The sequence below is a fragment of the Camelus bactrianus genome, chromosome 6 (genome assembly GCF_048773025.1).
Source record: "Camelus bactrianus isolate YW-2024 breed Bactrian camel chromosome 6, ASM4877302v1, whole genome shotgun sequence".
In the NCBI taxonomy this organism is placed as follows: Eukaryota; Metazoa; Chordata; class Mammalia; order Artiodactyla; family Camelidae; genus Camelus; species Camelus bactrianus.
Genome location: NC_133544.1, coordinates 5,492,350 through 5,635,639, shown reverse-complemented (window position 1 = coordinate 5,635,639; position 143,290 = coordinate 5,492,350). Strand labels below are relative to the sequence as shown.

The 143,290-nt window shown below is 51.2% G+C and overlaps 1 protein-coding gene across 4 annotated transcripts; it reads right to left on the bottom strand.

The window, feature by feature from the left end:
• Positions 1–47,550: 47,550 nt before the first annotated feature.
• On the bottom strand, positions 47,551–142,652 carry BCL11B (BCL11 transcription factor B). Of its 4 annotated transcripts, XM_074365059.1 has the most exons (5): positions 142,010–142,652; positions 141,564–141,902; positions 127,842–128,210; positions 101,815–102,030; positions 47,551–54,505 (listed from the first exon to the last, which is right to left on the bottom strand). In XM_074365059.1, the coding sequence occupies exons 2-5, from the start codon at positions 141,619–141,621 to the stop codon at positions 52,449–52,451; spliced, it is 2,700 nt and encodes an 899-aa protein (XP_074221160.1). In that variant the 5' UTR covers positions 141,622–141,902; positions 142,010–142,652; the 3' UTR covers positions 47,551–52,448. The 4 variants fall into 4 exon arrangements, with proteins under 4 accessions (XP_074221160.1, XP_074221161.1, XP_074221162.1 ...); XM_074365060.1 differs by having other exon boundaries at positions 127,842–128,207; positions 141,564–142,651; XM_074365061.1 differs by lacking the exon at positions 101,815–102,030 and having other exon boundaries at positions 141,564–142,652.
• Between the last annotated feature and the right edge of the window lie 638 nt (positions 142,653–143,290).

Below are 143,290 nucleotides of genomic sequence, written 5' to 3'. Positions count from 1 at the left end.
TAATTACCTTTTCTTAAAAATATAAATGAGAACAAATGTCTTTCCGTGTATCTATACATTTGACATTTCTGAAACTCTTTCTTCTTTTCTGTAGATTTGCATTTTCACATAGACTCATTTCTCTTCAGCCTGAACAACTTGGTTTAACATTATTGTAGTTAGTACAGGTCTGCTGGTGACAAACTTTCTCAGTTTTTCTCTGCCTGAAAAACGTCTTTTTTTAATCTTCACTTTTGAAGGATATTTGTGCTAGATATAAAATTCCAGGTGGCAGGTTTTTGTGAGGATTTTTTTTTTTCCTTTCAACACTACAGATGTCATTATAATATCACCTGGCTTGTATTATTTCTGAGAGAAGCCAGAGGCCATTTTTTAAATCTGTTTTCAATATATAATACATCTTTTTCCTCTGAAGGCTTTTAAGATTTTTCTCTTTGTCATTGGTTTTAAGAAACTGGATTGTAAAGTGTCTTGATGCTGTTTTAATTTATCTTGTTTGAGGTTCATTGAGATTCATGGATATTTTGTTTTATATTTTTCACCAAATTTGGGGAAATTCTGACTATTATTTCCACGAATATTTTTTTCTGCCCCGACGTCTCCCTCCTCTCTTTCTGAGACTCAGGTTTACATCTATATTAGACTGCGTGCTACTGTGAACAGGTGACTGAAGCTCTGTTCATTTCTTCAGCCTTGTACTTTCTGTTCTTCATTTTGGATAGTTTATGTGACTATGTCTTCAATCTTTTATTCTGTGGTTTCCAATATACTTTTAAGCTGATCCAATGAATTTTTTTTAATTCATAGATTATACTTTTCAGTTCTAGAAGACCCATTTGCTTCTTTTTTATAGTTTCCATTTCTCTTCTCATTATGTTCATGTTTCTTTTAAATTTTTTAACATATTTATAGAACCTCATATATAGTCTTGCCTGTTAATTCCATTACTTCTGTCACTTCGAATCTGTCTTTACTAATTTTTTTCCTCCAGGTTATGGCCCACATTTTTCCTGCTTTTTCACATGTCTAGTAATTTTTTTACTGGATGCTGGACATTCTGGCTATTACATCGTAGGCTGGCTGGATTTCGTTTTCCTTCATCAACGGGTGTTGAGCTTTGTTCTGGCAGGCAGTTCATTTACTTCCAGATCAGCATTACACTTTTGAAGGTCGTCAGAAAGCCTTGCCACAGTGAGTCTAGAGCTGATTTTATGCTGTGGCCCATGTAGTCATTTCTGGGCCCTCTGCTAAATTCCTTCCTATTGAAAAAGGTCTGTCCACTCTAATTGGTTGAAATGTGAATGATTCTCGACTCTGTGTGAGTTCTGATAGGCTTTTGGCTTACCGCACTGCAATAACTGTTTTTTCTCCCATGGTTTTCTTTGCCCAGCCTCACAGGGTCTCACCTTGGGCATGTGGAGATCAGTGTTCAGTCAAAGACTCATGAGACTTCTGAAGATTTCTCAAGATTGCTCTTTATGCAGCTACCCTCTTTCTGGCACTCTGTTCCACAGACTCTAACCATCTCAGTCATCCTTAAACTCTGATTTTTGTGACCTTACCTCACCAACTCTGCTTTGCTCTACTTGAGCCCCCTTTTCCTGTATCAGGATCATAAAATTCCTCCGTGAAAAAATCTGGGGTCATTATAGCACTTGTATTATACATTTCACTTCTTCCAATGATCACAGTCCTGCTCTGCCTGTTGTCAAATATCGGAAACTATTGTTTTGTATGCTTTGCCGAGTGTTCTAATTGTTTAAAGTAGAAGAATTAGTCCAGTACCAATTATTCCTTCACAGAAACACCACGTAGCAGACAGTTGAGAATCAATAAAATAATATTACTGAAAGATTATATCCACTGAACAAAATGGAACCCATGATTCTGTTCTGCTGTGACTTTTTTAAAAAATGGGGAGAGAGGGAAGTTTTTCTTTAAAGTAGCACACCAACTAATAAATGTGCAAAGAATGATCAAATTCAAAAATCACTATTTGGCAGTCATCATAGTAATACTTAAATTTAGTCAAGAAACATCAGTAAATGATAAAATTTGTAATAAATATCTGATGAAGAGTGTGATATTTACATACTTGCCAAGTACTTTCTCCCTCCCCCCAAAAAGTACTTATTATTTACCAAAGGAGAAGGAGGAACTGTACAGTGGAGAAACTTGACAGACAGCACCAGTGATAAGTTTACAAAGCCAGTAACGGGACACGTCAAAGTCATACCCCGCCTGGTAGTACGTGTCATGGACTGCTGGGTAAAGGAGAGAGGGAGCAAAGTCAGGTAAGAGGCTATTGCAATAGTCTAGGGGGGAAATGTTGAGGCTGGATGCTATGGATTAAATTTATGTCCCCTCCAAAATTCACATGTTGAAGCCCTAGCCCCTATATTGGGAGATAGGACCTGTAAGAAAGTGATCAAAGTTACATGAGACCATAAAGTTGATGCCCTAATTCAATATGCTGGTGTCTTTACATGAAAAGGAAGAGACACCAGAGCTCTCTCTCTCCACCTTGTGAGGACACAGTGAGGAAGAAGTGGCCATCTGAAAGCCAGGAAGAAATCTTACCAGAAACCAAATTGGATAGAACCTTAATCCTGGACTTCTAGACTTTAGAACTGTGAGAAATAAATGTCTTTTGTTTCAGTCTGTGGTAGTTTGTAATGGCAGCCCAAGTAAACAGATGAACAGAGCATCACTTATGTGACAATCCTGACAAAGATGCATATCCTGAATCTAATCATCAAGAAACATCAGACGGATCCAAATTGGTAAACATTTTGCAAAATAATTGGTCTATAATCTTCTAAAGTGTCAAGGTCATGGAAAGCCAAGGAAACACTGAGAAACTGTTTTAGTTTTAAGAAAATAAGAGACATGACAACTAAGTAGAACACATGCTCATGAAATCCTTTTGCTATATAGGACAGTACTGGGACGACTGGGGGAAAAAGGAACGGGATGATTGTCTGACTCTGATAGTTGTGGTTATGTGCAAACATATCTTTCTTTTTCCTTTAGGAAATACACCCTGAAATATTCATCAGAGATGGGACATAGCATCAGTAACCTATTCTCAGATGGTCCAGGGGGTTGCTCTTTATATGATCTTGCACACTTACAGAAGTATAAGTTTGAAGTTATTTCAAAAGTAAAAGATAAAAATAAATATCACATCCCTTGGAGAATTTTAATCATCAAACATTTGACAGATGCTGATGAATTTGGAGAGCACCGTGGATTTAGACAAGCTTAATTAGGTAATGAATCCAACTGCACTGATAACTTACAGGAGACAATATGGGATGAGGGTGCGCTGTTCTTTTTTTTTCTCTTTTATTTCTTTCGTTAGACTGATCCATATTTCTTCTGTTTTCTGCTACTGGTTCAGAAGTTACGCATTCCATCATTCTGGTATTTACTCTGAAATTTTAGTATTGTTAATTTTGCATCCCACTCCTTCCTTCTGGAATATTTTTTTTCTTTTTTTCTTTTCCCACATAACCTCAACTAAACCCGAACAGAGCACTGAAAGGTAAGGCCATGGTAGAAAGTGGTGAACACCTGGACACAGATGCTGGCCCCAGACCTTAGCACCTACTGGTGTGTGATCTTGAGCATGGTTCCTGATGCCTCTCTGCCTCAGTTTCCTCATCTGGCTTAGCACAATACCCAGGGTCTAAGAAGTCAGTTTATCTGGAATTGCATTTTTATATATGAAAAATTAAATCTGTAGATCAAAAACCATACTTTTAAAAAAATAAACTAGATACAAAGGAACATAAAAATGTCAGTGTGTGCAGCACCAGCGGAGGGTATTACTCTAAGGCAGCGCCATCCAATAGAAATGTAATATGAGCAACAGACTTAATTTTAAATTTCCTAGTAGCCTCCAAAACATAAACAGAAACAGAAGAAATTACTTTAATTTTTAATAAGTTGAATGAACATCCATCACCTTATATAGATACAAAATTAAATAGAAAAAAAAAGTTTTCCTTATGATGAGAACTCAAGGTTTACTTTCTTAACAGCAGTCATATGTCACACAGAGCGGTGTTAATTACATTTATAATGTTGTGCATTGCATCCCTAGTACTTAATTAGATTACAAGTGGAAGTTTGTACCTTTTGACCACATTCATCCAATTACCCCTCCTTTCAATCCCTCACCTCTGGTAACCACAGACCTGATCTCTTTTTCTATGAGTTTGTTTGTTTGTTTGTTTGTTTTTAAAGTGTAATTGACCTACAACACTATTTAGTTCCTGTTACATAGCATAGTGATTGATATTTCTATACATTTCAAAGTGATCACCACAATAAATCTAGTTCTGACATGTCACCATACAAAGATACCACATAGTTATTGACTATATTCCCCATACTGTACATTTCATATCCATGACTCATTTATTTTGCAACTGGATGTTATCTCACACACCTCTTTCTTTCCTCCCCCCATCTCCCTCCCCTCTGGTAGCCACCTATTTGTTCTCTGTATCTAAAATTCTGTTTCTCTTTTATTATGTTTGTTCATTTGTTTTATTATTTTAGATTCTACATATTAGTGAAATCTACAGTATTTGTCTTTCTCTGACTTATTTCATTTAGCCTAATACCCTCTATGTCTATCCATATTGTCACAAATGGCAAGATTTCATTCTTTTTTATGGCTGAATAATGGTCCATTGTGTATTTATACCACATCTTCTTTCTCCATTAATCTATTGATGAGCACTTAGCTTGCTTCCATATCTTGGCTGCTGTCAGTAATGCTGCAATGAACATAGGGGTGCGTGTGTCTTTTCTGTTTAGTATTTTCATTTTCTTCAGATAAATACCCAGGAGTAGAATTGTTGGGTCATATCGTAGTTCTTTCTCAATTGTTTAAGGAATCTCCATACTGTTTCCAATACTGGCTACATCAATTTACACTTCTTCTAACAGTGCATGAGGGTTCCCTTTTCTCCAGATCCTTGCCAACACCTGTTATTTGTTGGGGTTTTTTTTGATAAAAGCCATTCTGTCAATGTGAGGTGATATCTCATTGTGGTTTTGATTTGCATTTCCCTGATCATTAGTGATGCTGAGCATCTTTTCAGGTGCCTGTTGGCCATGTGCATGTCTTCTTTGGAAAAATGTCTATTCAGGTCCTCTGCCCATATTTTAATCAGGTTGTTTGGTTTTTTCATGTTGACTTGTATGAGTTCCCTGTGTGTTTTGGATATTAACCCCTTATTGGATATATCATTTGCAAATATCTTCTCCTATCCAGCAGGCAGCCTTTTCGTTTCATTGATAGTTTCCTTGTCTGTGCAAAAGAGTTTTAGCATTATGTAGTCCCATTTGTTTATTTTTAATTTTGCTTCCATTGCCTGAGGAGACATATCCAAAATTTACTACTAAGATTAATGTCAAAGAGGATACCACCTAGGTTTTCCTCTAGAAGTTTTATGGTTTTTTCAGGTCTCACATGTAAGTTTTTAATCTATTTTGAACTTCTGTTTTTGCATGGCGTGAGAGAGGAGTCCAGTTTGATTCTTTTGCATGTCACTGTCCACTGTTCCCAACAGCATTTACTGAAGAGGCTGTATCTTCCCTGTTGTATATTCTTGCCTTTTCATTTTTCCCTGTTTAAGTAATTCATTTCATAATGATATTACAGAGCATCTGTATGTAGTTTCTATTCTATGTTCCAGTTTACCTAAAAATATCTTGGTCATCCTGGCCCTTAAATTATAGTTTGGTTGGGTATAGAATTATAGGGTCACAGCTACTTTCTCTCAACTTCAAGGAATATTACTCCATTTCTTTCTGGCATTTGTTGGTGTTCTGCTGAAAGTAATCTCTGTTTTATTCTCTGGTGGCCTTGAGGATTTCCTCTGTCTTCAAAGTCTGCAGTTTCACTATAAAGTCTCTAAGTGTGGAGCTTAATGGGTCTTTCTGCACTTCTGAGACATTTTTAGCTATTTTTGTTTCAAATATCACCTTGCAGTCTTTTACCCCAGTGTCTCTCTCTTGACCTTGATAGAGGTTCATTTTCTATCTTCTCTGACTCTTAAATTCTCTTTTACATTTTCTATTTTAATGATCTGCATCCTATTAGATTTGTGTTGAAATCTCCTCATTCTATCTTCTATGTCTCTTTATTTCTCTCATAATTGCTATTTCTTTCATGTTTGCCACCTCTGATGTATTTACCCTCATATGCTGAAGGGCTTCATTCTGTCTTCATATTTTCTTAAGTTCTCCTTTATATTTTCCATGCCTTTAATACTTTGTAACTCCAATTCTGTGGCCTTAATTCTGCAAAACTTAATCAGTTCAGTCTTCTAATTCATTGTTCATTTCTCAGTTGTGTCTGGTTGATCATTTATCCATCTCTGGAGAAGTTTTGCTTTTAATTCCAACAAATATTTTTATTTTTTACCTCAGATGTAGAGAGTTGTGCCAACAGTGACCCTCACTTGCAAGCATTCACTCTCCCATGGTTTTTATAAGGTCTTTGTCCCTTCATTCCTGATCTCAACAACCAGTCCTTTCTCACCACTGATAAGCATTCTGCAATATGGAATACGTAGAGTATAATTTGGGGGTGGCTTATGATTATGGGCAAATAGTCTGTGGCGGAGACTGGCTAGATGCCTTTTAATCTCATGTCCACATCCTGAGCGCCTCATTTTCCAGCCTCCTTTGCAGTTAAGTGAGGGTCCTATGAACACTTCTAGTCAACAAAATTTGGGTGGAAGTGATACGAGGTCAAATTGTATGCAGGGGGAAAGGGTGTATGGGGATGATGGACTGACACACCCCCCCACTGTGATCTCCTCCCACCAAAGCTCCCTTTGCTTAGGATACCCAAGTAAGTTTCTGTTTCTTGCAAGAAAGACCCCAGACTACTCTGGAGAGTCAACTCTACATCCTCCAGAAGAGCCAATCTTGGGGAGCCAAGAGTAGGTGAAGATCCAAAAGAATTAAGCCCAGGAGTGGGGATGGGGCCTAGGTTTACCTACTGAGTGGGATCAGACCCCAAGGAGAAGGAACCCATAGCTCCAACCTGGTGCTTTGTGGAGGGAGCTTATGGCTTCCCACCGGAATAGATATTATGGTCCCCATCTTCCAGAGCTGGAAACTAGACTGCATGGACTTAGATGATACACCAATAGGTAGGAGAGCTGGGATTGAACCACAATCCCTCTAAGGTGTTATTTTGACAGCTGAAGGGCCCATATTTTCAGATAAAAGGTAACTCAGATTTATTAAGCAACTGCCAAGTGCCAGGTGCTGCCCTTGGGCAAGGACTTTCCATACATTATGTAATTTAATTCAAATAACTCAAGCTCTGTTTCTTTGTCTTTCCATTTACGATGCTGTCATTCTATTTCAAATACGTTCAATTGTGGGAGTACATAGTGTGGTACGAACGGTACCCAGAGTAAGCCCGATTTGTGCCCTGCTGTTAGGAAACCATCCTCCAAACAAATACAAGTAGTCGAGTCCATGCATCGCATCTTAGGGGTCGACAGTGTAACTTTCATATAGAAGACAACATATATTGAAGGGCAAGTAATAAAAAAGTGTGAACTTGAAGCTTAAAGAGTTAGTATTTAGACTCACCATTAAAGGCAACAATTGTTTAAAAACGTAGACCAACAAAAGAACATTTCGGGGAGGAGTATTTCATCATCGACATTATTTGGAATTGTCAGTGCGGAGTGATAATTAAAAGCCAATTCCATTTGGAGTGGGGTTTATTTGTTTGTTGAAATTCCCTGCAGACAATGCGTCCCCTTGCCCCCTCGGGCTCCTTGATACTTCATTTCCACTTTACAGACGAAGTCAGTGGGCTTTGTAGCGGCTCAGCAGGTGACGTCACCAGTAAGAGGGAAGGCAGGAATCCAAGGTCAAGGGCTTAGGGATGCCAAGCTGGCCTTCGTTCAACTCTACCCCACTGCTGTAGGCCGGGAGGTGCAAAAGCTGACTTCTTCCTTGGGGTGTGAGATGTTCACCCCTCCGTCTCCCCACACTCGCTCCTTGCTGCCTTTGAGAGGGGCACTCGTGGAATCCTCCCAAGACCGCGCACTCTTCCTGTGAGGGAGACAAAGTTCAAGAACGCAGCTGCGGCGGCGCTGGGTTCGAGTCCCAGCCTCACCTTGGTGTCATATGGAGCTTCCCCCGTCGGTGGTCCTGACCGCGCCTCCACCTCCCAGGTGATGCGACGAGGCCCCAGGTGGGAGAGCATGTCGTAAACGGTGGCCCCGCGAGCGTCTGAGGGACCGCCCCGTCTCTCACCCAAGCGTCCGCATCTGCATCCCTCATCTTGAAGGATTCTCCTGCCCGCCATCTGGAGGGAGAAAGCCGGACCCAGGGCGCCAGGCCAAGAAAAGCGCCGGTGCTGGCGCCTCCTGGGAGCCAAGCGGCACCATGTGTCTGAGTATTATCATTTACACTGAGGAAGCGGGTATTTAGAAAACAGGGCTGGTCCCAAGCGTGCCATCTGTGGCCAAGCTTTCGCGGCCCACCGCACCATATTGTGGAAGGCGCCGGCGGAAGGAAACAGCGGCCGTGGCGCGCAGTGTTTGTTTGGTTTGGGGCTTTTGTTGTTTTTTGTTTTGGGGTTTGTTTGTTTTTTTTTTTTTTTTTTTTTTTTTTTTTAACAAATTCAAATGTGGCTTCCTCACTTCGCGAAGCAGGCTGCATGGCCCCACAAGTCAGAGTCGCTGGAGGGAGAGGATTGAGGCGGCGTGAGGTTTGTACAGCGGCTGTGGGCGGTAAGGCAGGATCCCGCCCGGCGCGCACTGGCTGTCCGGCTCTTGGCTAAATGCGTTATACATGTGTGCATGTAATATATTCTATGTGTGGTTCTAATTTCTTTAATCGGCACAACAGTCTTGAGTGCTAGATACGATTGCTACTCCATTATGTAGACATGGAAAAGAGAGCCCAGAGAGGTTGAGTAACTGACCCACAGTCACACAGCGAGGAAAGATGGAGCCCAAGCAGGGAGCCAAGTTTAGTCCGCATCCACCCTGGCCTTCCTCTGGGGGCCGTTCTGTCCTTAAGATACACAGAGCTCATTTCTAGGCCTTTCTGGCAGCTTCCACATCTCATGGGGTCACTCTTTCATGTGGTCCTGCTGGATTTTGCTTGGGGCACTGATTGAATGTGAAATCATCTTCCTTATGAATTTGTTGTCTTCTGGTCCCCTGGCCAGACGGTCAGTTCCTTGGAGGCAGGGCTGCATTCTTCATCACTGTATTCCCTGCAGTGGGGGTGCCGGAGCAGGCCACCCCCAACCCAACTCCAAGCATTGCTTTCTTAACCATAAACTGAGCATAATACCCGCCCCCACACCTGGGCTTCCTCATCTGTAAAATCAAATACCTGCCTTCAGGACTGGGAAGATTCATGGTGAGGGCGATCGGGGCCGGGGGAGGGGGTGTGTGGAGGAAGCCTCACCATTGAGCTCACATAACCCCTGTGTGTCCACTCTCCTGGCCCTGTCACCCTGCTTTCAAGTACTCCATGAACCTGGCTGTCCCCCACCCTGCTTGGGGCGGAGCCGTGTCTAACTTCTTTGCTACTTGGCACATGATAGGTGCTCAAGAAACTACCACTGAATATTGAATAAAGAACCTTTATTCCTTTTTCCTTCCCTGAACCTCCATTTTCTCATCTGGAACATGGCCCACTGGTCTCTAAACCTCTGTCTGCTCTGACAGCCTTCAGCCCAACTCCTCCAGCCCTGTGAGAGCTCTGGACAAAGGTGAGGCAAGAGCAGTTCGCTGGTAAATAATGCAGGCCCCGAGGAGCTGCCTCCCCATGCCCTCCCCCACCCCTACCCCCCAACATTTGCCAGGCAGCCACCTTTGGGAGGAGCTGGCCCATTAAGGCACAATTATCTCCCCACTGTTAAGGAGACATTGAGTTTGGAGAGTGGCAGGCAGGCGCTGCCTCTGGAGCACATGGTAAAATTTGGTGCCATTAACAGTGAGGGAACACACATTACTATTATGATTATGTTCTCTGGGCGCCCTGGCCCTGTTGCGGGCTGTCTTCTTTCTTTAATTTTTTTTTAAGGAAGAGAAAAAACGCTCTTTGGGAACTGAAGCAAAATAAAAATGCCAAGAATTAAAAATGCAAATTCATCCAAGATGTTTTCTGCCCAAGACGGCAATGGCCACATGGCTTGATAACATTTTAAATGTTAAAAAATGGGTAATTTTCAGTAAAAATCAAATTTGCCAGAGCCCGAGTTTAAACGAATCCCATACAGCACTCGGGCGGCCGGCCAAAATTCATGAACAACGAGTCCTTTCAGAAGGTTATGTACTACTAAAATGAGGCGAAAACAACAAACTTCACATAGGCCCCGCTGGCGCTGGGGAGACTGGGAAGCCACGGGTGGCTGAGTGTGGCTCCAGCTCAGCCTGGGCGATTTCCCTCCCCGCACCTGGTTGCCCCGTCTGTAAAATGGGCATAAATAAAATCCATCTTGGGGTTTTCATTAAGAGCAGTAAGGCTGTTATAAAACCCCAATAAATGTTTTCTTAATAAACATTGAACAAATATCTCACTAAGTGGAAGCTTCTAAGGAAAGGGTTGAATTCTGAAGACCAAAGTGATTCTACCCAGCCCCCAGGACCACAGAGCTCAGCAAAGGATCTGGCTCCTAATAGCTGACCAGTAAGTGAATCGAGTGGGCTGGGGGCCTGCCTATGTCCAGCACCTGGCTCCAGGGTTCAAAGAACCCCCATCTACCCAGAGGGGTCTGGGCTCAAGACAAAAGCAAATGCCCCCCCCCACCTTCATTCCACTGTATTTCAGATGCTTGGTTAATTACACCCACCTGCTGACAGGAAGTGGTTGGGAGCACCGGTCTTACCCCCGAGCACACCTGGGCTCAAACCCCCTGCCACCTTTTACTGGCCACGGGACCTTGGGTAAGGCAATAAACCTCTGCAGGCCTCAGTGTCCCCAACTGTAAAATGGACCACCGTGGACCCCACCTGCCGGCGCTGTTCTAAGGACAGCTTTAAACCCCTGTGATAAGTGCTGAAGGCAGGAAGCTATTTTGGTCACTGTGTTAACGTCCTTCCTCAGAGTAGCTGCTGCCCTGGTGTCCCTTGGTCTGAAAGGAATCCTGCCTCTGACCAAGATGCTCTCCCTTAGCCGACGCGGTGGGTGGGGGACCAGCGCCTGCTTGCTTGGGCCTGGTCAGGACCCAGCTAGAGACGCAACAGGTACCTCTCCACGGCCTTGATTATTCTCTCCTCCCAAAGTCAGATGCTGAAACAGAAGTGATCCACGCCAAGGTGGGGGCTGGAGCCCTCCGGACGAGGGAGATCGGCCTCAGCTCTCAGCCAGGGAAATGCAGGCACAGAGAGGGGAAGGGACCTTCAAGGCCACATGGAGTCAGTGGCAGGGCTGCCCCCTCGCCTGCAGTTTCTTTAGGAGCTGATACACCGGACAAGCGGGATTCACGGGGTACAACCACGGGATCGCTTTGTTTTGCCTCCTGTCGCCCCTTTAGAATGTATTCAGTGGGAGGAGCTCTCCTCCTGCCCCTGGACGATCCTCAGAAGGCTCATAATTTTGCAGGTCACCCAGGTAGTAAAAATGCTACTGTCACTCTAAGTCACAAACGCTGTGTCACTTTAGCAATTAAAAGTGCCTTGTTGGAACCAAAACTTCAGACGAGATGTAAAGTTAACTCTGGTCTCCGCCCTGGACCTGCTCCCCTCTGCCACTCTCTTCCCTCTCACCCACGTCCCCGGTCCCCCATGTGCGGCTTCCTGCTTCGGACCCCCTCCCTCCAGGATCCGGACTTTGTCACATGAGACGGTTGCAGGTTGGGGAAGAAACAGAGTGCGAAAGTTCTTACCTGCTTGACACTGCCCTTCGTCAGCTGGCTTCTTGCTCTCTTGTCCCTGAACACGTGCAAAGCCAGCTCCTGCCACTTCCTGCAGAAGTCACCCCTCTGGCAGTCCCTTGACCAGCCCTGGTACATCTCTCTGCTACTGGTCATGTCCCTTCCCCGGCCCAGGGAATCCGGGGTGTACCAGTTTCTCCCCACTGAGTCTGCTTCAGCTGCCCAGGCTGCTCTCTTGGGCAACAGCCGGCCACTCAAGGCTGGACCATGCTGTGCGCGGCCCCCCACCCCGGGTCTGTGGAACATGAGTGCATCCTTGTCTCTGGTCTCTGGGAGTGCAGGGCGGTATCACCGCAGCGTCTCAGTTTGGCTCCTCCCAGAGCTACCAGACAAGCTTTACTTGTCTACGACAAGGAGGCGGACGGCAGGTCCCTGTGTCTGCTCTGCAGGGGACAGACCCGATCCAGATCCTCGGGTCCCTCCATGTGGTGGGGGGAGGGAGCTCCTACCAGGGAATCTTCCCCCCAAATCTTTCCCTTTATTCCACCAGAACCCACCTTCGACTCTCAAGGGGAGTGAAGAGTTTTACAGCTCTGACCAATTTCCCTTTGAAAATGTGCGTCGTCTTCTGGCACTCCGCCTGGGAGGGCGATAGCTCTTAGACCGTGATGCTTGCGTTGAAATCTCCAGTTTAACCACCTGTCACAGTTTCCCATTGGTCAGTGTGTTTCTTTGGGTGGGGGTGGGGGGTGGAAGTAGCTGATGAAGAAGTGTGTGACACTAACAGGGCAGATGATTTTTGCATATTTTCTGAAGTTAAATAAAGTACAATATGTTGGAGAAGTAGCCTGAGCCGGAGCTGGTCTGGTGTCCTGCTCAGAAGCATCTTCCCGTGAGTGGGGAGGCAGAGCTCCGAGAAGGCCACCTGCCATCCCCCTCTCCTGCCCACCGGCAACTGGAGAGCTGCGGCAAAAACAGTGGCCATTTCCTGGGCACCGCTGGGCAGGGAGCGGTCAGCTTGCACATGGTCACTTTATAGGGGGCTGTAATTACTCCCATTTCACAGAGTAGGAAGAGCTTTCTCACCATCACATGGCTATTTAGTGGAGGAGATGGCATTTGAACCCACAGCTCTGGGGTCCTGAGCCCGTGCTCTCTGCCCTCCTCCTCCTCCTCTGCCTCCAGGGAGAGGGCCAACAGCCCAAGAGCACTCTGAAATGAGGTCCCTGTTTTCTTGTGGATTATCCAGGCCTGTGAGAGACACCTCGGTGGGAGCCCTGCCATTAGAAGGAGGGGCTGCAGCGGACATTGGGGCCCTAGACCCCACAGCGGCCACCCCGATACAGTCAACCAGCCCTCCCAAGCCCCTTGCCGGGCCAGCCCTGGGCCGGGCTAAGGGGATATGGAGAAGGACAATCTGTGGTCCCAGCCTCAAGAAGCCATGTTCTGGCTGTGGCAGGGATCAAATAAACTGAGATGCCAGGTGTGGGGAGGGCTCTGCTGGGCACTGCAGGGCTGGGGGTCCTCACGGCAGCCTTCACTGCGTAGGGAAGGTCTGGGCTTCTGCAAGGGGAAAGCAGAGGTGTGTCTGCAGATGGAGAAGGCAGGAAAGCACTTCCAGACTTGTCCACCTGAGTCCTTTCCAGGGCAGAGGGAGCCGGCCCCCAGGACTGCGGGATGAAGCCCAGAGTGAGCCGCAGCCGCCATCCCATAAAACTGCATCCAGCTCCACTCTACGCCTGTGCTTGTTTTACTGTGAAAACAATGCTTTAAATGCCCCAGTGTCTGGGGTCTGCATGTTGGCCAGGCCGGGTCAGGGTCTGCTTCTCTGAGCCAAGAATACGGGAACAGCAGTGAGAGGTTGTAAGCAGAGAAAGGACACCATCATCTCTGCATTTCAGGGAAAAAAAAGACTGGGGCCACAGTGTGTCCAGGGAGAGACTGAGACAGAGACAGGAGAGCAGTGGGGTTGTGGGGGGCTGTCACCAGGGTCCCCAGGAATGGATCTGGGAGCTGGAGCCTGGGGCGCGGCTGGGAGAGCAGGTCACCAGCGGTGACGCCTGGGCCCCTGATGTCAGACACTGTCCCACTGCTTCTCACTGTTGCTCCTCCTCCAACTCCCAGCCTTCAGGACCTCCCTGCAAAGTCAGCGCCCCCCATCCGACCCCATACAGGCTCTCAGGGCAACGTCCTCCCCGCCTTCCCAACAACTCACCTGAGGGTCATTTCAGATTGATTCTGGGACTTCTCAGCGGAGGGCCCTCCCCCGCGAGGCGGCAGGCTCCACTGTTCAGCTAGCTGGGTCGTCAGTATGTTGTTGGGTTAGTTCGTTCGTTGATTTCCTTTGAGTCCCCGTCGTTTAACACGGCGCGTGGACACAGGAAGCCGGCAGTAACAGCTGCTGCGTGCGCCCTCGCAGCCATGTTATCGCATTTGGTTCTTACAGGATCTCAGAGCTCTCAGCGTCGGAGGAAGTTTCCGATGTGCAGGCTGGAAATCCAGCCAGACCAGCCTGGGTTCCAAACCAGTCCGAGGGGGGGTTGGGTTGGGCTCCAGTCCGAGGCAGGGCAGGCCCTGTAGAGGTCTGACTGTCAAGGGCTCTTCCTGCTGATGGATAAGAAGAAACCCTTCACGGCACAGTTAAGGGAAAAAAAGAGAGAGAGAGAGAAAATAGCGTGGTTGTTCCTTATTACTAATCGTGCGGCCTTTGGGTTTTCTTAGTCTGTATTTTTGGTCCACTGGTTTTGCATAAGCACATTACCCTCACACCGCTTTGCAGATTCAGTTAGCTGGCGCTCTCTCCTGCGTCCTCACCACACACCGCTACACTCGCAGCTCGAGTGGCACTGTAGGACCATCCCTTTCAAACGAGTGAATCCACCTAGTCATTGATTACCTCCTGCCACGGGGAGCTCCTTACTGCCACTCTCAGCTGGAAGCGGCCCCTCAGCACCCGCCGTCCATTCATATGAAGTTGGCGGAGCAGTGTCTCCCCCTTGGCCAGCAGCGTGGAGATAGCGAGCACTCCCAGCTGAGACCCTGCAGGAAGGGAGGCCAGCTCCCCTCCCCAGGGGACCTTACTGGCTTCGGTAAACTCCAGTCCCTGCTTCTCCACCAACTAGTTGAAGAGTCTTGAACAAGGCACCAGACTCACACCATCTTCCCAGGGATAATGAGGGTGCCCTCTGCAGCATCTCTTAGAGAGGATGCCAGGGGACGATTTCTCACGGAACTAGGCACGTATAACAGCCAACACTTCCTAGGGTCGGCCGCGTACCAGGTGCTTCACTAAGCACCATCCATTCATTCTCTTGTGTGGTCGATACCACCTTCTCACACAGATGGCTCTAACACCACCATCCCTGCTTGTCAGAGGAGGAAACTGAGACACAGAATTAACTAACTTGCCCAGGATTTGAGTGAAGGATCAGGCTTGTTCTGACATCCAGGTTTGTGGCCACTACACTGCAGGCCCAGAAGAGAGAGACCCTGTGTGTGGCCACTGTCGTCACTACTAGGCGTGGTACCTGCTGGCATGGGAGCTGTCAGTCACGCTCAGATATTCTGAGTGGGATTTTGATGCTGGCGTCCAGGCTGTCTCCCCGTGAGGGATGAGAGTCTCTCTGGCACACTGCCTTGGAAGCACGACCAACAGTAAAAGGAAGAGAAACCTGAGCTTACAAAATCAGCCTTAAGCACAGTGTTTCCCAAAGTGGAAACGATCAACAAAGACCTCCAGGGGTGTGCTGCCTCTGCCTGGGCCCTGCCGAGCCCAGCCACCCAGCTCGCGGGAACGCACGCTCGCACCCGCGCTCGCTGTTGGGACTTGCCCTCCATGTCCCTCCCCTTTACCCCTGTTAGAGGATCGGAGACTAATCCAGCTGCCTTTCCTCCCAGCACGTGGGCTTCGAGTGCCCGGGCTGCTCACGGAAGGGGGAATTCGCTAACGCGAGCCCCTTCCAGGATAAACAAAAACTCCTGCCCATCCATCTCCCAAGGCCAGTGAAAATGAGACACGCTTTCTCTTTCACATCGTGTGTGCGCGCACATGGGGATGTGTGCGAGTGTGTGTGGGCGTGCGCTGGTGTGTGTACGTTTGTCAGGCTGGGAGTGTGGCTAAACGCGCATCACTCGTGTGTGTGGCACGTGTGCGGGTACGTGAGAATGTGAGGGGCGGGGCGGGCTGCTGCGTGCCCCACCTGGGACATAGTTGTTAAGAATCAGGAGCCCAGGTGTAAACCCTGCAGAAATGCTTCTTTGAGTGAATTCCTGGGGAAATTACGTCTCCTCTTCACATCTTTCCATCCATCCCCAAATCCCCTGGGGCCGAAAATCCTGAGCCCCTCCCAGCTTCTTTGTGCTAAAGAAGTCAAATTTGGATGGGCAGAGATACAGGACAATAAATCTGTGTGTGGGAGAAGACAGCGCCCAAGCTCCACCAGCTGAATTGGTCCAGCAAACCCTTTGGCATCAATCACATCACTTCGTGTCAGAGTCAGAAAGAGCTGAGGAGCCTGTGCAGTCATGCTGACCCATTTTACAGATGAAGACACTGAGAATGAGAGAAAGAGCAAAACCCAACGCAGGCCGTGGGCCTCCAACATGCCTAGTGCCTTGACCCCTGCTACCTTACTGAACCCGGTGACAGCCCTTTAAGGCAAAAGTCCACTGCTGCAAAGGAGGACGCCTAGGCACCAAGAGTTGCATCACCTGCCTGTTAAGGTCACAGAGCTGAGAGGTGACAAATGAGGACCAAGGTCCCTCTGAATCCAGGCCTGTTTGTCCACCAGGGAGGCCCAAGAGGGGAAGGAGAGGCGCTGATTTGGCACGTCTCACCCAACTTCCAGCCGCTCGAGATAAGACTTCCCCTTTTGTTCGTGACAAAGTACGGCGTTCTGATTTGGGGCTTGAGGGTGCTACATAGGGAGAGAGAATGTTTTGGGTTTGGTGGCTTTTCTTGTTGGTTGGCTATTCATTCAGATTCAGCCTGGGCACCAAAGCCTGGCTGAATGTGCATCATTGTCTCATCCCCTCCAGATGGCCCTTCGGTGGATGCCCTGGTCAGTTTCAGCCGAGGGGCTGCGATGCTGTGAAGTTGGGGGCGGGAAGGCAGGTTCCCATGTGCAGCTCTGGGTCCAGCTGCCCAGGCCCCCGCTGCCCTGGCTGTCCCTCCAGTTCCATTTCCCAGCAAAATCCCCTCTGGGAGGCCCGGGACATGGAGCTCGGGGGTCCTTGAAAAAGACAAGGGTCCGCTGCAGAGGAGCAGGCCAGGGCTGACGTGAGATTGCAGGCCTTTCTCTGGGAGGACCGCTTCTCAGGCCCTGCGCTGCTCAGGCCTCCCCTCCTCGCTCTTCGACCTCTCCTTCCTGTCCTTTATCGCGGGTGTGGCATCTCTCTCCCTGAGGCTCCATTCTCTGTGTCTTCTCTCTTCCCTGGGTTTTTCTCTGCCTCTGTCTCTGGCTTTACCTCCATTTGATTCCATCCTTACCTCTCCAGGCCTCTCTTCCCCGTGACAATCTTTCTTTTCCTTCTTTCTTGGTCTCTTCCACGACGGGACAGGCTCAAGTTCAAATCCAGGCTCAACCCCTTCCTGGTTGTTTGACTGAATGTGAATCATTTTACCTCCGACGGCCTCCGTGTCCTAATCTGGAAAATGGAGATAGTAACATCAGTCTCACCGGACGCAGGGAGGTTTCAAGGCGTAACAGAAGTGTAACACCTGGGAAGAGGAGGCAGTTACGACAGAGCCGGGCGAGGACAGCTGCGGAGGGTGGCCCAGGCCTGAAATGGGAAAGGGCCTTCCCTTGGCTTGGAGCCGCCCAGGCTGCCCTCCCGTCTCTGGCCCTGCCTCTGGTCTCCTCGGCTTCTCTCCCGCTGCCTGTGTCTTCATTCCTGGAGGGGCTCAGTAAATGCTAGGCAGTCACCCCCTTTGCTCCCTGTCCTTCTCCCAGAGACAGAGCAATGCCTGGAGCCCATTCAGCATAAAGCTAAGCCTATGGAGAGTTCTAGAAATAACTTCTTTGCCACGTGGAGGGAGATGCTTCTTTCTACCTAAAAAGCTGCCAAAATTAAAGAAGACGTTCTTAGCATCCAGGCTAGGAAAGGGAGCAGGGGCTTGCAGGCCCCTGCGTTGCTGGGGGACAACAGAGCAGAGACCGGGTGTTTATCTCCTACTGTGTGCCTCGCGCTGACACTGAGCAGTGAGTGACGGGCTAATGGCGACCACTGACTATCACAGTAATGTTTTACTAAGGGAGTGTCACAATAAGACTTGGTCAATTCTTATCAAAATAATTATAAAAAGATGCTTTCATTTGTTATTTAAAAAATCTTATGTTATACTTACTGCGTCAGTAACTTCCATAAGCTCAGAAAGGTTAAGTAATTTGCCCAGAGACCCACAGCTAGTAGGGAGTGGAGCTGGGATCCAGGCATTTAAAATTATAAAAGTATATAAAATATAGAAAATATCTAAGTGTATATATTAATATATCATATATAACATATAAGACCATATAGAGCATATATATCTAATAACTTATATTTTATATATGATATATAATTTTAAATTTATATGTGAGCATATATAATTTTATATAAATATTTATATAAAAGGCATATAAAAAACTGCAAATGAGAACACTGCAACAGTATAAAGCGGCTGGAAGTGTCACTGACTACCTTGAAAAGTAGGAAGTTCCCCATCATGGGAAGAGTGTGTGCAGAGGCTAACGCGCTGCCCGTCGGAGCTGCTTGAAGCAGGAGCCTTGTCTGGGAGAGGCAGGTGCAGAGACCGTGCGCTCAGTCTTGGCAGCTGGCCCGCTGGGGTGGGCTGGGGAGACACCCGTTAAAGGGTGGGTGGGTCTCTGAGCCCAGGGCGGATGGAGAAGAGCAGAGGAGCCGTCAGGAGCGTCAGGAGCTGCCCGCCTGGCCTTCTGATTCTAAGTCTGGGGTTTCAGGCTACCTGGAACCCAGACAGTGTGGGGATGGTCAGCCTGGCTGCGGCATCCACCCTGCCGGGGAGGAAGCTACTGGCAGTGATACCAGAGGGGAGCCCTCTGCCTCGCTGACAACCCCATGCCAAGCTCCCTGCTCAACACCAGCAGCCAGGAATGAGTTCATCCCCATAGAATCAGCAGAACACAGTGGGGGAACTGGGGTCACGGAAATGAACCTGGCACCAGCAGACAGTACCAGGGCTGTGGGAAAAGATGCTGGGAACGGCTGCTTCCTCGTGTTCTACTCCCAGGGAGTCAGAGGCCGAAAGACCTGGTTCTGGATCCCAGCCCTGCACTCACAGGTCTGTAAGCCACTTGTTCTGTCTGAGTCCTACTTTTCTCCTTTGTGAAGTGGGATAACACCAGGCCCTTTTCCACAGGGTTGTTGACGATGTTCAACAAAATGCCCTTTAGAAAGAGGCCGGCTCAGAACTTAGCACTGCGGGTACCTCCCCTGCTCCTGTGTGAGCCCATGAAGATGCAGGGGATGAGTGGGTGTGTGGTCCCCAAACAGACTAGAGTCAGATGTAACGGTGCTTACTCCAGGCCTGGTCTGTCTGCCTCACAGAGTCGAGTCCCTTCAATCACAGCCCTCACCTCTCTGTGCCTCACTTCCCTCTGAGAAATGACAGGCCTAGACCTCAGAGCTTTCCGCACGCCTTGCCGTCTGAAGGGGCTGATGATGAAGGAAGAGTCTGGACTTCTGAATCGGCACTTAAAAAGAAGCACAGGGGTGCTGATCCCCAGGGATAGCTGAGACCCACTGCTCAAGAGGATGCCCCACGTACTGATTTCTTCCTTTTACCCTGATAGCCATCCTGAGAGGCAAGGGGTCATGGGCCTCATCCCCACGAAAATGAGAAACAGAGACCCCAGGAGCCACATCACTCCAGGTGGTAGGGAAGTCCCATCTCCTGGCTCTCAGCTCAGTGCATTCTCCACTTCCATTCTTCTTTTCCACAGAAAGACAAAATAAAATCACAATAATGAGGCCGTGACTCAGACACCTCTCTCATCCCCAGCCAAAGGGCAGGGTCCAAGAATCTCTTAGATCCATCATCCCAGAAGCCTCGTGGTCACAGTGGTCACTGCACTCTGGGTGTTTCTGGGAGTGACAGAGGAAGACAGAGCTCCGATAACATCGGAGTCCTACCTCCCTTGCTCATAATCAGAGGGAAAAGTCCTTACTCATTTTTCTAAGACAGAGCCAAGGCTGGGAGTCACAGCTGGATGGCGGAGTGGGGAGCAGCCTGTGTTTTTGGGCAGGGGAGGGTATCAAAGACATAAGCGCTGTGAAACCATCCTCTGTCTCCTCCCAAAGTAGTTCCTTATTTGGGGAGCTTTTGACTATGATCATGGCTCCATTTGCATAAGAAGTTCTTGGGAGGGAAAAAGGACTTGTCACATGTCTCCCACAAGAGTGTGTTCACACCAAGAACAAGGGAGATGCCAACAGTGGCCTTTGCCGTCACCAGAAGTGGCAGCTGAGTTGAAGAATTTCTTCCTCTAGGCACATTTTCCCCTGTCTCCCGATGAACTGACTTCTCTCTAGGGAAAGTGGATCTTGCTGTCACCAGCTCAGCCTCCCCGCCCGCCCTCCACGCTCAGCGCTCCAGTTAAAATCATGTCCTGTCTCTGCTACAGGTTTATGAGGCCCTGTTTCAAGGATGACATTCTCCTCTCCGGGTGAGAACAGGAGAGTCAGGGCCAACTGTTACAAAACAGGCTTCTTGGAAGGAAGCCGGCGGGGGTGGAGAGGGAGACCCACAGTCAAACTAGGACAGCATTTCCCAAGAGGAGCCAAGCAAGACTCCACATGATTTCAATCAGGGAAGGACACCCGGCTGTTAGCCACTCCACCTCCCAGCCAGAGCCAGACGCATCCAGATGTCTGCACAACATCCTGTCTCCCCCAGGTGCCTGCCTCTTCCCACTGCGAGCCTTGCCTTGCCCCTGCGGGGCACACCTGAAATGCACTCCAGCCCTCAGTGCTCTCCAAGGCCAGTCGTAGCTGCTCAAAGCACTCACACACGGCTGTAGTTTACAGGGTATTTTATAGCGTTGCCCATGAAGTGATGAAACAGCACAGGCCCTGAGCTGCCCCTGGGTTGCTGCTCCCAGGGGGACATTTCAGGGTGTTACACAGGAAGTGGCACGGTAGCCCTGTTTGTACTCAGTGGGGAATGAGTTCCCAGACGGAACTCCCAGCAGGAAATGAAATAAATGCCCCTCCCAGTCAAGGAAGGGTTTAGAAGCCACTGCTGCCAGCACAGCAGGAGCAAAGCTCCAGACTTATGGGCCAGGGCCTTCGGCTCCAGGAGGCAGGGAGCTGCAGCATCGCTCAGCACCTCCAGCCTCCGTGCTGAGATACCGTGGTGTGCAAGGAAGCAGGGGGTGCAAAGCTGAGGTCCAAGGGCAGACCCAGCCCCTCAGCTGGAGGCCAGAGCCACAGAACTGATCCTGATGGGCCCAGAGCAGTCTCCCCAGCCCTCAGGTAGCAGGACTCACCAGGCCCTCAGTGAAGACAGGCAGGAGGCCTGAGTGGAGCCCCTCAGCCCCTTTGGGGCCCGTCAGAACTGTAGGAAGTACTCATTCTGGACTGTGGGTTTGGTCATGGTCCGCCCATCCATGAGACAGTCCTGCTAAACCCCCAGGTTGAGATCCTAACCAGTATTATTGCCCACGTCTACCTGGACCCAGTGGATCCTGCCTGACTCCAGTCACAATTCACACCCCACTGGGCAAAGCCAGGCCGCTCAGAGAATTCCAGCTGAATGGCCTCTGCAGTGCACCTTGGCATCCACCAGTCCATCTGAACACTCGGACACTGGTGCTCACAGAAGCTCCTCCCGCTGGAGGGAACAGAACATGGGCTGCTTGCTTTCTCAGCCTCATTCTCTGCCCCCGGTGGGCCCCATCCCATCCGTGGACCACACAGTCTGTGCCTGCTCCGGAGCAGCTCAGCCGAATGATGTCTGAGGCTCCTTTCTAATGTAAAACCTCCAAGACTTGGCCCTCTGAATTCGGCGCCAGGAGGGGATGGTTTTAAAACTCAGGCTCAGAGTGAAACCCAAAGTGAAGTCCAGGGCAAGACTCATTCAGCCCTTTGTTTCCAAGCAAAGGCACAGCCCAGATCTCCCAGGAAGCCTCTCCCACTTTCCACCTCCAGCCTTTCACACTGGAAGGAGCCTCAGCTTTCTCCTTTCTTGTGATCTCCTCTCCCCTCCCATCTGCTCTCTCCTCTGCCTGCTGCTCCTCTATCAGGATATCATCCTGCAGGGCCCTGGCCATGCTCCCTCCTCCTCCAAAATGAGCAGGAACTCAAAGGTCGTGAAGGATGTCAACAGGGGTTGAACCCAGAGAGCCTGGGAGCTTTTAGACCAGAGCCCTTGACCTGGGGTCTGTGGACGGCTTCAGAGGGGACTAAAGTCCCCATGTGCGATTGTGCATCTTCCCGGACGGCTGCAGTCAAGTTCTCAGAGAGTTCTGTGACCCAGAAAAGCCTTGCAACCAAAGCAGGTACAAGGAGGAGAGAAAGTCAGGAGTGTTGGTTCATCCATTAGTTGGCCGGTCATTCAGTCCTGCCTCTGGAGAGCCTGCTGGGTGCCGGGCCCCGTGCTGGCCGCTGGGCATGCAGTGGAAGTTAAAAGCTGTCCTCATGGTGTTTAAAGTCTCCTGTGGGGACAGGTATTTATCAAAAGCATACAAATAAATGTAAAATGGCAACTCTGCCAAGAAGAGGTCCAGGGATGAGCCCAGGAAGTGGTGAGAAGTCTGCTGTGATAGAGGTGGAGATTCGGGGGCTTGAAGACAGAGAAATGACAGGCAGTTGCCAAAACCAAAAGAGCCTAGAGTAGCCAGCTCAAAGCCTGGCTTGATATAAGGAAAGAGTGGGCAGAGAGCCAGCTAGAAGGCCATGGCAAGTAGCCCTGTGGAGGTTGGGATGCGTGGCTCCATTTGACAGATGAGAACACTGAGGCACAGAGTGCTTAGGCAACTGGAGAAGGTCACATGGGGTCCTGTTGCCACCGCAACAGGGGGGCTCCAACTTCCAGGCACCCCACGGTAGGATCCTGTGGGAAACCCCAGCCACCTAAATAAGAAATTCATCACCCACACCCAAAACCTGCTCCTCCAGCCGAGGAGGTCAGCTCCTGCAGGTGGGGCTTACCCTGCAGTGTCAAACATAGGATAGGCAACAGAGTTTTCTGGATGAAGAAATTCACTGTCGGCAGGAAGGTGGCTGGGGTCCCATCAATGACTTTCCAGGCCCCCTCCTCGCCTGAGGGCTGGAGGTGACAGAGGAGACAAGAGAGCAGCTCCTGTATCTCAAACCCAACCCAGCCCCCAAACCACAGGACGGAAAATCAATATGGAGCCAGGCAAATTAATAGCCAAGGGGTGGAGGCTAAAACCCGCAGCTGAGCTCTCGGAGCTGTTTTCAATGGACAGAGCCTGGAAGCACTGCTTTTTTCGTTCAGAAAATATGGCGCCCATCAGTTGCCAGAGAATAATTACCCATTAGAGTCACAAAATGCCAATGCTCTGCTCTCCCAAAGTGAAATGAGCAAACTTCTATGATTTGGAGGGAGGAATAAATTGCTCTAAGTATGACATATACAAACAGCTGTGCTCTGCCAGGATGCCTGAAAAACCCGTATTAAATAAACACCTAGAGGGTATTAGAATGGGCTCTGAGGAAAGGCCTCCTCCAAGGGATTAAAACCCAGTGGTCTGTGAGCCGGAAGTCTTCCTCTCCACCCCGACCCCTTCCCCGCCCCTCCCCCAGCCCACAAAGCCAGATATTCAGAATGGATTTTCCCTCCATCTCTCCTACCTCCGTCCTCTTCCACATCATCTCTTGCAGCCGCATCCTTCTGGGCCTCCCTGCCCCTAGGCTCACCCTTCCGCTCCAGCCTCCTCTTGGCTACTACACACGCAAATCCAACCATGGCTCTCCCAGCTCAAGGCCCACCAACACCCTCTCAGCACCTCCAAGAGCAAGGCCATGGCATTTCATCGAAGGCTGGACTTCTTGTAACAACCTCCCATCTGCTCTCAGCTCTGCCAGCCTCTCATCTGAGCTTCAGATAATTTACTGCTTCTCAGGCAGCTCCACTGGACAGTCCACCAGTGCCTCAAACTCAGTGTGGCCAGGATCAAACTTGTCACCTCAGCCCTACCCACCCAAGTTGCCCTCTTCCCCTGGTTCAGTTAACGGTCCCACCTTCCAGCCAGCCAGGACCACCTCCAAGTGTGCATCCCAGGAGCTGTGGTCTTACCCCTGACCTCCTACACACCCTCAGCCCTCTCTCCATCAGCCTGCAGCCCAGCTGCCAGCATTTCTCCTGCCCTCAACAGACCCACTGCTTCCCCAAGACAATGACAGCTGCTGTTAGAAATAAAAATCAGGATTTCAGAGGTCTAACATAATAGCTCTTTATTTCTCACATAGCTAAGGGGCCAATGCCAGTGCTCCTGGTTACTCAGGTGCTTTTCCTGCTGGTGGTGACTCAGAGACCCACGTTCCTTCCATACTGTGTCACCTGGCTACACCCAGATGCAGGGGCTTCTGGGAAATGTAGTTCTTCCATGAGCCGCCTCACCTGAGTCCTAACACCATGTGGTGGGAGAGGAAGGGTGAGTTTCTTGGTAGACTTTGGTCATCTCACCAAACCATACCCCCTCCCCTTATGCCCCCACCCCCATGCAGCATGAGGCCATAAGGACTTGGGGCATAAGGACTTCTCTGGACGGGTGTGGCTCACCTCCACCCACACGGTTGCCCTGTGCTCCCAGGAGGCTGAAAGCCTTGAAGGTCTCTTAATGTACCAGCCTGCTCCTCTCCACACCTTGGCACATGCAGCTCCCTCTGTGGATGCCAGGATAGAAACGCCAGTTGCCTGCGGAGAGTGTGATGGTGAACCTTCAGATAGCAGACATGGCCTCTGAGAGCAGAGCTTGGACTTGGAGGGAGCTGGATTCCAGGGCACTTGGCCTGCGATGCTTTGTCATGCTCCCCGTGGGGCCAGGCTGTTGACTGTCCATTAACACACCTCCTAGCCACCCTGGAGGAGGGGTCCAGTCACCGCCTTCCCTTTGCAGATTAGGAAACTGAAGCTCTGGAGGGCAGGAGGCTCCTTCAGTGTTGCACCCATTGCTGGGTGTCTCCAAAGCCCTAGGCACTGAGGACACAGGACTCACAAGCAGGGCGCCCTCACCTGCACTGCCACCTCAGGGCTCAGCACAGACCCGGATGCCAGCCCCTCTCATCCGAGGCAGCCCCTCCACAAGGTCTCCGGGCTGGTGAAGGTCCCTCCTCCCTGACTAACCGCCTCCGGTTCCAGAAGGGCAGGCTAGAGCTGTGTCCCCTCCACGCTCCCAGATATCCCAGACTTGGGCGGCATCCTGGGGCCACAGAGAGGAGAGACCACACACGGGCGCGGGGGGGGGGGGGTGTTGCAGAGGGGTGGGGCTTACACTTTACCTGAAAGCTTAAGGACAAGGAGGAATAACCAGAGACAGACAGGAAAGGTGCTCCAGAGAGGGGAACGAGGATGAAGGGATCTCAGAGAGGAGGCGGGAGGAAGGATGATGCGGTCACGGAGCAGCTGGCACTGGGGCCCGGGGAGGCTGGAGCCCAGGGCAGGAGGCCGGGCCTGGGGGCGTCTGTTAGCAGCCCCAGATCAGGAACGGACTCCAGTGAGGCTGGCCAGCATCACCTCTGCTTGACCAGCAACCTGACTTTGGCCAGAGCAGCGACGTGGTGACAACCGAGTTTGTGGAGGAGTGCAGGCCAGGGAGCAGCTGGCCCCCGGAGCTCCCAGCCCTTCTGGCGCCGATCAGTTCCCAAACCCCTCCCCTCAGGAAGCGAGCCTGGGCTTGCTTGGAACAATCCCAAATCAATAATACATCTTAATCAAATAGTAGCAAATCTTTAATTGAAACCAATCATGGAATTGCATTCTCCTCCCTTCCAAAGAGCTGTGCTTTTGATTAGGCAGACAGAAGACAGCATAATTTCCCACCCAGGGACTCGGGGTCCTGCCCAGGCCCCCCTGCGCTGCTCCACGGCTGTGGAAGATAAGCCCAGCCGGGGGCGGGGTGGGTTGTGGGCTGATAGACCGCATTCTGGGCCAGCTGTGGTGTGGGTGTCCCTGTGTGGTCCTAGGGGGTGGAATGCTCTGGGAACATCGTGAGATGGGGAGAGGTTCCCTAATGAGGCTTGGCTGGTGAGGCCACCAGGAGGTGGGAGCCATCCCCACCTGGGCTCTGGGAGAGCCCGGGCTGGTGTCACTGTCTCTGTAGCCCCAGTGTGAAGGTGGGAGAAATGAGTGCCACGAGGCTTGGAGCTGCTGGGAGGGCCCCCCAGGGGAATCTGCACATGGCTGGGAGGTGGAGAGCTGGCGACCCAATGGGTTGCCAGTAACTGGACCAGGCCTCTGGATCTCAAGGCCACTGTCCAGTCAAGGTCCTGTCACCTCTCCTGCCCACCCCAGCCCCGAGCATCCCATACACGGGATACAGGCTGCAGGTCAGCATCTTGTCACGAGATGTGAGTGGGTTGGACCAGGGACTTTTGGGACCAAGAATGCCTTTGGCTCTGGCTCTAGGAAGGCAGCGTCCCATCCCCTGGAGCCCTGCGCCCTGCCCAGCCACAGCCCTGGGGTCACCACCCTCACCTCCGTGGGGAACCTCCTGGGGCCGGACATTGGACGTGTAACACTTTGTGGAAACAGGTCTCACCGAGCCAGGATCCTGCAGGGCATCCTGCTCACCTAGAGCCCCCTCCGGACCTCTGACGTACACAAGGCCGGCTGACGCTGTGTCTGCGTAGCACCTGCCCCACCCCACCTTGGCATTCCTTGGGGAGACTCCCCAACCCCATTTAGTACTGTTAGAAAACTAGTCATGGGTCCTGTCCCCTCATCCATCAGAGGGGTCAGGCTGCCAGAGTACCTCATCCCTAGCCACAGCAGTTTGTTCAGGGAGAGATACATGAGCCAGCTGAGGCCAATCACGGACTTCTGCCTGGATTGCTAAACTTGGGGGATGTTGCGGAGGTAAGTGCCATCTTACCTGCCGGGTGAAGTCAAGAAGTGGCCAGCAGAACCATGAGGTGCACAAGGGTGGGGAACTTGACTGATGCCTGAGGCCCTGGATCCAGCCACACCTGAAGGCCTAAATAGGATATCTCAGTTACCGGAGACAATAAATTCCCATTTTGTTCAAACCCAGTTGTGTTGGGTTTTGTCACTGGCATCAAAAGACTTCTACCTAATATTCGCCGGGGGATTCCTAACCTGATCTTGATGAAAATGTCATAAAGATGTGTGTGCAAACGCTGGACCAGAACCCACCCAACATCGTGACCCTCACAGTGAACCTGAGGGTCACTGGCCCCCAACCCTGCTGAGGATGAGAACCCCTTGATAACGTCCAAAAACCTCACAAAGCCCCACAAAATAATACCTGCCCCTGTACTATCCTTAGCGTGACTGAAAAAACACACAAAGAATTCAGTAAACCCTCTCGATGAATTTGTGTTTTTTCTCTATCAACAGTGTCTGCAGACACCAGAGGAAATTCACTGCACATACACGTGGAGTAATGTTCATTACGGTCACTCCTGAGAAGCGCCTGGTGGCACGCGGACTTGGGACGGAAGTCTCAGCAGCTCCTGCCCGTCTCCCAGTGAGCCGGAACCCAAGTGTCCCAAGCGCCCCCAGGGACCAAGGTCAAGCCTGCACTGGGAAACCAGGGAGCCCCTCCACTCGTACCCCTCTTCCAAGAGGCTCTCACTTCCCAGGGCCCCGGTCTGGCTGGTCAGCCACCAGCAGTGTCCAGGGCCTTCTGTCTCACACGTGCTTAAGGCACTTCCTTACGATTCCAGTCTTCAGTTGGTTTCCGCAGGAGCTTTACCTCCCCACAAACATGCTCTGTACCAGCTTCTCAACTCCCGGCGTCTCCTGGCAGATCACTGACATCCTAGACTTGGGTTCTTAGGTCGAGATGGAGCCCAAGAATTTGTATTTCTTTTTTTTTCCCCCTAATGAACTCTTTTAATGAGATATTTTTCCCTAGATTTTTCATGCCTTTTTCCCCCACTGCTTGCCTTTCCAGATGGGAAACCATATTAGAGGGTGATGATTTTTTGCTAATTTCTTGTTTTTTTCAATTGAAGTATAGTTGATTTACACTGCTGTGTTAGTTTCAGGTGTACAGCAAAGTGATTCAGTTACACACACACACACACACATATTCTTTTTCAGATTCTTTTCCATTATAGGTTATTACAATATATTGAATATAGTTCCCTGTGTTATACAGTAGGCCCTTGTTGTTTATCTATTTTATATATAGTAGTAGGTATCTGTTAATCCCAAATTCCTAATTTATCCCCCCATTGCCCTTGGTAACTGTGAGTTTGTTTTTTATATCTGTGAAACAACTCAATCAAAAAATGGGCAGAAGACCTAAATAGACATTTCTCCAAAGAAGACAGACAGATGGCCAACATGCATCTGAAAAAATGCTTAACATCACTAATTATTAGAGAAATACAAATCAAAACTGCAGTGAGGTATCACCCCACAACAATGAGAATAACCATCATCAAAACGTCTATAAATAATAAATGCTGGAGAAGGTGTGGAGAAAAGGGAACCCTCCTACACTGCTGGTGGGAATGAAAATTGGTGCAGCCTCTATGGAGGACAGTATGGAGGTTCCTTTAAAAACAAAAAATAGTTACCATATGATCCAGCAACCCCACTCCTGGGCAAATATCTGGAATAGACGAAAATTTTAATTCAAAAACATACATGCACCTAACTATTCACAGCAGCACTATTTACAACAGCCAAGACATGGAAGCAAACTAAATGTCCATCAACAAATGACTGGATAAAGAAGATTTGGTATATTTATACATTGGAATACTACTCAGCTGTAAAAAAAAAAAAAAAAAGAATGAAATAATACCATTTGCAGCAATGTGGATGGACCTAGAGATCGTCATTCTAAGTGAAGTTAAGTCAGAAAAGATAAATATCATATGACATCACTTATATGTGGAGTCTAAATAATGATACAAATGAACTTATTTACAAAAAAGTTTTCATTTCTAACAAGCATCTGGCTGTGGCCTTGGCCACTAGATCTTGCAGGTCAGCCTCACTAAGTGGAATGTTCCTAACGTCCCTTGTCCTGGCTGCGTCTGTGCCCTCGGTGCCCCACCCTCTGCAGTGATGGGAGGGGCACATTCGGGCACCTGAGGTAGGGTAAACCACTTCCTGGTTGGAGTCCAAACAGGACACGGGTGCTCCATAGCACAGCAGCTTCCTGTGACACTTCCTGTGTAACATCATTAACCCTCCCCAGGGAACGGCTTTACCATTTCCCACCAACACTGTAAGCAAGGGCCCCCGTGCTCTCCAGGTTCCCCCCCCAACCCGCTCCCGCCTCCAGACCTCATCTCTACTCCTCCACGCCTACCAAATTGTTTAGCCAGGCCAAACACTTTTAATTCCTCTACGATACCAATCTCTCCTTCTCCCCCCTCCCTCCCCCATCTCTCTTTACCTTCACTGTTAGATTTCACCTCCTCAGAGAAACATCTTGCGCCACGCACCGTCGGAGTCACCCATCCTGTCTCCCATGCTCCCTGGCCCTCACACTACTGGGAACTCGCACTAAAGCATGAGGCCCTGGAAGGCAGGGATGGCTCTTACCTACCTCCACCGCCTCACACAGTGCCTGCCTGTGGTAGGGGCTCAACAGCTGTTGACTTGGGGAGAACAGAGTCTCCAAGGCATGAGACGGGGGCTGTAGCTGTCACAGCAAGAAAAGAGCAAAATCTAACGCCTTGAATGGTAGAGGTGAGGCCACAGAGGCTCAGGGAGAAGCGAAGGGAAACCCATCTAGGGCCACAGAGTGTCACAGCAGGGATTTGAACGCAGATCTGAGTCCAGGGAGCTCAGGCTTTTCCGGCTTTCCCAGGCTGTCCCCACTGAATGGTATTCGCTGAAATGGCATTTTAGTGTTGGGTCTCTGAGCTACTCTTTCTTACTTTTGATCTTAACCTGGGGGGACACTGTAAACTGTGGATGGCTTGTTTTGCCATCTCTGCTTTGGCAGCTAAGAAGCTCAGAGCCAAATTTCTAGCAGAGTAAGGACACACACCAGCATCTCGTGCACTGGCATTTCGCTTTTTCCTTATCTTCCTACCCTGGATTCCTCCCTTACTGATTTTTTTCTCTGGTACTGTTCATTGCACACCTCTAGGTACAAAATATAAATACCTGAATAGTGGTATAGCACACACGGCCCTGGGGTCACAGCCCCTCCAGGCCCCTACCCCAGTGCTCTTCAGCATCTCGAAACATCACTTGCCCTCAAGGTGCTTACGATTGTGGAAGTCTTCTGACCAAGCCCTGGTCTCACCATCCTCATTTTATTTATCCCAAACTTTGGAAATTTCTCTGAAAACCTGATTAAACATTTTCCCAGCACGCAGCATACAAAAAGCAAAACCTCCCCAGCCATTCATTTTGCCAGTTATTCTGGGAGAACAAGTAGAGTTCAAGGGAAAGAACACAAGTGCATTTCATTACCATAAGAAGACACCAAGAGCAGAATATGATTCACAGAGGTCACTGAGTTCTGACAGGCACATTTTGCTAAACAATTACCTGTTTTGTGCATTGTCGTAAACTACGGCATCTTCCATAAAATGTCCAAATGTTACCGAGGGTGGAATTGGACCTCGGGGCCCTATATCTTGCCACATTACAAGGCGGTAATTAACTCAGCTCAGAGGTCCTGTTTTTCCCTTGGCACCTCCAGGTTTTGCCTTTCACAGACTCCTTTCAAGACAGCTCTGTAGGTTACGGATTCAGAGCCTCAGGGCCGTGTCTATAAAATGCTCCCCACCTTCCCAAACATCACACCATCAGGCAGCCTGATGCACCTTAATTAACCTCCACCTGGGGTCGCCCACACGGCAAAGAGGTTCTCGGAGCTGCCATCAAAGGAATGCACACTGAGATTCCCAAAGAAATCCTGTCTTCATGGCAATCCCGGGACACCAGACCCAGATCCATGTGCTTTCAAGAGCCAGCCAATGGCTCTCTATCAAGATCATGAACCCCATCGCCCAGGAGAAGTGTCAGAGTCCTTCACAATCCGACTGCTCCCTTGTCTGCCGTCTTGTCCCACGTGCACCTGCATTCCAGCCCACACGAGCACTGGGCAGTGCTCTGACAGTGCCATGTCCTTGAGGTCTCCGTGCCTTTATCCATGCTACCCCGTTCCCCCCGTCTTCTCTCGACAAGTCCCACTCCTCCTGCAGGGATCTGCACCATCATTACTCCTCCAGCAGCCCCACCCCAACAACCTTCAGCAAACATTAACCAGGTCCTCCTCCTGCACCTCTTGGCCATTAGAGCACCCCCATCAAGCTGAGTCCCAGCTGAAGACAGAAAAGGTCAATTCCAACTTCAGTCTTGGAAGGAGGCCATGTGACATGGTGTCCAGAACTCTCTCATTCCCACTCACACTGCAGAGTTATGATTGGTAAATACCACACACACACACACACACACACACACACACACACACACACACACATATATATTTAAGTATATATAATATATATATATTTAAAATGTCTACTAATAAATCACACTGCTATCTGTTTTAGCTGTTAGGGTTCCATATCAGATTTCTTTTTTAAAAAATGATAAAAATTTTTGTGCTTTTAAACAAATTACGCTGTGAATTTGACACTGGCTCCTGTGAGTGAGTGGAGAATAGCTGTGACCCACACTGTCAGAGGGACCCCAAATAGACTATGACTACAGAGCAGAGCACCTCCCAGATGAGAGAGCATTGAGAAGGGTGAGCCTGGGGGGAAACGGGAAGGGCATTTTGAGCAGGAGGAACAGCACATGCAAAGGCCTCACTTTGGTACATTGGTTCTTCTGCCAAAGGCCACAGCCCCTGTCTATCTGGCCCTCTCTCCAGGTCCACGTCCCCTTGTCCTCTCAGGCCTGGCTGGGATAGCTCACAACTGGTGCCAGTCCTGGGGCACTCACCAGCCCTTGTTGGTTTCATTTAGCTCTGCCCGCAATTTTGTAAATGTCCTTTCCTTAAACTTTCTGCAGTCACCCCTTCTGAACGTGTCATCTCTGTGAAATTTCTTTTTTCTGACTGCCAGTTAGTTATTAGATATGTGTTCTGCAGATATTACCTCCCAATCTGTGTCTTGCCTTTTCATTTCCTTAATGGAATCTTTTGAATAGCAAATCTTTTAAACTTGAAGTCCACTGATTTTTTTTAAGTTTTTTTAGTTTGTATGCTTTGTGTTATCTTTTAAATCTTTGCCTAATTAATATAAAGTCATGAAGATTTTCTCCTATTTTTTTTAGAAGTTTTATCATTTTAGCTCTTACATTAAGCCTGTGATCCATTTTGTGTTAATTTTGAGGTGGGAAATAAGGCTTAAGATTCATTTTTTGACCTATGGACATTTCCTTGAGACCATAGTCAAAGTGAACAGGTATGTATGTTCTGTTTTTGAACTCTATATTCTATTCCATGGGCCTATAAATCTACCTTTATGGCAATATCAATAGTCTTGATTATTAAACTTTACAGTAAGTCTTGAAATCAGGTCATGTGAGTGCTCCAATTTTATTATTTTTATTATTTAGGCTATTTTGGGTCCTTAGTATTTCTACATAAATTTTAAAATCAGTTTGTTGATTTCTGTTTTAGAAATCCTGCTAGAATTTCAATTAGGATGTTTTGAATACATAGATAAAGGGAGACTTGACACTGAATCTTGCAATCCATGAACATGGTATATTTCTTCATTTATTTCAGTCTTCTTTCATTTCTCTCAGCAATGTTTTGTACTGTTCAGTGCATACACATGCATTTTTTTTTGTTTAATTTAGTTTTTGAAATACCTTTCTTTTTTACATGATTGTAAATTGTACAGGAATACCTCAGAAGATACTGTGGGTCCAGATCCAGACCACCACAATAAAGTGAACATTGCAATAAAGTGAGTCATGTGAATTTTGGGGGTTCCCAATGCATATGAAAGTTGTGTTTATACTATACTGTAGTCTCGTGTGAAATAGCATTATGTCTTTAAAAAATACACACTTTAATTTAAAAATATTTATAGCTGAAAAATACTAACAATCATCTGAACCATCAAGTCATAGTATAACACCGAAGATCACTGATCACAGATCACCATAGCAAATTTAATAATGGTGAAAAAGTTCAAAATACGTAAGAAATACCGGAATGTGACACAGAGACTGGAAGTGAGCAAATGTGTTGGAAAAATGGCACCTATAGACTTGCTCAGTGCAGGGTTGCCACAAACCTTCGATTTGTGAAAAATACAGTATCTGTAGAGTGCAATAAAGTGAAACACATTAAAACAAGGTATGTTTGTATTGCTTTTTAAAATTTAAATATTTATTCATTGCTGTTTATAGAAGTACCATTGACTTTTGCATAATGACCTTGTATTCTGCAACTTCATCAAATTCACTTATCAGTAGATTTTTGTAGATTCTTTGGGATTTTCTACGTGGAAGATAATGCCATCTGGGAAGAAAGACAGTTTTACTTCTTCCTTTCAGTTTAAATGCCCTTTATTTCTTTTTCTTTCCTTATGTTATTGTCTAGAACCTCACATACAATGATGAATAGAAGTGGTAAATGCAGACATCACTGCCTAGTTTCCAACTGAAGATGGAAAGCATTCATTTTTTTTTACCATTAAGTAAAATATTAGCTATGAGCTTTTGTAGACTTAGAAAGTTTCTTTCTATAACTAGTGTGCTAAGAGTTTTTCATTATTACTAGTGTTGAATTTTGTCAAATACATCTTCTGCATCCATTGAGATGATCATATGGTTTTATTTTCTAGTCTGCTAACACAGTGAATTACATTAACTGATATTTTAATTCCTGGTATAAAACCCACTTGGTCATGATGTATTATCATTTTATATATTGCTGGATTCAGCTGGCTAAAACTTTGCTTAAGATTTATATCCAAGAAGGATATTAGTCTGTAGTTGTCTTTTCTTGTAATATCTTTGTATGGTTTGGGTATCAGGGCAATGCTAGCCTCATTAAATGAGCTATATTATCCCTTCCTCTTCTGTTTGCAGCAAGAGTTGGTGTACAATTAATATTATTTCTTTCTTGAATAGCAGATAGAATTCACCAGTGAAGCCAGCTGAGCCTGGAGGGTTTTGTGTTGGTTTATTTTATTTTTATGGGAAAGTTTTTAACTACAAATTCAGTTTCTTTATCAGATATAGAGCTGTTCAAGTTTTCTGTTTCTTCTTGAGTGAGTTTTGGTGATTCGTATTGTAAGGAACTTGTTCACTTCATGTAAGCTGTGGAACACACTGGCATAAAGATGTTCATAGTATTTGCTTATTATTGCTTTAATATCCATTGAACATGTAGCGATGCCTGCCCTTTCATTCTTGATATTGATACTTTGTGTCTTCTCTCTTTTTCCTGATCGGTCTAGCTAGAGACTTACCAATTTTATAATGATCTCACAAAGAACTAGATTTTGGTTTTATTAATTTTCTCTATTTTTTGTTTTGTTTTCTATTTCAGTGCTTTCTGCTCTAATCTTTATTCATTTTTTCCTGACTATTTTGGGTTTAGTTTGCTCTGTTTTTTCCCTAGTATCTTAAAATGGATGACTAAACCACTGATTTGAGAACTTATTTTCTTATATTAACATTTAATGCTATAAATTTCTCTTTAAGCACTGCTTTAGCTGTGTCTCACAAGTTTTTATGTTTTGATTACATGTTTATTCAGTTCAAAATATTTTTTAAATTTCCTTGTGATTTCTTCTTTGATGCATGAATCATTAAGAAGTGTGATATTTTCTCTCCAAATATTTTGGGAATTTTCCTGATCTCTTTTGTTATTGACTTCCGGTATAATCCTGTTGTGATCAAAGAACATATTAGTATGATTTCTAACCACTTAAATTTATTAAGACTTGTTTTTATAGCCCAGAATACCATCTGTCTTGGTGAATGTTCCTTACATTCTTAAAAATAATGTGTGCTTTGCTTCTGCTGTTCAAGTGTTCTATAAATGTCAATTAGGTTAAGTGAGTTGCTGGTGTTGGTTGGTAGTAATGTCTTCTACATCCTTTTTCATTTTCTATTTGTTTCATCAAGTATCAAGAGAAGAGTATCGAAATCTCCAATTGCAATTGTAGATGTGTCTATTTCTCCTCTTAATTTTTTCAGGGTTTTTTGCACACAGTTTAAAGTTTTATTATTAAATACATATGCATTTAGGATTATTATACCTTCTTCATAAATTACATCACTGTAGGTACACTGTTGTTGCTTATCATGGTCCCTTTTATAAGTGATTCTCAACTCTTTTGTCTGAGGCTCACTTAGGTGGAGCAAATGATCTTAAAGTCCATTACCCTACCTATTTCCATTTTCCAAAACAATTACCAAGAAAAGAAAAATTAACAAAATGAAAACCTAAAAGCTATTCTACCAATCTACTTACCATTGTGAGACTAGAAACCAGTGAAGACCACGTGAATTCAAGACACATTGATAACTCCCTAATAACAAAGTTTCCTTCCCCCAAATTAGAGAAACTTCACATTTTTATCTATGCATTTGATCTACAGGAATTTTGCAGTATTGGCAGGAAATTAGACTCCCTGATGGAAGGTTAAAATAAAGTTCTTAGTAAACTCCAGTAATGCACTAGTTTTAATTTATAAGAACTATGTTTGCTAACTTTTGATAACTCAGTGAGCTACTACTAATGAAACATCAGCCTCACATAACAACAAAAATAAACAGGACTGTGCATCATTCACTATGAAGGACTGGACTCAGAACGTGCACTTCTAGTGAGTTTGTGACTTTCCAGGAGCCCCTTACCTCCCGCTAGTGGGCAGGGGACCACACATTGAGAAACACAACTCCCTATGAGGATTCATTAGAGAAACCGCTTTCAAATTAAAGTGCCAGGAAACTCTCTGCCTGCCCTGAAGCATCACAATGGTTCTTTTCACACTGATGATGATACTCTTTGTATCTCTTTTCTCCTTGCCAGCCAGGAAGCTCAGAGTCAAACTTGCAAATCAAACTTGAGAACCCCGTGCCTTGAGTGTTTTCATTCTCACTTCTGTTTAAAGTGGCACTTGCCCTAATCATATTATTCATATTGTTCCAATGTATTAAACACATTTCTTATCAGCCATCTCTTTATCTTTTTTGCTCATTTGCATGAGTGTTGAACAAAGCACGGGCATGAATAAATAAATGCATCATTGCCTGGGGATCGCTTCAGATATTCCCCCATCCATGCATGCAAAATTCCTGACCTCAGTCTTGTAATCTATTTGCCACTGAGATCCTTTCCAAGCTGCTGAAAATGCCATTGCGTACTTCCAATCTTAACTCTTCAAAGTCAGCTTTCTGCCAGACATCCCAGCATAAGAACACTCAGGGAATGGCAGACACGGCCAGGGAGGGCCTGGTGGGCATGAGGTGATTGAGAAGCAATCCTGACCGCTCCGCATCGCAGTAGAAGCCAGCTGCTGGGGGACACCTCGTGCATTCTTCTAGAGCAGTTACCAGGGTCTGCAGTCCCGGCAAACGTGACACTGTAATCGCAGTTATGTTTTATTTATGGGGAGTGGTGGCAGAGCGAGGGTGTGTTAACAAACAAAGATGATTGCTTCTGAGCCACCCTCGTCCAGAGGTAATTAACACGAAGTAATGCACCAGTTGGGGGATTCAAAGAGCCGACAACCTTTTCGGTAGGAAACTGATTTGCAACACTCAGGCCGAAAGGGAGGAATCTGGAGAAACAAGAAACTGTTTTATCTTTGGTTAAAGGTGCATCACTAAAAGGCACTGACATAAATTATCCTTCCTTTTTATAAAAAATCCATACAACATAAAGAAAACTACGGAGTATGAAATGTCAGCGGCAGAGATGTGTGGGTTTGCAGCTGTCGGTGAAGTGGGCCGGGGGGCTCCCTGGTATCTTGAATGGCATAAATTAAAAATATTGACTGCAACCAAAATAGCATTTGCAATCAGCTCAATGTTGCCATGTGTTATACAGACCATTTGCTTTTAAAAAAATTAAAATATGAATCAAACTTGGATGACAAAGAAGTTCAGCTTCTCGGGGAAAATCAAATACATCATCAAAAGGTCACAATTTTGTAGACAAATTGCTGTTGAAATTTATTACTTGTTTGCAAAATGTACTGTTGATCATTGGTAACTGCTAAATGCCTGGGCACCTTCTGACTAAATAAATAAATAAATAAAGTGCTCTGCATTCATTAGAGGGAAAACATGTGAGAAGCTACCTGGGATGCTAAAACCTAGGCAGAGGGAGGCCAACAGACACAAGGCTGCGAGTCTGGTCGAAGCAGAAGAGGAAGGACTCTCTGAACCCAAGAGCAAAGAGAACTAATCATCTGCCAAGCTGACTCGTGGTCGCCCCTTGGGAAAATCTGAGATGACCAATAATCTAAAAGCGCAAAAGTCAGAGCATCTAACCATTACCCAGCAAGGCTCCTGAGGCCCCAGGGGATGTGTGTGGAGATTCTGTGCTGTTCTGATCTTTCTGAGAGCCCTGACTCTGATGCTCATCTGTGCTGGGTTCTCCCACATCACTCCTTGCGCAGCCCTGAACCCTCTGGAGGCAGAGATCATGCGCAGGTTAGGTCAACCCCCCCAGTGCCCAGCAGAGCCCCCAGCACCAAGCAGGGCAAGCTGGAGGGCTCTGTGGTCTCTCCCCAGTGTCCCTCCCACCCTTCCTGTGTTGGGCAGCAGCTAGAGATTGGGGTGAGGGAGAAGGGGCCCCTCCCCTCTCCAAGCCTAGGTCCCTTGCCACACTGGCTGGTTTAGAAAACCAGGGTGGAGTCAGTTGGCACTTGGCTTTCTTCCGGCCAAGGAATTTTTTCAGGAATAGCCGAGTGGTTCATTTCAGGCTGATGAGAAGCGAGGTTAATGAGAAGAGAATTCAGCTGGGGAATTCCAGGAAAGAGGGTTTCTCCCCCTTCTGGGAGAGCACCTGGAAACCAGTGTGATGAGGGCAGGAAATGGAACAGAAGAAGATGCAATGGGGCAGATACAGTGAATCCAGTTGTGAGGGATTTGAATGCCACGCGAAGCCTCCACAGCCTCCCCTGAAGTCAGGTCGGGACTGTGCCATCGCTTTCTGGCCAAGGAGATGGGGTAGAAGCGATACCCACCGCCCCCAGGCCTGGCCCAGCAGGACACATGCCCGGGACTCTCTGTGCTTCCAGTGCTGAAGGCTCGGCGCAGAGGCGCCGGCAGACACGCCCAAGGAGGCTGGATCCACGCTATCCAGCAGAACTCCCTGCGACAGTGGAAATGCGCCATGTTTGTGCTGCCAGATACAATGGTCATTCGCCACAGGTGGCTGCTGAGCGCTTGAAAGGTGGCCAGTGCAACTAGGAACTGAGTTTTTAATTTTATTGACTTGTACATTTATTTTGAATTTAAATAGTTGCTGGCGGCTACCATATTGGACAGCACGATTCTAGAAAATGAGAGCAAAACAAGATGGGAGGGGCTGGACTCCCTGAATCTCTCCACAGAAGGCTGCCCAGCATTAGCTTTAGGGGACTGTGGCATTAGCAAGAAATCAACCTTCGTCACACGGAGACACTGGGGTGTTGAGACTGTCCCAGCCGTGGCGTGGATGGTCCTGACTGATGTCCTGGTGCTTACTGTTCACCCAGCATCGGGCCACGTGCTTCGCACGCTGTCCCTTATCTAATCATCTCAACTCCCGAAGGAGGGAGGTAGCATTATTGCCCACACTTTACAGACGGGGAAACTGAAGCACAGGGCGATCACACATATAGAAAGAGGCTGAGTGGGATTCTGACCCAAGTCACTGGTTCCAGAGCCCCTCTGAGGCCAAAACCAAGGACCCATGAGGGATGCTCTTGTCGGGACCCAGAAGGAAGGCAGTGGCTTGATTGGAGGTGACCCCAAAGAGTTCCACCATCTGAGAGGGCTCAGAGAAGTAGCTCCCACAGCAAAGGAGTTGCCAAGCATCTGATGCTCTTGTTCCTGGCTTCAAACTCCTCCCTGCCCTGCTGCTCCCACAGTCCTGCGAGGGGCAGGCAGCTGATTCCCCAGGGTTCTGTGTCCCCCCAGCAGGTGGGTGTTCCCTCCACAGAGCGCAATGGGACATTGCCTCCTTCCGCACCTCATCACCCTCCAGGACCTGTGATGCTAAAAGCCACAAGGGATTATGCCAGGGCACATGTGTCCACAGGTGAGAAAGCACTGCATGGTCTGTGCAGGAGGTCCAGGAGGTAGGGCAGGAGGGGACCTTGAACCATAGGTCTTGTAGGACGTGGATGGGAGGGGACACGTGTTCCTGAAGGAGGGGACAGCAGGGAGAAAGGCTAGATGTCTGGGAAGTGCTGGCAGCATTCCCGGGGCAGGAGGCTTCGTCGGGGGCATGCCGTGCGGCGGGTGAGGTGGGCTTGGGGCTTCCATCGTTTATCTGGTTGTCTGTTTACCTCATCATCACTTCTGATACATGCCTAGGAAAAGAAGCTCTGCAGAGCCTGCCTTCCTCATGCGTCACGTCATCAATCCTCCCAACCACGTGGTAGAGAGGGCTCGGCCACCCCAGCCTGCACAGAAGGAAGTAGGCTGAGAAGTGAAGGGACTGTCGTCCCGGGCAGGGCCTTGGAAGGAGTGTGGACAAGGAGCCAGGAGGTGGGAGCTGCCGGGGATGTGGACCAGGGAAAGGTCAGCTCTGGAGACATTCATTGACCCACACAGGGCATCTCACATGTGGCCCAAAAAAACCCTGCATCAGAATCTTGTGGGATTAATGTTTAAAATGCATATTCCAGGCCCCTGAACTCCTGACTCTGAATCTCTGAGCAGCATGAACTGGGAATCTGTATTTTAAATACGAGCTCCACAGATGATGCTTCTGCTAGTTAAAGTGTGAGGACCACCAGACCACTCAGGGTTTGGGGTTCCACGTCTTTGAGGAGCCTGTGGGGTTCTCTCCAGGAGGAAGCAAGCCTCTGGACAGGGTCACTGTTCCCGAGGACAACCCGGCGGGTTCAGCACAGCCTCTCTGCCCAGGAAGATCCCCCGGGGCAAGTGCGCTGGGTGTGCCCCGCAGGGGGCCAGGAAGGGAGCGGAGATTCAAGAGCATAAGGAGATGGAGGAGCTGCGCGGGGGGCAGAGGCGAGGGAGACTCAGAGAGGACAGACAAACAGAGAGAAAGCGGAGGGCGAGGGAGGAGGGGGAGACTAGAAGACAGAGGAAGCAGTGCGACGTGAGCCACCCCCATCTGCCAGGCCTCTAAACCCCTCCCTCGCGTGAGGGCAGGCCGGGCCGGAGCAGCGCCGCACCTCCGGAGCGGGCCCCCGCTCCACATGCCAGCCGCCCCCTGCCCAGCTGCCAGGCGCTCAGGGCTGTGCCGAGTGGGCGTCTCCGTGACTGTGCCAGGCGAGGCTCCCCGGCGCACACATGCCGGGGGGGGGGGGGGGGGGGATCGGGCGAGCCTTCCCGGAGGCCAGCCCCAACAGCGGGGGTAGGCAGGCACGAGGCGGCGGGGCCCCTGCAGACTGCGGGGTGGGCACGCGGCGGGCAGGGGAAGACAGGGGGCAAAGCGCCTGGAGCGGTCGGGGCGGGCCCCGCGGGATTGCTGCGAACGTGAGTCACACCTGGAAAAGTAAAGCAAGTGAAATTTTGTTGGGCATCTTCCTTGTTCCAGGTGCCTTGCCTTCCTTTTCCTGTTTGACCCTGATGACAGCTCTGCGGTGTAGAGATCTTGTCCCCGCGCTACAGGTTAGTAAACTGAGGCTCAGGGGCTAGAGACCCCAAGTGTTTAGCCGGCAACAGGCAGAGCTGAGATTCCTACTCACTCTCAGATGCATCCAATTCTAAATTCCATATTCTTTTTACTGTACAAAAGTTTCCAAGTTCATAAGAAGATAAAGAACAATACACAAGATTTTGAAAACAGTGAAGTTTGCAATACCAGAACCATCACAAGGCAGTCATGACCAATCATAGATGAAGAGGTTCGGACATGGCAGGAGTCTGGAGAAAAGCAGACTAGTTTCAGCAGAGGGTCTTGGGATGGCTTCATGGGGTGGAGGAAATTATCTATTTATTTATTTAATTATCTACCTCACCATCTTTTGAAAAGTATTGAGGAGGTTACAATAAGATCACATATAGAATAAGGCTGTCAAAATAGAAACTCAAAAATAGTATGGAAGGAAGAATTTTTTTTAAATCTCAAACTAATAAGGATGCTGTGATTGAACATTAAATGTACACAGAGCTTCCCGGCAGTTGTGGCAAAAAGGGAAATGCAACAAGTTACATGATTCAAATACAAGAGAAATACACTGACATCAAATGAGACATTTATTTTCCAAAGCTGAGTCTGAGAAACCAGGGATAAGACTTCCAAATGAATAAAATGTGCAAACGCTTCTCTTTTTATATTGTTGTATACCCCTATATGACTACATATATAAAACGTGTGTATATAACAGTATTGTTGTTATATACACTTGTATATATAACTATATATACTATTACAGTCTTATATATAATTGTATACATAGTATACAACCATACAGTTATATATACATACATACATATATATATAGTAGTTGTATAATTATATAGTATATAGCTCTATGGTACATAGTTATATACACCTTGTGTGTGTGTCTAAACTCAAAAGAAGGGAATCCTGGAAAGCAAAAGGAATCAAAGCCAGAGCAGTGAGAACTGACCCCACATCTCATGGGTTGCAGGCCCAGAAACAGAACCTAGAACTAGAGTTCTTGACTAGACTAGAGTTCTGGCATCAGTCCACGTGAGGCTAGGCACCTAGAACAGAACCCTCTGCCTAAAGCCCAGCTTTTGAAGAGCTGCTCTGTCTGCAAAAACAAGACAAGAGACACTTTACCCACCCAGAGGCAGTGAAGAAGTGTGTGGCCGCTCTGGGCCTCGGGTGGGAAAAAGCATTAGGGCCAAGCATGTGTGGGACCCAGGTCTGCACTCCCTCTCTAGACCAACTGAAGATGCTGGGGTCCCACAGAAGCAGCCACAAGAGTGTTCTGAAGGATGTTTTTACAGCCAGAAGTCACCAGACTCACCCAGGGGGGAACCCACAAAGATGAACTCACAATCTAAAATCACAAACCACCAAGGAATCAGAACCACGAGAGTCCTCAGAGGAAACAGACACGAGAGAACTTGGAATCCTGCAGAGGAGAGCAAAACCGTCAAACTACTGAGTTCAAAGGATGTCAAACAATGTAACAGAAAGTGTCCATAACAACTTTTCAGTTTGTTTTCATTGCCCATGGTTGAGTGAATTGCTAGGTGACGATAACTGGTTTTGTAGCCAGCCCCAGAAATGACCATCCATGGCAAGTGAAATTGTCACATTACAGTGCAACTTGTTGTAGGTGTTGCCGTAGAGCAAAGCTAATTGCCACTCTAGCACAGCTTTGTGACGTTGTGCCTGGAAATACGGTAGAACATAAAATTCAGAAGGAACTGGATGGTCCCATGGGCTATCTTTACTGCGACACATGGTCAGACTCTAGTGAGAGTCTGAGCTCTGATCCTCACTGAGAAAGGGGACAGAACGCCCAGTTACTGGCGCTCAGGGTTTTCCAGGTGGTTGGTTCACTAGATTTGCAGGTACATTTACAAATAGTTATTCACTGAATCTGCATCAGAACTCTATGAGGCAGTGTCTTAGTCTGCTCTGGCTGCCGTAACAAACATAGTATAGGCTAGGGGCTTAAACCACAGAAAGTTTTTTTTCACACAGTTCTGGAGGCTGGAAGTCCAAGATCACAGTGTTGGCCAGGGAAGGTTCAGGGTAGCTTCGACTGGCTCGTAGGGGACCACCACCCTGCTCTGTGCTCACGTGATACCTTCTTTCTGTACACGGAGAGAGTAAATGAGGAAACTCTCTGGTGTTTCTTCTTATAAGGACACTAATTCCATCGTGAAAGCATCCTCATGACTTCCTGTAAACCTAATTACCTCCTAAAGGTCTCACTTCCTAATACCACCACGCTGTGGGGGTAGGGCTTCAATTTATGAACATGAGGACACAAACACTCAGTCCATAGCAAGCAGGCACTGCAATAATCCCCATTTTTACAGATGCAGAATAAGGCACAACCAAGTTAAGTGACTGAACCAAGGGCCACAGCTCATAAGCGGCGGGACTGAGCTATGAACTCGGGCAGTCTGCGCCCTGACTGCCCGCTGTTAGTGAGCACGCTGCTCTGCTGCTTTGCAGACATGTACTCCTGAACCCTCTCAACAACCTGGCGAGACAGCTATTACCAGCATTTAACTAGTAGGTGTCCCTAGCTCCCCATGCCACAGAAAGTCCTAATCTCCTTCAGATCTACCCCACCACCCTCACTCCTCTCCAGGCTTCTGCTAGGTCAGTAAGCGGCCATTCACCCTGTTACTCAGGCCAGAAAACTCATTGTCAATCTTGGTGTCTCTCTTTCCTCCACACCCACATCCACTCCATCACGAAGTCCAATCAGCTTTCCCCTATTTGCAGAAAGGATTCTGAATCTGACCTCTGCTTGCCACTACCCCCATGCTTTGGATTCAAGTCCAAGCTACTGTCTTTTGTCCTCCATCACCTGCTTTACCTCCTGCCCATGACAGTCCGCCCTCCACATGCAGCCAGAAGGTCCAGCTAAAAGGTGATCCCGAACCAGCCACCGCTATCCTTCCCGTGAATTTCTTTCCAGGCTTGCTTTCATTCACATGTGTCTTCATAAAATCATACGTACATAGCAGAGTCTATAATGTGCTTATTTTAAAACCTAACATCCCATCATGAACATCTCTGTAACACCGTTTAAGTTGCTTCTATAGCGTTATTTTTGACACCTGCATCGTGTCCATTGCACGGATGTCCTGTCACTTAGCTAATCCTATGTTATTGGGCATTTTCTTGATTTCCAGTTTTTGCTACTGGAGATATAAGCTAAGTGACCATCTTATGGTTAAATCTGTGATAGAACTACAGCTTCTTTAGGATGATTTTCTAGAAGAGACATTATTTCAGAGATTCATCCAAAAAAGACCAGTTTGCTTCTGTTATGATTAGTGCTAGGTTTGGGGACTTATGGTATTTCCATATGGCGCCATGGTGATTCTGTAGAGAGACTTTACATGTCTTAGAAAATCCTCGCTAGAGCAAATGGCTCCAAGAGAGAGCAAATACTGGAGAGACATTTGTGAGAGCCTGTCCGATACACGTTACTCATTGGAATATTTTCAGTTGCAAAGGCAATAGGACTCACTTCCTGGAACTCTGGGAAGGGTAGGAGAACTCTCTCTCTGATGAGGCTTTTCCCTGAAGCATCCACATCTGATACACAGCCACAGCCACACACACACTTAGCAAGATCATTTGGAATCACAGCATATGAATATTTTCCATTCTTTGAAGAGTTAACATTATCTCGCATACAGTTTTTCTACTGTTACCAAAGTCTCCCAGCCCCCTCATTTTACATGGATGCAAATATTCCATTTGAACAAATTCTTTTTCATTCATTCTTTCCTTTATTGTTGAACACGGCTGCCTCCCACAAAAAGGTAAACCTCTGCAAGACAGGGATGAGTCTTATTGATCTGTAACTGCCCAGCAGAGTCTGTGATGCAGCACAGGTCTTTGATAAATGCTGATTAAATGAACAACTTGTGAACGGTTGGCTGGATGGATAAATGGATAGATGGATGGATGGATGGATGGGTGGATGGGTGGGTGGATGGATGAATAGATGGACAGTGGATAGATGGATGGGTAGATGGATGGATGGATATGCAATACTTTAGGGTTTGGGAGGGGATTTCTATGTTAGATGGGCTTGTTCTAGATGATTTTAAGGGTCCTGGCCAACTATAGGGTTTTGCTTCTCCGTGGGCTTCACTGGGCTTTTTCAGCATCCATGCATTTTCCTATGCCATACTTCCTGCAAAACATGCCATGTCTCCCTCCCCTGTCCTCATCTAGTGATTCCTTACTCATCTTTCAAAAAGCAGCATGGTTTCCCTAATCCTCCCTCTCCCCAGCTGAGTAGCTGCTCCCGCTCCATGTTCCTCTCACCGCCCACTTTGCCCCATCCTGCAGTCTTGTTTCATAATGCACTTCTCTCATTAAACAAGGAGCTCCTGGAGAGCAAGGGCCCGGCCCTAGACCTCGCTGTGTGCCCACACCTGACATCCCGCTTGGTCTTGGCTTTAGGAATTAAATAGACCTTTGAGCTCAACCTGCTTTGACGTCTTTAGAGCATCCTAGATGGTCTTTAACCAGAATCCTATAAAATTGTTTTGAAGGTTAGACAGGGTAGGCAATTAGTGACTAAGATTTCACCTGCACACAAGAAAATCAGAATTTCATGCTCCCTGGCTTAAAAGTTACATGAGTTTCGTTATATATTTCATCACATTAACATTTCTTTTTTGAAAAAAAGCTCTATTCATCTAGTTTTATCTCCAAAGCAGAGAAGAATGTTTTCTAGCTTTAATTGCTGAACTTCCAGTTCAAGAGAGAGCTGTTCGGCAGCCTGCTCTAATGCCCCAGCCATGCTCGGGGATGCTTAGAAAATGGGGAAACCTGTGACTTGCTGAAGACTCCAAGATACACGCAGCAAAAATGTGGGATTTTCTGTTCTTGAGAACCCATTCTCAGCCCAATTTTTGGTAATCTGAATAGGGAACACTTCCGACATTCCCATTCCCATGAAATTGTGTTGCTCTGTGCACACATGGCATGCTCATCAGTCTATCGGAAGGCAGAATGCATCCTTCCAGATCCCCTTAACGCTACTTTACAGATGGGGACACCAAGGCCCAGAAAACAGAAAGGATGGGCCCCAGGTCACAGAGGTACTGATGGGACCATGAGGTATGAGTCGAGCTTTTCCTCTGCCCTGCTGGCGATCCTGGAATTGGGTCTTCTGAGAAGGGCTGAGGGAAGGGACAGGCTGCAAGTGTGAATGACAGGCATTCACACGTGTTAGCACATCACCCCAAGGGACTTTTTGGACTCGGTCGAGGTGTTTGTTCCTTAATCTTAAGTTGGAGGTTCTTTCTGAAAGTTCCCCAAAATGAGTATATCCCTGTGTACTCCAATCAAAAAGCAACTGAGCATTTCAAGTCTGCTATTTGCCCGGTTTTCTGAATGGGAAAAATCAAAGGCTCAAACACTTGCATTTTAAAGCCAGCTAGGGAAAGACCTGGAGCCCAGGATCTAAGGAAGAGAATTCCTCTCTGGGAATTCCTATTCCCTACATGCCTGGAAAGCAGGGCAGGTCCTCTGAAAGGCCGAGTCCATTTTTGGTGCTGGAGTTTAAATCCCACTTCTATTCATCCAGCAGCTAGACAGGGCTAGGGGGGTGTGACTTCTGAGGGTGAAGACAGGACACAGAGGGACACGTGCCCTCACTTCTCCTGTCATCTCCAAGGGCATAACCCACACAACATCTTAGCAAGCATGGCTCGGTGTTTTCATTTTTTGTAAAGTCTCCTTGCGAAGCTGCTTGGGCTGCCTCCCTTGGGATCTGGTTCACGGCTGGTGATCAGTGAGTTCGCAGAAAGTGACTTGAGCGGAATGTTGTTCCCTCAGGGCAGGACACATAAGAAGAGTGATCAAGAACCCAGTGGGTCCTCGATCCCTTTGCATTCAGGGATGGGCTTTGACTCTCACTGACAAGGAGGACAGCAAAGGTTCCGTTGTGCCTCAGTGGCTGAAACCCAACAGAACACTGCCATCTTCCACCTCCATCTCGTCAGCTGCTCCAGACCCAGCACTGGGAAAAGCCAAGCTAAAGGCTACTTCCTTCTGAAAGACCTTGCCTCTTCCTCCAGATCTGAGATTACCTGCCAAGAAAGGGCCTAGCACATGGGAAGGGAAGGAGGTCCTCCTATGTGAGGAGAACAGGCAGAGATGCTCTCTAGTCCAACGATCTCACTTCACAGTGGAACCCAAGGGGGCCAAACCAGACCACGGGTCTCGGTCCCACTCACCTCTGACCCCTCGATGCCCCACCCAGTGGCTCTTACTGGGAATCTAGGAAGCGTTAGCTGACTGACACCAGACCAGACCCTTGTTATTCCCAGACAAGGATTTTTTCTTCTAAACCACGTGTCCTCACTCTTGGCTGTGTCTGAGAGTCACCTAGATCACACTCAAAAATACTGATGCCTGGATCCCACCTCCAGAGATGCTGGTAGAAACTGGTCTGGGGTGGAGCCTGGATGCTGGGGCTTTTACTCTCCCAGGTGATTCCAGTGTGCAGCCGGGACTGAGAACCACTATTCTCCATCCCACTGCTTCCCGGGGGTGAATGAAGAGAACTGCTGGTCCTCCCGCCATTATTTCCTGTCTCCCCAGACATGGGAGTAAGGGTTTGGGTCAAGAGAAAGATGGAGAAAGACCCCCATTCACCCTCAGAAATCAGCTGTCCATCCCCTACCCTCGAAAGACACAGAAAAGGACAAAGTTTGGAGATCAAGTTAAATGTCCAATTTATTTTTATAACTTGAAACCAGAACAAACTTGGTTTTGAACAAGCGTACAAATGAAATGGCAGACACATGCTGAACTCAACATCGTGACATTAAGGGAAAAAAAGAGGCCCCCAAATCTGGTACAGAGAATAAAAGGAACAATAAATATTTTCCTAAGCCATATTGAAATGACCTCCTGTCATCTCAACATTTTATCCATAATTAAAAAAAAAAAAAAAAAGAGCCCGTTTCTTAAACGGAGCACAAATGCCAAGCAATAATAAATAGTTCCAAACTTGTAGTAAAGGACAGAACCTCCAAGTAAACAACAAAAGTTCACACAGTAAGTAATAGAAAAGGTAATAAAAATATTTTGCCTTGCCAGTACAAATGCAAACAACTGAACTCAATGTGACTTTGCTTCACGGGGCGGATACAAAAAGCACCAGAATCTCGGGTCTGCCTATGCTCCACAAAGCCTCTGCCTGTCACTTAGGACCAGGATGAAAGGTGGGTTTCCTGACTTTTCACATTTCGCTTAGAGGAATTCAGCCTTCTCCTCTCCCCACCAGACCCTCAAACGGCAAGTGGCAGGTTCCAATTTGGGGCAACTTTGAATCAAGTTGTGGCAGTGTGGAAAACAGCCTGAGGTCGGCTGGACCTCCCCGCCCAGGCTCGGGGCCTCTCTCACTGGGTCACCAGCTTCGGTGTTGGCTTTTTAAAACACGAAAGAGATGCAAAATGCTCTTTTCTCTGCAGCTGACAGAGACACCATCTTTGTGCTTTAGGATGGCTTAGTCCTGGCATGGTGGTGACTTTGCGTAAGCTGGTGAGAGCTAGCTAGCTTTTGTAACTACAGGAGGGTCACCTTGGAGGCTCTCACGGACCTTCACAGGGCATCTGGGGGAAGGGGCAGCCCCTGGGTCTTCGGGTCAAGCAAGTAAGAAGTGGACAGCTCAGCTTTACCTCCCACCTCCTCTCCCTTCTTCTCACTTGGCAAAGTTAAGTGGCAAGGAGGAAAGAGCATGTCAAACAGAAAAGCGCCCAGAAGCAAGATTCTGCATTTGGTAAAGAATTGCCCAAAAGGATGCTTGGTTATACTCTCATCACCTGAAATAATGGTTTCTTACAGTTCCTGAAATAAAAAATGGCTTCCTGATATAGATATTTCTTCAAATGTGTTATTCCCTCATCCAAAAAAACCACGATTTTATTATCTTAAAGCTACTTGGCTTTACAAAAAAAGGGGGGGGGGGGAGGGACAGAAACGGAGAAAGAAATCAAGTAGAAATGAAAAGAACAAATAAAGGACCGACAGAGGCTGGAGGATGGCGAGGAAACAGAGGGAAGAGAGAGAAAGAGCTGCGGAAAGGCACCGAATCCATCCCAGGCCCTGGGCATTCGGAAACTGACGGAAGGTGGGTTTCGGAGGGAAAAGCAGCAAAGCAGGTAAGGAAGACGACAGGCCAGCGCTCTCCACGGAACCACAGTTCCTGCTCGCGATGGGGACTCCTTCCTGAAATCCGCTTTGCCCAGGTCCCAGCAGCGGATCGAGTCACCTGGGCCTCGCTGACCGGCCAGCGACCTTTATGACATTTTTTTGCTTGTTTAATGTTGTCTCAAGGACTAAAGGAAGCTCCTCTGCATTTCTTTCTGCTCTGAAGGGCGGGAGAGGTGGTGGTGACGCCACGGTGGCAACTGTAGAGGAGGAAGATGCTCCGGCCCTCTCTCCTCTACACCTGACATCCTTACAGATGGCCGCTTAGAGAAAGGGAGGACTGTGAAACGTTACCGACATCTTTTCAAAAACTGATCTTTCCCTCAATACGAATAAAGAATTTCCCATCCGCTCTGCTGTGGCCACACCAGGGAGCCTTGATGCAAGGTTTGGGGCGTTCAGAGGGGAGCCCGACTCAAACAGTCCTTTGTAGAGGCCAATTCTGACAAAAATATATACAACTAAAATGATTTGTGAACCAAAGCATTTAGCTACTTCCTTTTGTTTCTTTCCCTCAAAGGTTGTCAAACAACCCTTTTTTCTCCTGTACAATAGGACTTCACATACAAATTTTTTTTTTGCAATATTTTATCCTGCCAAATTAAAAAAATATATTATGGCAGCCTGCTTGTTTTTGTTTTTTTTTTTCTTTTTATTTCCAAATTCACTAACAAAAAGGTACATTAAATCCCTTTAAAAGGACAAGCTTACAGTTAAAAAATTACAAGCTCCAGTAAAAATACAGCAAGTGCCTACATCATATGAACCAACCAATATATCCATTCCAGAGGGAGGTGGAGAGAAAAATAAGTACAGATCAGAAATGTGGATTTTTTTTTCTGCAAAGCAATAACAATATTAAGCACTTTTTTTTCTACATACTTTTTCTACATGGTGTAGCAATCCCCTTTTAATCCCCAAATACAAGTTTCTATACATTTTTTTTGAAATAAAAATTCAACACCCAAGGCAGAAAAAAAATGTACTAAAACTCCGACTTTACAGTTACTGTGACAAGAACAAATTATTAGAGACCCACCATTTAAATTTTACTGCAACATTTTCAAGGAAAAGAAAAGGTTTTTTTTTTTTCTTGTTTTGTCAAATGCCCAGGCATTCTCGATTATTACAAATACTGGTCCACTTTTACAGTAATCAAGAAATTTTAATATATATAATATATACTAAAACCCCGTCACCAAAAGAAAACAATATACACGCAGCCACTGTGGCATTTTTTTTTATAACCTATTAAGCAAACTTTGAAAAAAAATGATCGCTCCAACACACATACACACATTTTTTTTACCCTTGTATGTATCCAATACTGTAAACGTATTTTTAAGACAGAGTGCACTAAATTTAACTTTAGAAAAAAAATTAGCCATTGTTCCTGAATTGTTTTTGTTTTTTCATTCAACGATAGCAACTTGTAACTTGTGTCACTTGAGTTTTAATTCAGCAGTAAATCACCTCCACTCCAGATCTAAGCAGCGTTGTCCCACAGACAAAAGGGGCTGAGGATAATTCAGCTAATGAATGTCCAAGGTTGTGCTGGGTTTATTTCTTCATTTGATTGGGTCTTATGGCATTTTCGTGTCCTCAACCAGGATTTTAAAAAATTTATTTAAAGTAAATGTGGCTTTGTTTGTTCCTAAAGAAATGTACTTTTCTTGTTTTACTTTTTTAAAAAGTCTTTTCATTTCAAAAAAAAAAAAGTTTTGCATTTGTCTCAAGAGACTCAAATAGGAAGATCAGTTTTCAAGGCACTCACATCAAATTGGATGGCAGTAGAAAAACTGTCCAATAAATTATTATTTTATTTTGTTCTTTATAGTGCCAGTATTGTGAATGCCACGCTTAGCAATACCGACACTCAATCTCAGCCGTCCCTTACAGTTTAACCCACCTCTGGGCCAAAAAGAAGATGCTGCAATTTCTTGTTTAGAAGCCATTTAATTTAAATGCAAACAAAAGCTTTAAAGTGCGGGTCAACAGAATTCAAATGTCTAATCTTAACAGTCCAATGTTTCGTACCTTCCAACCTAATGGGATAGAAACAAAACAAAACAAAACAAAAAAAAACAAAAAAACTGGGAAGTAGCGCTGGGCACCTTCGGATGGAACTCTTCCCGTTTTCCAGTAAAAGGGAACTGAGATTGGCAAGATTCCCCACCCACCTCCGTCCGTACAATGTCATCAGTGTGCATCAGATGAGAGAACAGGAACTTCCCTCAATTCTCCATCAGGACACTTGTCTGCTGGAGAAGCGATCAGTTGTCACTTGTAACAAAGTGTGACTTAGGATTTCTGTGGTGGGGGTGATGGGAAGAAGAGACAGAAGCTGTCAAGCCAGAAGCCTGAAAGAATATCGCTGGTTTCTTTCCTTTCTGCGTCACTGCAGGCCACCACCATCCACCCCGAAAAGTACCCATGGCCCATTTTACTTAGTCTAATCTACCGCAAATAATGAATGATTTTTTTCCCAGGGCACATTCCAAGAAAAGGACAAGATCTGCTGGGAATGCACAAATCTAGAATGCACTTGGGCCATTTCCCCAGGCGGCAGCCCGGAAAAACTCCTGTTTCTCAGGTGGTGCTGAGTTTTTGGGAGGGCCTCTACCCACCACTCAAAGGTTTCCTATTATATAGTAAGGTTGAAATCAACACAGAAAAGGCCTCTGTTACTCGGGACATCATCAGTGCTACATCTCCATTCCAATTCTGAAACAAAGTGCTACAACTTTAAAGATTGTTATCCGCTGTACATCCACTCTCCACCCCCAAAAAATCCCCCAAAAAACTGCATGCCACTTTTTATTTCAGGATCAAAAAAAAAAAAAAAAAAAAGAAGAAGAAGAAGGAATAAGAAAGTAAACAACTTTAAAAGTCATGTAAGTGTTGGCTTCTTCACAAGAAATTACACATGCTTAGCTTAGATTTCAAAAAAGCAGCGCCCTCCCCCCAAATTATAATTTAAAAGATAGGCTTCCCCTCTACATAGCTTGGGAGTCATTGCTCAGGCTACTACTGGGTTAAAAAAAAAAAAAACCGAAGAAGGGATGGATACCCAACAAAATCTCTTAAAGGAATTTAAACAGAAAGAATAATAATAAAAAGTACCTGCACATGCCAAAAAAATTACAAAACCCAATAAATACAGAAATTATTGCACAGTTAAAAGGCTCCACAATTTTTACTGCCTTGATCAACCCTCGGGTTTCCATAGGACTTCGCAGACACAGGTTAGGTTGGAGGGTTGCCTCCCCTGGGCCCCGGGGACACGCGCAGGGGGGCTAAGTGGCGGGGACACGGAGGCAAGTGTCAGGTCAGCATTCTCTAGTTTGGCAACGGGTCCACTGTACAGGGGCGCGGTGCCCGGCCGGCGCACGCACGCGCGCTTAGCTCCTCTCGGCCTGCTCGATTTTGACGTCGTTAGTCAGCAAGTGCTCGCCGTGCCACTTTTTCATGTGTTTCTCCAGGGTGCTGTAGACGCTGAAGGGCATCTGGCAGATGTCGCAGCGGTACACCTCCTTGCCGATCTGCCCGTGCGTCTTCATGTGGCGCGTGAGCTTGCTGCTCTGCGCGCACGCGTAGTTGCACAGCTCGCACTTGTAAGGCCGCTCGCCGGTGTGGCTCCGCCGGTGCACCGTCAGGTTGCTGCAGTTCTTGAACACCTTGCCGCAGTACTCGCACGTGTCGCTGCGGCGGCCCTCCTTGGAGCTCGGCCGCCCGGGGCCCGGGCCGCCCAGGTGCGGCGTGCTGCCCCCGCTGGCCGTGCCGCTGCGGCCCGACAGGCCGCCGTCCAGCAGGTCCCCGGGCGGCGTGGAGAAGCGCAGGCTGCCGTTCTCGGACGAGTGCTCGGACGACGTGGCGAAGGGCGACTGGCGCGCGTCCGTGAAGCCCAGGAAGGGGTCCTTCATGAAGTGCCGCGACGCCGCGTAGCCCACGAGCCACTGCGAGTACACGTTCTCGGACGGGATGAGCGCGGCGGGCGGCAGCTCCAGGTCCTTCTCCACCTTGATGCGCTTGGCCGCGCTGTTGAGCCCGGGGCTGGGCAGCGGCGCGGGTTTGCGCGGGAAGAGGCCCGGGAAGGGCTCGGCGCCCGGCGCGAAGCCACCGCCGCGCCCGTTGACCGCGCCGCCCGGGCCCGCGTCGCCGCAGCCGCCCGCGACCTCGTCGTCGTCACCCGCGTCGCCGCCCGCCGCGCGCTTCAAGAAGGCGCCGCGCTTCTGCTTGTCGGCCAGCAGGTCGCCGTACTGCGGCAGCGCGCCCAGGCCTACGTTCTCCATGACCTTGCCCAGCACCAGGGCCTTCTCGTCGGCCAGCGCCTTGGCCGCGCCGCCCACGCCGCCGCCCGCACCCGGCACCCCGGCCACCACCCCGCCGCCGCCGTTCTCGCGGTTGCGGCTCAGCTCCGAGTCCATGCTGAAGCTCGACTCGGGCCGGCTCTCGTTCTCCAGCAGCAGCTCCTCCTCCTCCTCTTCCTCCTCCTCGTCCTCCTCCTCGGGCTCGTGGCCCAGCGACGGGTCGCTCTCGTGGTGGCGGAAGTCGCCGTCGGACGCCTTGAGGCCCTCACCGGCCAGCTCGCTGGTGCCGGGCTCCGGGGAGCTGGCGGCCGAGAGCCCGTCGTCGGAGCGCCCGGCCAGCGAGCCGGCCTTGTGCATGTGCGTCTTCATGTGGCGCTTGAGCTTGCTCGCCTGCGAGCACGCGTGGTCGCACAGCTGGCACTTGTAGGGCTTCTCGCCCGTGTGGCTGCGCCGGTGCACGATGAGATTGCTCTGGAACTTGAAGGTCTTGCCGCAGAACTCGCACGACTTGCTCTTGGCGGGTGGCTGAGGCGGCGGCGTGCCGCCGGGGGGCATGGGCGGCAGCGGCGGCGTGCTCAGGAACGGGGACTTGGGGCTGGGTTGGAAGGGGTTCAGGAGCCGGTGCATAGGGTTGCCGCGGCCCGGCGACACGGGCGGCGGCGTGGAGCTGTTGCCCGCCAGCTCGCGGAGCCGCCGCGAGAAGTCCATGGCAGGCGAGTCGATGGCCATGGGGTTCAGGCGCATGACTCGGTCAAAGGCACTGGGGTGCTGGGCGACGAGCCCCATCTCCTCGGCACTGAGGCGGTGCGGGTCCAGGTGGTGGCGCGGCGGCGGGCTGAAGAGCGGCGGCGTGCCAGGCAGGCGGCCCTCGCCGAAGCCCGGGTGGTCCCGCAGGATGGGGCCCGTCATGCGCAGCAGGTTGAAGGGGTTGCTGTCGCCCAGGAAATTCATGAGCGGGGACTGGGCCACGGCCTCGGGCCCGAGCGGCGGCGGGATGGTGAGCCGCGGCGTGAGCGAGCTGCTGGCCGGCCCGGGCTCCAGGTAGATGCGGAAGCCGTGCGTGTTCTGCGCGTGCTGCAGCAGGAACCACGCGCTGTTGAAGGGTTGCTTGCATGTTGTGCAAATGTAGCTGGAAGGCTCATCTTTACCTGGGGAGACACACGGACAGAAAGGCAGAGAGAGCGTGAGAAGCGGACGGGGCGCGCGCACCGCAGGGCTGGAGCCGAGCACGTCCCGGGGTCCACGGCTCTCAAAGGCGGCAGCGAGACCACTTGCGAGCAGGCCCAAGCCCCCAGCGTGGCAGACTCCCCAGTCAAGGGGCTGAAAAGGCCTGCCCAATGGGCAGGCAGCCAGCAGAGCCCAGTTCAGGCACAGGATCTGGGCGAGTTACTCCAATTCCACAGGCCTCGCTCGGTTTGTGCCCCTAAAATATGGTGTCCTTAAACTCATTGTCTCAGAAGCCAAAGGAGATATGTTTGTGAGACTAATCGATTCCAATAATAGGAACTATATAAAGGCTGGACTGCAGAAAGGATAGCGGGGCAAATTTCAGCCATTCAGGGTTGGTTCACACCTGCCGAGGTCTAGATGAAGCAAGGCATTACTGACATTTAGACCCCGATCGTTCTTTGGTTGCATGGGGGCTGTCCCGTGCCTTGTGGGATGTTTAACAGTATCCCTGGCCTCTACCCACTAGAAGCCAGGAGCACTCCCTGCCCCATTCATGATGGTCAAAACTCTCTCCAGTCATTGCCACACATCCCGGGGGGGGGTGCAAAATTGTCCCCCCCCCCATCACTGATTAGGCAATATTTGAACCAAGGAAATTCTAAAAAACACAAATCAAACTGAATCACCTTGCAGACATTTTAAGAGAAATGGTGGATACCTCCGCATCATTTGAGATTTTAACTACAGGAAATTCTAGGGTTTGTACAGCAACATTCGTGCAGAAAGCACTGTCAGATTTAAACACGGATGCATAGGAACAGAAGGAATTGAGCATATTATTATGAAGATCACAACTGGGTGACCACTGCCCCCCTCCCCCGACTGCCCCCATGGCCTCATACAACCCCTCTAACCACGGGGTGGAATCTGACCTCCAGAGACCCTGGGGAGGGGGAAGTGGAGGGGAGGTAGGGGAGGGGCGGGGGCCACTGGCCTAGTGAAGTCCTTTGCCAGAGGGCTGAGTGAAAGAGTGTCACATCTGACAGGACAGGAGAATGGCCGCAAGCGTGAATTTGTTACAAAGTGGCTCTGGTGACATCAGGAGCAAACCTTAGTGGACACTGGTGGCACAGAGCCAGAACATCCCTGTCTTTGTCCATCGTTGGGGCAGTCACAAAATGGGAGCCTGGACATTTCATCCAGACCCTGCCTTGCGGCCGCGGTCCTAGCCCACAGGTGACACTGGTTACTTCTCCAGCCTGAACCTCCCCTCATGCCTCACGTGAACTGGACAGGTGTGGGCAGGCCCTGCCTTCCACCATCAGATTTCCTCACCAGTCGGGGAAAGAAAAGGGAACAAGACAACACAGCCGCGAGCTTGAAAAACCCCTTTTGTTTTTTCAAACTTTCTTGTACCTGGAAGATTTTAACGCTGATAAAGTCTGGTAGCCGCAAACTCCCTCGTGGAGCCAAACGTGCATGTTAATTCCCACAGCCCGCATCAGCACGGGGAGGGGAGAGCACAGCCGGGCGGCCGGAGGAGACAGAGGCCATCTCAGCCCCTCCCCGGAAGATTAAGGACTTCTGAAATCCCGTACAGAGACCGATTTTTTGTTTTCCACCCACGAGCTATGTTTCTTTGGGGCTTCACCCTTAGCAGTAAAAACCAAGTGGCTCTAGGACCAAACGCCCTGAGTCCCGTACATGTTAGACTGGACAGCTCCCAAGGGGCTTGGACCTCCCCGAGCCACACAGTGTGTGCGATGTCACAGGAACACAGTGGGCCGTCCAGGGGCCAGGGGGCAGCATGCAGACCCAGAACCAACGGGGCCAGAACACCTACCACCGGAAACCAAGACATGCCTTTCAAGTCTGGTGTTCCACGGGCACCAGTGCACACTCATACCTTATTTTGCCTGCGTGTTTGGTGGTGAGGAGACTGGCGGCCAGGGGAGCAGGACAGAAAGGGAAAAATTCTGAAGTTCAACTTCATCTTGCTTCAAAACTAAGCTCCAGAAGAACTTCTGAAAGCAGTATTCTTTCTCTGGGCTATCTGGGTTCAGTTCCCCATGCTGGAGCCCCTGGGGGAATGTCCCCACCCGGAAACAGACAGGGAGGCCTTCCCAGGGCCCTGGGCAGCCGTGTTCCTCACTGCAGGAGCGGAAAGACTGCACGAACACCCTACACGTCCTTTCCTGCCACCCCCTCTAGCACAGAAAGCTCCGGCCTCCTGGGGACACCACCTCCTGGCTTATGAGAGAAGGTACATGGGGAACAGAACTTCACCTCACAGGAGAGCTGGCCAGAAGCCATGCTATTTAGAGTCCCCCTCAAATCCTTTTCTGAGCAATGCAGAATGAATGTGTAATAAATAAGGAGAGAAATAAGCAGTCCCTTTCTGTCACACAGCTAATAACAGACGAAGCACCGCCTCCCACAGGTCACAGACCTTCAAACTAAGGACACGCCTGTACCCTTCAGCTCGGCTCTCACCACTCCCGTCAAGTTTTGACCCACAGCTGCGCTGGTGCCTCCTGTTTTTAAGCCAGGCCACCTCCCTTCCCCTAATCTCTTTTCTCATCATCTTCATTTCCTTGTGGGTCCCTCCAGAGCACTTCCTGCTTCTTGTTCTGATGGCCACACACTTTCTAGAAAGTCCTACTGCCTGTGAGGAACGCGGGTATCAGAAGACAAGGCAGAACTCCCAGGCAGGCTGGGAGTGAAATGGCCGATTAAAAAAAATTTTTTTAACTCAAATGGCAGCTGCTTGGAAGCATGTAGCTGCATGTTTTAAAGAGCTCAGATGTTTCCATTTCTTGTTCAAAAAATAAATAAATAAGAAGGGCAGAAGACACTTCGAAAACTCTCACTTGGAGCAGCCTAGGGAGGAAGTTAGCTGTCTGGAATTCACCGTCAGGTGGGGAAAAACTCTGTGTGTCCATCGAATGGGATTCCAGGGTTCACTGCCAGGGTTCGCTCTTTATTTTCCTGCACCCCTAGACCAGTTTGATTCCCAGACGTCCCTACATGCTGTTGCAGGAGGCACAGCAGGTGACACAGCCTGTGTGGCACAGAAGACTGCAAGGGACAGGCTTCCCAGGATCTGACAGCTTCCGTTATTTCTTCCAGCCCTCCAAGGCCCTTCCTAGACAACGCTCCTTCCACTCTCCTCTGTAACTTTATTTTTTAAAGAAAATGTTCATTTCCATATTACCATTTCATGGTTCTCTCTTGCCTAGAAGTAGCCTTGAGCACAGGAGCTGCTCGCTTTTGAGAACCGAACAATGTTAGAAAGTCTCTGAAGAGCCACTCAGAACATTTTTCTGTTTGAAAAGCTGCTGGCTATCTTAAAGCCCTGGTACGTGCAGTCACAGACACCTCCTTCTTGCAGCGTAAGACCCTTGGTGAGAGGGCTGCATCAGACTCGGGGCTGCCACCCCGTCCTGGAGCTCAGGGCCCACCTGCCCAGAGGCGAGCTGGATGCTCCACCAGGTACCAACTTTGCCGGTGGCCCAGACAGGATCCCTGCGACCCAACATGCTGCCACAGTGCCCCCCGAGGTTCTGACTGATAGGTGGATGCCAAGATAATTTTGAAGCGACTTACGAAGCAACATCAAACCTGACCTACAGACCTAGGAATGTCGGCTACAATTTGATCACTAAATTAGTCTTGGAGACTCAGAACCCAGGGCCTGTGTCTTTCCTTGCTCGCTTGCTTCCTTTTTCCTTCCTCAGACGTTTTCAGTATCTGTTGGCAGAAACCCACACTGGATCTCCACTACTGGCTCTGAAGGGAGGCCCTAATGTTTTTCTCATATTCGAAACCCTCCCTACAATCTCTCTGTCACGGGAACCCTGGACAGCAGCGTGGGTTCATACCTCTGCCTTGTTTTTCCCAGCAGAGTGATGTCAACCAAGTCACTTAACCTCGCTGAGCCTCCGTTTCCTCATCAGTAGAGTGGGAATGACATACCTGCCTCCTAAGAGGGCTGGGGGAGCAAGTGAGACCTCACCTGTGGACACACCCTATAAAATCCGCACATCACTATGCACATGTTACGGCTGGTCTTTGTCTGTTTCTCTCTCTATTATCCACCTTGTGCCTGGCTGTGGTGGATGTTTCAGGGATGCCTTTCTGTGTAACTCTGGCAGTAATACAACCCTGGAGGAATTTTAATGCAGCCTGCCTAATGCATTAGAAGTTCCAGGGAAGCAGAAACTTGCAAACATTGAGGAAACATCATTTTTTATTGCGACTCTGGGGAACCAACATGCAACTGGGCTCCTGCAATGAAATGCTACTCTCCCTCTGCTCGGAGGTGGTTTTTTTTTAATGAGCATTTAAATAATTGTCCCCCCTTATTATGCTGGTTACTGTAATAATACCAATAAAGGTATCAGGGATGTTCAATAAAAAGCACACCTTTAATTGAGTTATTATTCAATAAAAAGGCCGTAATTGAGAGCAATGGTTGAAGAGGTCTCTCCTAAGGGCGGGTGGTACGGAATAGAAGCGTATTCCTGCTTGCTGGGGCTCTAGTGGTTCTCTGCTACTCAAGCAGGGCCTGGGGAGTCAGCAACCTCCAAAAAGATGGAGGCAAAAATGAGAGTCCTGGCACTGAAGTCAGGACCAGGTCTTGGCTTCACATGGCCCTCTACGGTATGCAGAGCACTTGACAGCTGGTTTGGCATTTTCACACCCATTCGTGCATTTCATTGTCACTCACACGACCTCTGAGGGAGGCCAGGCAAGGACCACATCCCTGCTGGCACGTGAGGATGCTGCAGCTCAGAGAAGCAGAGTCCGACAGCCAGCATGGGGAGGGCCACGCCCCTTCTCAGGGCATCCTGACCCCCAGGCTCCATCCCAGCTGCCCCCACCAGCACCACCTGACAGATGGAACATTCTTCACTTGTCAGGGCCTGTTTCACACTGAAAAGGCCAAGAGAGGTTCTCCTGCCACACTGTGTGTGTCCTCCCAGCGAGGGGCTTGATTGTCCTCCCAGCTGGGTTCACCAGGGGCCTAGTCTCCGGAGGGGAGACGCTTCGCACAGCAAGTGAGCCCACAGGGGCAATGCACCACTTGGGACCTGCCGAAGAGGTCACAAGATGCCAGGCAGCCAGATCTAGGGGCAGGCTGTGGATCCAGGATCCCCCTGTGTCAGGCCCCTTCCCTTTTCTGGACCTCAGGGTGCCCAGTGCCCAAGAAGAGGGCTGGATTCACTGGCCAACCACCCCATCCTCCTCCAGAATCTTTGCCTGCTAACAGTGCTGTCTCCTTGGTCCCAAAATGATGCTAGTTACTATCATGATGATGTCTAGGTGTGTAGCCCCCTTATTAGTTTAAAGACTGTCTCCTCTTTCATGATCCCAGAAAGACAATGTCAGTTGGCTTCCTTGGGGGAATCTTTGTCGGTTTCGCGTTCGTACCACTTCTGTGCACGGTCATCTGTGAACTCTGTAAGCACCCCTGCTTGTTCTGAAAGCATCCTATCAGACCAACCTCAGCCTCTTCAAGGAAGACGGTAGAGCTGAGGGGACAGTAACAGCAATACAATAAACCATTGCTAAACCCTTACACGAGCTGCCCGCAGCTACGGCGAACTGTCCTCGCAACAACTCCCAAGGTCGAGAACTGTCATCCGCACCACTTTATAAATGAGGAAGCAGGACTGGAAGAGATAAGGCGATTAGCCCAAGGCCACACAGCTACCTGTGCTCTAGATAAAAGCCCGGTCGAAAGAGGAAAGGGTGCAGAGCTGGGCCCACCCCAAGCCAAGAGACCCGGGGTAGGAGTGGTCGCGTGGGTGCCTCGGTATTTTACCTGTCGTTCCGGCCCAGTGCTAGTGAAGTGTGGAGATGTGTTGCTCTCGGCTAGAACTGCAATAACCCAGTGAAATCACGCTGATTATCTCATGCAGAAGTAATAGATGCACTTTGTTGGCTGCTGGTGCTGGTGGCGAAAGTTACCAGCACTGCTGCTACCGCTAAGGGGTCTCCCGGGTGACGCAGTGCTAAGCCAGCCTCAGCCTAACTGAGCCAATGCGCCTCCACCAGTGCCCGTGGCAGACATGGCCAATCCATCCCCGCACTCACCCTCCGAGCCTCGGAATCCTCTTTGGGTTAACCCAGAGCCCTAGACAGCCATCACCACCACATGGAGTGTGGGTCTGCCTCTTGGCCATCCCTGGATCCCAGCCCACACAAGCACAGTATGTAGGGGACCAGGAGAGATAGGGCCAAATGAACTAGGTAGCAGAGGGTGTCCTGCTGAGAGCAATGACCGCTGCTATCAAGGCATGCAGCTCTCAAATTCCGGGGGGAGACAAGAGCACCTAATAACCCTCTCACGTATTTCCTGAAAAGTGTGAGTGCTGCTAGGGCGAAGTTCAGGGTGCTGGGAGAGAGAAGAGTGCAGGGCTTGGCTGACTTGGGGGTTTAGAACCTGCATCGCTACGCCCATGACTGTTCACAGGAGAAATAAAGGAGGCTCAGAGAGCGTGGGTAAGTTGCTTGAGGCCTCATTACTGGCCTTGGGTTATTTATTTAAAATTCATCATCTGGGCTGGATCCCAAGCTCCCTGAGGACAGGAGCCTAGGAGAGCTTGTCCACTGCCCTGACTCCGGCCACCAGCAGGGTGAGTGACACGCATGTGCTTCAGAATCGCCGGTGCCTGGTCAGTGCCGTGCTCTGTCTGTTGGCCTCCCCGTGGTTGGCACTGCTGAAGTCATCACCACCAGGACAAGGGCGTCTGCCCAGGTCTCAGTGAACCTGCCCGGGCTGCACAGTCTGCCTTCCAGGTGAGGCCGCTTTGGGAGCAGGGCTCAGCTCAGCTCTCAGCAACGCCCCACTGCCCCGGCAGGGCCCCACCCAGCACGCCCGCACCTCTTGGCCCACTGCCTTCCAACCAGCGGAGCATGCCGGGATCCCAGGTGACTCCCAAGAGAACCCACTCTGCCACTGCCCCCATCCACCTCTCAGCCACCCCCAGCAGAGTGGGCAAGTGGGCCAGCAATCTTCCCAAATCCCAGAGCCGATGGGCCCCGCCACCAGGACGAAGCACCAGGCACTCAGCTTTCAGGATCCGGCTGGACCTGCCACCCACCTCTGCACTGGCCGCTCACCCTCCTGGCCCTCTCCTTGGCCGTGCACGTCACACCTGTTTGCACCTGCGGTTCCCACTGCCTGGAATACCTGCCTGTCCTCTCTCTACCAAACAGCCCAAGTATAGGCCCCTCTGTATTCCCACAGCCTCTACGGACTGTTTCTTGACCTTGATCACCACAAGTGTTGTTACATTTGTCCTTGACTTTGGTGGGCTTGACTCCCATACAACCTGCACATGCCAGTGGCAGATTTATGCTCTCTGGGGGGTGCTCACAGCGACTCTGGAAAGTGGGTTCTAATCCAGATTTTATATAAAAAAGAAACTCAGTCTCATCACAGTTAAGTGAGGGGCCAGAGGTCACACAGCTCATGGGTCACTTAGCCGAGATTCACACCTGGGTCTGAGCCCAGGGCCTGTGCTGCGTCTAACACACACCTGGCTGCCCCTGCACTGGGACTTGCAAACTTGTAACCCGTCCTGGGAGGTTGGTGGGGGGGCCGGAACCAGCCACAGCAAACCATCCCATCTGCCCCCGTGCACACTAGCGAGCTGGCCGCGGCGACGAGCTGCAGTGCAGGAAATGCCACGCGGAGCTTGGCTGAGGATAGAGGGGCCTGACACAAGTGAGAAACCTCACTCAGCCACAGCCCACTCACCCTCCCAGCGCCCGTGCGGCAGCGGTCAGCTTTGTGCTTCAGGTGCCCGGAGTTAACTCGGGCTGGGCGACTGGGCCTCCAGCCTCTCCACAGCCTCCAGCTGAAGCTCTGAAGTCCCCAGAGACAGCCAGGTGCACAAAAACACTAGTGTCTCCTTCGAGCCAGAGCAGCAGCCTGGGAAGTTACTGAACCCAGGGAAATCTGATTTTGTCCCAAATGGTCTAGGGACATGCCTTTCTCATTCATTCCCTCATCCACCCGGTCACCACGTGCCAGGTGCTAGTATCCCACAGCAGGGACTACCCAGGGCAGGGGATTGGCCACAGGTGGGGGTCGGGGAGCCGGGGTGGGTGAGGCTGGGGACACAGAGCACTCGGAGGCAGAGCAGAATCTGCCCAGTGACCCCGGAGCCCAGGGAGGAGGCGGGCAGAAAACACCCCATGGAGGTGAGCTCAAGCCAGACACAGGGAAAACGGCACCTGCCCAGATCCAGCAGGGAAGGCACTCAGGGTGAAGGGCCGTGCACAAGCACACTGGGGGTGCACAAAAGAGAAAGCAGCTCTGTCTGCGGCAGGAGGAGGCCAGCAGGGGACATGGGAGAGGAGATGGGAAAGGTAAGTGTCTGCAGAGAATTCTGCAAGGGCTGTTTCCATCTGCTGGTTCTGCAGGCTTTGCGGTGCAGGCTGTCCTGACTCACCCACACTCCCCATCCAAGCCCAGGGCTAAACAGTAAGTGTGAAGATGATGCCCTGGCTCTCAGGGCTCTTATCCCCTGTGAAGAAAGCCAGGAAGCCATCGAGACAACACCCAGGGTCACACCTGGCGCCCCAGGAACTGGACCATTGGTGCAAAAGGTGAGAGGCTCTTCTCAACACAGCCGTTCCTTTGCTCCTTCCTCCCTTCCTTCCCCCCTTTCACTCTGCACGCGCCGGCACTGCCCGCTGTGTGCCAGGCCGCGCTGGATGGAGGGACGCCCGCTTGGAGCCTGCAGTCCAGGGCAAGAGGCTATCGAATCCACACACATCTAACAAAGGCTCAGGCCACTAAGGCGCAGAGAGGGTGTACCACGAGGTGCAGGACCCAAGGGGGGGAGAGACTGACGGCCCAAGAGGACCAGGGGAGACTTCTCCCAGGAGGAGGCCCCAGATCTGAGCTCAGAAGGAAAAATGAATCCATCATGCAGAGACAGGAAAGAAAGGGTGTGCCTGGTGGGGGGAACCGCACACACAAAGGCATAGACTCTCAGAGGGGAGGACCTGGATGGGGAGCTGAAGAGGGGTGTGGGATCTATCTGAGGAGGCTCTGAAAACATGCAAAGGAACTGAGCTGAACAGAGATCAAGTTCCATTGCTGCAAATTCCATCACAATGACAACTTAGATTTTTTTTTTTGTAATGAAGATTTTCAAGCCCACACTCAAGGCCTACTTGAGTCACGAACCATTCAGTATAACAAAATGTCAGTACAACAAAAAGATGTAGGTGAACCCCTCGGAAAGTTTTGTTTCAGACCAGATATGCCTTTCCCAAACTATGAAACATAAGGCATAAAGAAATGAAATGGGGTGGGGTAGAAAACACAAAGAGGGAACTTAAAATCCAATCTATGAAGATTGCTAGCCTACGACACGAGGTGGCTTCTAAATCACCCTCTCCCACAGAAGTTCTATTATTCCAGCAAGCCGCTTATCTGAACACTCAAGGCATGCGAAGCCACCTTCAGGAATGGGGCAGTCCAGGCTCTCAGTGGAACAGGGAAATATTAAAACTGATCTACAGCTGCAGGCACCAATGCACCCCAGATTTCCCCAAAACAGTCTCGATTTCAACTGCTCAATTCTGTGGTCACACCAGGTGTGCAATTCAGGCTCAGGAAACAGCCACCAGACTCTGAGACAAAGCAACAGCACTAACTGTGGAGGCATCTCGGGGCAGGGTGAGAACCGTCATGTTTGCCAGTCAGATAGAAGAGCTCGAAGCAGGACACACGGATTGATTTTATATGTGGCAACTCACTTGTGGCATTCTTGAGAAATTCCAGCACATTCCTCAAGATCATTTTTATACAGTCTGTCCCCGACCCCTCACGAGGCACTCAAACCCACTAGAAATAATATCTTCCCCGAAAGAGGTGAATGCATCGTCAGATTCCCTTGAAATCTGCTTTTTGTAGACTTCCCCGAAAAGGACCTATGATTCTCCAGTGGGTGTTGGATGGGCTGATGGAGGAATGTATTCCCTCTCCTCCCTCACCCCAAATACAGCGTTTTCTGAAAGGATTCTAGAACTCTGGGGACAGGAATTTAGCAGAGAGCATGAAGAGGCAGCAGAGTGAATCATCCTTATCATTTAATGGAAAAGAAGTGAATTAAGAAACAAACAAGCAAAAACAATCAGGCAGCGAGCCGCCCATGTGTGTGGGCGCCAGCGTGGGCACACGGGGACACACCCCGGGCACATCTCATGCACACGGTCCAGCTAACCCGGGGAAGTCTCCCTTCTCCGTAATTCACGACTTCCTTCATGAGGCAGGCCGCCATCCTTCTTTTCCTTAAATCCACAAAAATCTCCACCTTCCACCCCAAGAAGTATTGCAGGGACAGTAAATCTCGTTTTAATGGAGTGTACGTTTAGCTCTGAGGAGATAATTGACGTTGTGGAGAGCCTCGACGCCCAGTTATATAGGTTAGCTAATGCAGAGGGGACTCGTACCCACACACTACAGACAAGCAGTAATATATGTATATTGTTCTGAGTGGCGTTACAGCAAAAGTGTTCCGGTCCGCGGGGATTGATAAAACACAAGAAAACAGCAGCCACGCACTTGTAAATTTGTCTCATTTGTCTCTGAAGTTAAAGGTTATTCCCTTGTTCTGAATTTGTAATAAAAACATGCTAGCCCAAGGTTTGTGGAGAATGTTTGAATATTTAAATTGTGTCTAATGATAGGCAATTATAGGGTAAAAACTGGACCTTATGAATGGGGAACGCTGTCTGGATCACCAAGTGTTTTCCCACCGATGACTCATTTATCTTTAATGCATAAGCGCTCCGCTCCACACCACCTCCAGAGGGCTGCAGGGACCATTACCAGGTCCCACCGCCACTAACCGGTAACCAACCCAGCTTGGGTTTGCTTTGGCTGGGTGGCTTCTTTTCTTTTTTCAGTTTCATTTTCTTAAATACACCTCGTTCATCTCTCCAATCAAGAGAATCAAGAGCTGAGTCTGAGGTCACGGCCCTCCAGGACCATCCGCTACACAGCACAGTTCCCGGCTGGTCAGTGCCTCCGTGTTGTGGGGACGTGAGGCCAGGTGTAGGGAGGGGCCTCTGCCCCGCCCTGGAGGAGAGCAGGGGGCTGGCAGGGAGCCCCAGCCGTGCGGCGCCCGGGGTGGCCCCGCAGCATCCCGGCTAGAGCCGAGGTGCCCGCCTGGCCCCATCCAGGTTAACCAAGTGCAGCGTCAGAGTAACTCCAGCCAGCTTGTCACCACGCACAAAAGTCATCAGCGAGTGAATGTTCTTTTCTGCACCACAATTAAGACGAATCAATACGACGTGCCACAAATGGTATTTTACTCTCAATAAGAACTCGAGCTGAGTTTATTCAGAATATTTTAGCGCTTCCCCGGGGGATTTTGGGCCGACGCAGATGGCAAATAAAGTACTCAGCCTAAGGCTACAGCACATTATGGTAATTCTAATGTCAGATGTACTTTAATATACAGCTCTATTTAATCACCCCATTATTTCACATTTCCATATGAAAAACCTGCGGCACTTCTGCAGCGCTTTGCCTCCGCCACGGCGCCAGCTTTCTCCAACCCGCGGGCGGCAGGGAGGTGGTCATCCTCGCCAGGCACGGCTCCCCGTGTCGAAGTTTCCAGGTGCCCCTCTGCCAGAGGAGCTGCCCGGCACGATTGGAAAATCAGAGGATTCGGAGATGGTACCGAACGCCGCGGGAGGTTATGAGAAAAAGAAGCCTAGCTACCCCCGACCTTGCCTCCCCAGACACAGGTTCACACAAAATGCAGGGATGTGCGCACGCGCGCGCGCACACACACACACACACACACACACACACACACACACACACACACACACAGATGCGGGGAAGAGAATTACATCAGGCTTCAAACACCAGCAGCCCCAGCAACGTGGCTGGGTGGCCCGGTGGCTAGACCCCAGCGTGGCACGGGGCTGGGTAAGATGTGCCTCCTGCCCGTGGTCCACAGTGGCTGTGCCAGCTGGTTGTCACAGCACGGCCCACCCACCCACCCCAAGAGGCCAGAGGAAGGCAGCAGCGACGCCAAGGGGCGGGAGGAACTGTGCAGGGGCAGTGGAGGCTGCCTGGTGACAAAGGAGGTGGGGAGAACAGGAGGCAGAGTGGGAGGGAGCAGGGAGCTGCAGTCCAAACTGACTGCAAAGTCTGGAGCCAGCAGGACCCCCTCCCCCCGCCCCCAGGACAGCCCTGTCGGGTTTGCACTGGAGAATCTGAAGCCAAGGAGGCCTGGGCCCCGGGGGAGGTGGAGTCCTGTGAGTTCCAAGCAGCGCTAGCACCTCAAGGCGGGCTCAGCCGGCCAGCTGGCGGGGGAGAAGCCAGCGGAAACATGGGTTTTGGCTGAGCCCAGGAAATCACTCTCACGCTGTCACAGGCAGACTTGGCCACGTGGCGTTCCAAGAAGCCCAGCACAAAACCCGCTGACCACCCAATTCTAGATTTCTCGAAGATGGGTTGCTGATGGGTGAAATGAAACCTGGCACCTGGCACCTGACTCTACCGGGGGCCTCACTAACGAGTCAACATTTCAAGCCACTGAACAGGATTCCTGTAAACGGTCACACATATGTCATCCAAATGAGCGGGCCAGGTCCAACTCCTGACACGGGAGAAACAATCTCTACGGGTAGGAGGGAGGTGAGGAGAGAGGGAGGTGAGGACAGAGGGAGGAAGGGGAGAGAGAGGGAGGGAGGGGAGAGAGAGGGAGGGAGGGGAGAGAGAGGGAGGGAGGAAGGAGGGGCAATAAAACAAAGTCCTAGCCTACGATGCCAAAAACACTAGCAAATTCCTCCAAATTGTCTATTGACCAATAAGACTATCAGTTACCTGATTCTAGCAGATCAGTCTTAGAAGCTCAGCATGGAAATTTTTTTAAGAGGAAAACTGCTTGATTATTTGAAGGTACAGACTCCTGCCTACCTGGCCATTCCTAATCCTACAGGTGTGTCAGTAACGGACAGCTCAACCCCCCGCACCAGCCACCCACCAGGGTCGCCCCTTAAACCAGTATCATCCAGTGACTTCTTTTAAAATACACTTTTGTGGTTAAAAATTCAACAGTGGGAATTCATTCCCAACTTCCAAGACCTTTGATTCCACCCTATTATTATTGGTTATTCATGAACCTAAAAATAGACACTACTATTCTCCAGTCCTTTTCCTGGTTGTAGTGATTGCCGGTTTGGAGGGAAAAAAAAAAAACAGCTAGAACAGTGGCTGTCAATTGAGGAGTATTTTGCCGCTCTCGAGGATTTTGGCAATGTCGAGATATTTTTGACTGCCACGATTAGGGGGCTGAGGGTGCTACTGGCGTCTGGCGGGGAGAGGCAGGGATGTTGCTGAACAACCTACAACAAAGACTTATCCAGCCCCGAGGTCAGCAGGGGTGGCCACCCTGAGCTGGACCCTTCAACCAAAGGACCCACTCTCCCAGCAGTTCTGCGGCTGCACCCAGCAAAGGAAACCGGGGAGGAAAGTGGGGAGTGGGGTGGGGGTAAGGCCGTGAGTGAGAAGGGGAGGAGAGAGAGGGTGGAGAGAAACTCAGAGACACCAGAGAGGAGGAAGAGGAGGGTCCCGCATCCTTTACTTTGGGCCAAAAACGCACTTGCAGAATCCCAGTCAGTTTCATCATTATAAGAAATTATTTGAATTCCAGAGTTGCCTGGAGCTGCGAGAACAGGGCTCCTTGGGAGCTGTATGCCTCGTAAAGGGGGGTGCCAGCCTGAACAGGCAGAGGGAGCAGGGGCATTCAGTGTGTCAGCACCCCCTCCCCGCTGCCTGCCTCCAAAAGACCTTTGGGCTCAGCCACCAATGCTGGGATGTCTGGGGCTGCCCTAGATTCAGCTGCTCAGATGTGAGCTTTGCAACAGCGGCTGCAGGAGATGAAAACCCAAACATACTTCCTGAAGTCAGAGAGATAAAAATACAATTTCTGCTGCGTTCACCGCTCCTTGACGGGCAGCAATGCTTACACGTGGGGGAGGGGGGCGGGGAGGATGACCACGCAAGCTTCAGTAAAAAAAAATTTTTTAAACACGATCCGGAGAGATTACATAAAAAGTACAATTAAGGACCTCTCCGAATCCCGGGGCCTTGGAGAACGTGCTGCTTCCAGAATATTTTTAGAACAATCACTGGAGTGATTCTTCTTAGTTGTAGAAACACTCCAAATCAGAAAGTCAATTTTTCCTCTATTTGCAGAAGTGAGCTGGCTCCGCTGGACGGAATGCGTGTGTTTTGCTTGGCGGCCGCTCACCGCGCTGTCTTGGCAGCGTCTCCTTGGAGCGCGCACGGGGAGCCTGGCGCTCGCACACAGTGGCACTTTCGTTTTAAGCGGCCGAGCCACGCTTCCCTAATAACAGCCTGGGAACTGCAAGCCCCCGTAAGCCCAGCCCTTTAAACGGGGAACAGAGCCGGGCTTACGGGGCCCCTCTCACCACAATAGAGATTGTCGACTGGGGCTGGGGCTTTCAATAAAGCTGCTAAAAAGCAGAAAATAAAACAACGCCAGCCTGATCTGGTTGCCTTTCACCTCGCCCCCGCCACACACACACACACACACACACACACACACACACACGCGTGAGCACACAGGTCCAGCCCCAGGTGTCTCCTCCTTCCCTCCAGCTGCCTGCACAGGTACCAGATTATCTCTGGACCTGCTGATGTCTGTCTGGATGGGAAGGCACACGGCCACTTCAGAACCACAGGGCCCTGACTTCTGCTGCTTGGCAGCCTTGGCTGAACATGAATGAGGGAATTCAACTCTGAGCTCCGGTTTCCCTCCTCACAAGTGGGGTTCATACCCCTATTGAGGATTTAGAGCAAGAATCTTACATCCGGTCACTGCCCAATAGAGGAAGCTATTCATGGGCAAGAAAGTGAATGAGTGAGTGAATGAGTAAATGAATGAGAACGTGAATGAATAAGGGAGTAAATGAATGAATAGGTGAGAGAATGAACGAATGAGTGAGTGAGTGCATGAGTGAGCGAATGAATGAATGACAGGATGGGGCTAGGAGGAAGGAGGGGGAGAGGGAGCACTCATGACCCCACCCCCTCCATCACTGATTCGTAGCTGTGGTCCCACCCTCCCCACCAGGGGAGTCATCACTCAAAAAAAGGGACTTCCAGGTACAATTTCCGCTCCTCCCTGGCATCAACAAATGTAGTTATTTCGGCCTCTTACAACTGGCTCATCACCACTGTCTCTGCTTCACACATTCCTCTTTCTTTCTGTGTTGTTTACAAAGGTTTCATTATGTTTTCAACTAATCAGAAAGGCCCTGCTAATACACAATTAACATGTGATTATAAAAAAAAAATTAAAATAGCTTCCAGAAGAAGGAAATGTAATTAAGTAGAGAATGCTTTTCAGTAAGTGCTTGCTTTAACCCATTGTCAGAACACAGTCTACGTTCGTCCACAATGCCTGGAACAGATGCCAAGGGCAGAATGTTAAAAGCAAGTTAAAAAAAAAAAAAAAAAGGACATTATTTTCTGGAGGAATAATAACCATCAACTTGGCACCACGTGTTGGAGAACTCAGATTCCGGCTGCAGAGGGCTGACCTCCCCCCTCCCCAATCTTCTCACCACTCTCTTCTGTAAAAACGCTTCCCTTCTAAAAACTAAAATAAATGATTAAACCCAAATCTAACAGAATAAGTGAAACCGAGTGGAGAAGCAATAGTCAAACACACACATTTACAAACACCACCGTTAGCAGAAGCTCTAGTCCCAGACCATGAACAGAGCTTGGTAACACCACTTTTTAACCCAGTCTGGGATCATTTTGGCCAAATTTCAGAAGGGATCGATCTTAAAAACAAACAAACAAACAAACAAACCTAAATCTACATAAATTTAAAATGGATTTTTAACCCATGTTCAAGAAGCAAGCTGACAAAAGAAAAGATTCCGTTTTCTCTCCCTTTTCCTGCTGCGACCCCAAATCACTTCTTGATGCCAATGCAATCCAGCCATTCTACTGGTCCCCAAGCTCATCAATGTTCACGAGGGCCCCGGGTTTTGATGGTTTCTGCCAACCAATATGGCCCCACAGCACACTGGGAATTCAAGGAGTTCCTGTTTCCTTGGGAACTCTGTGCGAACGTGTGTGTCCCCACGCACGAAGCACCTGGTCTTTGCCATAATTCTCCCAAACATGATGGAGAAGCAGTAACCCCAAGCAGCTGGGGGCTGATGGCAGGTTACCGCACCAGACGCCTGTCCTCCCTCCTCCAAGCCTGAGCACGAAGCAAATGCTTCCGGTCCCAGAATGTCCCCAGCCGGGAGGCAGCAGTCAGTGAATGGCCAAAACCCTACCCGGCCGGCCAAGGAGCTGGGGCTTCTGGACGAACATCCCACAGGGGAGGCAGGCTTCTGCCCTCTGGTCACTCAGGACACAGTCCAGTGCTGCTCCCTGCACCTCCAACAATGGACATGACCCTACGGGTTTCTATTCCCAGCTTGGCAGTTGTTAGCTGGGTGACCCTGGGCAAAGTGCCCAAATTCTCTGAATCTGTAGTCCACTGTGACATTCCTTGTCTGTAAAGCGGCCTCAAAAGAAGGCTAATTTCTCTGTCTTACAGGATGAAAAGTGAGATTCAAAGGGTTTAGGTGGCTGGCCCAAGGTCCTGTAGGAAGTGAAGGAGTGGAGACCCAGGCCTGGACGGTGACGTCCAAGAGCCCACTTCTTAACCGTGGGGCCGACTGCCCTTGGGACCCCAGCCCCAAAGAGCTGAAGATCCGCACCGCGGGCACCGGCCAGCAGGACCTCGTTTCATCCCTTATGTGCGTGTTTTTGCTGCAGTCCAGGGATGAGGAGGAGCCTGAGGCTGAGGATTTACTCGTGTCTGCCTAAGGCCACCGAAGTGTAAAATTAAGGCAGGAACAAGCAAGGCCGTCCAGCCCTCCCCACGGTACCAGACAGGGGAACTGAGGCTGCCCAGCGCGGAGGACAGACATCCGAGTCACACGTGTGCTCAGGGAGCCGAGCCCAGTTCCTAACCCGGCCTTCTGGGTCCCCTCGACAACTCCACCAACAGGCCAGGTCCGCTCTGACCCTGGGCTCCTTCTGAAGAAAAGGAACAGAAACGACCAACAGCTCTCCCGATGTCCCCCACGCCTCCTCCGTGGGGCCCCCCCCCGCGGCACGCCTGTTTCCCAGATGAGACCAGAACGTGGAAGGCGAACAGCATGCCCGGGCCAGCACCCTATCATCGCTCCACCCCACCCCACAGCCCCTGAGACCCTTCCCTGCAACCCCCCAAAACAAGGACCTGCATGTCTTAGTGTTTCTTTGCTAACTCCTACTGCGGTCCGTTGCATTGGATTCAGATGCAGAATTCAAGGCTCAGAGAGGTAAAGCAACCTGCCTGAGGTCACACCGCCCAGACCCATTCAGGCGCCAGCAGCCCAGATGACTCAAAACCAAGTGTAAATACCTTTCCTGGTAATAGCGCCTCCCCACCCCCAGCACCAAGGGACAACAGGCCTCTCCAGAGTGGGAGCCTCATTCCATCCATCCCCGCACCCCTCCCCCACTCAGCACCGTCTGACACATAGTAGGTGCTCTACCAACACCTGCTGAGCTGAATCCTGCCTGCCATCCAGAAGAGCTGTTAAAATTCTGCAGCCGGCGCCTGCCCCGCGCGTCTGCAAGGCGCAGCAAGAACTGACAATTCTTCCTAGATAAATATCTGGAAAGAAGTCGGGAAACAATTAAAACTAGAAGCTAATAAATGATGAAGAAGCCCATGAGCCAAGTCCTGGCCCACTTCCCAGTCTTCATTCATGCATCAAAAAAACCCCAGCGGTCCGAGGCTTCGAGAGGGCAGCTGGGCAGTGGGGCTGTCCAGTGTAATATAAATGGGAATTAGATATGATCGAATGTACTCATTGCATTCCCAACAGCAGACACTATCTCCCAACTCCCCCTCCCGCGTCCCCCCAACCAAGCCCCCTTCTCGGGAACTCATGACAGATGATCTTGTAACCAGGCAACCAGGCGGAGGAAAGGTTCCAGAGTTCCTCCGCTGGAGCGCAGACGGCTGCGTTCTGCTAAGGGTGGCTGCTAAGGTGGGATGCAGCGCCGTGATACCCTCTCCTGGATCTTAAGAAACGGGGAGCCGGTGCACAAGATATCCCCCCACCATGGAGATTTAAGTGCTGCGGCATCCTCCCTCCCCGTCCCAAGCCAACCCGGCAGCCAGCTCTGCAGGGAGACAGGTTTCCCTGTCCTTCCCAAAGACAACCATGGCTATGGACGGATCTGCAGTAGAAGGTCCCAAGCCATAGTCTCTAGAAAGGCTCTCGCCTTGCACCGGCCCATCCTCCTTGACCATTTGCCATCTTCAGCTGTTTTGACAAATGCTCCCAAGATCCCAGGGGACCGAAGCGTCAGAGGTTCAACCAGTTCAGCTGCACTTTGGAAATATGTGCCTACAAAGGGAATGCCTTGTATCTGTGGGAGAGTTGGGGGCTGGATAAAGGATCTTGGGGTCTTGACCAACAAAATGGAAGCTCTGTGTGCAGTGAGCAGGTGCACCCATCCGCTCTGACAAAGCGAAATACTTTCCAGGCCGCGTTAGACACCTTGAGAGCTGAGCTCTCTCACTGGGCATTCAGCATAAGCTGGTGTCTTCAGGTCCAAGGTGATAGCACGTGCTCACCCCTGGTTAGGTGTGTACTGTGGTTATCGTGCAGATCGTGGGCCTGGCGAGGCTCGGGGCTAGAGAGGGGAGGAGGAACGCGCGCCACGGGCTAGGAACTTGGCCGGAAGGATTTGTATACATAATCCCATGAACTTCATTCTCATCCTGGGAGGACCCTGAGACCCAAGATGCTCAACCAGGAGCCAATTGTGTGGCCTCCTGCCTCCCTCGCCTACACCCTTCCCAAGATCACGGCCGAGACTTTTGCTAACAGTCATCTCAATTTAGGGCACCGTGTAGGATTATGGTGGGTGGCAGTGAGCAGATAAGTGAGAAGAGGACCACGGGAAGATGGGCACGTCTGCAGAGGGCCCCGCGTGGACCAGGTACCACCCTGGGGTCTGAAATCCCCCTGGCTCCTTCCAGCCAGTCAGCTGAAGTTGGTATGCAAAGCAGGGTCCAGACACTGAATTCAGGCCAGAGCTGTCATTTTCTTTCTTTCTCTCCAATAACCATAGTGCACTTCATAAAGAAAATGAGTGAAGTTGGAAAATTGAAAATTGGAAAGAGTATAATTTTTTTTCCAGGAGGCAAGCCTCCAGGAGGTTCCTGTGGGTATCAGAGGGTAAGGGGCACGCGGGGAGGAAATGAAGACCCTGTTTCGGGGAGGGGGGTGGATATCATCCAATTGTCTAATAAGGCTCTTCTGACCACACTAAGTTACACACACACACACACACACACACACACACACAGACACACACACACACACACTCACTCTCTTCCTAGCTGCACAAATAGAATATGATTCTCTCTAATGTCTCTATCTGGATGGAAATGACCATGGCCAGAGACTGGGCAGACATGGGAGTGAAAGAGAGGCAGAGAGACCGGGGTCCATGAATTCAACAAACGTCCTCACCTCATGCCCACTTCTGGACCACGCACCCCCAGCCCCCGCGGAGCAGGGCCACAAGCAGGGAACTGAAATAACGCCAATAAAAAGACGCCTCCCAGCGAACAGGACTGTGACCTTCTGCGTAGGGAAGCGACCCATCGCCGCCGTGCCGACTCGAGTGTTTTCAGCATGTATCCCCCGGTTATATCTAAGGGCTGGGCGGCCTTCTGGGAAGTGGGAGGAGGAGCTAATGAAACCACAAGCCTGGCAGGGCCCAATGCAGGGTGCCCGGCTAGACACTTCCCTTTCCAACCAGCCAAAGTCACAACTTGAAATCAATGTTACTGCGTCTTCAGATTTTTAAAGGAATGCTTTCTTCTAGTAGAAAACGTCACAGATACAGACCAGGATATGGAAGAGAACAGAAACCACCAAAGTAACTTCGTTAACATTTTGGTGTTCCCTTCCGGTCACTTGTCAGTGGACTGAGACACACAGACATCTACCCGCTGAGCTCTCACTGCATTCAGTCATGGTCTGGGCTCTTCTCTCTTGATAGTACGTGGTACTACAGTAGATTTCCCATATCGCAAGGGAAATCTGATTTTTCACTGCTATGTGATGTTCCATCAGGCGGCTGGGACACCATTCATGTAGCCATTCTCCTCCTATTGGAATCTACTTGTTTCCAAAACTGTCCACAATGACAAGGACACTGGAGGTGTGTGCCCAGGTGTGCAGGCGCATCCCCGGTCAGTCTTCAGGATGGCATCCCAGTAGAATCCCTGGGCCCAAGGGTATAATAAGGGATCTCACTCGATGTTCCGAGAGATGCCCCCGGCCCTCCAAACACTGCACTACTTTATAACCCACCCTAGAAGGGCACAAGATACCTGCGGATTCTCAAGAAAGCTTTCTGCTTGATTGATAATTTTGGAAAAAACTTCCCCACCAGGGCCAGCAAGCAGGGACTCTCCTGGTCCCTGCCACGCTGACAGTACTCACTGTGCTGTCCAGCTGTCTCCCCGTGCACCCCCGAGGCACGCCCGGCACCGATCACCGCCCCCCTCAGCGTGCCTCTCTCGGACACCCGGGACTCCGACTCCCTCCCCACAGAATGATGCCACTGTCCACAATCATTAAAAGAAAGGAAAAAAACAAACAAACAAACAAACAGAAAGAGCACGTCGCCAATACTTTTGCGAGATACTTGTCTGCTTCCTGAAAATGCGAGATAATGAATAAAAATGTTCATTATGGAATTATTCACTTTCCTCCCTGATTCACGTCCTGGTAATTACCGTGACCAGCCTAATAAAAACTGCTACAAACCGAAGGTCAACTGGTAGTTAGAAGTGTTCATTTTCATTTCAATGTATTCATCTCTGGCTCCTAATGGCCTCATTTTCTCCCATGCTCCTTAATAAATACCACTGAATTACAGGTTAAATAGCTAAATTAAATTATTGCAATTACAGCGTGCAGAGCCCTGAATCTGGGTTTACCTTTCCCAGTTCAATTAGAGGCGAAGTTTCAACAGCCGCGGAATTCTGATTGCTGTCAATATTCTCAATTGCTGGGAATCTGCGCAGACACCCAGAAATTTGGTGAGAGGGTTTTTTTTTACCCCCTGCTCTTTCTGAGGGGCTGATTGGAGCGCTCTCGACTGAAACAGAACCACACAATCAAAAGTGGTTTTTGGAAAGCGACCACAAGGCATAATTGATTCTTTTCGACTGAAAAGGGAAAAGACTTAGCAGGGTTCTGGCTAAATGCTGTGTGCGTGTGCGCGTGCATGTATGTGTGTGTGTGTGTGTGTGTGTGTGTGTGTGTAAAAAAGAAAACCCCATCTCCTGAAGGGGAAAAGTACGTTTCAATATATCCAGATCCTCCCTCTTTCATGACACTGGCCCACAATTATTTTACGGGTCCACATTAAAGAGCTCCCTCATTATTTAAATATATTCGAACGCTTGTTGCTGCTGCCTCGACACAGGATTAATTATCCAACATCCCTTATAAGACAGAGTGTCTTAATAATACAGAGTGCCTGGGAAGGAAAAAAAAAAAAAAAACCTCACCAGTTCTGTTTCCCCAAATCCCAAGATACGAGTCTATTTCTTGTGAAAGAGCTCCCCCTTACTTTCCATCCCTCTGCTTCTAAAGGCACCAGATTCCACCACGGACAGAGACTCGTGTGTGTGAGTGTGTGTGTGTGTGTGCTTAACAATCTTATTAACAAACAGCACGAGTGAGCAGTGAAACCCCGTTAGGCCCACCCGTGAGTGTTTAGAAGTCGGGGATGCTGAGGGGGTCCACGTCACGGAGAAGAGAGCCTGCCCACTTCCCTGGCCTCAGAGCCCCAGCCTGGTCAGACTTGAAGGGAGGGCTGATTCCACCCCGGTGGGCAGGGGAGGGGGGCCGGGCTGAAATCCCATTTGCAGCTTTGTCATCCCTGCTCAGAAAGCCCACAGATGGGCTGGTGCCAAGCACAGAGAGGCGGGTTGCACAGCTAGAGCCAGGGCATGTGGGTGGTGACCGAGACCCGGGGCATGTCAGCGATCGGGGCCAGGGGTCTACTCCACGCGCTCGGCTCAGAAACCCATGTCTGGATGCCCTCCGACCACAACATGCGGCCTCTGGAGGCCTGGGTGCTCTGCTCTCTGAAAGGTGGAGGGAAGCCGAGACACTGGGCTAGGGGGCATCTGTGCTCACATTATGTGGCCCACCTCCTCCAGCCAGAATCATGGCCAAGGCTCTGGATTTCCCTGTAAATGCCTGTTCCAGGCCTGGGCCACAGCTCACCAGGGCCACACGCCCCTGGCATAGGGCAGGGGGCTGGCATGGCTGCTTCTGGGTCAACTCAGAATGGAATCAGGAGCAGGGAGTCCCGACGGGGAGCTCCCTGAGGGCAGAGCCTGTATGCAGGTCACCTGCAGGGCCCTCCCTCAGACCTGGCACAGAGCGGACCTCCCTCAGTATTTGCTAATCCAAACTGAATGCGAAGCAGCCTCCCAGCTGTCCACAGGCTGGCCGGGGGAGTCGGGCCTCTTCGTTCGCGGCCAGCCACCTCGGGCAGCCCTGGGGCCTCCCTCCTCCCAGACCACACTCTGCTGACACAGGGAAGGAGGCACAGCCAGGACCAGCACAGTGAGCGAGGCCTGGTCGCCGAGGCAGGTCAGAGAGTGGACACACAACACCCAACTTTCCAGGCTCCCAGCATTTTCCTAAAGACAGGATCAATGCCACAGAGCATCCAATTTCCCAGGAGCAGTGGCTGGTGGCCCATGCAAATATTTCTACAGAGGAAAAAGCAACTCGAGCCAGGGATTTCTACCCCTGGAAGCCAAACCAAGGCTCGTTTTAAAGAATGCCTAAAAAACAAACTGACCATCAACTGCTTAAAACGGATCAGTAGTTGAAAAGCTGTCACACGCAATTAACACATCAAATACTGGAGTTTTGGGTGGTTGGGGGTGGGTACAAATGGTGGCAGGGCAACCCTCCCATGTATTAGGGACGCTCACTCTGGATCCTTATTGAGCCTTGCAACAATCTGATGAGACAGCATCTCCATCATCATCACTTTCCTGCTGGGGTGCTGCCTCCAGTTTATAGATGCCAACCTAAAATTCAGAGAGGTAAAGTGACTCATCCAAGGTCACACAGCTGGGAGCTCTTGGTCTCCCATTACAGGGCTGCTTCCTGGAGAAACAGCAGAACCCCCCCCCCCAAGCCTGGCACCTCTGCACATCTTGTTCTGCTGCCTGCTCCGCCCCCCCTGCACCCTGTCCTAGCCCCAGATGTCAAGCTGGCTACTCACAGAGCCCAGAAGAGTCTTCTCCCTCATACCCTGTTCTCCGTCACTCCCAGTGGCCTCCCACTGTCCACGCCCACTGGGGAATGTCTTTGCCTCCTTCATGTCCTGGCTCAGACTCCCCTCCAGCGCTCTCGGCCTCCCTTGATGACCCCTGGATGTACCGCACTGTTCCCTGGCCTTTTACCTGGTGTCCTCCAGAAGCTGCACCCCTTGACTCTGTCTCCTGGTGCCCAGAACAGTGTGTGACCTGAACAAGACCCTTCCCCTCTCTGGGCCCGGGTCTTTGGCTGGGGAGGGAGTCAGGTCAGACAGCTCCCTGCCCTCCACTGGGAATCCAGGGCCGCATAGCCCGAGTGAACCTGGGCAGGGGCAGCCACTGAAAAGCTATGTCCACGGAGACACAAGAGCCATGTGGTCCCCATCCTTGGCCATTCAATAGCACGTCCCACTTGGACCAAACAAACGGCAGCTGACTTTTCCAAGCCTCCAGCATGCCCAGGTACCAAGCTGGGCCCTTCCACAAATGAACTCAATGAACTCCAACTTCCCAGAGGAGGAAACTGAGGCTCAGAGATGGGAAGGAGGTTCCCGGTCACCGAGCAGAAAGGCAGCAGCTGCTCCACTGCCCACCAGTCCCATTCTCGTCCCTGCAGCCTTGTGAGCAAGGACCAACCAGAGGGTCTGTACTCAGCTCAAATCCATGCCTGTAAATCCCACCACCATGGGCGGAAACAGTGCAGACGTCCCCAGGCTCTGAGCTGGGCGGGGGATGCGGTTATAAAGCGACACACACCTGAGGGCACCCTTACGCCCAGCCCAGCGGGAAGCAACCCCCTCTGCTTCCCGGGGCCTAATAAACCCTCTCCAGCACCTCCACCCCAGTCCTCTCGCCCCACCTTTGGGAGAGGGCCCGGGCTCCGTGCGGCTAGGTCCTCCCAAGGCCACTGCAGATGAGAAGGCGTCTTCCTTGTGGTCTGCCGGCCACGGCCCCTGCCCAAGACTTTCAGGCTCTGCCCAGCCCTGTCTGGGACCCCACTCAGTCAGAGCTGGCCTTGGAGTGGAAAAGGCCGCTTCAGGTGTGGTGACAGGGTCTGCAGCTGAAGGGGGACGGTCACTGTCCCAAGTGGTTGCTGCACACAGAATCCATGCCCACGCTGTGTGGTGAACGCCGGTGACCGGCTATTTCCCGGCGTCTAGGGTAGAGGCCTCGTTCTCCCTGGCATCGGGCGGAGGCTGAGGCTCCCTGGAAGCACCAGCTGGCCTGTGCCGGGCACCCTGAGCACCTCCCGCCTGCAGTGACGAGGGCATCTCACCCTACAGCACAGGGGGTACCCAGGCGCAGGGGCAGGGACGCAGGTGGTGGACCCTGAACTTTGCTCCCCCAACCCTGGCATTTTACCCCAACATCTCACAGTAAGCGGTATCACTCCACAGATGTCCTACCAATGCCCAACACGGACCCCCCCCCCCAGGTGCTCACCCCACAGTCAGTGCGTCCTCAGTCACGCGGCCAGTCCTGGGCAGCTGGGAACAGGCACTGACCTGTGCTCGACAAGAGTCCAGAGCCTTCTCCCTCACAGGTAACTTCCCTCTCTCCCCGAACTCAGGCAGACATGCAGCTTGAGCCCAAGTGGTGGCAGGAATGTTTCAGATTAAACTGAACATCTTGGGTCCCTGAAGGTGGTCATGATGGGCATCCCTTGTTCAAAAAATGTGAAAAATGTGAAAAACCTAAAGAAACCCATGAGCGTACCCACCATAAGGCCACACGAGCAATGTGAACACAGTTGCTTGGCCTGGGCCGTACTCCAAGCCCACTCGCTGTGACAAAACCTCCTATCAAGGGGCACCTGGGACGGGACAGGTGAGCCAGGTCCCCGATCGACAGGCAGGTGTTCCGAAGACGCACCTCCACGACAGTACGTTATATTACTCTAACAGGGAGGATGAAATGATCGTTACTTAATGGAAACACGACCTTTCACAGCAGTGGGAAGGGGGAATTCAAATAAAACAGGTCCTTGAAGGAACAGGAGGACTGCGCTAGGAAGGAAGGTGAGAGAGAATTCTGGGGTTGGTAATGGGGATGGTGCTTTATTCTCAGCCATTTCTATAGGCTGGTGTGCCGGCAGTCCTCCAGACCCTAAAAGTGAGCGTCCAGGGACACCCCTAACTCAGCTGGGCCCCCGGAGAACTCCCACCCACTCTAGTCACCCCACTCACGTTTCATCCAGTTTGAGAAAATGCAAGGATTTTCCCGAAGGCGGCACCGCCCACCTCTGACAACATTCAAGGAAAAGGGAAAGTCCATCCCCTGCCCCTCCTGTAAGCCAGATCCCACCCCCAGCGAGCTTTACAAACTTTCATTTTGCAGAGAAGGAAAAGCAGCTCAAACATTAAGTATCTCTTTGCCGTCCTCTCCCTGCTCCCAGCCTTGGTGGAACGAGGTCAGGGCTAAGTAAATAAGCAAGCTGAAAGTAAGTGGTAATGAGCAGAATTCACAGAAATTTCCTATTCCCATATACTGCCCCCAACAATCAAAAAAAAAATACCAGCACAATGACCTCTTCCCCAGAGCAGTTCAGTTCTTAACCACTGGGGAGTCAGACAGCCAGCCCCAGGCCTTCCTACAAATACCTTTCCTTCACAGGACAAATTGTCAAAGGACGGTCAAGGTCAACCCGGAAGGGGCAGTTTTTGCAGGAAGGGAGCCTTAACACCTGAAATCTGGGGCTTTGGGATAGCCCCCTTGACCAGATTCCCTCTCTCCAAGGTCAAAGACACAGAATGAGGTCTGTGGGACTCAGAATAGGAGGACCAGACCCTGCACTTCATGCTTTGTCTCCATTTGTCTACCAGGGTCAATATGAGGACCCATCTCCATTTCTGGTCCATGGTCACCATTCCTTACCGGGGAGATCCACAAACCACGGGCCGTGAACTGGCTGGCTGTTTGTTGTAAATAAAGTTTTATCAAAACAGCCACACCCATTCAGTACATATGGTCCATGGATGCTCCTGCCTTGCACTGTTAGAGGTGAGTGTTGCAACGAAGCTGTTGGACCCACAGAGCCTAAAATATTTACTATCTGGACCTTTATCTTAGATAAAGCCCTGCTTTATCTAAAACACCAGGGGATGAAGTCTCCCAGACTTGAAGGTGAGGCAAAAAAATCCCTCTATCCTGAACCATTACACTTTCTTTCATAAGCAAATCAGAATTCACCATGTTTCCCTTTTTGCCAAGGCTGCCAGGAAGCTCAGAGCTAAATTCTGTGCTCACCTGTAGTATGGGTTATTGGAACAACCTTTCCCATCCCTTGAATGTATGACTCCCATTCTTTCATTTTATCATTCATCCCGTTTCATCATTTTAATGCTTCTGCTACTGATTTACTTAACATAAGAGACTTTATATTTCCTTATTATGGAAACAGCAATGGTATAAACAACAAAGAGAAAAAGAGCATGAGGACAGGATGACCCTCTATCTCAGGGGTCCCCCTGCATCATGATTAAGCTTTTGCAGACCCCACTCTCAGAATTTACGTGGGCAAGGGCCCCCCATCCCCCCATTCCTTCCCTTCCAATTTAAACTCCCTCCAGCTGAGTCCTCTGGACTGGGAATTCCTGCATGAATGCTTGTGCATTCATGGGTGAGCTTTGGACACTCAACTTGGGTCACTTCCAGTGCCCTACCTGCTTCTGGTGGGTAAGACACTCGTCACTCAGACTCCTCTGCATCGGGCGCTGAGACCCAGAGACAGACACACAATGCAGAGAGCACAGTCCATGCCCTGGAGGACCCTGTTTCACGTAAGAAGGATGCAATGCAACGCACTCAGCGCAGAGGTGCGTACTAAGCGCTGCCTGGGGGAGCCGGTCCTGGAGATGCCGCAGAGAGCTGCTTCCTTGGGAGCAGACATGCTGCCCGAGTAACTGAGGGGCTTGCTGGGCAGAGTCTGGCCAGACCAAAGGGCAGAGGTACCTAGGGCCCAGGAGAGCCCTGGAGGCCAAGCTCAGCCACCACGACCAGCCCAAAACGTCAGGGTTCTGGCCTGCAGCTGCCACCTGGAGATGTCCCACAGCTCCACCTGGAAACCAGCCGCGTGTGGGCTGGGCGACCCTGAACTGGCCACAGATGCACCAACATCACAGCAGCATCCTTCAGAGGACCTGAGATCACAGGCGTGCCCGCCGGCCTGGCACAGAGAGGGCACTCCATCAGCAGAAGCTCCGACGGGCGATCTGGCTGGGGTGATGGACTGGGAGGTGAGTCCAGAGAGCCCCGGAGGCCGTGCAGGCCGCAGTGAGGAGCTTACATTCCCCGGGACATCCCTGAGAGCCCTGACGTTTAGAAGCAAGCGCTGAAGGATCTAGTCCCTTAACCTCCTGAGCAGCACAGTTTGAACCTGAGCTCAGCCAGGCCTGCCGCTGCTCCTCCCCTGGCAGAAAAGCCTGGTGGCGCCGGGGTGTGAGGCACAGGCCCTGGGGCTTCACTGGGCCCTGGATTCCAGGTGTGGACAGGGGCCCGCCCCCACAGAGGCAGCGTCTCCAGGGCCGCCACCTCGCTGATCACCACGTCATTTGCTCGAGTTTGTGAGGCAGTTGCTCCCACCGGCTGCTGGCCGGCCCTGGTACTCACACCCTCTTTCTCGAGGCTCCCGAAGTGCGGAAGTCATAAAAGGGCCGCTCCTTCGCGCGGCAGACAGGGAGACTAACCCAGCAAAACCTAGCAAGGGGCCGCGTTTAACAGTTGGAAAGGGGCTTTCAGGCTCCCTTCGGCTCGACTGCAAGATTCTGCCTAATAACGCTAGCCCAGGAGGCCACACGCCCAGCTGCCTCCACCCTGTCCAGGGAGGCTAGGGGCAGAGCCTCAGCCCAGAATTCCGCTGGACTTGCTTGAGGCATTGCTGGCCCATGGCACGGCGGGGTAGTGTGATGATGTGCCCGCTGGAAGGCCCACTCTGGTTATCCATCCATCCATCCATCCCTTCCCCAGACATCATCAGGCTCATTTGGTGAGCCAGACAGGATGCTGACATCAGAGACACAGAGGTCACGAGACCCGGTCCCTGCCTCAGCCAAGGCCCAGTCTAGAGGGGGACACGCAGACAGGCCCCTACACAGCAGCCGGGCCAGGACACAAAGGGGGAGGGAGGGAGTCAGAGGAGGCCTTGGGGCAGAGCGCAGAGACAGCCGCACAGGAGGAGGCACCGTGTCTCCAAACACATCGAGAGACATGGCAAGAAGGGCTGGGGCCTCGGAGACCTGGTCTGACCCTCCTTCCGCTGCTGCACAGCCGTGTGGTTCTCTAGGAGAGCCTAGCCTTTTCGAGCCTCAGTTTTCCCATCTGTAAGATGGGAGTGGCCGCCTCCCCTCAGGGAGCCATGATGATGACTCAGGAGATAAAGGGGAATGATGGGGTCCAGGGGTCCCCAATCTCTCAGCTCACATTCCTCTTGGACTCCAGAACTCTGCTTTTTGTTGATCAAAACACAGAGCCTCCACTGACATCAGCAGGGAATTCTCAGGCAACTAAAATGCAAGCCACGGCTCTGGGGTGGAAACCCCTAGAGACCACAGAGACCATGTGACGGAACAAGCCAGGTCCCAAGCCAGGACCAGGTCAGTGCGAGGGCCTCCTCAGCCTGCAGAGTTGCCTGTGGCCCCTGGAACAAGCAGACAAGAGAAGTGGGCAGCCCCAGTCCCACGCTCACTCTCTGGGGCTCACGGTGAGCTCAACCAGGTCCTAGAGAACACAGGTCCCTGGGGGCCAGGCGGGCTGGGCCAGGGCAGCCAAGCCAGGGAAACACCTGGGAGGGAGAGGCTGGGGAAGAACTGCCAAGAGAGTAGCTCAGGTGACAGGTGAGAGCCCTGGGGTTGAACTGGCCAGCCAGGTCAACCATCCTCTCTGCCTCCAAGTCCATGACCTCAGGCCAAGGCTGACCTTCTCTGCAACACTGGGCAGTGCTGTCTGCCCCAAGAGGTGGGACTGGCTCGGGCACACGCCAGCCCTCAGCAGGACAGCCATCACCTTCACAACAGTCACACTTAAGCCCAGGCCTCCCACCTAACTAGCTAACTCCCCTCACTTGTCCAATGACCCAGAAAGACCCCTGAGGCCCCAGACATTCCCCTCAAGGGCTGAGGAAACAGTGCCAGGTGGTGTCTCATCTCCTACCATTCCCTCAGAGCAAAGTCGTGCCAGGACAGAAATGAAATTTCACCTTTTGGGCCAGTGTGATTGATTAGTAGTGGCTGCCTTGCTCTGCAACTTGAGGTGCCCAGGCCCAAAGGAAAGAGATGCTGTGATCGACTAGTGATGTCTGCTGTGGGTACCAGAGGGGGCCAGTAAGGCACACCTGCTATGTATGCACCTGACCCTAACACATCTCTGGACAACAGCATCCCGTTCCTTCAGGAATAAACAAATACAAACGTGACAAGGATTATAGAAAATAGGGGAGCTGGGACAGCTGGTCCAAAAGGATGGCCAAGACCAGGGAGGGGAGGAAGAAGAGTTGCCTAGAATTTCCATAAATCTCTGGGCTTTATCGGCAACAGTAAACACAGGGCTATGGGTTTTCTAGCCCATCTCGCCTGCGGAGGTGTTTACTACGAAGGTTTCCTCCAGGGAGAAATAACTGAGAATAGCTCTCTCTACTCAGCTAGCTACCTCCCTGGCTCCAGCCCCTTTGTTCTGGGTCTGGAACAGGCTCCCGAGGGAGCCCAAGCAGCTCACACCTGAGGACCAAGAAACCACCATCCTGAGGTTTGGGTTCATAGGGAGGTGCAGAGGGCCACTTGAAGAAAGAGGAGACACAGGTAGAGGAATCGGGAAGCCGACACAGGGCAGGGGCTCCCAACCCTCATCCAGGTGAGCACCACAGCCACGTGGAGCAGCTCACACTGGCCTAAGGGCCTTGGGCACCTAGCATGCAGGAGGACCCTGAGGCAGGGACCCAGCCTTCACCACCAGCCCCTCAGCTCAGCTGCACGCAGCCTGGGTCGCCGTGGAAAAGACACCTTCCCTCTACCGACGATAACCACTATCGTCACAGGGCAATCCGTGCAGGTCCCCTTGCTGGGGCCTTCCACGTGCCAGGCCCGAAGATAGCACCGGACACGCCCTAGAATGCAGGTAACGCCATCACCTCCATCCAGTGAGTGCGGAAACCCTGGCTCCAAGACAGAGGTGGAGGGCCACGGTCACCCAGTTGAGAAGGGGCAGAGCCAGGGAAAGCCCAGGCCTGGCGCCTCCCCGGCAGGGGTCCTTACCAGCCCAGCTCCGCCTCCAAAAACACCACTGGGCAGCCAGTGTGCACCAGGAGAGAAGGCGCCGGGGTTCTCGGGAGAGCCTGCAGTCACACGCAAGGGCATCACCTGGGTGCCTCACTTCCTCTTGGTCCTGTGCATGTGTCACTGTTCCCTGGACCCTTCACAAAGCATCAGAGCCGCTGGCCGCGGAGCCTGGTCCTCAGGATGGAGGGTGGAAGCACCGTCCACGCACACACGTGCACAGGCATCCATGCATGCCAACATATACACACAGGCATGCACACACAGGATCCACATATCCACTTACATGTGCGCGGGCACACGACACACGCCTCCTTCTGGATACTCAAGTCCATCGTCCTCACTCGCCAGGGAGACCTCCTTAACAGAAACGAGCCTGCTGCCGCGGGGTCCAAAGGCTCCGACGTGCTGGCCATCTCCCACCCAGGGGCTCTCTTCAGACTTTGCCCACCCTCTGGAGCCCCCCACCGTGGGTCCCTCCGTTCTAAACCGTTGTTTATTTTCTGGGAGATTTAGTGGGTAAACAAACTGCTTTTCCAGCTTGTGCTTCTCATGGTCCACGTGAGCTTTGTCTTCTTACTCATAAAGAGCGGAAATTTCAGCCTCAAAGAGGACAATGAACTTGAACCCCTGCCCATTCTTACTCTCCCTCTCCTATGTCCACCCAAAAGTGTGATGGTTCCAAACTCAGAAACCACACTCTGTATCAGAAGCCAAGCCAAGAGCTCTCTGCTGTCCTGGCCGCTGACTTCCCCTGGTTCCCTCACCCCCAACACCTTCTGTCTTTCTCAGACAGATCCCTGAGCACTTCTCTTCCCACCGGGGCAGCCACCTGAGCGGTGGGCGGGCTGAGGGATCTTGAAATAGAAGCAAGAGCAAAATGGAACCCTCAAAAGGCTAAATTTCCAAAAAATCAAGCGGTGCATCCAAAGCCAGAGAGATGCAGCTCCAGGTTGGTCCGATAGCGCATTTTCCAGAGCCTCAAGTTTCATATTTCTTCAATGTGCAAACCTGCATTTCCCCCGGCCAGCAGAGACCTCCCAGAGGACACGCCCCCCACTCCCTGCCCCTTACAAGCTGCATCTGGGGCCAAAGGTCAGCTTGCCGGGTGCCTAGGCTCACGGTGAGAGTGAGAGCGGTGGGTGTGGGAGACGACAGCTGACAGGGGCTGACCCCAGCCTCACCACACTCCCCAACCTCCCCAGCCCACCTTGGCTGCTCTTCCCCAAAGCAGGATGCATGGCCTTCAGGCCTTCAGACAAGAAGTCTCTGGGTCTCCCCCTCCCCTCTTCAGTGACAACTCCCTGCCTTGGTTTAGGACTTGGACGTCAGAGGCTTCTGGGAAAGATATGCCAAATCTAGAGACCAGTTTTCCTGGAGGGAGTAAAATCTAGCCTGTCTTCTGTACCCTCACCTGAGCAGGAAACCCACCAGGGAGAGGGGACCCTGGGACTCTGTGCCAGGGCCAGGCACAGAGTGGGGAGCCCACTCCAGCCCACTCCCATCTGCCCCCAGTGCACACGAGCAGACAGATATGGAGCCTTTTCCATACTGGACATCAATCACTCGCAGCGCTTAGATCCCCGATACCTCGCAGAGGGGTTCCGATTAGCCCGAGAACCGAGGCAGCCCCGGAGCGCCAAGCAGCATGGCCCTGCCACCCGCGACTTGCAGACATGAGGGGAGATAAAGGCCGTGGGCTTGCTCCCGTTCAGGGGCCGCGTGCAAAGCCCCGACTCTAATCAGATCGCACAGGGCTGCGATGCAAAGAGCCTGGCGGATTATTCAGCAATAAGGAATAGTTGAAAGGATTAACACGAATGCGATGTTTCCCTTCCAAAAATTCGAGGGACGCCGAAACGACTCTCGTCCGGGCTGGTATGGCTCATGTTTTAATTATGGAACTTAATTTTCACTTCTGAGGAATCTGGGCTTCGGGAAACATCGTCTAAGAAACACTCGTTTTACTCCACCGACAACCGTAAGTACTGCCACCCCGAAAGTAAGAATAAAGGTCCCCCAGCCTGTCCCTCGTCACCCAGAATCTACTACCAGCCACCATGTAGGTCCTCCACAGGCCTGGACATGGCACAAGGTCTCAGGGGAAAGGGCGGGGTCTGAGGTCACCCAGGCAGGTCCTGACTTGGTGTGGTTACCAGTCCTGTCCCCTCTCAGAGGCACTGCTCTGGCAACACCGCACAGGAGCCCCTGGCAAGGTGTGCTGTGTGGCCAGGACAACAGGCTGCCCTGCAGCACAAAGGACTCAAACGTATCTTCCTCCCAGTCCCCGCAGGCTCCGTGTGACGCAGCTCCCAGCGCCTCTTGAAGAGGGACAGTCTCAGCGTCCCAACCCCGCAGTATCCTCCTCCCAGGAGAGCTGGCTCCCAGGACACTGACTCCTCCCTCCTCCCGAGCCCAGTCCTCACACCCGTCAGGGGCCAATGGCTGGAACAACCTGTCCCCACCCACTAGCTGCATAATTAGTGGAGGTAAGAGCCCCTACCTCCATGATGAGACATCACGGAAGTTCCAGAAACGCCTGTCCGTCCCCAAACCCCTCCCTCCTGGCACAGTCCGTGTGCACACATCCACGTCCCTGCGCTGAGTCCCCACAGAGCCCCTGCCTCCCAGGGACTCCCCAGACCACCCCACTCCACTCCAGATTCCAATGAGCGTCGAGCTTTACATAAAAACTGAACCCAAGTTGAGCATCTGGGGTGCAGAGTTCTCGCATGCTGCAGTACCTGGCAAGCCACTGGTTTTCTGCCTCTTTACCTTCCCAGCTGCGTCTTCTTACCTACATGGCCCTCAACGGGTCCCCAGTGCCCACATGCTTCTAGCTGGTGGGTAGTTCCTGAAGGGGCACAGGGATCACAGGGACCAAGATGCAAGTGCTGGCTTGAGGCCACAGCACCCAAGTACCACCATCACACCACTGAAGAGCCCTGCAGGTGACAATTTCCCATCAAGCACGCCTGGAGAGTGGATGTTCCAAGATACCACCAACCCTCAGATGCTCATCGCCACATCCTGGCAGCTGTTACCTGGCCAGCCACAGCGGGAAGTCCCTTCTAAGTGCTGCACACCCTTCACAAAGGCTTCCACTGGACCCAACAGTGACCAGGACGGTGCCTCGCCACCCCCACCCCAACCCTGCAATGGAGAACAGACACCCAGGTGCCCTCCCCAACTCTCTCCCACCTCTGCTCCGGCCAAGGGAGAGGCACTCATTTATAAGTTGAAGATAATGTCACCCACCATTCATCCAAATGTGTCACTTACATCCCATTAGGCTGTAATTATTTTTTAATTAAAACTAAGAAAACTGGCATGCCTGTGCCGACTTTATGCATCTGTTATGGGTTAAAATAGCTTTTAAAAAATGTTTCGGAGACCGCAGTCTATTGTGGCCACGGCCCCTGCCAAAGAAAACGCAAGCTTGCTTATTTTCTCCGTGGGGCGCAACAGCGCCTGTGTGTGCCGGAACAGAATCGGCTGGCCGTGAAAAGAATTCTAAATAAAACACAAACATGGAATTTGGCAACGCCACAGAAGCAAGCTTAAGACTAATTCCAGCATGCGGACGGCTCTCACATAGTGAGTCTGGCTCTAGCATAAATGAAACCAGGCGCTGTAAAATACCAAGCAAGTTGGAGTTTCAACTTAAAGGGACAGAACGCTGCTGGTTCCAGGTATAAAAGCTTATTAAGCCGGCTCGCGCTGGCTCCATAAATCCATAGGTTATTAGCTGTTTGCTTTCAGCCAATCGCTCCTTAAAGAGGCGCATACGAAGAGCGAGAGAGCGAGAGAGCGAGAGAGAGAGAGAGAGAGAGAGAGAGAGAACAAATGAAAACCATCACTTTGCACTTGACGTTCAGCACAGCGGTTCTGGAAATACTGGGTTCATTATCTCAATTAGAGGAGAAAGGCTATCTGACGTCAAACGCACACAAACCCGGAAGGGAGGGGAAGACGACGGTGCGGTCGAGGGATGAAGGTAAGGATGCCCATCGGGTTGGAAGGAGGGAAACGGCCCCAGGAAAACCAGAGGCGTCAGGAGGCGGGACTCGGCCACAGAGGGAAAAGCCATGTGGACGCCTGAATACCTCCCGCCAGGGAAACAGCAGTGGTGAGGACTGTGGTTATACCAACAATAAAAATAGTACAGTAATCCCTGCTACTACTCCCCACCTTCCACAGAACTGCTGCGGCTGAAGGCGGGAGAGCACATCAGGGGAGGTTCTAAAGCCTAATCAAGCGGTTAAGGGTTCTGAAGGCAGACTACCTCAATTTCCTTATCTGTAAAATGGGGAGAATAGTGCCTTCCTCGCAGAGTTGGGGTGAGGGGTATTGAGGATGGAGCCCATCATAAGCGTTAAGCAAAGTGCCCCTGAACATAGCCGTTCACGCCCAAGGCTGGCGTCCCCCCGGCACAGCCCCCAGGACTGGCCCCATTTTCCAGCACTGAGAACTGCAGGCTCCCCGAGATCGGGGTGGGGCAGGGGACGGGGTCTCCCCCAGAAGGTAATGAGAAGGCGAATTCATCCCCAGAGGGTGACCTGCCCACAAAGGCCCCGGCGCCTTGGTGCTGAAACATGCTGGCACATGCTGCAGCCAGGGAGAACTGCAGAGTTCAGGGGGAAAAACAATCAGAAGTGTCTCCACCGTGAACACCCGGCACTGGACGCACGGTGGGCGGGGGGGGCGACGAGGGGGGCCCTGTTCTGTGCAGATAGTGCCCCCGCGCCAACCCCCACACACGTGCATGCACACACAAACTCACATGCACACATGCACATACATACACACATACAAACACATATAAACACACACACCCAGTCACCTACACTCACACATACATACAAATACACACACAAACACCTGCACATACATCCATATACACATAAGCACAGACGCACAAATATACACTTACATATTAATGCACAAACACACAGGCCCTTTCATTATAGGGTCGGTGCCAGGCCCAAGGACCCTGGCAGAGGCAATGGGAAAAATGAGGGAGAAAATTACATGAGGCAATATTTGGCTCCAAATGAAAAAGCCATGGAATGTTCTCCCTCCAGTCTTGGTTATTTCTTGCAGGTCCACTCAGCCCCATATCACAGGACGGTGGGGCGGGTCAGCCTTGCCCAGAGGGAACCCCTGACCCTCCTGGTCCCGGAGCTAAACCAGTGTCAGTCCTCCCAATGGACCAGGCGCGGCCACAGTCAGGCCACCCAAGGACTGTCCTCCCAGTCAAGACACCCACAACAAAACGGGGTCCAGGACCGGGCTCCTGACCCTCCGACCTGCCCGTCCCCACCCTGCTCCACGGGCCCCTGCAGCCTGACTTGGCGACATCACACCCCAGTGGACCGCTCTTCCTGAAAAGTGGCACAGCATCGTAGGAGATGCGGACTAAAAATATTCCTGGCTTCTCAGAGCCTGTTTACCAAAATAATTCTATTTTCTTAAAAAAATAGATTATAGGCAAGTCTGTGTCCAGCTATTTTTAGCTTCTCTTCAACTCTACTCATTTTTTCCTCATAATAATCACTGCAGACTTTTCTTTAAAGCCACCCCCTTCCCCCATCAATAACTGTGTTCTCACTTGGCACAGGGCAGGCCACACAACCTTCCATAATCTGTGAGGTCTGAGGGCTGGCCAGAGGGACAGCGTCTGAGAGTTGCCGAATTCCCAAGGAAAGGAACATGCGATCATCCCCGAGACCAGTCCAAGTTCAACCCATCATACATTTTGGGGATGCTCCACATGCGCCTGAAGCTGTCCTAGACCTCGGGAGTTCACAGAGGGCACCAAATTGGGGTTCCTTGCCCTGGAGGGGCTCACAATCCAGTGAGGGGTATGTCGTGGGTTGAATGGCAGCCCCCTTTAAAATGAAAGGTCCGTAATCAAACCCTTAGAACCTGTGACTGTGACCTTATTGGGGAAAAAGTTCACTGCAGACATTATTAAGTTCAGGATCTGAGATGACATCCTTCTGGATCATCTGGGTGGGCTCTCAATCCAGTGACAATTGTCCTTTTAATTTTAATTGTCCAGGAGAGAAGACAGACCCCAAGAAGGCAGCAACATGACCCTAGAGACAGAGATGGGAAGGATGTGGCCACAAGCCAAGGAACACCTGCAGCCACCAGAAGCTGGAAGAGGCCAGGAGCAGAGTCTCCCCTTCAGGAGGAGTGCAGCCCTGCTGACACCTTCCTTTTGGACTTGTGGCCTCCAGAAACTTTAGATAACCAATTTCTGCTGTTTGGGTCACAGCAAATGACCCAGCCTGTGGTCATTTGCTAAGGCAACCCAAGGTCACAAACACAGGGCAACAGAGAGAAATCATAGCACCACATGATTATCCTCACTACAGCCCCACGATGTCCCCTTTCACAAAAGACCCAAGGCCACCACATCCGCATGGCAGACCCAGGAAGTCGCCCTGTAGGTCGACTCAGGATGCCCCCTCTCCAACTGCTCCCAGCCCAGCCGGGGAAGCAAGGCTGGGCAATGACCCCCAGCAGACAGGAGAGGCTCAGAGAGGGGCAGCACGTTTCCCAGGACACCAGCCAGCTCTACCTTGCCCCCCGAGTGTCCCCACACTACTTACACACTCTTTCTGCTGAACCCAACCCAAATCAACACGTGGAAGACACAGCAGAAAGGAAAGTGAAAACTGCCCACTTGCAGAATTTTCTTCCCGCAACTTAAGCTAACAAAATGTTTAGCTGACTGCTGAAAACCAGCATCCTGGGAGACAGGGAAGCGTTCACAAGAGAACCGATGTCAGAGCCCCTCCAAGGAACAGTACCGAAGGCACCGACCTGTAACCATGGCCACATCACCGAGCCTGGAGTTGGCAGGGGCCAAGTCCATCCCAGGCTTTCAGGCTTATTAACCACATAACTTGGGCCAGTTGGTGTCCACATCCCTGAGACTCAGGGTCCTCATCTATAAACTCCAACGGTCAGGTAGGAGGTTGGAGAAACAGGGCCCCTTGAGCACTGCTGGTGGGAATGTAAAACAGTGCAGACACAGTGGGAGAGAGGCGGACGGTTCATCAATGAGTTAAATACAAAATCACCATGTGATCCAGCAGCTCCACCCTGGGAATTCACCCAAAAGGACTGAAGGCAGGTTCTCGAACCGGTATGCGTACACCCGTGTTCACAGCAGCATCGTCCCAGGAGCCCAACGGTGGAAACAACCACTGTCCACCACAGGATGAAAGGATGAAGTGTGGGCCCTCCATACGCTGTATATCACTCAAGCTTAAAACGGAAGGCAATCAGACACATACCGTAACATGGATGAACCTTGAGGACGTTATGCCGAGTGAAATAAGCCAGACACAAAAAAAGACCAGTCTTGCACGACTCACCTCCTATGAGATTGCCCACGTGGTCAAACTCATAGAGATAGGAGGCAGAATGGTGGTTGTGGGCTGGGGAGTTAGGGATTAACAGGGACAGTGTTTCCATTTGGGATGACAAAAAAGTTCTGGAGATGGATGGTGGTGACAGTAGCAGAACAATGTGAATGGACTTAAAGCCTCTAAAAATGATTAACGATGTCCTGTGTAGTTTACCATAATAAAAAAAAAATTCCAACACACATATCCTTACATCACTGTGAGAAAGAATTGGTGGGGAGCACACATAGAAGACGTGCACATAGTGGGCCCTCACGCGACGGGTCCTCCTGCTAGTAAATCAAGAATAATAAAACGAGGCGCTTGTTACTACAGTACAAGGAAGTCCGAGAAGCGGGGGCCTGCAGCAGAAAGGAGTGGTTAAACACAGCTCCAAGGCAGACTCAGGCGCCCGGGGACCTCGTCCCCCTAAGCCACTCCTCACCTCTTATTAACAAAGGCAGTAATTAAAAATGTCTGGATTTATGAAAAGATTCCAACTGCCCCTGTCTCTGCAGATAGGGGCTCCGTTTTTGCATTAACCTCCTTGGAGAAGCCCCGAGCCCTCTGATCCCTTCTGCTGAAATCATAAAACACGGGCGTTCTCATTACCCAGGGCTCAGGCCAGCCCCGAGCAGCTCCCTGATTCATTACCTCGCTCCTCTCCCTCACGCCTGCCAGGCAGAGGGCCCGCGGCTGGGCAGCCTGGGAACCAGAAAGCAAGGAGAGGAGCAGGCTGTGGCCCCCAGACCCAAGGAGACCTGGGCTCAAATCCCACCTCTGCCGTCTACCAGCCATGCGACTTCAGACAAGTCACGTCGCCTCTCTGGTCCCGGTCTCCTCGACGGTGAGCCACAGAACAGGTGACCTTCCTAAGGGAGAAGCTGCTGGAGAGCTTAAATGTCTGGGAAGGCCCCTGCAGAGAGTTTGATGCACAGTAGGGACACAGAAATGGTGACCTGGCCATGACCTGGCGGCCCCACTGCCAAGTGTCAGGACCCTGATGGGAGAGGAAATCGCAGTGGCTGCATCCTGCCACCCTGACCACACGCCGTGGGCACACGCCAAACCCCGAGGCACTCGGTTATTATTAGATAATGCCCAAAGAGCAGCGGAGGAGGGGTGGGAGGCTACAATTCCCCACAGGTATGATGCTGGCGGCAGAACCCCACACAGAGGGACCCCGGCCCGCCAAGGGTTTCTTCCCACTGCTTTCTGGATTAAATTGGCCAGCCCTGATTATGTTTGGATAAACTTTATTTCATGGTTTAGACTCTTTGGGTTTGATTGTGAAATATGTACATTTCACAGCCCCTCCGCCCCGCCCGGTCCTCCGGTTTGAAAAGTCAAGTACATTTTGTTCCCTCCGACAGAAAAAGCAACAAAGACCACCACCTCCAGCTGTAAGGACAACGAACGTCGGTTTCTCCTGAGCGCGGAGAAATTGCTTCTAGGGACCTGAGTACGAAGAGGAGGAGGTCACTAACGCAGCCTCTGCGTTCCTCCTGCTTGCTCGCCAGACACGAGCACGCCTTCCCCGGGTCTTCATCGCCCACCGGCACCTCCTGAGCACCGACAGGACCCGGCCCGCCAGGCACTGGGAAGACCCAGAGGGGGATATAAGTCGACCTGGTACAGGCTGGAGTGGGACTGGTTGCTGAGTCCATGACTCCCAACCAGACCCCAGAAATCCCGTATGAGGGTAAATGGGATGAGAAAGTCGTCCCACGTCCAGGCCTCTCCTTCAGTGTCAAAACATCCCCCTGGTGGTCAGTGTCCCCGTAAATCACTCACAAGTCAGACCCCTTGGGGGCCAGCCGGGGCTCTGGGAGGCTCATCGGGTCAGCGGGGCCCCTCCTGGCAGACGCCACACCCACATCTGTCACTGCCCCACGCCCCAGAAGAAGCCTGTCCCCACCGCCAGCCTCACCTCCTCCATCAGGAGAACTCAGTGGGGGCCCCCCAGCTCCCACAGCCAGGTGTTTCATTTCTTTAAGCAGAGAAAGGAATCATGGGACATGTCCCTCACATTCTCTGTGCACCCCCACCGCCGTGAGCTCCTCTAGGGCAGAGACCCCCCCAGGGAGCCCCTTTCTGGATCCCTGCATCGAGCCCAGATCAGGCACCACCAGCATGACCAGTGAATGAAGCAAGATACGGGGACCCTCCCAGGACCATGGCCTAATGTGGTCTGGTTTTCCATATTTCAACCGCCAAGCAGCCCAACGCGGAGCCGGAAGGGAGAGCTGAGAAGACAACTTCAGGGCCAGCCAGACCCAAGCTCCAATCTCAGTTCTGCTGCTTGTGTGTTGTGTGGCCCATGGCGTGTTGCTTGGCCTTTCGGTGCCCAGGTATCCTCATGAGCAATAAGAGGGCGGCTGCCTTTCCCTGCAGGTGTTAGGAGGATGGGTGCCTGAACGAGGGATTCAACACGGCTAGGACGGTGCTGGCAGATGGCGGCCCGTCTTAGAAGCAGTGATGGAGGGGGGCCTTCCTCCTCCGTCATTGACACTAAGGAGACTTCCCAGGCAGGAGACTTTCAGAGACAGCAACCAAGTCATCATTGTGTACACAGTACCCAGGGCTTCTCAACAGCCCAGCCTTCGCTCGCCTGCCCCTCGCTTCTCTTTGCCTCTGCTTCCCCATGTGCTGGCGATCAACTGTGGCCACTCAGGATGGAGGCCATTCAAGGGACCCTCCAGGGCAGGGATGAAGATCGGGTTCTTCTACTGTCCCCATTTCCCAGGTGAGGAAACTGAGGCCTGCAGAAAGGAAGTGGATAGACCACAGTCACCTATTCACACCCATGCACCTTGAGAACAAGGACCAAGCATGGTCCCCCCCGGAGCTACCCACAATGCCTGCTGCTCTTCCGCCAACAGATGTCCACAATGGCTTTTAATTTCAAGCCTTAATCCACACCATAGAAGAGATGCCTGAGAAGAGATGGGCAGCCAGTGATCAAAGCACAACCACAGGACATGTCACACCTAGGACCCATCACACGGAGGCATGTCCCAACTGCAGAGGGCAAAACGGGGGGTCCAAGAGGCCAAGGGCAGGGCTCCTCAAAGCAAAAAAGCTACCTGTTGCCAAATCTAACTGCCTGTTTCATGTGGCTTCAACAAGAGCATGAATTTCCTTTTCCCGTTTTCAACGTGAAGTCTAGAGGGGCGGTGTAGGCTAGTGCGCAAGGCCTGAGGGACGCAGAGCGAGCCAGCTCCGGCGGCCTCTTCCGCACTCTCTCCCTCAGTGTCCCCATCTAGATGATAAAAAGGAAGGGCAAGGTGATCGGTCAGGACCCCCGATCCCAGCCCGTTCAACAGCAACGCGAGGCTTCAGGCCATCTGAGGCAGGCACACTTCTGGACCGTCCCATCCATGCAGAGGGCGCCCCGCCTCCTCTGCCGCTTTCAGACTCCCTTTCAAGCTGCAGGCCGTGGCCGCCCTGCTCCGAGATCTCTGATGTCGGTGGCCAGGGCTGGTTCTTCACATCCACTAACTGCTTTAGAGCACTGCATCCAGTGCTGCATTAAAAATTAATTACACATGCTATTTTATTGCCAGTGCATAATGTAATGAGCACCAGCTGTGCTAAACAGCCAAACTCCTTTTTAAGACAGCTATTAAAAAAAAAAAAAAAAAAGAAAAGAAAAGAAAAGAAAGAAAGAAAAAGGAACTGCACTTCCAAATGCCTCTCCTGTCAGAGCAGAAAAACAGCAACATCTTGTGCAGATTTGAACAGAATTCTTTGATTTAGCTCTGCCTTCGGAACGTCTGAAGGGCCGGCTGGGAGAGTGAAGCCAAGTCTGACGAGGCGGCAGTGGTCTCCGCGCTGGGACACGGCTGGGACCCCCTTTTATCTAAGGACAGTCACGCAGGTAGGTGCCCCTGCCCCCCACGGAGCAGCTCTGAACTCCTTCTGGTCTCCCCTCGCCATCCCCAGTTCATCTGGTGCCCGGGGGTGCCAGAAGAGCTGTGACTTTACAGCTCCCTCGGACAGAGGACTTCTCTGGAGCCCACCCAAGCCCTGCTGCCCTCGGCCACGTCCTCCAGCCTGGAGAGGCAGCTTCCTCTGTCCTGGGGGCCTTGCAGCCTCCGGGGCTTCTCCTGGTCTTCCTCCAATGACAGGAGGAAGTGTCTGGGTTCTGAAGGCAGGAGGTCAAGGGCAGCCTCTGCAGCGGTGTGATCCCGAGAAACCGGCAGACACCAGAGTAGACTCCAGGAACCGCCGACAGGCTGAACATGCTAGACTGCCAGCCCCTTCAGTGATGGAGACATCAGTGCAGGGCATACAGATGACTCTTTAAATTTTTAATAACTCCCCTGAGAGCCTTTCTCCAAAGTGAGCCAACCCTCATTGCCCCTGGGACCTGGTGAGTCCAGAAAGACCCCACCACAAACGCGACTGTGCAAAGAGAATGGAGAATGTCAGGGGCGTGCCTGGAACCTTCCCTGATGGGAGTGCTTCTGTCCGCACACGCTCACCCACACTCACTTCTCCTCTCCGTCACCCCATACTCACCCCTCCCTCCAAGGTCTCCATGGAGGCCCCCGTGCCCAGCCGGGGCGCCTCTGCACCCCCTGCGCCCGAATGGAGGTGGTGCGCCAGCGGGGGCCTGGCAGCGCAGTCATCTCAGTCCACATCACCCTTTGGCTGCCCACTGATCCTCCGGTGTTAATCAAACCCAGTCCAAAATGAAACTACAGCCTGCTTCTTGTTCTGCTACGAAATGTGCAAAGCACAGACCATATCATTAACATAAAACTTCCAGAAATAAGGCCACTTTCCAGACAGACTGTATTAATTGCATCAAGCTTCCACAGCTAGGGTGGCCTAATCCACAGCATCTCATTGGAAGGCTCTGGTTATAACAACCAACACAAAATGAACACTGGGATATAATTGAAGGAGGAGAAAACGACAAGATTCCACTGTTAAACCCTACTATTTACTTACAGGTATTCTTTTATCTTTACTGTCCCTTTAACCCATGCCAAGAAACCCCAGACTAGTTAAATAACACAGCAAGCACAATTTCAGTAGAAAAGTAAATTGAATTTAACTTTACAAGATTGCCCTGTGATTTCAGCATATACTAATGACTGCAACCGACTCCTTCTATTAAATCCAAACATTTCCACTTTCCTGAGCCGGGATCTTGTGTGTTCTTGCTTGAGACCTTGAACTTCACCAAGCACATGTATTAATCATTGTGACTGATGACCATTTGCGGCTTTTAAATATGCAATGAAGTTTCTAGGTTCCTCTTCCACCTCCCAATGCTGAGAGTACATGATCTGAGCCAGCCAAGAGGCTAAATGCCTTTAAGAATAGAAAGTGGGGATCCAGCTTGAAGCAGGAGTCCACAAGGCGCTGGGCAGGTAAGGATGTGAGGTTGTGATACCCATCCTGCTCCCGCATAAATCAGAACATCTGGAAGGCTCGCTCAGCAAGAGGCATTGTTCCCAGCACCAAGTGTGTATGACCTCATTCAATCCTCAGAACAATCCTTCAATTACCCTCATTTTACCCCCAGTTGGTGGGGCAACTGAGGACGAGGCTGGAAATGACTTGTCCGAGGTCACACAGCCCTACAGGGAAAAGCAGCCTTCACTCTGCATTCTGGTACTCTGCCTCCCCATCACGAAAACCTCAGAACAGGGAAGCGTTCAGGGGTTCCAAAGACCGATGGTTTTCAAACTGTTCTCTGAATGCCCCACCCCTGCCCTGGGAACCCTAGCCAAGTCCTGTACCCAGATATCCACAGCATCTCAGTAATCGAAACTCATCGATGTGATCTGTTTTAGAGGTCAGTAGGAGGAGCCTGGTATTTAAATATTACATGTGTACCATATATACGTGTGTGTGTGTGCATATTACATATGTACCATATGTACACCTGTGTGTATATGTGTATATTTATTTTTATAGAAGGGGAGACGGGTCCAGACAAGGGAAATGACTTATTCAAGGTCACTGGCCACATGGGGTAAGAGCCAGGACCACAGCCCCACCCCAGCCTTTTGACTCCATCAGTACCTCGGAGACATTCCTACATGGAATTTCTCAGGGAAGGAACTTCAGTTTCCAGGAACATCCAGACCCAAAGCCCCTCACTCTTTCAAAAGAGTCAAAAAAAAAAAAAAAAGTAAAGGGGACTCCCCAGACCTTCCTTCCTACTGTGACCGTTAGAAGGAGATCTGGGGTCGGGGTCCTGGGAGCCGGTGTTTGGGATACTGCCATCCGGAAAGGAACACAAACACCCTTTCCTGTGTGGTCTTCTTCCCCATAAAATCGCATCCTTCTATAAGTAACCTCGAATGCGTTCCCCAGCATGCAATTAACCTGTGTGAAACACGGTTACACTGGGGTTTTCCAGATTAATTTGAAAAGATAGGTTCAGTGCACCCTGATCCAAAAAGGGACAAAACAAAGTACGGACAGCAGCCGCTTTCCATCTTTACAGAGGACTGCTTCTTCCTAACGGGTTACTGGGAATTTAATGACTCCATTCCAACTACTAATTAAATAGGCACTAAAAACACTTAAGCAAACAGCCCAGTGCCAGGGACAGAAGCCACAAAGGGACAAAAACCACTGGAATAGGATATTTCAGGTACCGAAATTGATCTGAAAATATGATGGCGCAACCTGGCGGAGTCTAATTCCTGCGACCCAACGAGGACGAGATCAGTGCTAGGAATCCAGGCAGAGTATCGGAGGCCAAGAGCTGGCCCCCAAGGAGGCAAGGAGGAGAGGTGCCCAGGACCCCAGAGACAGACACTGCCCTGCCGTGCTCCCCTCCCCGGCGCTGCTGGCAAGCGTAGGGGCTGCTCACGGGTGCTGAGCCCTCGTGGCATCAAGGTCTAAAATCCAAGGAGGACTCTAAGTTGGGTGAGCCAACGCCAAGGATGAAGCAGGTGGAGGATGAGCAGTCCGCCACCACACGCCACCTCTGTTCTTCCATCCCCTTCGAAGCATCCTCCCTGCGGGTCCCCATTCCCACTCCACCACCCCCACCCCCTCCCACCAGACTGCAAGCCACAGGAGGGCAGGGACCTGCCGTGCTTGACTGCACTGTGGTTTGCACAGAGCCTGTAAACTCGGTGCCCAAGAAACAGTGTTGAGTGGAGCAATGAATGAACAAACGAACGAATACACGAATGTGAATTGTGAGACTTCACATCTCTGAGCCTCATTTTCTCATCTGTAAAGGAGGGACAGTAAACCTACCTCCTAAGGTGGCTATGAAGATTAAACTCAAGATTGCACACAAAATGCGTAGCACAAAGCAGCACACAGTAGGCCCTCAATCCACAGTTTCAACAAGGAAGCCGGTGGCACCATGGCTGAGAGTGACTGTGTGAGCACCTCCCCTGGATGTAGGCAGAGGCACGTGGCTCAGCGGGAAGAGGGCTGGCCTTGTCAGGAGGCATCCTGACCACAAATCCCAGGTTCCACAACGCGGGCCCAGCCACTCACCCTCCCCGAGCCTTTGCTTGGCCATCTGTAAAATGGGGACGTCACAGCTCTCGCTCAGCACCATGGCTTCTAAGCAGAGCCGGAGCCCTGAGAGGGTTAAGCAAAGTCCCAGGCACTCTACTGCCAGGGAGATCATGTTCCTGCACCACAGACTGAGTCCGGTCATAAACACTCAGGCTGATCTTTGATAGTGCGGCCCCCAGAGTAGCGGCTGAGGGCTGCAGCACTGATTACAGGAAGCCATGAGGGCAGGGCAGCCACCCAGATGGAGCAGGCACCCCGCGCTCAGCAAGCAGGGATCACAGCACAGACCTGCAGAGCTGGGACGGGGGCCTCAGTCACCCTGGGCCCCAGGGCAGCCCGAGTCATGGAGCTGGCTTCTTCGGGTGATTGAGTCTTTGCTTTGTGCATTCAAGACATAAGCCCAGTGCCTACGACGTCACCCTGTTATAGCAAGGGGTGCTGAAAGCAGCAGGGCACTCCGCCAGCAGGAAGGCTCAGGGAGCTCTTGATCCTGAGCTGAGCTGCCTGTGGCCCTCTGCAGAGCTGTGGCTCCAGTGGGGGCCACCCCCTGGGACAGCTTCAATGAAAAGTAAAACCTGCCTCATAAAAATCGTTTTTCTTTCACAACCGAGGTCGAGAAAAAGCCTGCAACGTGCATGGTGACAAAGCAGGGACAAACAGAACCTCCCCTGGCTATGCACCCACCCTCTGCTTTCCTGGCCCCTGCTCCCCCGCCTGGAAACCAGACCGCGGGGTGCTCTCCACACCCCCAGTGTCCATATTAACATCCCGGCTCCTGTGGCCTCAGTGTTTTCTGCCTCAGTCCCTGCCAAGACTCCAGGCAGGAGAGGCTGGGATGCAAGGTCCCCGCCTGCACATTCCAGGGACCCCAGGCTGGAACAAGAGTTTGGGTTTTGCCTGGGGAGACAGAAGGGATGTAAGGGAGACCAACAGGTGGTGCCTCCGCACTGCCCTGCCCGCCCATCTGTGTAATGGGCAACCACACCGACCTGGAGCCGGGCACACCACAGATGCTCAGCACCACCCCCTGCCCCTCCCCCACATGCTCCCCCACAAAGCTTCACTCCCTCCCAGAGCCGATGCTAAAAACCTCCTTCAGAGAGACCTTTTTTTCCTCAAAGTTAATGGGCAACACATTCTCGCAAAAGAAACTCAGCATTTTGGACGGCTCCAGTGATGTACACAGAAACCAAGGAATCCATTCTAGCTGTGCTTTGGGGGTGGGGGGTGATGGCTGGGGCGGGGGAGGAGGGTGGCAGTGGCGAGGGCAGAAGAAAACCTCAGATGTTAAGCGTTATCCAATTAAACTTTAGCTAAACAGCCCAAAGAGATGAAATTGGGAGGTTGGGGGAATGCATTCTGAGAGGAGACTCTCAGAGGGGGTGGGGGCCTGGGGAAGGCCTCCTGACCAACGGGGACCAGGGCACAGACGGGGACCAGGGCACCAGCGCACAGTTCTGCTGACATTCTTCACCACTTCCCCGGCATCTCCCCAAAATGCCTTCTGGGGTACAGGTCGCACATTTCCCCGGGGTCCCCACCTTGCCCAGCCCGCCTGGGAGAGGCAGCTGCTGGCTCAGCCCAGGGCGTACCCGCCATCCCCAGGAGCCCGCCCCCCACCGCGGCCGTAGGTTACCTGACAACTGACACTGGCATCCAAAGGGAGCCTCCGTCTGACCCTCACCCTGAGTCCCGTCACCCGAGACAGGGCGCGCGCTGCAGCACGGCAGGGGGAAGCAGGGCGGCAGAGCGCCCAGGGCGCGCAGCGGAGAAGTGATCACGGATGTGTGAGGGTGGGAGGAGGAGGCAGCTATGGGGGCCACCGCTGGCAGCTGGGCAGGCCTGCACGGCCCTGGAGAAAAAACAATAGAAAAGGCTGGTCAGTCGGGCCCTGGACGGGGTGAGGGCTTCAGGGTGCGGAACTGGGGCCCGGGGCAGAGGGCTGCAGACCACCCTTCCGGGGTGGGAGGCCCAGGGTGCCAGCCCGCTGGGGAAGGCAGCAGGACTGAGGCAGGATCAGGGGTCAGGGAAGTGGGTGGGGGCTGAGGGGGTCCTATGTCCACAGCTGCCAGATGGGACTGTCTCGGGACCAGACTCCCAACCCAGGGTTGCCTAATACACAGGGCTGGAGCAAACAGGGGCTGTCAGGTCTCCCAGGGTGCAGGCTTCTGGAGTGTTCTGGAGCAGACTCCATTTGGGGATTTATTCCCCCAAATCTAGGCCACCCCCCTCTGGAAGAGCCAGGAAGTTCTGAGCCACCACCGGTTGCTCAGATGGGCTGCTCGTACAGGCCTTGGATACCTCCAGTCCACTTCCCGGCGCCTGGGTACTGCTTAGCCTCCAGCCTGGGGAACCATCAGCTGGTGCCTCTCCCAGCCCACAGTCCTCCTCCGCAACCAACACCTTCACCCAACATCCAAGCCCCAAGTGCTTTAAGAAGGCTTTGAAGCCCCCTCCACCCCAGAAAGCCGTGGCACTGCCCAGCAACCGTCTTCACACCTCCCCCAGTCTGACAGCCAAGACGCAGAGCCAGGGGCCTGCCTGTCTCCGCCTAGCCCCACAGCTCGCCTGGGCTCCCCGGCAAGGCCTGCGTTTGATTTGGCCGTTTATCTTAAATGGCTAAGAGACCACCAGGGCAAAACATTTGTGTGAAGCCCTTGCCAAAACCACAAGTGAAGAAGCCCAAATTCCCTGGGTAAATAATTGAGCGGGGAAGCATCAGAGAGACTAAAGGAAAACATCAACAAGATGATGGGCAGCTGGGCCCCGGGTTGGCTCTGCCAGGGACGCTCCCCTAGCACCCCTCACCTCTGCCCCACGGTGCTCAGTGCCCCACGCAGGTCTGCGGGGGCAGGGATTGCCCACTCCAGGGCCCCTATGAGCGAGTCCCCCATCCAGAAGAGCCACAGGGCCCTGCAAGCCAGCAGCCTGTGTCACTCTTCATCTTGAGTGAGCTTCCTAGCATGCCCTCGGGGGTGGGGTTCAGCAGACCCATTGCACAGACCAGGAAACTGATGACGTGACCACAGAAAACTGCAGACACCAGCAGCCAGCTGCACCAACACCCTGGCTGGCTGCTTGGCTCCAGAACCAGGGCTCTTTCTCTGGGCCCGTCTGTCCAAAACGGCTGTGATCCAGGACCAGGGGCCTCAGTGCATTTGAGGACGCCTACACTTGTCCGGCCAAGAGACCGAGGCTAACACCACTGCCGCCTCGGCCCCTCTGGGCCAAGGAAGATCTGGTACCAGGCTAGGCTCAGCCCGGGGTGATTCTGCGCCTGCAACAGCCCCGGAAGATGTGGCCAAGACCCCGTGCACAGTTCCAGCCACAGATGCTGATCGGAAGGCTGTGCCCCAGATTTAGTACAGGCTCTCAAGAGAGGTCAGCATCTGCAACCAGCGTCGCCCGCCTCCTCCCGGAAGCCTGCCCTGGCTGCTTCTTGCCTGAAACTCCCCAGCACTGAACTCGGCATGTTGTACCCTGTCTGTCACATTGGCCCTGCCCTAAGACCACAGAAGCTCTGGGTCGTCGTGAGTGTGACAGTGGCTCACGCACCCACTACAACGAGCGGGGCACGGTTTACCACCAACACCCCATCAACAGGGAAGACCTCCCCCTGCTCCACAGGGGAGAAACTGAGGCTCGGGGAGGTCTGGGCTTGAACCCAGTTTTATCTCCAAAGCCTGGATATGCCCTGCCTCCCCCTGAGGCTGGGGCTGGGGTGGAGTGATTAGGGCACCCAGAATCCGGAGAGGAAGGGCTGAGAGGGGTGGGAGGCAGTCCTTGGGCTGAGTTGGGACATCAGAGGTCGCAAAAAACAACTCCGGGCCCCCTGGTTCTGGGCAAGACCACAGCACTGCCACCACCATTTAGCATGGCGGAGAAAACCAGCAGGGGCGCCCAGGTAACTGCTGTCCCAAGCCGGAAGAGAGTAGACGCTACGTGTCCACAATTGGGAGAAAGGACCAAAGAGGAGGCCAGCCTCATCCCTCTCTTGCTTCATGAGGCCAGAGGCTAAAAGCAGTCATTCCCCAACCCTGGTAGGGGTGGGGGCACTTCCAGACAGTCTCCTTAGAATTCTGGTCTCAGTGCAGTCCACATGCTCTGGGGGCCAGCTCAGTGGATGCGGGGATGGGACAGCAAGGTTGGGGGGCTTCTGATCCTAAGCTGCCAGAGAAGGACCCCCAGGGTACTCTCAGAGGACCCTCTGCCCTGGAGGATGTTCCCCTCCCCGTCCCACCCTGAGCAGCTTAAACCAAAACCCTGCCCAAAGGCGGAACTCCAAACACCCTCTCCTGAAGCTGCAGAAGCCAAAGGTGATGACAGGAGCCACCTATTGTACGATTACAGGAAACGTCCAGAACAGCAAATCCATGGAGACAGAAGGCAGACGGGTGGCTGCCAGGGGTGGGAGGAGTGAGGGCTAATGGGTACAGGGTTTCTTTGGGGGGTGATAGAAATGTTCTGGCATTAGACAGAGGTGATGGCTGTTCAGCACTGTGAACATACCCAAAGCTACTGACTGCGCACCTTAAAATGGTGAATTTTACATGATGCGAATCGAATCTCAATTTTTTTTTAAGTTCAACATGAAGACTGTCTCTGGCCGCAGCACCTGTCCCAGGCTACCTCCCAGCCTTCCAGGCGGCTGCCCTGAAAAGCGCACAGCCAGAGAATCCAGAACACACTGGAGACCACGCACCTCAGCACGGGTGGAGGAAGCCCGGGGCACAGAGGCTACACTGCCTGAGAGCGAGGCCTGGGTCCGTACCCTTCTCTGGCATCTCCTGGCCGCGTGACCTGGAGTAAGTCACTTTCTCAGAGCCTCTCTTTTAAAGGAAAGTCAGGACATGCCCGGCCAAGCCAGGTTTCTAGTAAACACTCAATAAACCAACCGTCAGTATCATTCATTTATTTTTCACCTTGGAACTTTCCCTGCTCCCTATGGGCCCTCCTCACAGCACGGCAAGGAAAGCCCCCTGCAAAGCCCTGCAAGGCACTCCTTTAAAACAAACAAACAAACAAACAAAACTCTTTCGAGGTCTAGGCCGGCTGCCCTCTGGAGCTGGAACAGACGCACGTGCACAAGGTACGTGGCGAGGGACGCCAAGACGCCATCTCAGCTTTATGCGAGATCCAGGTGGCTTAAAATAAAACCTCAGCCGGCTCAATTCCTTATCACGGAAGTTCACTTCCATTAAAGGAAAAAGAAAGAAACAATGGCTGTACGTATATATCATCATCCCTTTTACGCCCAGCAGCCTTCCTATCGGACAGGTATCAGGACCACCCCCCGCCCCCCACAAACAAGGAAACTGAAGCTCTTTGCCCAAGACCACAAAGCTCACAGGGGTGACAGTCTCTCTCTCTAGGCATTTCATACAAAGAGCTACAAAATGTCCAACAATAAGACCCCTTTCCTAAGCTCCAAATCCCAGTGATTTTGAATGCCCCTGTTCCTCTGGGGTCTGTAACCCGTCTCCCTCCCGGAGAGGCCCTGCAGATGGTCCAGCCGCACTCCTCACACATGCGCACTACTCCGCAAACACGCCCACACCGACGACCGGCGTGCAGACACAAAAAACTCCCTGGAAAAGCCCCAGCCTGGTTTCCAGGGGAAGGCGAGACTTTCCCAATGCCGCATCCTCGGTGTCCCCTCCCACATGGGAGGGTTACAGATTCCTAGCTAGCAGAGGAGTTCTGGAATACACTGTGCAGGAGATGTATATATTTCTCCCTACTGCTGCCTCTCAATTGATACATTTTTTTCAGCCAAGAACTCCTACTGATAGTGCAAAAATGAGTCATAGATCAGGGAGGGAGACAGACAGGGAGCGAGTGCATGTGAGTGAGGGCCACTGGCAAGGAAACCTGACAGTCCCTGCGCCCCCTCCCCCCATGCCAAGACATTAATTCTCACAAGTCGGAGAAAATTACTATGCATGAATGCAAAAAGCATGATCAGGAGTAATTAACATGGCTTCATATGCAAATTTTATTAATGCAGAAGTACAAAGTCATTATGCAAATGAGACTTACGTCAACTCTCTTGACAAATATTCATCTCTGAGGCTCAAGTTTCTCCCTTTTTATTTATTTATTTAATTTCCTCCCCACCCCCTCCTTTTTTTCCTCTTTTTTTTTTTGCAGGTGGGGGCAGGTAGCACTGGTGGCTGCTTTGGCGGCAGCAAACCACGAGGACTGTTTGATAAGTTTGCAAAGTTGTTTTTCAACCAGAGAAATTTATTCTTGCTTTATTGATTTTTTTTTGTGGGGGGGATGGTTGTTGGCAGGTACGAGACAGCTCATAGGAGAAGAGGAAAAATAAAAAAATAAAAATAAAAAAGCTCTGGGCAGCAGGCAGCCAATCAAAACGCCAGAGCCTGTAATGAGGGCGATTGATGGCTGTTTGGCTTTTACTGCAGGGTAATGAACTAGACTCCAGTCTGAGGAGGGGGGAAATATGAATATTCATGAGACTGTGCTCCTGCCTTTGATGATTAAAGAAATTTTTAATATTCAAATAAGCACTTGCCAAGTGATTAACAAAGAACATGCACGCAGAAATATGGAAATGGGAGCCGGGAAAGATTTGAGTGGGGAACAGACTACAGGAAAGGCAGCCCCAAATTTCATAAACAAGATAGGCAGATAACCCAATTCGCATGCAGGCAAATAAAAACATTTCTTTGGGATCGTTTAACTATTTTGCCAGCTACTTTGTCTTAAGGATGATAAAAATTCTATGTATTAAGGGGGAGGGGGTAGCAAGGAGAGAGAGAGAGAAATACATGAAGTCAAATGCTCAGCTCACATTTAAGAATCATTACCCTGATCCTAGCCCACCTCCCCCCACCCCGATGGGAACTCAGGACTCTTTCCCGTTTGCTAGAGAGAAGATGGAGGGAAGGCAGCTGAGACTTGAACCTCCAGCGCTGCAGGTGCTGGCACGTCCACAGCACGTGGTCATTTGTGGCTTCTAGGCTGGTCCAGAGGCCCAAAGGCAGGAGACTGACCACGAGGTTTTGGGAGTGAGAGGTGTGATTCTTGGGGTCTCCAGTCTGGAGAGTTCAGGGCCCCCTCTGGACTCAGGCCCAGGTTGAAACACCTAAGGAAGGGAGTCAAAGGGAAAAACGGGTCCATCTGGAGAAGCTGAGACGATACAGACTCCAGCAGGGGGCCTGGCCTGGGCCTCTTCAGGGCCACCGATCCTAAGGGCTCAGTAGCTGTCTGCTAGGGCCACGCGCTCCTATTTTAGCAGCTCCACCATGGGTTCACATTGAAGCACATAATAACAGTATTAGCTGGTAAAACGATCCTGCAGTTAAAATACATCTAATTAGCAGCTGATGACATCCATTTTGGCAATTTCCTACTGGAAAGAAGTGGCATGCTCCCTTAAATGATACAGGCGGTGGGTATTCACCCATAAGCCTTAGCCTTCCCATCATCTGTCTCTTTCTCCCTCTCCAGATTTTTAGGGGGCTGGGGGTGGTGAGAGGGGTCACGAGTAGCTGAGACAGCAGGAATAGAGAAGAAAGATTTTAAGGCATCTTCTTTGCAACTCAATTTCAGAGCTGCACAGGTCTTAGGGGAGCAATACTCAAAAAATAAATTCCTCCACTCCACAGGTATTATTTCTTTTCTTTTTCTTAGGTTTTTTTTAATATTTTTTTTTGGCAGGGGGGAGGTAATTAGGTTTACTTATTTTTTTTAATTCCTATTTTTTATTGAAGTGTAGTGAATTTACAATGTTAGTGTCAGGTGTACAGCAAAACAATTCAGTTATACATATACATGCATATATTTTTTTCAGATTCTTTTCCATTACAGCTCATTACAAGAAATTGAATGTAGTTCCCTGTCTTACACAGTAGGTCCTTAACAGATACACATTACTACATATAAAGTAGATGAACAATAAAGTTTACTTTTTTTTTTTTAAGGTGGCGGTACTGATGATTGAACCCAGGACCTCGTGCATGCTAAGCATGCACTCTACCATGGAGCTATACCCTCCACTCTTACTTTTCTTAATTTTTAATTACCAAGTTCTAGGAACCAGCAAAGACTAGAACTTGTTTTTCATTTCCTTATAAAGAATAATATATATAATAATAAGACAAAGCAGAAAGGGAATCCAAGGCTTTAAGTGAACACAGTAAGCCGCTGTGAGAACCTACAAGGCCAGGATGGGTCCCCAAGGCAGGCCCCATGGGTGAGTAGGCACGGGGCATGGCTCTGTCACCGCACCAGAGCATTTGGGGGGTCCAGAAGTCCTCTATGGGGAGCTGGGGCTCCCCAAGTCCCACTTCCCACTACTGGATTCCCATTTAGTCCAGTAAGGCTGAGTACCCTTCTGGGCGTCCCTTGCTGCAGTGGGTTTGGGTTTTGGGGGTGCACAGGTAAGTGTCCATTAGAAAAATGCAAGGAAAAGAAGAAATGAGGTCTCACAGGGATTGAAGAGATGTGTTTAAAGCGTTCCTTCAGGGTCATTACACAGGAGACGTTAAAATACAGCTCCAATCCATGGTCGCTGAGAACAGCAGCCCTTCTGCATGGCTGGGAGGGTGGGCAACCCCATGCAGGTAGAAAGAGGCTGCTCGACTTGTCATTGTAGCCCGGGCCCAGCTGGGCTTAGAGAGGACCCCCCTCCACCCAGCATCCAGGCAGCAGGGACGAAAGAGCCTGCAAGAACACCTCTGGGCTTAAGGCTGGGTCTCCTGCCAATCCCCCGGTGACCATCCTGAGACCGCCCAGAGCCCTGTGTGAGCATCAGGGCATCTTCTTGCAGCCACATTCTCAAGAAGGCTTGGCCACGGAGAGGAGGCCAGAAGGATAGCCTCCTCCAAGCCAGGAAGATGGCCTCCTCCCCTGCGTGCCTCTTGCCTCGTGCACTCCTGAGATCTGTCCTGGTGAAACACTGCTTCAACTATTTTTGCCCCGCAGTGTGCTGCACATTTAATGCATCCCAGAAAAGGGAGAGGCAAGGTCCAGGAACAATTGTGCCCCGCAACAACACTTCCAAGCGTGTTCTTCTCCTTCCACCAGGGCCTGAAGAGGGAACACCCTCCCCGGCAGCTGCATCTTGCAATTAGAAGCAGATGCACAGGCACACCTCCTCGCCAGGTCCAAAAGCACCTGTTTCGATGGCTGCCAACCTCAATTTCCTCAAGATGCAAGCAGCTGCAATACTCTGGGGCAGCCGGTCCCCTTCCCACTCCCTGAGCCAAGGATTGGTGAGGTTACATCACAAATTCTAAAACCTTCCCTGGTTCTTCCAAAAGGCCCAATGAGGGAGCAGAGGAAATTTCAGGTGTTGCTGACGAGGCAAGGTGTGTCTGAAGCACATTCTGTGAACTATTTGGGGTAAGATGGATGCAGCTGACCCAGAGCTCGGGGCTGAACGTGCCAACCCCTAGTGGGTTCCCGTGGGAGAAACCGTACAGCTCCAAATCTCCTTTGCTGTCTTTTGGGGAAATCCCTGGAGCTCCATGAACTGCCAGAAAGCCAGCAAACACAACCATTTGTCCTCCAGCTGGGAAGTGAGACCTCCACACCGTGGCTTTGGGATGCACACAGATAAACAGGTGTGAGTCCTCTCGGGTGGCCTCAGCAGGAAGGGTGGGCAGGCTTGGGGACAACAGAGGTGAAAGCATGTGTTTCACTAGCTAGCAAATATATGCATGCCCATCTATTATAGAGAGATTATACATATATGCATACAGACACACACACACGCATCTATCAGCAACATGGACAGGTTGCAGCGCCTGCATACGTCCCACAGAATCTACAGAGGCCAAGGACAAGCTGGAGCTGACAGATTCTCTGACTCTCACCAGCCAAAGCAGCCAGCCAATACCTAGCAGAGGAATTTCCCCCTTTCCCCCGCCATCTGATACCGGCCTTCTGATCAGAAGCTGGGTAGCTGCTTCAATCTTTAGCAGTTTCTGCCCTAAAACACAATTATCCAAGATCCTCCAGCCATCTTCTCTTGGGCTGCATCAAGAACCACAAATAGTACCCCACAGGGTATCTTCATGAAGCACCCCGGGACGGAGAGCTCAGTCTACAGATGGAAGTAAAAGGCTGGATAAAGCATTCGGATTCCAAGCAGGAAGAATTTGGGACTTGGGAGCCTGCAGTCCTTTCCCAGATGGAACTCAGTGGCCAGGCTCCAATGACCAGCTTGGCCTGGCATGCCTTAGACACGCCCCCATTCATCGCAAGCCAGGGTTGGGGGCGGGTCAGGAATCCATAGTCAAGACAGAAGTCACGTGTCCCACGAAGGGAAATAAGCCAGGAGATGATTCCTCAGATTTGGTGCCTACAGTGAGTTGTAAACTAAAGGCACGTTTTCCCTCCTGCTCAGCATCTGCTGCGCCTGGCCTGAGTGGTGACCTGGGAACGCTGAATCCTGACACTCGTGTACAAACTGTGAGTTCAGAAGTTGTGGTTTGCACGCCATGGTTTGCAGGTCCCACAGACTCCAACACGGGCTTAGCCACGTGCAGCGTGCACAGTGAGATAACGGGGAGGATGTCTGAACTGAGAAGAGAATTGAGAACAAAAACAAGGCAGCCCAGCCAAGGAAAAGCACATCAGGCGAATGGAGCAAGGAGGCTACTGCGATGATGACTCAAGCCGGGAGCAGGCAGGAGCAGGGACTACAGCTCCAGGTGGATTTGCGGATTTGAGGAATGGAGCCATCATCAACCCTTTTTAAGATGAGACCATAAAATTCTACCTGGACAATAACCTGGACATGCAACCGCAAGGGCCAGCAGGGCTCCTTGTCTTAGATAGACTAGAAACTTAACTTGATTAGCAAAACGTTAAAATAAATAAATAAATAAAGGGAAGGGAAGGAGGGAGGGAGAAAGGGACGGAAGAAGGGAAGGGAGAGAAAAAAGAAAAAGATCTAATTGTTAAAAAAAAAATGCTACAGTTTAAATGCTTTTTTTTTTTTTTTTTGGTCTCCATTGCATTTATTATTATTACACGCCAATGATCTCCACTGCTGTAATCAAAACCCCAGCTCCCCCCAGGGCCTGGCTGTTGATGGCGTCTTCTTTTTTCCTTTTCATTTCTTTCTACCTTTTGCTAATGGACATAGAGAATCCTGAGGTTCAATGCTTTGCAACACATAAGAACAAAAATCTTTCTATGGCCTCTTTATGTTTCTAAGCGAAGTCTGAAATGTCACTGACTAAAACATTGAACAGGCCTGTAATTACTTTCAACAAAGTAGTTCCTTTAACTGAGTTTTCTGGATGTAGATGGCATTTAATATACATATTGTGAGCCTTCCTTTCAGCACAGGTAGCATTTGATGGCGAAAATCACAAGTTTTCTTCTAAGGGAGCAGTCTGACAGCCACCTTCTTCCTTAGTTTTTGACAGGAAATCATTTTCCTCTCCTACCACACTAACGGTGATGTACAGCGTGTGCACAACAAAATTTGTAAAAATTAACACTTCGCGGGCTTAATTTAATAAGGATTGTTAGCACATTAACACCAGTAACGTTGGTCCTTACGATTCAATCTAACCCCGCTCCCGGAGCCGCTGTAACAGGGGTTTACGTTCAGCTGAGGTTTACACCGCTATTTAATGTAATTAAAGAAACCAGTAGTGCAGTCCTCAATGGAAATATCATTTCTATTGCAGAGAATTCCCATTAGAAATTGGGGGAAATCATAGCACGCTGACTTTGATTTTGTTGTAAATTTTTTTCCCTTGGCTGTCTTTGAAACAGAGCTGATGTGCTGGACCTCAGACTGAATTCACTACAGCAGCTCAGCAAAGATTCCCTGATAAGACCAGCCGGGCCTCCTGGCAGGAGCCCCCGACATTTATGTGTCATTGTTTTGATTTTGAAACTGTTAAAAAAATTTTTTTTTAATCTGTAATCTCTATTTGGCCATAATTCTCTGCCCAGCAAACAGCATCATATCATGAAAATGACTTTTCAGATAACTACCAAACAACATCGTGGCTACAAACCCAAAGGGAGGTCTCCCTGACTGTTTCTATATATAAACAATGCTGGTGGAGCTGGGATCCCAACAAGCTCCAAACCCCGGACTGGGACTAGAATCGAGTCGTAGCCTCAGTGGAAGGACGAAGCAGGCACTGCTCGGGAGGCTTCCGAAACTAAACAGACACAAAACCAACCCAAAAAAAGACCAAAAAAATCTTTGCACCACATCATCCAAAATGGCAGAGAAAATTAAGTCCTGGGGCTGAAAATGAAGGGAACCTGACTTAGGTCTCTCTTCTCGACCGCCGGCTGCCTCCTGCCCTTGGAGCCGCCAAGTGCAAACAAAAGTGAGACGTCTCTGAACCTGCTCCCTGCTCACAGCAGGTCCCTGTGCCATGGGGTGCCTGGGTGGGGCTTTTTTCCCCCTCTCTCAGTGCATTTTAATGCCCTTATTCTATATCCTAATGTCTTTGAGGAGGAAAAAAAAAACGTAAGTGTAACTTAAAAAACGTCACTCTGTTTTGCAAAATCCAGCAGCTTCCTTGGCAGCGAGAAAGGCTGGCTGGCGTTATCCCCTCGTTTGACAAAACTACTATTTCTGGGCATGTGCTCAAAAACAGGTAGGAAGCAAATGCTGAGAAATAAGGAAGTAAAAACAGCCAACAGATTTTTCTCTACCAAGAACGCCAAGCGTAAACATGATTTATTTAGCTGTGTTTAACGTGTCTGTCCTCCACATAACTACGAGCCCACTTGGGCCGGAGGAAGGATGGGGAGGAGGGGGGGAGGGGAGCAGGGAGGACAGTGGGGGACAGAGAGGGCAGGGGGAGGTGGCCCCAGACGAGGACTTCCTGAACGGTTCCGTTTAGAGTTTTGGGAGAACAAGAATCTTGTGCCTCAAAATACATGCATGTGTCAAAGGGAGGCAGCAGTAATCTGCTGGTTAATTAACAAGCTGCCACTAACAAAAGATGGAAGACGCAGTTCATACGAACAATATCTACATGGGCGCTGCACGATCCTGTCCCCCCACCGCCCCACACTTGCCTTCCTCTGCAAACCATGTGGGCTGGCTGCTGGGACAGGCGAGGAGGCCCTCCAGGTTGGGGGTTCTGAGCTTTCAAGTCCAGACAAGAGGGAGAGGGAGAAATATCACTGCCTTCCCTGCCCATCCTTGCAGGCCCATGTGGAATTGACTGAGATCTGTATTCAATTAAGGAGCACCAGACAGCTCTGGCTCCACGCCTGCACCAACACAGGCTTCGGGGATCTGCCATGCCCCCTCAGCCCACTCCAGCTCTGATGCCCATGCCAGGAAACTAGGGCTGCATTGAGCCCCTGCGGAAAAGGCAGAGTGTCACATCCCCCCCACCCCGCCACTCCCACCCCAACCCTCAAGCCTGGGGTCTTGTCCCTCCCAGGGTGAACCGACCACCTCCATAAAGAAAACATCTGTATTTTCCAACGAGCAAGACTAAACCAGAGGTTTGGGGCCTTGCCAGAGGTGATTCCTATTAAAAACCTAATTCAGGTCACTCAACATTGGCTATGAAAAAGAATCCAAGCCTCTTTCAGATAAAAACAACAGAAAAGTAAGATGAAAGCCCCAACGGGACACTTGGGGCCTCCCATTTCCCCTGTGAAGGTACCATTTCAGTGCAGCCAGCTGTGTGTTCGGTGGGCACCAATGCCAGTTTTTGTTAGCTTTGCGACGCTGTGGTATAGCAAACGGAGGATTTCCTCACCGGTCTGCACCGAGTTCCTTCCTCACTTGCAACTAGCAAGACTGTGCACTTCAAGGCTGCCTGCTGTATGCACTCCTCCCCAACCCAAGTCTGCACTCCTCCCCAACCCAAGTCTACACTCCCTTTGCCCCACACGCCTCTCCTGCAGCCAGACACCAGAAGTCAGGAAAGATACATTCTCTGGTGTATTCAGGTCAAGGGCAACAACTCTGCATTAGGATTCTGGATCACGTGACAGTCCTGAACAGGAGCCGAGGGAGCAGGGACAGCACCCTGAAATGCATGCGGACTGGGGAGGGGTGTTTCTCCTTGGTATTAGGCTCCTAAATTGAAACTTCAAGTCCTGCCCCTCACGCTCCCCCCTAAACCCCCAGTTCTTCCCCCTCATGTTGAAAATGACCTGCACATAGAAGCTGTTTGATTCCTTTCCCTTTTGCAAATTAGTCACCCTGCCCCCGTGGACTGAACAATAATAGTCTACACTTTTATGATGTCCTTGAACTCAGCAATGACTTCACTCCTACAGAATGGTTTGTTTTCCTATCTGGATGGTGGCAAGGGCATAAACCAGTGGATATCCCCATTTTACAGATGAAGAAGAGACGCGCTGGACTGGTTTGCCCTGGGCTGTTTGGGAACAAACCCATTTCAGATGTGAAGCTTCTTGCCCACACTACACCTCGATTCAGCGCTTTCACACGGCGCCCATCCACGCCCCCCACCCCAGCTCCAGCAACAGCAAATAGAGGCTGCCCGCCTAAGCAAGGCTCAGGTGGTGCTCGGGGAGTCCACGGTCCCAGAAAATCAAATAAGAAAATCTAGATTTCTCAAAGTAGTAAAATCGAAGATGCTTCGCTGCACCTCTGAAGGAGGCCTCCCCGGGATCCCTTTGGCTACCAATTCCACTGGTATTTCAACATAACCCAGCTGACCAAATCCCCCATTCTCAAGCAAATGTCCCCCACACAGCTCCCGAACAAAGCCAGGCTAGTCACCTGTGCCCTGCAGACCTGTCCCACGGCTCAGAACAACACTCTGCCAGGCAGCCCACCTGTCACTCGGACACAGAAAGGTGTGCGCCTTCCAGAGGAGGGAGAGGACCCAGAAGGCCGCAGGCTCTCTTCCGGGCTTCTGAACAAGAACCCTCCAACACTCTGCCCCAAGCCCTAACTGAAAACTAGAGGGAGAAATCACCCGTAATTTTTAATCACTGTTGAGTCGTCAAAATAAAGAAAACAAAAATAAGGTGGCCTCCTCCCCCATGTGACAGCCATTAAGTCAGCCAATCACACGTTTACCTGTCTTTCAAGCAAAACATGAACGACCACCCCCACGCACACCTTGTCTCCAGAAATCCTGAAACGTACATCTCTCTAAAGGAACTGCGGAGACCGAGCACGGGGCCCCTCGAACACACACACACATAATTAGTGTTTCATCTTTCTTTCTGTACAGGAATTCGGTAACATAAATATTAATCAAACAGGAGGATCTGCCTCTTCAGTCTTGGACCATTACGAGTGTGGGATTGTGATCTTTACCCGTATTTACAGATATTCAAAGGCAGATTCTATCTTGTTAGAACTGTTATAAATGGACGTCTGAGAAATCAACGAGCAAGTTCAGGCAGATAGGAAAAGCTTCCTGTCCAGGACTGGCAGCAGCTTTAAGTTCCCAAGTGTTGAATTTGTTACCTTTTCTGTAGGCCTTTCAAAAAAAAAATTGACAAATGCCTTCAGATTCCTCCAGCAGTAAAGCTAGCTGCTCAAAGTTCAAGTTAGCTAAATCTGAGATTTTTTAAGATCAACTCTTACTCAAAATGCCACGAAGGCATTGTTTACAAAATACTTTCACCTTTGAGAGCCACAGGAAATGCCGTACTAATATTGTTATGATTTGGGTCAGCCCAAATCATAAATATATATGTATATACATATTTCTTTAAATTATCTTGATTCTTGCTACAGCAGATATATTCTGTTTGGTTCAAACCTATTTCTGAATAATGGAAAATAGAGACATGGTTCCAAATCTGGCTAGAAAAGCTGTCGTAGTGAAGGTAAACTTTTAATCTTCCACAGGCAAACGGCATACATTTTTATTTCCAGAGCAGCAGCTTTGGGAAAATGTTTGAACATTCTCTTAAGAGCTCTGTGGTAAATACGCTGGGCGTCCAACCAATGCTTTTCTGGGTCTTTAAGGGCCTGTTGGAGTGCTTTAAACGATTGGAGACCAATTTTTAGGAAGCAAAAATAAAGAGACTCCTAGCAAGGTGACCATTTGCATTCAAATTCTCTTTAGGGGGGGTTATTGTAAGCGAAGTCGGGCTGGAGGAAGGAGTGACATTAATTCCCTGTAATTCCAGGAGGCTTTGTGTCCTACTCAAGCGGAGGGTTCCATTCCCACACAATTGGGAAAACACTTTTGTTCTTGAATGTTTTAAAATCCCAGCCCCAGGAATTCCCTCTAGAAAAGCAGGCTCCCTCTCCTTCCCCTGGAAAAATAAAACAAAACTCCAAAGAAAACCACTTTTGGATGGGGCTGTTGGCCCTAGATGGACACACACAATGCACACGGGTGCTCTTTGAGGCGCCTTCCAACTGGGCCTCACCTGGATCCGGGGAGCTGCCGGGCTCTGTCAGGCCAAGTGGGTTGAGAAGGGCGGCACGACCCTCCAGTGCGTTGGCGGCGGGCGGAGAGGGGATCCCCAGGCCACCCCAAGAACCGGGACGCACGTCCAGGAACGGATGCCACCCTAGCAGGAGCCCCGCCCTGGCGCGCGGCGGTTTCGAGGGGGCCACCGGTCGGAGTTTGCAGGGGTTCTGAAATGCAGTTCCCCACGGCCGGGTAGGTCACTAGCGCGGGCGCACGCCGGGGGTCTGGGGAGGGGGCGGCGGGTGGAGGAGGGGCGGCCCTGCGTACACAAAGGGGCCCCGGGCCGGCGGGCTCCCCGCCCTTGACCTTGGGTCTCCGCCTCCATCCATCTCCGCGCACAGCCAGAGAAGGGGGCTGGCCCGTGGCCAGGGGCGAGCTCGCCGGGCAGCTTCGGAGCAGGGGGCCGACGGGGCCGCCAGGGGACAGGGGGGAGGCAGGGCGGGGGAGTAGGGGGGAGGGTCTTGGAAAAAAAGACTCAAGGGCAGCAAAGTGCTCCGAAGAAACCTGCATTCCAACTCCCCCCAGTTCCTGAAGAGCCGGGTCTTGGGGCGTCTCCGATTCACCGCCCGCCTCCGGCCCCCAAAGCAAAAGTTGCGCGGATGCTAGAAGGAAGCCCCCTCCCCTTGGCTAACCCTGCAACTCGCCCGACCCCACCCCCACCCCCACCCCGCCGCCTTCCTCGGACCCGGGCCGAGAGGGGGAGGAGAGCTGTCACGGGAGGAAGAAAGGAGCGCGCCTTCGCGGTGAGGCCAGACGCGGGTAGGGTCAGCTGCGTCTCCGCCCGCCCCTCGCCGCCCAGCTCGGGCAGCTGGCCCATTAAGCCCCCGAATTATGCATGGACCTGGAGCCCCCTCGGCCCTCCCGCCCCAGGAAGACACAATAAACGCGCGCGGCTGCCCGGGGCCGGCAGAGCAGGAAGGAGTGGCTAATGGTCGCACAGCCGCGCCCGGGGCGCAGGCCGGGGAGGCCGCGGGATCGGCGAGCCCAGCTGCCCAGCAGGGGCCAGGCGCGCCCAAAGGCCTTTGAGCAGCTTCTCAGCACCCCTGGCGGGACCCGGACGGGACCAGGACCAGCGGGGGGAGGGGCACCGATCACAGGGGAGCCTGCGGAGCAATCACGAAGTTGCCACAGTGTCCGCCCGTTTCCCAAAACGGGTCGGGGAGGTGCGGTGGGCCCCAGCGCCCCTGCCTGAGCTCTGCACGACCCGCCACGGGAAAGGCCATTGTGTGCCTGGGCTTGTCTGTGAAGACATGGACCCCACCCCTGGAGGCCCCGAGGGGCGGGGCTGAAGTCCCCCGACGGCCTGGCAGGAGGAGTTCTGCCCCTGCCCCCTCCAACGGGAGAGGGGATGATTTGCAGGTGGTGGGCACCGTCGAAGGCAGGAAAGAGGGTCTAGGCGTGGGGGGCGTGTCGCTAGAGATCCGGCCAGGAGGCCAGAAGAGTCTTGCAACCTTCAGTGCCCGTGGGAAATTGCATTAGTAGTGAGGCAGGTGGCGCCTTGTTTCATGGGAGCAGGAGGAGTTCAGTCTCAGAGTTGGGAGGGTTAGATGTCCATCTTCCCACCCTCCGCCACAGCATTAGAACTGGCCAAGGACCCAGTCCCCAAAGCACATGCAGCCTCGCATCCCTTCCCTTCGGTGTCTCAGTGTCTTATGTCCCCACAGTAGGGTGCTTCCGGTGCCTGGGACCACAGTGCCCCGATGACGCCGCCAGAATGTGAACTCTGCTGTCTTAGGCCTTGCCCCGTTTGTTTCTTTCTCCCCTTCTCTCCAAAGCAAAGGCCAGGTCAGGAAAATTACATACTTCTTTTTCCCAGCGAATAAAGTCGCCTCGCCTCCTTTGCAGGGAAAGTTTTACAAGCCACTGATGTCAATGATGCAGGGAGAAGACCACACTGTTTAGATTTCTAATTGTCTGGCTTTGAACTCAGGGAGGGAGGGGAAAAGAATCCACTCTGGCTCCCTTGGAGAACTTAGTTTTGTGGGGTCTACCAGCCTCAACCGTTGTTAGCCAGTTGCTGGGGTGGGAGGGGGTCATCAAAGGTTTGTCCTGTTTCTCCTTAAGGGAAAGGAAGAACCCCAGACGACTGTGGTTACACTGAGCCCAGGCCAGGGAGGGCCCCAGCCCCAAGGAAAGACCTCTGGAACCCAGCTGGGGGGGCTATACTCTCCAGATGCCATGCTCTGGCTCAAAAAGAGCCTTGGAAATAAAGCCAGTGCTTTCTCCACTACTTTCAAGTCAGGAAAACAGAAGCATGTTTCCTAGTCACTGCCAGGTCGGACAGGCATCCTCCCTCAAACCACAGCCCAGGCACTGAATCTGTCGGGCCTCGGGGCTTTACACACGTGGGTTCATCTTGGGTGAGTGGTGACCTGTGCATCTGTTTGCACCTTTCAGTCTGAATTTATCTCCCTGCACCTAAGGCTGTGTCCACAGTTGCACCATGAAGGCCGTGGAAGCCACCCAGGGTACTCAGCCAGGGTCAGCAGCCCTGATCAAACACTGCCTTGGCTTAGAGAACCAGCTCGCTGTCCAAGGTGGGGGGATTCACCCCACCCTTGGTGGTGCATCCAAATAACTGCCTTCTCCTCTCCACACCAGGAGTGGAGGATTCTGACTTCTCACCTCCAACAAGAGGCCATTTTTTGGCTATTTTTCCACCCAAAGGAGCCCAGTTTCCACGCTGTCTGAGCAGCAGGCAGCCCCTTCCCCAGATTGTCTCGCATTGTAGTGGTCCCACCTCACCTTCCCAGGCCTCCCCCTCCCGCACTGCCCTTCCCTCAGCACAGACTCCTCCTTCCTGAGCCCCCCCAGCCCCCCCAGGGGGCCCTCCAGATCAAACCCAGCAGACCAGGAGAAAGGCCCAAAAGAAACCCACTGAAAAATAAAATAAAATAAAGCCTTGCCTTCTCCAAAAAGGCCTGCCCACCTCTGAGTCCAGCTCGGGGCCTCCAAGTCCTGACCCATCCTGCCACCTGGGAGTTTCTCCCTGGATTCCATTCCAGCAAAGTTGACTCCACCTTAGGTCACTGACCGCCATCTAGCAGTCCCGGGCCACAGTGGGCCCAGGTTTTGCGGGGCCAGAGGTTTATACATTGGAGGGGAGGGGAGGGGAGTCCTCTTAACAACAAAAAGACAAGTACCCAACCACATCTACAACCTTAGGGACAGTGCCCAGAAGGGGCCCGGTCACTCAAGGACCCCGTGCCCAAACATCAACCTCACAGTGTGCACACCACATCCTCCCAGAAGCACCTTCACAGCATGGAGCAGAAAGAGACCCTGTTTACCTTTTAATGTAATGGTTTTCATTTTCAGCCACCAATTTCTTAAAAGAAAACTTACTTCCTAAGCGCAATACGTAACAAGTGAGGGAAGTCAGCTGGGGCCACTGGGCAGGAAGGGGACTGAGGTGGGAAGTTGGAGTCTACCCCCCACCCTGCTGCCAGGAGTTTGCAGCTGTTACAAACCACTGATGGCTCCTTCTCGGATTTCAGCTTAGGAAGCTCAGGCCCAGAGAGGGGGAGGGTCTGCTCAAGGTCACACAGCTTGTGGCCACAGGTCTTGGGCCTGAGTCCACCCTGCCTGCCCCTCCCCAGGCTGCAGCCAGTAGGCCCGCCTGCCTGTTACCATCCCTACCCTGGGGAGGGGTCAGCTCCTAACCAGACGGGTTTTGCACAGAGCAGTAGGCAGGAAATGGACAGACATGTAGGACAGGGGAGCTCCACTGTCCTGATTCCCTCACCCCACACTAGACCCCAATTCCCACCAGGGAGCTTCGCCCTGAGAGTGGAAATCGGGGCAGAAGAGGCCTGTGCCAGCCACAGTTAAAGACCGGCACCATCACACCCAGGCCTGGGCACTGGCTGGAAGTAAGGGGCCTGGTTCCTAGGCACAACCGTGACGCTGACTCATGGGGTGGCTGTGCAAGGCATTTAACCTCTCTATGACTCGGTTTCCTCGTCTACAAAATGAAAGTAATACCTGATTTAACCGCTTTGGTGGGGCGGAGACACTGGATGGGAACGTGGGATAAAATATGACCACGGGCAGCCCCATCTCGCCACCGGAAGGAGTGTGACTACCGGCGCTTACCCTCTGGACCCCTGCTCACTGGCTGTGTGACTTTGGCAAATGACTTAACGTCGCTGTGCTTCAGTTTCCTCTTTGGTCAAGTGGGGTTGCTAGGAGGATTAACTCAGTTAGTGTGTGTGAAGCCCTTCAAACCATGACTGCCACATTGTAAGCTCTAATAAGGATGCGGTAAATTAAAAATCCAAATATGAAAAACTCCATCTTTTTGTTTCCTCAGTGAAAAGAGGAATTCAAGGGCACGGGGGTGACCACCAGGCTGCCTTATTTACACAGCTTACTGACACAGAGCCCCCTCTGAACAGATTCAGAGCTGGTGGTTATGCATTAGTCAGGCATGAAAATTAGGCGGGGACGGAGAAAGCTGTCAAATGCCTAATAGAAAACTTAAAATCAACTGCTAACTACTTACTGTCTAATAACAACAACAACAACAACAACAATAATAATAATAGAGGCTGAGTGTTGGTTCGGGTCTCCACTTGGGGCCCAGAGCCTTCCTCACTCACTCTCTCCCTTTACTTGCCTTCCTCCCTTTCCTCCACTGCTGCTGGGAGCACGGATCCACCTGAAAAAATCACAGGTCAGAAGCTCCCAACTCTAAAAAGGAAAAAAAAAAAATAATGAGCTTTTAACTGACCGATAGTTTGTGTCTTCCTTTTACTTCAACTTTGAACTGCCGTTCAGAGCCACGGTCACATTTGCAGCTGCTGACACTCTTTGCTCTGGCTCGGACAGTGTACACGGTACCTGCCATCTCCTGCCTCCCTGGGAGGCCAGTGGGACAGGGATCACTCCCCCCAACCCCCATTTACAGGTGAGGAAATCAGGACTCTGCCAGGGGAAATGGCTTGCCTGGGGCAGCCTGGTGTGGCAAAAGGTCACCTGTCCCGACTCGAGATGACTGGGGTCTGGACTCAGCCCTGTCTGCAACCAGTTACACAAGCTCGGACACCCCCTTAACAGGTCAGAATAGGGAATGGGCAAAGAGATCCCTCCAGCTCAGGCCAGAACCCCCATGGACCCCAACTGATGACTGTTATTAACAACAGCTGGCAATGCACAAGGACCTCAAATATGCACACACTGTCTAAATCCAACCTTATAACAAGCCTGAAGGATAAGAAAGATTATCTCTATTTTACAGGAAACTGAGATTTGGACAACTGACTGAAGGTCATATACCAAGTCACTGGCAAAACCAAAATTCCAGCCTAAGTCCGTCTGAATTCATATTTTATTGCTTGCTTTTCTGTCACCTGCCTTTCCAAAACCTCCACCAGGAAAGAACAGACCACTGTATGAGGACGCCTGGGACTGTGGGTCAAAGCCTCTGGGGGCCTCAGGGTTCCTGGCAGTTATCTTCAAGGGTCATACCTGGGACAGGCTTCAAAGACCACCATGAATGGAGCCTGGAGATAGCGCCTGCCACCAGTCACTCCACCAGCCAGGCAGAATTAGTATACTTCTTCCTAAAAGCCTCCATACCCTGTGCTATCTGAGGAAGCCAGGCAAAGCTGAGTCTGATTCCACTTTGCTGTGTGAATTGGGCAAGTCCCTTAACCTCTCTGAGCCCCAGCTCTAACTGGGAGTACAAATGTCTATTTCAAACTGGGGTTAACAGTATCTGTTTCAAGACTGACATCTATTTCAAGGTGTGATAACCCAAGAAAAGCACTTAGCACAGTGTGGGTGACCAGGTTGGCCCCCTCTTCCCCGCCACCCACCGGCCCTGCCCCGGCTCTGAGGTCAGCCCTGCATGCCCAGCCCCCCAGCCTGAGCCCAGGGCCATGTCCCTCAGACGGAACACTCCACCATCGCTTGGTGCAGACAGAACAAATAATTAGCTGTCATGATTTAATAATAAAAAAAAGATAATCCGTGCCACAACACACATGGATTTAACTAATCTTAATTTGAAGGGAAAATAACAACTCTAAATTTATCAAATGCAAGTTTTTTAAGACAACCTGCAAGCGGGGTTTATCTCTGGTTTCCAGCACAAGCAAGTTACTTAGTTTCTCCCACTGGCCGAGTTAATATTCTTTTTTGCACATTTATTTTATTTATTTTTTAAAATCTGAAACGAACATTCTCAGAGCAGCGTGTAAATCCTCCGGCTGAACAGAAGCCCTTTGCTGCAGCACAGTTTGCCTAGCAATGGGTCACCGGGACCCCAAACCAAACCCCCGGTCTGTGCCCTGCCGGCTACGTGAGCCGTGAGCCCTGCCCCCTGCCCCCTGCCCCCTGCCCCCTGCCCCCAGGAGCATCTCCGGCCCTTCCAGGGTTCCAGATGAAGACATGCAGAGCGGGCGGAGCCATCACAGCAGGGACCTGCCCGCCACTTCCAGCCCAGGGGTACCTGCCACCTCCTGTCACCAGCTGCCTGTCTCCTGCATTTCTCCAGAAATCTGACATCTGGGGTTTGGAGGGAAGAGAAAAAAAGGCAGAAGGCAAACCTAGAGCTGACATCTGATGGCCCATTCCCCCTGTTATAGCTCCATTTGGTTATGGAAGCAGTGATAACACCAAAAAAAAAAAAAAAAAAAAAGCCAAAAACGAAATGCCTGTGATCAGGGGCTATAAAATGGGAATTCTAAGGTGGAATCTGGAGGAAAAGGCTGAGAGAGATCCAGGATGAGTTTTCAAGATTCTGACTGAGAAGAGCAAGCACCTCCTGCTGCGCTCTTTAAAAAGTTTTCCAGATGCTTCCACATCTCAGTGGTCTACCCAAGGCCAGGCCCAGGCTGCTCAACACCCTCATCTCATTTACTTCTGAGCATAAAGCCAAAAAGTCAGTGCAGACAGGGAAACTGAGGCCCAGGAAAGCAGAGCGACTTCCCTGGATGGGCGCAGGAATCGCACCCCGGCGCCTGGCAACAGAGCCCGTGCTCCTTCGACCGCCAGACCCCACCCCCGGGGCCGCCTGCCCTCAGAGCTGACGCCACATGACAAGAATGTGACTAAAGACAGGGGAAGGCAGAGCGACACATGGGACAGGACACACGACAGTCGTTCTGAGGTCATTTCTGACGGTGGCATCCTCAGAACCCAATGGAAGTGTCTCCTCCATCCCAGGGAGACCTACGCTGGCTACTCTCATACCAGGAGACATGGAACCAGGGAGAGCAGAGCATCCGTAAGGGAAGGAGGAGGGCGCTCGTATTCACAGCAGGCGCACCATGCGCCAGGCACACATCACTGCACGTCACAGTTATTGAGAGGTAGGCTCCCTGATGAGGGAACTGCAGCTCAGAAGGTCAAATCACGCTGCGTGAGGCTGGCAGACTTGACCTGGGTCCACTCCCATGGGGCAGCATCTCCCAGTGCAGGCTGCAAACCCAGCTCCCCCAAGCCCCCTTCTCCTCACGCCTCCTGAAGACTCACATCCCAGGTAACAGCTCAGAGACTCATGCTCTTTGCAAACGCTGGGCCCCCCTCATCTCACCTCCCAGGATTCACTCCTCCTGCTCCCCATGATGGATGGGCCCCCAAGCTCCAACAGTGGCAGAGAGAACGCAGCAGGAAGGGACCTTAGGGAACGGAAGGAACACCTGTACAGGTGGGTATCTAGCCTACAGCCGCCCCTGAGCCAGCACTCCAGGACAAAGCCCCCACCTCTGACCAAGGCCACCCCTCTGTCTGCAGATGGGCCTCGGACACAAGCTCCAGGGACCTCCTTCGCCCACAGCACGTGGTCAAGGAGCAAACCGTGACCACACACACCAAGAGCAGGGCTGCCACCCGCTCACACTCCAGTCATGTCCCCTAAGCAGGACACAGCAGTCCCCCGGATGGCCATCCTCCCACCAAGCTCCCGCCCCTCCAGGGTGTTCTTTCGGGTGGGGATGTCCAGGGCGGGGAAGGGCAGCAGGTGCTCAGTTGTTGAATGAATGAATGCCCAAGGCTTCAGAAACGTCTTCCTTTCACTCTCCCACTTCTTCATTATTAAAAAAAAAAGGGGGGGGGGTGCTAGTTAACTATTCCCTTTTTACCCATCTCCAGAACACCATCCCAAGGAAAGGTCCAACCCTGGTGTCATGACCGACAGAATTCCAACTTGGTCCTCACCCAGGGGATGCCTGTAAGGGTGGAAGAGATCCCACATATTTCTAGGCCAGCCCTTCCCATCCATCTCTGGAGCCCTGCCTCTAGAAACACCTGGTCGGGGGGCTGGGACCTGTCAGGGCCACACGCAGAGTCCTAGCTCTTGAAAAGGCGGTACCCTCGCGGCCACCTGGGCACCTCAGCCCAGACAGTCCAGCCAGAAGCAAAGTCCCAAGAATCAGCAGCCCCCAGACCCCATCTCACCAGCTGCCGACCAGGGCCAGCCCTAGGAATGACAGGGGGCAGCGGGGGCATGGGCAGGCTGGAGCAGCCCCTCACAGCCGGAAAGCAGGAACCAGAGAGACCTGGGCGCGGCCAGCGGTGCCGGGGGCTGGGCCAGCGGCTGCGCGGACTGCTGGGGCCCGGGCGGAGAAGCGCCCGTGATTCGTAGTCCCCCTCTTAAAATATAAAGACTCAATTATCTTTGAGCAGCTTGCTTTACACATGAATTGACACATTTATTTTACAATAAATAACTGAAAGTTATCTCTGTTTCCTTTACTGTTAATCTACACAGAGAAATAATAAACAGGGCTTGTCTACAAAAATGCAACTACTGCAGTCCTCAGAATTCAATTAAGCTAAAATAATTAATGCTCCCACCATATTAAATTACTTTATACATTTGAGCCACTGAAGTTTTATTCTTTAATCTTTCCTTTTTATTAAATAAAAAAAAAGAAAAAAGAAAAGAAAAGTTGGTGCCGAAGTAGGGAGGGAAAAAGCAAAAAAGGAGACTGGGAAGGAAAAAAAGCATGATGGGCTGTTAAAATGGAATGGTCGTCTTCAGCTGACACAGCATGCAGACTGTTTTGTGCCTTTGATTAAAATAACGTTTTAAATGCTTTGAACAAACGTATCTCTTTAGACTTCTAAGGGATTATTTTACATATTTCTTCAAGAATGAAGAAATCCATTCGTCCTGTTGCTGAACAGAAAAGGCCAAGAATATCTTTCGTCACACGTAGAATAAAAATACTGTCGGCTGCTGCCGTATTACAACCCGGAAAAAGGGGGGATGGCGGGGGACAGAGGGTGGGGGGGTGAGGACAAAGCCGCCTTGGAGATTAACTTTGCCTTTTATGCAATCATATTTAGTCGCTTTCTTAAACAAACCTACCGACAATGAGCTGCAGCCTCTCACTGGATCAGACCTTCCACATGAAATGAGGATTCAGACGGGGTTTGGCTAGAGCAGAAAGCCCTTCCATTGACACGTGAATGGGGCCCAAGTCTCCTTGGCAGGAGCCACCCCTGAAAGGTCTGTCTGCACTGATGCCAGGTGTTTATACCACTGGTGGAAACTATCCCTCAAGCATCAGACAAAGAAAAGAAAGGGGTGGGGACCCCAGCAGCATAGACAAGAGGGGCCCAGCACCTTTCTCAGTCACGGCTACAGCCCTAATGAAGGAAGCATCGCTCAGATCTGCATAGCACTGAGAAACCAGGCTTCACAGAATTTGGCCTTTAACAGGCTGGACACTGTTCTCAGTGCCCTTGGTGAATGAAGAGTGTGGGAGACTTCGTGTGAGGACAGCCACCAGAAGGCCAGGCCCACAGGCCAGTCTGGTTCGACGGGATCTCCCCAGTGCCCAACACGTGCCTGCAGGCATCTGCATACCAGAGCAGTCTCTTCACAGGAGAGAGAGCTCATTAGTCCCATTGTACAGATGGACAAAGTGAGGCCCAGGGTCACAGAGTTGCCGGGTGGCTGCCACGGAGCAGCTGGGCTTGCTGCATCACCCTACCTGCCTCCTGGGTGATGGGAGGGTCCCCTGTCCACACCCATGTGTCTCACCCATGAGAGCAGAGTGCCCTGGTTACCCCAGGCTCACCCTCCAAGGAGCACCCAAAGCCTCAGTCCGTCCGGCATCTCCCCTGGCTTCCACAACCAAACAGTGGAGAGGGATGCACACCCTTCCCCGCCAGCCACCTGCTTGCACGCTGTGGTGCCAGAAGGGACCCCCAGGAAAAAGTTTCACTGCCAAAGCATTTATGAAGCCCCTGCCCACTGAATCCTCACACCAGGCCTGCCAATATCACTCTGAGGACGTATGGAAAAACTGAGGCTTGGACCCTGAAGAAGCTAGTCCAAAGTCTACTGGCAGGATCTGAACCCTAGCCTGCATGCACTCTGAGGCCGTCTTGCTGCAGGACAGGCTGCCACTTCCAGGGAACACAGGCCAACCAGGGCCCTGAGCTCAGAAGTACGAACCAGAAGCAAACACTCCGGGTTGCACGGAGCACGGGCTCCTTGGAGGAGGCTCTAGCATGCCCCGACGTGGCCTGGAGAGAAGGACTTGATGCAAACTCACTGTGGTGAGCCCACCTGGCTAGAGGACGCAAGCCCCTACACCTGTTCTCTAAATGGTAAAAGCCAGCTGTCCAGGTGGCCGGCCAAGTGGATGTGCCAAAGGGGATGTCCAACCTTCCACAAGGGGCGCAGTGTTCCAGCAAGTTCCCACAAGCCCCTCCCGAGACCCACCTCTAGGATCAGGCAACATCAGAAGGGGCCTCTGAGCTCAAGGGCCTAACCCCTCATTTTACAGCTGGGAAACTGAGGCCAAAGAGTGGAGGAGGAGAAAAGAGCGATCCCTTTCATAAGTGCTGGCACGGCACGGCCAACAGGCAACGTCTCATTAAGCCTCACAAGGACCCCAGCAAGAGAGGTCTCGTTAGTTCCATTTCACAGATGGGGAGACTGACTTGTCCAAGTTTGTGAAGAACAGACTCCAACCCAAGACCGGCTGGCTCCAAAGCCAGAGACTAAGCCAAGAACACCAGCAAAGTGAGGGCCAACGAGCCTTCCGAATTTCCATCCCGAACTCCTGGCCCCACAACGGAGCACACTGCCAGAAGCAAAGCAACCATCACTCGCTGGGCCGCTCTGAGCCCCAGGCCTGTCTCCTCCCGACGGTCACCTGGACGGTGGACCCTCGGCCAGGGCAAGCCCACCTGGTGGCGCCCGGGCCCTCCCAGCACCGACACCCTCAGACAGAGGGTGAGTCCCCAGCTCAGCAAGGGCGGGGGACCAGGGAGGTGGCTTTGGCAGTGGCCAGGAGACTGCCATGTTCCATACCTGCAATGTTCTCCTGCTTGGGGCAGATGCCTTTCGTGGGCGAGAGCAAGTGGTCATCTTCGTCGGGGGTGACCTGGATCCCGATCTCCACCGGCTCTGACACTTTCCTGAGCTCAGAGCGTGAGGAGGGCGGTGGGCTGCCCTGGTCCAGGCCTTTGTCATAGCAGGCACCCAAGCTGCTGCCACACTGCTTCTTCTTGTGCTCTATAAAAACCAGGATGTCCCCCAGGGGGAAGTTCATCTGACACTGTCCACAGGTGAGCAGGTCAGGATCGGGGCCACCCACCATCAGCCCCAGGCTGCTGGGCTCCTCTATCTCCAGACCCTCGTCTTCCTCGAGGATGGCGGCCTCCACATGGTCAGGCTCTGCTGGAGAGAGAAAGGAGAAGGGGGGGGCAGAGAAGACAAGATGGACTTAGGCAGTCACGAGCACCCATCATTCATTCCAACCCTTCCCCACCAAGAGGCAGGCCCCGCTGTCGCGGGATGCTGGCAGTCACCACGTCCTCCCCCAGACTCCTGGAGGCAGGGGGCTCACCATCCTGCGTGCAACAGATTGGCAAACTGAGGCTCCGGGAGCAGCTCTGCGGCTCCCAGAGGCTATGGCTTAAGTGTTACTGATCTTACAGCTTTCTGGTTTACTTCCTGCCAATTTGCCCCTGCCCCAGCCTAGCAGAGGGACACAAACATGTCCACATGTGCATCCACACACATCCTGGTGTCATGAGAGACTGGGCCGTCCCCAACTTGGCAGTATCATCTGGAGGTCTCTCTCAAACTTTGCAGCATCTGAGACTCTTCTGGGAGCTTTGAAAACCCCCGATGCCCAGGCAGCACCCCAGATCAATTACACTGAGATACAAATGTCAGGCTGTCTTTTTTTTTTTTTTTTTCTTTTTTTTTTTTTTTGAGACTCCCAGGTGATTCAGATGGGCAGCCAAAGCTGAGAACCACGAGCCAGAGCCAGAGCTACTTCTCCCTGCTCGGGCTCGAGCTGCGCCCTACCTCCCCTCCCTCCTTTCATTCATGTCCTCCCCATTCATTCAAGTCCTGCTTGCATTCCTCTACCTGAGACCTGGCTGCACACCAGACAAGAAAACAGAAACCCAGATGGGCATCCGAGGGCCAGTTCTTCCGAGAGAAAGAAGCCCACACGCTCAGAAAGCGACAGGTGAGCGTTGGTTCGAAAAGAAATATCGAAGGGGAAACGATGCAGGGGAGAGTCACCGCACGTCGGCTGGCTGAAAGAGGGAGCGGCTCTCCTGCCAAACTCCCTGCTCCCGGTCAGACTTCCATCGCCTTGTACACTTCCCAACACTCACCGACTCCCCACTGTCCTTTTTTGTTTGCTGGGTTTATTTTCACTCCCGAAAAAGAAAAGAAAGAAAATAATAATTCTTTAGACCCCAAAAGCACTTGTTGGCAGATGACAAACCACACTTTCAATGGGCTGTACATTTTCATATTTCTTTAGCAGCCGATCTATTTCCTTTCTTTATTTTTTATTTTATTTTATTTTTTTTTTTTCGTAGGGGGCACAGGACCCAAATATTTTGAAGTGAATCGATGCCTGGAAAAGCAGCAACCTCCTCAGGGAAAACTTGAAAAGGCAGCAGCCGACAGTGTCATAAATAAGGGAAGTGGACAACAAGGTGGCACCGTCCCTCCAGGTCTGAACAAATTCGGGGTGGAATTTTTCGAGAGCAAATGTCAGTAGTGGTGTAGAAGGGCACAAGTGGCGGGGTCTTCAGGGAAGCCAGGGGGCAGCCAGAGGCCAGAAACCCAAGGAGGCAGGTATATTTTAAGTGGTATGGTATTTAGGAAAGGATAATGAAAACCACAGAAGAACAGAGAGAAAAGAAATGGAAGAGAGGAAAAACACATTCCGTGGCAGTGAAGTTATGGACGGGCCAGAGCCAAAGAACAGATAATTTAAGGAAAAAATTCTGTGGCATCTTCCATCCTACATATAAATCACTGTCCTGTATTTTCTGAACACAAGCTTCTTCAGGGCCCGTGATAGTCCATGTAGAAGGCCAAACGTCAGGGAGACGGTTCAGGACGTGCACCCTGTATGGGCTATGTGTGTGGCGCAGGTACCGCTGAGAAGGGAAGTGACACTTTGAGATCCTGCCTGTGCTTATAGAAAAGCAGGCAGAGCCGTGAATGAATTACATGTAGCCACGCACTGGAAACGTGGCAGTGCAAAGACACCCCGCAGAGGAGGAAATCCGAAATCTCTCGTCTGCATGCCCTCCCACAAAAAGAACCTATAAGGTAAGAGAAGCCACGTGCACAAAAGGCAGCCCCAGAAACCATCAATTACACTGTAAAAAGAAATCGAAGTTTACTTTAAAAGGAGTTAGAAGACAATGCCACGTAATTAATTTACCAATTTATTTTATGAAAAGATGGTTAAAATGTAATCACAGCCCTCACGCCGAACAGCAGTTCTAGGGGGGACTGGGTCCCTGTGAACGGTCTGTCAGAATGTAAAAGGTAATTATTCGGTGCCTCTTTTCCCTTTAATGATCTAACATTGAGCAATACTGTTTATATTGAAAAGCTCGCACCTTTAATTACCAATTACATATACATAATTTCAGAGCCAAAGGAGAGGGCTGTGAAAACAGTTCTTTAGAAATATAAGGATGTATTGTACACCATTGCTAGAGAAAGAACTCTAATAAATGGGAGGAGGATGTCAAAATATTGTTTTGTTAAAAGAGAGAGAGAGAGAAAGAGACACAAAGGAAATGAGCTGAAAAGCAAAAAAAAAAAGGACAAAACGAAATTGAGAATTCAAATGAAACGGGTGAGTTCTGCGGTAGGGAGGCTGGAGGTACCTGGGCCCGTTTTCAAGGCCTCTCCTGAGCAGGCCTAGCAGCCAGCTGCATCAGTAAGGGCATTTGATAAAAATAAACAAAGGCAGCAGCTAATCCAGCCACATTCCCTACTTGATCATCTTCTCTGAGGGCAGGGAGGTGTTCGCCATTGTCTAATTTCATCTTTGGTTTCCTTGTTCGGTTTCTGTTCGGTTTTGCTTTTCATTCACTTTTTCAGCCAGTCTGTCCACCCCTTCTCTGTGGTGGAAGGTCTAGGAAGCATGAATGTCTCCTCTCGGCTAGCAGGTTTTAAGCTACAGAATTTCCAACTTATTTTCTCCTTCAAAAGAAACACAGACTAATTTAAAAATTAGCCCAGGTCACCTAGGCCTGTCCGCGAAGTATTCTGCCCTCTCCCTTCCATCTTTTGCTAAGGACTCTGTTCCAGCACTTTTTCCTTTTTCTCCTTTTGTTTTTTGGGGTTTTTTTTGTTTTTTTTTGTTTTTTTTTTTTTTTTGGTAACATCTGGTATTCTTTCCTTTATTTGGCAGTCTCTGCCCTTTCCACTTCCTTCATGCTGCAAGCCTGTGAGCCCCAGTAATTGAGTCTGAAAGTACCCGAAGCCGTTCACTGAGCTTCAGCTCTGATTTCTGTCTCCAGTCCCCTCGCAGCCACCCTGGGCAGCCAGGCTCTGCCAGCGTCCCATCCCCCGGAACAGCTCTGATCCCAGAACAGCTCTGATCTCAGGTCTCCAGCTCTCAGACCCAGGGCAGCTCCCTGTCTCCTCCCAGGACGTCCAGGAGGAAAAGAACCCAAAAAGCCTCCTTCCTCTCCCACCTGCAGCCTTGAAAGTAAAACTCCCGAAGATGAAGGGGGTGCTCACCCAGCTCCAAGAGCGAGGCTGCCTCTCCCCACGCCCCCCAGGGCGGGGAGCTCTAGGCTTTGGCCTATTGGGGAAGGCACTTCCCAGGAAGGTGGCAACGTCACCCCGCAGTGTTTAGGCAGCAGAGCCACCCCGAGCCCCCAAACTGTCAAACTTTGGGGTCAGAGCGGGTGGACCAAGACAGCTTGCTGAATCTCACGCTCAAGGCCTCCAGAGACACCCCAAAGACGGGCTGTGGTTTCGTTTCCGCTGGCAGGCGGATACTGAGCTGGGCGTGTGGGGTGCGTGTGTGCCACACGTGTGTGTGTGTGTGTGTGTGTGTGTGTGTGTCCCTTCTTAGAACCCTATTGCTAATGGAAGAAATACACGGAGAAAGAGCCAGTGGGCCAAGCTCAGAAAAGGCAAAGTGAGACAGGCCTGGCCCATCTAGAACCCTCCTTTCTCTGTCTCGCTGGCACATGGACGGAGCCCCGGAGAACCAGGCCTCTGCTGCGACAGGCACGGCGGTCCGAACTACCACCCAGAGACCAGGAAGCACCAGGAAAGTGAAGCACCACGTGAAGACAAAGCAGCCTTTCCAAGTCCCAGGCCTCCAAGCCAGCCCCCCGCCGCCCCCACCCCGGGCTGCCTTGTCGGGCAAACTCGGGCCTTCGTAGACAGACGGCAAAGATGAGGGGTTTTTCCCCTCTGAGATGATTCCTGCTTTCATGAAAAGCTCCCCAAGTGTCAGGCAACCCTGGAAAATATTGCTGCCCTCACTCTTCTGAGCCGAGTAAAGTAGAGGGATTGCTAAAATGTTTGACTCATTAAAAGGAAAAATGAATGAAAGCAGCGTTTAAATGTCAGGTATCAGACTGGGGTGGATTCTGAAATGTGAAATCCCAAAGCACGTGGACACACACACACACAGAGTTAATTTTCTTTTACAACAAAACCACATTTAATTTACAAGGCTAGGCTGATAAATGCATTTAGAAGCAGTGAAATCAGGGTTCACAGATACTAACGGATATCGCTGTTAAATGGACAGGGAAGCCCTCAATCTTAAGACCACTCCCCCAGGCCTCAGCTTGGCTGAGAAGGAATTTGGGCAGAAGACAGAAATGGAAAGACATCATTAACACCGGCCCGGCCAAGCCGCCCACAGGCCCCCAGCAGCTGCAAAGGCTTAGCAGGCCTTACCTGGCCAGTGATTCCCCCACATGCTGGGCTCCCAGGGCCCCGCCTGCCCATTTCTCCTCTGACAACTGCCCCTGCACCTGCCCCACGGGAATTCCAGCCCAGGGGCGGGTCTCCTGCTGTCCCCAGAGCACGGTGTGTGCACCCTGTTGCACACACAGCACACAGACCCCGTGTTCCCCTGAACCCCGCAATGATTCAAATCCAAATCTCTACCTTTAATGGCTAAGCCACAGACCAGGAAAAACATATGCAGAATTATTGTTTCACTGATGAGGGGGAGGGGAAGGAGGGAGGGGAGGGGTGCCAGGCTCTCAAAACCGTGGGCTGCCAACGTCACAGCCACCATCCTATTTGTACGCGTGTTTACGAGAAATGTTCAGCATCCCTCCGCCGGAGCTCTGCTTTACACCTGCTTCCTACGAAGACAGAGCCTTGGCCAGGCAGTCCGTGCTTCCCAATAATCTGCAGAACGATCTTTTCCTTCTCCTCCCCATGAACATTCAGGGAGGGGCTGAGACCCCAGGCGACACCTAAACGCCACCAAAACGCACACTCGACGGAGCACAACACTTTCTGGGCTGCCATCAATTTTTAATTTATTGGATCCAAGAGAAAATAACAACCGTGGGGTGGGGGGCAGGGACGGAGGGGTGGATGGGAGAGAGAAGGAATCAATTCTCGACGGAGAGAATAATCCATGACTAGGTGATGCTTAAAGCCACAACAGGAGGTTTTATGAAGTTCTCCGCACAGAGGGAAGAAGGCAGGGCCGGCAGAGGGGTCGGAGATGAGACAGAGCCTCAGCCTAGCCAGGCACGTGTTCGGGGGAATGTCCTCACAGGGCCACAAAGGGATAGGATGCTTTCAGGTCCCAGCCCTCAGCCCCATTTGCCCACCAAATTCCTGCCACCAGCAAGCTCGGGGCTGCCGCTGGACCCAGGGAGGGCACAGCTGGGCTGGTGGCAGGTCACTCAGAGAAATGAGCCCTCTCTTCCTGGACCACCTGCCCTCCAGGGAAGAGGGCTGAGCAGACTCCAGCCTGTTCCAGGTGTCACATTGCTGGTGGCCCAGGCCCCGAGCCTCCCCAAGAGACCTTCCAAGGCCACCTCCCCGGCACCCTCAAATCAGCTGCGGGGACAGGAGTACACCAGGGCCGCCACCCCATGAAGCCTTGTCTGCTCCACGCCAAACGCAGCACATGCCTCAAAATGAAATCTTCCACATTTCTGGTATCTGGGCAGAGAGAAGGATGCCAGGGCACAATCTTATCTGTAATGTGGGTTTCCTTCCCGTGAAAATGACCTGGAGTCTGGCTGGCTGGGCCCACGAGGGAAGGCCTAGGCTTGGCCTGCATATCAGGAAGGTGGAAGACTCCTGATCTGAGGAGAGGTTTGGGGTACAGGGAGAACCCAGCCAGAAGACTCCACACTCCCCATATACACACATTGTCCTATGCACCCCCCCCCCTCAGGATACTTCTGCAAATTAAAAATAGCTCCCTGAAAAATACCCTAAGTTGCTCTACAGACTTAATCCAACCTCCCCCCACCCCCACTGCATCTACCTCCCCAGATCCCCCAAAACTGAGCTCAGGAGGCCAGGTCTCACACATTCAAAAGCAGAAAAAAGACCCAACGAATGAGGGAAGCAGCGTTCGGGCATAGCCACAGAGCCCATCCCAAACTAAAAGGTTACTAAGAAAAAAGGCAAGTCCACCATATACCAAAGACAGGAGGGACCTAGGTTTTGATAAATAAAATCGTTCTTTAAAGAAAGAAAAAAAATGTGTGGCTACAGAAATCCTTCTAAACACATTCAGAAGATTCCTCAAAACTGCAAACGCCTTAAATCTTCAGACGCAACAGGGCTCGTCATGATGCGATAGGAAAGCATTCTTTGAGGCCCAACGAAGAGATTTGTTTTATTTAATGCTGTGCTTTTTCAAAGGTGCTCAACAGAAGAAAAGAAGGACCCTCCGTACAGGACGCCGAACTACAAGCTTTTAACTGGAAGAGATTCTCTGAGGCTGACACCCAGACAGCCATGGCAAACGCTTTCAGCATCTCGTCGCCAAGGTAGAAATTTAAACATGACTCCCTCCCCTTTTGTTTTAATTCTTAGCAGCGCTCCCATCTCTGAGGCCCATGTTAATCACATAACATTGGCATTCAACTTCCTTGAGTCATTTTTGCGTGTTGTTTTGGTAGAGAGCTCGCTAGAACATTCTCAAATGTATTTGTACTTCAGCAGTTCAGTGGAAGGGGGTGATAAAAAAAAGTTGGGTAAAAGGGAGGGTTTTTTGGTTTGTTTTTTGTTTTTTGTTTTACTTTGAAGTTACCTAATTTTGTGTGGTCTGGGATTTCATTACAGTGAAAAAAGCGAGGGCTGGCTAATTCAACACCCAAGCAGATTATCAGCTGCCTTGGAAAAGGAAATAAAGAATGAATTTCTTGAATTTCAGCAACTGCACAAAAGACTTGCATATGTCAAAATGCCGGACGAAAGTCCCTGTGAATGTAGCACCATTAATCAAACCGCGATCTGGTGTCACTTTTGCCAGTAAAAACGATGCTGTTGCCCTCACCCCCCTCCCTGGCTCGTGCAGAAGACACACGAAGTGTGTCCCTTTGCTTTCATGTGTCTCCAAATAGCCTGCTCTCCGCACTTTTATACACGCCTGGGGAAAACTACTGCTCAAGGGAGGCGGTCAACAAGGGACGAAAACGTGGGCGGATCTCACTGACCGTTGGCTCTCTGAGAAGTGACATTTGTGGGATGGGGAGCAGTGGGTGGGGGACACCACACAGGCCCCCAGGCCCAATCCTGTGAGTAAATAAAGAGTGCTGGGAAGGACAAAGCCATCCTCAGAGCAGCCGGGTGACACAGACATTCATTCCTGGCATTCTACTGTCCCTCTCCCCATGAAAAAAATATGCCAGTGGACCTAAAGCTAACACCACCTTCAGAGAAGGATGCTACGCAGGCATCAATAACTTGGCCGTGCAGTACAGCACACAGTCCCCCAAAAGCATTTATTTTCCTTTGTCCTCCCAGATGTGACAACAGCATTAAACCCAAAGTCCCTGCAGAGTTCCAGCTAAAGGTAGGCCCTACTCAGACCACCAGAGGGTCCTTTCTTAAACCATAAGAGATACAGCAGATAGTCCTCAAAGGTCAAGGGCCCCATCTTTGCCCTTCCCCATATATACATATTTTTTCTTCATTGTCGTATCTGTGGTCAGTGCTTAGTTACAGCTTGTAAAACTCCAAGTCCCGAGGCAAAGGATTGGGGGTTTCTAAAGTCAATTTTTTTTTAACAGTTTTCTGCAGGCCAGAGGCCACTGCCCAGCCCAAAGCTTCAAGATGACAGTGACACTTCATCCCTGAGTTGTCAAATGAGCTCGCTGCCACGATATGCTTACAACAGGCTCAATTCAAACATTAAATGAAGTAGAGAAATCATCAGATAAATTGCTGGCCTTCTGTCCTGGAGAGTGAAGGCTCTTTCTCCAGCTGATGACAGCGCTGGGCTTTTGTCTGACCTAATTTATTTCTCTTTCAGGTTAGAATAAAGCACTCCTTTCCTGTCGCTGGGTAACCTCTTCTGCACATATACTGAACTCAAGCATAAGACTCAGGGCTAACTGCGCTGTCACAGATTTCTTGAACTTGGAGAAGACGACATTATAGATCCAGAAATCCGGGGATCAAAAAGCACACATACTCCCCAGCATGAAATTACACGGTTAGGGGAGTAGTCTCATTAAAAGCCATCCATTAAGGGCACTGTTTGGGGTGAAAGGTATTGGCAACGCTGGGTCTAGCAAGCACACAGTCCTTCCAAACAAAGTTTTACATGTTATTCGAGTTGGCATTTTATATCTTTGGGGAATGGTGCTATTTCGCTTAGTACAGTGGGAACGTTACCTAATAAATGGAATTGAGAATCCAAGTGTTATAAAATCTGAGCTAAAAGGATTTCCATTCATCAAACTGTTTTAGATACATGATTCCCCAAAGCAGCGATTCTCGGCAGATCCCTGGGTCTGTGACGTGCAACACAGAAATGGACAAAATGAGGTTCACTCTTCAGAGACCTACCTCCCCCCACCCACCCCCCGCCCCATCATGAATGCCTAGAGGGCCTAACAGAATTTTCAGAAAGTCATCACCACAGGCTAATCGGGGGGAAACACACCCGTTCAAAACTAACAATTGTAATTGTTTTTAAAAAAAAAAATTAAAAAGAAAAATGCCATCCCCCCACCTAGTGAGGTCTTGTAAGTCAATGCCAATAGCTTGAAAATAGATTTCTCAAACTTATATTCGCAATTTGTCCTTCTCGGATCTCCGCAGGAAAATCAATATTACAACTTCACACTTAAGACATTTTGCAGCAACGTAAACTGCTTTCACGGCTGATGGAAGCCGGTTCCCGGCCCCTCGCAGCGCCGGCTCCAAGCCATGACACGGGCGCCGAGCTCCCCCTAGCTGCCAAGTGGCGCCAGGCTCGGCTGGCTCCGCGTTACAGCCTTGCCATCCACCCAAAGCCAATTCAACCGAAAGTTTATTTTGGAAAGTACTTTATCACAACAAGCAACAGAGAATGCAAAGCGATCGAGAAAGGAGATGAAAAGGAAAAACGGAAGGCTGGTGCGAGCCGTGTTCTAAGCCCAAAGCCGGTGCCAAAGGCTCGCTTCTGATAAAGGCGCTAGAGAGACTGGTGCGCTCGCTCGGCAGTCAGAAACTGATCTCTGGGAACTGTTTTGCGTGTTTCCATCTCACCTGAGACAGAATGATCATTACTATCCAATGCACCAAAAGTTGGCCTTCTCTTGGGTCAGTGAGACCCATCTAGCCCTGCACAGCGGCCACAAAGCATCACACCCAAGCATCTGACCTCAGCCTCCCTCCATGTTTCTAAGGCCGGCCTCACCAAAGCAACTGCAGTCACTCCAGCACTTGAGACATGACTCGTTTTCTGTTACGAAATATTTTGAAGGCCAGACAAAAATCACCAAGGCCAAAGCACAGGCAGAGAGCGACCTCCCACCCTCAAGAAAAAAAAAATGCATCTATACATCACATTCTGGGAGGGAAAGACTACCCTTTAAAAATATTAGGGGTTGTTAAAATAGGCTCATGACTGTTTTCTCTCAGGTGTGAATTACAAATGAATAACATCAGCCTGGCATAACACCTTGCATGAACACATTTTGATTCTCCCTTGGAATCAGAGCAGCTGACTTATATCACACTTCTAATGATATGGGGTTCCCTTCTGTGCAGAAGTGATACAAACTTCACTTCCCCCCACCAACTACCAAAAAAAAAAAAAAAAGAGGGGCCTAGGTCTTATGAAATGTATCGGAGACCCAATTTTGCAAGACACACAGGCCACCGGAGATACACTCTACCCTGGGGAGTTCAGAGCATTGTGAGCACAGTGGCCTTCAAAACCGGCAGCAACAGCAAAACCTAATTTAAGAGGCAACGATGGAATTAACACAGTTAGCCCAACTTCCGCGTCAAATCCTGGGTCTCGAGTCGTTTTGCAAAATCATGAATGCATGCGGAAAATTACTAATCTTCCAAGAAAGCCTGTCGCTGGGTTGTTGAAAAATCACCTTCATTGGGGTTGTGTAATCTACCACGGACTTCTTATTTTCTTGGGAATGCCTCAGAGCTCCTGCATGGTCTGGAGTTCATCTGCCTCTCCACTCACCCCGCAGCTCGCAGCCCTTTTCCCTCTGCCTGGTCAGTCACTGTCCCTCATCCTCCTCTCCTCACTATTGTCACTGGGTTGTTTTGTGTTTGTTTTTATTAATAGCTGTGTCTGTCCTCCGATTTTAAAAGCCATATCCATCTGGGTCAAACATTTTGAAACAAACCAGAAGCCCAGGTTTTCATCTCCAGCTGTCTCCCATACTCTCTTTTATACCTCGCTCCTCTTCTCGCTGGCCCTGTCTGTACATTTAACTAGCTCTTTCTGGAGCCCTTCTCTGACTGCCCCCCTCCCCCTGCAAGATTCTCAATGCTGTTTGTGTGCTCTTCGTGTTTCTCAGACCATCAGTTATCCTCAGTTGCATCATCTCTAAGGAACCTAAGGCCAGTGGGCTGCCACCTAAACTGAAGATGTACCACGTTTTAGGTGGTTTCTTTCACATTTAAAATCCAAAATGTGCATCCCAGGTCAGGGCTCTGACAGCACCCATGTAGCTGGCCAGGAGCGCCGAGAGCACCCTAAAGCCACGACTCCTGCATCACTGTGGAGAGGCACTTACAGAGGCCAGACAGCCTAAACTGCATCCAATTCTCTCCTTTCCCCTGCCTGCACTCCCACCTCCCGAGTGACACAGGACAGACAGAAAAGCCAGCTGCCTTGGGATAATAAATAGCCTTGTCTGAAAACTGGTTGGACCACTCTCCCTCCTTAACCCCCTGCTCATGCCCTGGGCTCCATGTGCCCCTGAAAGGCAGGCGGGATATCCTTTGCCCCCTGCTCTCCTCCCACCTCTTCTTCCCTGCCACTGCTCCAGTGTCAGCCGGCTTTCCCCAGTCCCGCTCTGAGAGAGGCTGAGAGACGGGGAACAAATGAAGGACGGAAGGAGGTTGCACCGGGCACCCCTCACGCCCCACGCCCAGCTGCCACCCGTCCTTCTGGCCGGGGCTTCCTCCTGAGGTCCCAGGAATGCCAGAGGAGGAGACAGCAAAAGCAAAGCAAACCTACCTGCTTCTTTCCCCCTTTACACACAACTGCAAACGCTCCTGTATCCTTCGCTGCAGCCAGCTTGGCAATGCACCCCCAACAACTCCCCCTTCCTGGACCTCCCCCCAAGTTTCCCCTCCTCAAAAATAACCCTTGCAGTTATACAGAGCCAAAGTGGGGCCAATTGCCTCCTGAAGAAATTAGGCATCTGCAAGTGGAGACATTCTAACAGCCACTCCACCATCTAAAGAGGGGTGGAGGGAGATAAAATAAGCGACTGCAACCGGCTTGGTAAAGGACGAAATGTCAACTGGCGAAAAGGACCTTGATCAAACCAGACTCAAATCTGGTTGCAAAACATTTTGTTTTAAATGCAACCAGCGAGTCTTCTTTGATGTTACAATGGTGAAAAATACAAGAGAAGTCCTCTTCCCTCCCTTCAAAAAGGCATCCTTCTCCCAACGCAAGCCCACTTTAATATCTATTCCCCTCCCCAAAAAATAATAAATCCACAAATTCTTACTAATGGATCTGCTGTAACAAAGGAGAAATGGCAGCAGCAAATGCTCCGAGCAGATGGCTCCTATGCTGGGTTTACAGGGGAGGGGAGAACCCCTTTTATATATTTATTTATTTATTTAAATTTTTTAAAATATAATATAAATATTCGGCTCTCGGCTGCCCCGCAGCCAGTCCTCGGCGGCGTTTGGGCGCGCTGCCCTCTCCAGCTCCGCGCCGGCAGCCCGGCCCCAACCTGATGAGGTGCTCGAGGATTGCAGGAACACAACCTGCCCGCGGTTTCGAGGGCACCCAGAGGATGTTTTATTTCTATTGCAATTTAAAAAAAAAAAAAGGGAACGGCGACCCAGGCAGCACGAGAGAAAGGACCGCGGGGAAAGGTTTGCGCGCCGCGAAGCAGCGGCCCCGCGGGCTGCGGCGGGCGGGGAGCGCCGCGAGCCGACCTTCCCGGAGCAACTGTGCAGGCACCCGGGCGAACTCCCCAGCAAACCCCCATACCTGGCCCGCTCCCGCACGCTTCTTCCCTTTTCTAAATAAACCCAACTGGGGCGCAGGAAGCTGCTGCGTCTCTGCCCCACTGCCTGACTTCGCCCGCCTCGCCACTTGCTTGAAATCCACACGATTTCAGCCGGTGGATTTCCACTGCGACCTGCCTTGTTTATTTAGATCGGGAAGATGAAAGATCTGAGATAGCAAGATGGGTAAGAGAATGATAGGTCTCTCTCCTTTTTTCCTTTTTTCTTTCCTTCTTTCCTTTTTTCTCCCTACTATTTTACAAGCACATCCCTCTCTTCCCACTCCTAGCTGACAACCCTTTTTTTTCCCTGTGGCGGGGATTTTTTACCAGCCCCCAATACCCCCACCCTTCTTTTTGGAGTGGGGGAAAAGAAGACAAGATCATCCCAGAAGACAGGCGGAGGTGGGGAAATGGGGGGTGGGGGTGCAGGAGCCCAGCAAACAGCCGCGCAGCTGGATTCTTTTGCAAATAGCAAGAGGAGGGGAGAGAAAGGCGGCTGAGGAATCCTAGGGCCGGCGTGGCCGGCGCCCTGCCCAGCTGGGAGCCGCGACCGGGGAACTCGGAGCCGGTGGCCGTCCCTGGCCCTGCGTCTCCCCAGGCCTGAGCGCACCCCGCTCTCCGCCCGCGCCGTCAGAGCGGACCCACGCGCTCGCCAACTTTTCCCCACTTCCCGGCTCCCCCCTCCCCCTCCGCTCCCCCAGCCCCCTCCCCCTCCTCTCCAAACCCCGCCACCAGCGCCGCCGCCGCCACACACGCCGCTCGGAGGGGCGAGCGTCCAGCCGGGCTCCGCGAGCACACACACACCTCCTCCAGCCTGCGCGCCCCCTCCTCGGCCTGGAGCCCGCTCCGCAGGCCCCCGAGCCCGAGGCGCGTCTGACTGCGCAGCGCCCCGACTCCCCGGGCTGCAAAGAAACTTTCCTATGGCCCCCCCCGCCCCCACCACCAGGCTCTAGGCCGACGCCGCTGCCTCTGAGAGCCAGTGGGCCGCCCCAGCGGCTGGCCGGGCTGCACCCGGCTCGGTGTCCCCAGTCCCGGGTGCCCGGAGCCCCATCCTCCGGCCCCTCGCCCGCACGCCGCAGACACTTACGGGTGATGAGCTCCCTCTGGGACAAGTGCTGCGGGTTGCCCTGTTTGCGGCGGGACATTGCCCCGGCATCTATTCTGGCATCGCCCGGAGAGCTGCACTGATGGGGGGAGCCAGGGGAGGGGGTCCGAGCCGCCGCCGCTGCCGCCGCCGCGCCGCTACCGCCGCCGCCGCCGCCGCGCCTCCTCTGCCCGGGTTGGTGTTTTGTTTTTTTTTCCCCCCTTCCTCTCTTGCCCTTTCTTGCTCCTCTTCTTCTTCTTTATTTTGCTGTTTCTTCTATGCTGTTTTTTGTTTTGTTTGCCAAAAGAAAAAGAGAAGAAAAAAAAAGGAAAACCTCTCGATCTAAAATAGAAGAAAGGCAAAAAAAAAAAAAAAATCTGCTGTTGCTTGCCGCGGACTGGTTGGTTTCTTTAAAAATATATTCTTTTGAAGGAAAAAAAATCGCTTACACTTCTTCAAACTGTTTGGCCTCCTGGACCTCCCAATGTCTTCTTGAACTTAAACCGGATTTTGCACCGGCTCCTGACACTTTTCTTTCAGGGTCTGGTAGGTGGAAAGCGCACTTCTACCAGGAGGGGGGAAAGGGGGGGGGTGCAAACAAATAGAAAAGAAGAAAAAGAAAAGAAAAAAAGCAAAGAAAACTTGGGGACTTGTCTCGTACCCCCTCACCCCGCCCCCTCAAAAAACCCAAAGCAATGTAAAACTGCCCCGATTCGGTTGTTTCTGGGTTTTCTGCGGGCTGCCTGGTTTTTTTCTCGGAGACTGACCCTTCCGAGGCTCTGGGGGGCTCCAGGAGCGGCTCTTTCCCAGTTCACCTGGCGGGCTGGCGCCGGCCGGAGAGGCTGCCGGGTCCCCGCGAGCGCTCCCCAGCGCTCCCCTGGCGCCTCGGGCCCAGGGGGAGCTGGGCTGAGGGGCAGCCTGCCCAGTGCGCCTGGGTCGGTGCGGGCGCGGACTGGGAGCTATAGATTGCAACGTGAAGATGGCGGAGTCCGGGTTCTCTGGGAGCTCTCGGTCTCTCTATGGCTGGGGCTGCCTCTGTACAATGGGATAAAATTCAAGTTCAAGTGCGGACGTGACGTTTAATCTGCACTAGAGACAAAAAGACCCAGAGAGTCGGAGCACTGGGGGCGACTAGCGGTGGCTTTTTAACATTGTACCCTGTAAGAGAACAAGAAAGCGCACACACACATACAGACACACTCGCGCGCGCGCGCACACACACACAGTCACACATATATACACACACACTCGCCCGTGCGCACACCCGCAGTCCAGGCCGGCCACACGTGCAGCGTTTTTGTGCGCTCCTCTTCTCCCCGCGCACTGGCAGCTCAAAATGGGAGGGAGGCGGGAAGGGAGGACGCTGGGCAGGGTATTTTTAAATAAAAGAAAATCCTCTCCATCCCTCCTCCCCTCCAGGGAGCAGGACCCCCTGATAAGGGGGCGGAGTACGGTGTACTTGGAAGTAAGTTGAATCAACGCTAGTCCCCACCCACTCATCCGAAAGCTCTTTCGGACTTGGGTGGGGGGGTGCTGTGAAAGAGGGTTGGGGTCGACACGGGGATTGGGGGAGATGGTCAATTGCTTCATCTCCTTTGAAAAGTAGCTCGGTGGTTTTTACGTTTGTTTTATTGAGGGGTTTGGGTTAAACTTCCAGAAAGTGTCTCCATATTAATCCTGATATTACCAACTCTGGGAGAGCAAAGTGGACAAAATAAAAGATACCAAAA

Excerpts from the sequence above, each read along its gene's own strand:
- BCL11B (XM_074365059.1), bottom strand. The coding sequence starts at position 141,621 with ATGTCCCGCCGCAAACAGGGCAACCCGCAGCACTTGTCCCAGAGGGAG. Across the intron at positions 102,031-127,841 it reads CAAGCAGGAGAACATTGCAG|GGCCGTGCAGGCCTGCCCAG; the intron begins GTATGGAACATG and ends TTTTTTCTCCAG. Across the intron at positions 54,506-101,814 it reads ATGCCAGTGTCAGTTGTCAG|GTAAAGATGAGCCTTCCAGC; the intron begins GTAACCTACGGC and ends GTGTCTCCCCAG.